This window comes from Budorcas taxicolor, chromosome 13 (genome assembly GCF_023091745.1).
Source record: "Budorcas taxicolor isolate Tak-1 chromosome 13, Takin1.1, whole genome shotgun sequence".
In the NCBI taxonomy this organism is placed as follows: Eukaryota; Metazoa; Chordata; class Mammalia; order Artiodactyla; family Bovidae; genus Budorcas; species Budorcas taxicolor.
Genome location: NC_068922.1, coordinates 65991306 through 66135484, shown reverse-complemented (window position 1 = coordinate 66135484; position 144179 = coordinate 65991306). Strand labels below are relative to the sequence as shown.

At 43.9% G+C, this 144179-nt stretch overlaps 4 protein-coding genes, 1 non-coding gene and 1 pseudogene across 6 annotated transcripts in view; 2 read left to right on the top strand and 4 right to left on the bottom strand.

The window, feature by feature from the left end:
* Positions 1-6665, bottom strand: part of MANBAL (mannosidase beta like) — a 24505-nt gene extending 17840 nt beyond the window's left edge. Inside the window, exon 1 of the mRNA XM_052651042.1 lies at positions 6645-6665. The gene's annotated coding sequence lies outside the window, so the exon portion shown is untranslated. The remainder of the gene's footprint in view (positions 1-6644) is intronic.
* A 29999-nt stretch (positions 6666-36664) lies between these two features.
* Positions 36665-41343, top strand: GHRH (growth hormone releasing hormone). Its single transcript, XM_052651324.1, has 4 exons — positions 36665-36744; positions 37012-37116; positions 38998-39117; positions 41219-41343. The coding sequence occupies exons 1-4, from the start codon at positions 36665-36667 to the stop codon at positions 41232-41234; spliced, it is 321 nt and encodes a 106-aa protein (XP_052507284.1). The 3' UTR covers positions 41235-41343.
* A 9377-nt stretch (positions 41344-50720) lies between these two features.
* Positions 50721-100601, bottom strand: RPN2 (ribophorin II). Of its 2 annotated transcripts, XM_052650504.1 has the most exons (18): positions 100446-100601; positions 96586-96779; positions 87736-87831; positions 87013-87188; positions 81972-82047; positions 80827-80961; positions 78554-78730; positions 76985-77103; positions 76151-76256; positions 66159-66250; positions 64326-64440; positions 61762-61956; positions 60403-60489; positions 58791-58886; positions 57385-57460; positions 55359-55488; positions 53817-53864; positions 50721-51040 (listed from the first exon to the last, which is right to left on the bottom strand). In XM_052650504.1, exons 1-18 carry the CDS (start codon positions 100456-100458, stop codon positions 51028-51030), a joined length of 1944 nt encoding a protein of 647 aa, XP_052506464.1. In that variant the 5' UTR covers positions 100459-100601; the 3' UTR covers positions 50721-51027. The 2 variants fall into 2 exon arrangements, with proteins under 2 accessions (XP_052506464.1, XP_052506465.1); XM_052650505.1 differs by lacking the exon at positions 53817-53864.
* LOC128058926 (small nucleolar RNA SNORA38) lies at positions 89286-89416 on the bottom strand. The gene has a single exon (XR_008200527.1). It is a non-coding gene; the product is annotated as a small nucleolar RNA SNORA38 (small nucleolar RNA).
* MROH8 (maestro heat like repeat family member 8) lies at positions 100321-141888 on the top strand. Its single transcript, XM_052650506.1, has 13 exons — positions 100321-100592; positions 105556-105677; positions 107976-108121; positions 112099-112221; positions 119614-119693; positions 120461-120605; positions 121711-121806; positions 125691-125795; positions 130997-131132; positions 133110-133228; positions 135902-136054; positions 137717-137877; positions 141741-141888. The coding sequence occupies exons 1-13, from the start codon at positions 100321-100323 to the stop codon at positions 141886-141888; spliced, it is 1806 nt and encodes a 601-aa protein (XP_052506466.1).
* Positions 140548-141116, bottom strand: LOC128058147 (60S ribosomal protein L17-like; annotated as a pseudogene).
* Positions 141889-144179: the final 2291 nt, after the last annotated feature.

Here is a 144179-nt window from a genome sequence, read left to right as displayed (position 1 = left end):
AATAGAGTAATGGTTACTGTTTAATGGGTGCAGAGTTGCAGTCTGGCATCATAAAATAGTTCTGGAAATAGTGGTGATGGTTAACACTGTACACTTAGAAGTGGTTAAAATGATAAATTTTATGCTATGGATACTTTACCACACACAAAAAACTGTACCTATTTCTTACTTTTTAAACATGGCTACTAGAAAACTAAATTAAACACGTGGCCTGCATTATACCCCTGTGTATGGCTCTGCATTTGCCCGAAAAGCTTCCTCCACTTTGGCTCTGACACTTCATTGCTCTGCAACATTTTTCCAACATGAACGCGGAGTGACTAAAGGATGACAAAAATGGTCTTTGAAGTGAATAGACTGGGGGGCTTATGCAAATACACATGGTCTACCTTTTAACCCAGTCTTTTAGGAAGGTCATGCGCCTGTGCCGACAAGGTGGCCATTGTTCCACACCACTCCTGTCTCCCTTGGGAATGGTTTTCAAAGTCTGAGGTTCACTCCCCCGCCCCCAAACCCTCAGAGCTGGCAGATCTTATCCTCCCAGAAAAGATCTGACTTCTGGAAAGAACCCAACATCATCCGGATCCCAGGGTGGTGAATCAGGTGGAGCCTCAAGCCCAGGAATACCATTTTTGGTCAAATACAAGGTATGACGCTCAGACCCTCGGCAGATTGTTTGTAGTGGCTCAGACACTGGCTCTGAAGTGAATTCCAAGGCTGCTGCAAGAACAGCTTCGCTAGAGGAAACGTACAGCCAGGCAGAGCACTGCATCCTCATGCCGTGTGTATAGCAAGGCATGAAGAAGTTCTCTCATTTCTTCAGTTACACCTCATAAATACACACTCTTTTAAAATGTCCTTGGCCCTAAACTTTACCTTTAAGGCTGTAACACAGCCTATGGGGCTTATCAATATTTAGATTTATTAGTGTTACTAACAGCAACCTTGTTAAGAATATTTCCAATACAATAAAAACATGGGGCCAAGAGTCAGGCTAGGGGCACAGACTCTGCTTCTATTGCCAATTAGCTACACTTTGGACCAATCTAGAGACTTGATGTTCTCAGGAGCCAGACAACAATAATGCATTCAAAGCTATAATGCATTTAGGGTTTTTTTTTAAAAGAGCAATTAGGCAATACCTAGCAAGAGTCATAAAAGTGATTATTATATCCTTGGACTGAGTAACTCACTTCCTAGAATTTACAGTAAGGAAACAATTCAAAAGAAAAAGGCTTCAGGTACAAAAAAGAGTTCATGGCAGTGCTATTCATAATACTGAAAACCAGGAAGCAACTCAAGTGTCCAACAATAAAGAAGCCGTTAACCCAATTACGGTACATCATGGCATATTGCCCCTTGGCTTAAATAGCAAATACAGATGTTGCGTATCAGGCCAGTGGAAAGTCTTTGCAAATTTATATTACATGAAAAAAGAAAACAATTACATAAACACTATCACTGCAACCATGTATAAATTGTGGTTTCACTGGCTAAAGATCAAAAGAGGCCATAAGAAAATGTAAACAGTTGCTATTAAAAGTGAAGGGGCCATACGTTTTAATTCAGGGGAGAATCTTATTGAAAAAATTAATATAATCTAAAAGAAAAATCCATGCCCTATCTGCTCTCTTCATAAAACTTTTATAGAGTCTAATGAAATGTTGCCCAGGAGAACTTTCTGCAATGACTGAAATGTTCTATATTTCTGCTCTCCAACATGGTAGCCACATGTGGCTAGTAAGCACTTAAAGGAGGATTGAGGAACTGAATTTTTCATTTTAACTTCAATTAATTTATAAATCATCACATGCGGTTAGAGGACTCCCAGACTGGACAGCACAAGTATAACCAGAGGATGGCTGTAGCCTACCAGGCTCCTCCGTCCATGGGATTTGCCAGGCAAGAGTACTGGAGTGGGCTGCCATTGCCTTCTCCGAGTAAAGTTCTAGAAAATACAAAATGCTCTATACATCGTGTCTGCTTTAGAACTCCCGTCTAGTTTTCTCTGCACCCGTACTTTACTTCCTCGCCTGCTTGCTTGGATTTCTGGGTTTTCCTTTCCTGACCACAGAAGTCACAAGGGTGCTACTCATCCTTCGGCTCCCAATGAAGAGGCTCTTAGCTCTCAGACTCCGCGACGAGCTCTGCTCCCCCACCCCCTCCACTGTCACAGCAGACCGTTTGCCAGATGAGCAGTCCTTTACAGTCTAACTCATTCAATTCATAACCATTATGGACAGGGGGTATTACTAATGAGGATGAGGAAACCAAGGCTCAAAGAGGTTATGCGGCCTACCCAGGGATTACTTGGTTGACAAGTAGCAAAGTCAGGATTCAAACTGGCTGGTGGGTAAGACTGAAACTTACCTGGGGGTCAATGGTTCTCAAACTGCAGGTTTTGGCCCATTAGTGAGCCATGGAAACCATTAAGGGGGCTGCCGCTGGCACTTTTAAATTTTATTAACCAGTACAATGGACAATATCACATTAGTCAGGGTGAGCATTATATCTTGAAGCTTTTTTTTTTTTCAGTTATATCAATCTACATTCCAGCATGCATGTTCTGGGTCAAAATTCATTTCTTATTGTTTGAGAAATACCACACTGTCTAATGTTCTTATTGTTCCACTATAAGCTCCTGAGGTAGCTGGGACCCAGGGTCCATTTTGAGTTTGTTCCAGGGACTGACACAAATACCTGGTAACTGATCAAACCTATGCTTGTTTCCCATCTTTAAAGAGCAGCCTCATTTAACAAGGAGGGGGAGCTGAGAAGCATGGGGCTTATATAGGCTCACCCACTGAATCAGGGCAAAGCTGAACATCCTGCTATGTCTCTAACCCTGTGGTGCTCCCGACTTGCTTAAGAGCAAAGTTGTTTGTTTGTTTGTTTGTTTTTAACACATGGGGAAACTTGTACCCCCACTGGAATTTAATAAAAAGTACAGACCCATTTTGGAGAAGGAAATGGCAACCCACTCCAGTATTCTTGCCTGGAGAATCCCATGGACAAAGGAGCCTGGTGGGCTACAGTCCATGGGGTCACAAAGAGTCGGACACGACTGAGCCACTAACACACACACACAGACCCATTTATTATCGAACATGGAAAATAATGTCAAAAGGTCATCAGACCCCTTGAGGCTCATCCGTGAATGTCAGACACCAGCGGTCTGAGACATTCACTCACTGAACACAGAGTTACTGAGTCCCTGCCATGGAGTTTCCATACAATCAGAGGCACCCAAACACATAAAGATATAATGTAATGTTGATGGTGAGTAGTATGAGAAAATATACAGAGGGAGGTATGGGGTGCTATTTTATATGAGGTGGTCAGGGAAAGGCCACCCTGAGAAGGCAACATTTCAGCAGAGGCAAAGAAGAAAGCAAAAGAACAAGTTATTTCAACATCTGTTAGGTACCCCAAGATGGAGAAGAGCAAGGGATAAGGTCTGAGGCAGAAATGAACTTTATGATCAGAGGAGCATAAAGTGAGCAGCTGTGTAAGGCCAGTAGGACTCTGGGTCAAAGGGGAGCCACTGGAAGGTTCTTAGCAAAGAAACAACATTATCTGACTCATTTTTAAAGGGTCCCTGTGGCTGCTGTATTGAGAACAGATCGCAGGGGGACAAGAATCTGAAATAGGGAGACCAGTTAAGAGGCTACTATACTAGTCAAAGGGCTTCCCAGATGGCTCGATGGTAAAGAACTGAGTCCTTTACCTGCAATGCAGGAGTCCTGGGTTCAGTCCTTGAGTAGGGAAGATCTGCTGGAGAAGGAAATGGCAATCCACTCCAGTATGCTAGCCTAGGAAATCCCACAGACAGAGAAGCCTGGTAGGCTACAGTCCACAGAGTCGGACACGACTTAGCGACTAAACAACAACTTTTAGTCAAGAAGACACATTTGCACCAGGCAGCAGTGGAGGCGGTAAATTCTTAGGTTATAGATACATTTTAAAGAGAGAGCCAACAGGATTTCTGGGATGAAATCTACAAGAGAGAAATTAACAATGAGACCTGAAGGTGAAATTATTGTATGATACTGTAATGGTGAATATGAGATAGAAAGTATTTGTCAAAACCCACAGAGCTTTACAGCACAGAGAGTAAACTTTAATGTACACAATTTTTTTTTTTAATCATTTAGGTATCCAGGATGGAATGTAGAATGTGACATTCTGAGTCAAAATATATTACAAATGGATGACATAATTTCACGGAAGGGGTAGGGGGAATGAGGTGCTGACCTCAGTAACTGTGGAAATAGACGGAATTGAGAAGACTAAAAGCAAGAGAAACTGTACATGCACCGATGTTTTCCACATGGGATACAGGTTAACAATTTTGAGACTATACACATACACTGGAATTGCACAAGTAAGTAAATGGATGGCAGATGGTGGAAGCCAGGTTTGTTACAGTTGGGAGTAGAAGGTTATAGATAAGCCAGAGGAGGCTAGATGGTCCACGTGGATGGCTAAGTGTTGTGGATATCAGTAAAAGTCATACTTAGATTATTACAGATACAGACAGCTACATATATATATAGAAAGAGGGGCGGGGGAGAGGCTAGTCTACACACATACATCTCTTGCTACGCATTTACTGAAAGGGCCTAGAAACATGGGCATCCCAAACAGTAGCAATAAGCACACCTAGCACCCAGACCTTGGTGTCTAATATGATTCTCCAATAAAATGAACCAGGGGCTCCTTAGAGAAATGGTTAACTCTAGGACTGAAGCAGGAAATATATAAGACGAGCCTGTAACAGAAAGTAAGAAACTGTTTCAAAAAACAAAACACATTGATCAGGGTATGTTAAAGGGATATATGACCCACTTCAATGGCCAAAGCCAGAACAATCTGCACAGCAAAACAAACAATTCAAAGTATGAAAAGAATTATTCACAGCCATACTGATATTATTTAATAAGCAAACAAACTTCCCAAGGAGAATTTAAAATAATTTATGTAAATAATCTGTCTTAAAGTGTAAAGTGTAATTCCACACTCCTTAAGGATGGGCTGTGCATAACTTCCTTCCAGGAGTACAAGATGGAAAAGTGGTGGAAGGAGAGTTAACTTCACAGTGGAAGAACTTGACTACTTCAAGCTAGCGATCTGGGTTAACACCAACAGTGATGACGTATACTGAAAATATGTACCCTACTGTGACGGTGTGAGGTACACACAGGATAGTATATACCCTGTGAGATGATGAGAATGGCACTTTACCTCCGGGATCTTCCTCCCCCAAACCTGTAACTCCAATGTCATCACAAGAAAAACATCAGACAAATCCCAAACGAGAGTCATTTTATAAGATATCTGACCAGTAATACTCAAAGCTGTCAAGTGTATCTACAAGAAAAGTCTGAGAAACTACCACAGTCCTAGAAACCTAAGAAGACACAACTAAACGTACTGTGGGATCCTGGAACAGAAAAAAGGACTGAGCAAAGAGAAAACTGAGCAAATCTGAAGAACGCATGGACTTTAGTTAGTTACCAGTACTGGTTCATTAATTGTGACATAAATATTATACTAATGTAAAATGTTAATAGGGAAAATTGTAGGGGGGACATATGGGAACTCACTGTAGTATCTTCACAGTAATTCTGAAAATCTAAAATTATTCTAAAATTAAGTTTATTGGAAAAAAGTCATTTCAAAATAAATAACCCTTCAGACATGTATAGATGTCCACACTTAGCAAACAGAAACTAAGTCTTGTTTAACAGAAAAACCCAGATTCCAAGTATCTTGGTAGGGTATCCTTGGCTTCTAATGAAATGATTTTAAAATTCTGCTCTGAGACTTCAACTGGAACAGAATGGGTAATAGAAAATCAGTGTCAGGAATTACTACCCTGGGCTGTTTACCCAGACCCCTCCCATTACAACAAATTCCCAAGAACTGCTCAAAACTGAATTCGAATTTTGTCCTATGCAAAGATAAGCCATCTCCCAGAGCAGTAAAAGCTGGCTGAAAAAGACGGGCAGATGTCCTGTAAAACGTCATTCTGATGTGGAAAGTGTGGTTGCCACAAGAAAAAGTGTGGTTTCACAGATTCATTTCTCACTTCTCTCAAAAAGAAAAAAAAAAAATCAGCAAACACGCATTGTACATTTACTAACCCTTTTGCATTCACCTTCTCATTTAATCCTCCAATCAACTCTATGCACCCATTTTACAGAGGAGAAAACTGAGAACCAGAGAAGCAACCAGAGCTCGCCCACAGTTACCGAGTAATACGGTACACTAAGGATTTGAACCCCAGCCAGACTGACTCAGGAGCTCTGGCTCCTCCGAATGCTCCGCCCTTGGGAAGAAAGGCCAGGTCACAACTGTGAGGAGCACCAGGTCTCGTCCCAGCTCAGAGCTAAGGCGCTGGACACAAGCAAAGTAAGGCCCTCCGCCTCCCTGGGAGTCAAACTCCCCTCTGCAAGTAACTTCCGAACAAGCGACCCAGGAAGTTATTTGCGCCAAACACGGAGCGGTCCCCAGGCCAACAGAACAGCGCCGCCGGGACAGGGGCAGCGGCGCCGGAGCCTAATCCTTGCTCCTGTACCACAGCCTCGGCGACTACGCCCCGCCCCGAAGCCCGAACCGACCGCAGGAGCTTCGGTACTCACCTCCCGCGCCGCCGCGCCGCGCCCCCCGGAAGTGGTTTCTTGCGACCTTGGGGCCCGGAAGTGACGCTCCTAAGCAACCAGCTGGCTCGGTTCCTCCCCTCAGCGTTGCTAGGGTTGGCGGATCCAGGCTGCTGGGTTTTGTTAGTCTTTTGTCCCAACGCTGTGGTTTGGAGCTGGAGAGAGAGGCCTGCAGAAATGAAAGCCAGGCTCCCTCGATTCTCTAAGGCGCTGTATCACAGCCCATTTCAGCAAACATTTATACACGTTTATAGACGTCTTAATTTTTTCTTTTTTGAAGTTTGATTTACAAACTAGTTTGTAAGTTTTAGGTGTGTTCGTAGTGGTGTGTAAGTTTTCGGTGTACAGCAAAGTGATTCAGCTATATATAATACATTTTTTTTTCAGATTCTTTTCCATTATAGGTTGTTATATTGAATATAATTCCCTGGGCTATACAGTAGGCCCTTATTGTTTATCTATTTTATATGTTTGTTGTTGTTGTTGTTGAGTCACTTAGCCATGTCTGATTCTTCTGCGACCCCATGGACTGTAGCCTGCCAGGCTCCTCTGTTCATGGGATTTCCCAGGCAAGAATACTGGGGTGGGTTGCTCTTTTCTTCTCCAGGGGATCCTCCCAACCCAGGGATCAAGCCTGCATTTTCTGCATCTCCTGCTTTGACAGGTGGACTCTTTAGCACTGAACCTCTGCTGCTGCTGCTGCTGCTGCTAAGTCGCTTCAGTCGTGTCCGACTCCGTGCGACCCCATAGACAACAGCCCACCAGGCTCCGCCGTCCCTGGGATTCTCCAGGCAAGAACACTGGAGTGGGTAGAGAAGCCCATTTTACACACAGTGTATCTGTTAATCCCAGACTCCTCATTTATCCCTTCCCCTCATCCTGTTTGGTAACCATAATTTGATTTCTATGTCTGTGAGTCTACTTCTGTTTTATAAATAAGTTCATTTGTATCATTTTTTTAAAAGATTCCACATGGAGGTGATATGGTATTTGGGCTCCCCTGGTGGCTCAGATGGTGAAGTATCTGCCTGCAGTGCTGGAGACCTGGGTTCAATCCCTGGGTTGGGAAGATTCCCCTGGAGGAGGGCATGGCAACCCACTCTAGTATACTTGCCTGGAGAATCCCCATGGACAGAGGAGCCTGGTGGGCCACAGTTCATGGGGGTCAGAGAGTCAGACACAACTGAGCAACTAAGCACAGCCACACATGGTATTTGGCTTTCTCTGACTTACGTCACTTAGTATAACAATCTCTAGGTCCATCCGTATTGCTGCAAATGGCATGTTTTTCTTTTTATAACTGAGTAATATTCCATTGTATATACATACCTCATCTTCTTTATCCATTCATCAATTGATGGACATTCAGGTGGTTTCCGTGTCTCGGCTATGTAGTGCTGCTGTGAACACTGGGGTGCATGTATCCTTTTGAATTAGAGTTTTCTTGAATATATGCCCAGGAGTGGGATTGCTAGATCATTTGGTAACTCTAGTTATTTTAAGGAATTTCCATACTTTTCTCCATAGTGACTGCAGCAAATTTACATTCCCACCAACAGTATAGGAAAGTTCCCTTTTCTCCACATCCTCTCTAGCGTTTGTTATTTGTAGACTTTTTAATGACGGTCCTTCTGACCATTGTGAGGTGATACTTCACTGTAGTTGATTTACATTGTATAGATGCCTTAATTCTATGTGAGGCCCTGAGCTAGGAGCCTGCAATGCAGAAAGGAGACAAACAAACACAGTTTCATAATTGAGACAGAAGCAAATTATTAAAATTCAAAGCATTCACCAAATACCTACTCTATGGCTTGTGCTGGTTGTTGAACTAGACAGATGGAATCTCTGCCCTCACAAAGCTTACCATTTGAACACACTGTCATATAATGTGACAAGTGTTCGGACGGCAGTACAGTTCCTGACTGAGTACGGGTTGGGCAAATAATGAGGCGGGAAGGGAACTCTAGTTGGACATGGTGATCAGCCTCCACTTTGGACCTGAATGATTCTTGAATCATGGGATCCATGCCCTTGTATAGCCCCTTCTCACACGGAATAGGGCTAACAGATATAGTTAATAGGATACAATGGAAATCATGGAGTATGAGTTCCAAGATTAAGACATAAAAGATATTGTTCTTCCTCTTTGCACTCTCTTCATCATTCATGAGGGATCCATATTATGAGGATACTCAAGCAGCCCAGGGGAGAGGCTTGCATGAATGATAACTGAGTCTCTTACCAACAACCACCTCCAGCTTGCCAGCCATACGTGAGAGACATCTTGGGAGTGGATCCTCCAGCCCCAGCCGAGCCTTCAGATGACTGCATCCCTGGCTAAAATCTTGAATATGATTGAGAGACCTTGAGCTAAAAACAGCAAAATCACTCTTCAATTCCTGACCCATAGAAATGATTTTAAGAGTCTAAATTCCAGGGTAATTTGCTTTCAGCTTATAGAACTAGTACAGAGAAGATCAAGGGGAGGAGGGGGATGCCAGAGATTCAAAAACAAGAATGAGACCTGATCTTTCCCTCAAGGAGTTCAGTTTCTCCTAGAGGACACAGACAGAAAAGATTATAATTCATTCAGTATCCATTATCACCCTCACTGTGTGAGATGATATGGAGGATCCAACAATGTGTTTTTTCTTCATTCATTTAACAGATATCTATAGTTTCTACTCTGAATCATACACTATGGATTCAGGAAGGCAATAGTGAGTAGGTTGGTCCCTACCCTCACTGTGTTTAGAGGTTAAGGGTTATCTGACACCTTAATTAATCAATTGCAAAGAAATGTATATTATTAACCATGAGATGTGTAAGGAAGAAAGAGGAAACTATGAGAGAATAAATAACATGGGAAATGCAATCAAGAAAGGATGATCAGGAAAAGTCTCTCTGTGGAGGTAACATTTAAACTAAGAAACAAAGGATGGATAGGAATTTGCCAGGCAAAAGAGGCATAAGGATGGTAGGAGGAGGAAAGGCTGTTGAAAAGGCTTGGCGCATAAAAGAGTGGGGAGAAGTTGAGGCCTGAAAGGCACAAATATTTAGGGGAATTCCCTGGTGATCCAGTGGTTAGGACCTGGCACTTTCAGAGCCCAGGTTCGATCCCTGGTAGAGGAACTAAGATCCCACAAGCTACACAGCATGACCAAAAAAAAAAGAGAGAGAGAGAGAAAGTAATGTACAGATATTTAAGATAAGACTTGGTGTTTGTCCCGGAAGGGCTCACGGTGGGGTGTGGATGAGGAGGGCCATAGGAGACGGAGATGTCTTACATGTTGAATTGTGTCCCCCAAAAATGATTTGGTGGAGAATGAACCCCAGTACTTCAGAATGTGATCGTATGCAGAGACATGGTCTTCGCAGAGGTAATCAAATTAAACTGAGGTTGTTAGGATGAACCCTAACCCAATATGACTGGTATCTTTATTAAAGGGAGACATTTGGACACCATGCACACTTAGGGAGAATGCCATGTGAAGATGGAAGCAGAGACCAGGGTGATGCTTTTACAAGCCTAGGAGTGACAAAGATTGCCAGAAAACTACTAGAAACCATGGGAGAGACATGGAGGGGATTCCTCCCCACAGCCCTCATCCTTGATTTCTGATTCCTAGCTGGCACAACTGGAGAAGGCAGTGGCAACCCACTCCAGTACTCTTGCTTGGAAAATCCCATGGACGGAGGAGCCTGGTAGGCTGCAGTCCATGGGGTCGCTGAGGGTCGGACACGACTGAACGACTTCACTTTCACTTTTCACTTTCATGCACTGGAGAAGGAAATGGCATCCCACTCCAGTATTCTTGCCTGGAGAATCCCAGGGACAGAGGAGCCTGTTGGGCTGCCATCTATGGGGATGCACAGAGTCGGACACGACTGATGCAACTTAGCAGCAGCAGCAGCAGCAGCAGCAGCCGGCACAACTGTGAGAAAATAATTATCTCTTGTTGAAACCACCCAGTTTGTGGTACCGCATTATGGCAGCCCTAGCAAACTAATACAGATGTGCAGGTGCTTTGAAACCTGTTAGTATCAGTATCCGAATGTGAAATATTCCTAGCACGGCTGCTGCAAGCACAGCTACTTCCTTACTCTCTGGAAGCTTCTGGAGGGATCCAGCTGAGTCTTACTCATCTCTGAGCCCTGCCTGGCTTCATTAGCACCACAGCACGGTGGAGAACTCTGCGGCATGCTCATTCTTACCCATAACATCTCTGCGAGGCACACTGCTTGCACAATGAAAGAGAAAAAGTTGCAAAAAGCATGGTGTCTGCTCTGAGAAACATTTCCAAACTAGATGAACACGACGGGGTGAACCAGTTTGAAATGATTAATTATAGCTGCTATATTGAGTATTCACCAGGTGCCCAGCACTTTACATATATCAATATTCTCCCAGCAGCTTCCCTATAAGGCAGGTATTATTATTCTCATCTACAGGTGAAGAAAAGTAGGACCAGAGAAGTTAAGCAACTTCCCCAAGGCCCCACAGAGATGGTGTGCATAACCACCGAGCTACCTAACCAAGCTGTTCAAGCCAGATGGGCATTTCAGGCTTGAGTGCTCTAGGATGAAGGGTAGGATCAACACGGAACGAGGTATCCAGGAGGGCTTCACGAGGAAGGTGGCTCAATGTGTGTCCCAGATGTGTGATAAAGCAAAGATGGTAGAATGTTAAGTGTAGAATCTAAGTGGTAGGCATAGCATGTGCTGTACAATTCTTTCAACTTCTTTTTTTTTTTGGTATATTTGAAATTTTTCACTACAAAAAAGAAACCATCTTGGAACGGGACACCTCAGCCCCAAACACCTCAACTGATCCCACTTGGAGCAGAGGTGAACCTCTCGGCCCAACCTTTCCCAAATTCCTGACCCACAAAATCATGGATGGATATTTTAAGCCACTACATTTTGGGGAATAGATGACAAAACTTCTCTAAGCAGATCTCTTTTACTTTCTATCACAGCTTCCTGCCTATTTCCTTTATAGCATTTATCACAAGTTGTCTTCTGTGCTTGTTTCTCATCAGTCTCTCCCCCCCTCTAGGATAGAAACTCTATTTCCTTTGTTCACTCCTACCTCCCAGCACCTAGCACTCTGCCTGGGGTACGTGTAGGTTTAAATGAATGTTTGTTGAGTGAGCAGGACACAGAGCTCTTCTGAAGAGTACTAGAAGAGAATGTGGAGTTCACAGAGTCAGGGGAAAACTGGTATTTGTCTCTTGGGCTGCCCCAAATCTGAACCCCCATTTGTGGGAATCCCAAGAGGTAGGAGGAGACAGGACCCCCTCACTACGGCAGATGGATGGGATGGACACACCCTCTCCTCAGTCCCTGCTGGAGCAAAGATGCTGAACTTAACCACGACCGGTCGGAAGCCCCCACTCCAGATTCTGAACCTGAACCCAGGAGTGCCGGCTCGAAGGGCCCCAGTCTAGGGCCTTGTTTGGAGCAGGTGGATCCTGGCCACACCTGGCCTTGGGTGGTTCCTGCCTGAGCACCTTCAGTCCTGCCGTGTTCCATTAACTCCTTCTCTGCCCTTAGGTTTGGCTCCAGCAAGAAACGAGGAATACTGAGTGTGGTGCATCCTGGTGAATCCAGAATGTATCCATTGGTGAGGAGGCATATTTTCTGTATTTTCCTCCAAATGGGGAGGACATACTTTATGTGCCAGAAAGGCAAGGGACACATTCATCTTGGAGCCAGCAGAGCCTAAACAGTAGTGGAGGCTCATCATATTCTGGACTCTTTCTCTGGGCCTCTAGGAGCCTTCTAGCAGATAACCAACTTTGATAGTGCATGGCCTGTGCTCTTGCTTTCTACAAGGTGTTAACTTGAACTAAAGGCTAGATTTCACACTTGAGTGTCTATAAACCCATGGTGGACTTCCCTGGTGGTCTAGTGGTTAAGACTCACTTGTCAGTGCAGGGGACATGGATTTGATCTTTAGTCCAGGAAGATTCCATACGCTGCAGTGCCGGGGTCCAGCCCCGGTGGATCCAGGGAATTCGAAGGGTGGACGGCGTTGGTGTGGAAAGACTTGTTTATTGATTGATATAAGATTAGATTAAGAAACTATAGCGTAGTAGGAAGATTAAGTGGAGGAAGAGGGCTGAATAGCTTGGTTCACGCGGAGGACCAATAAAATTCCAGACAAGGAATTTGCACCATCTACGTTGGGCCACCGGCGCCCGCTTGAATATCTAAGGGTACCTCGCCTTAAGCTCCCTTTCACGCGGGTCTTTACAGCCAGGGCAAATAAATAGACCTGGCGAGCCTCTGCGCCCCAGATGGAAATTCAGCCTGAAATTAAAGTAAAGAGCAGAGAGAGGGAAAGGGAGAGAAAATGAGAGAGAGAGACACAGGGGGAGCCAGATTCCTCAGAAACCAGGCCGAGAGACTAGTTCGAGAAACTTGTCCGAGAAGCTGGTCCGGTCCTTTATTGTTCAGAAGGCCTTTTATACTTTTGATAAAACATGGAGATCAATGGGTAACACAAAATTATGCAGCCCAGACTCTTTCTATACATCATTTTGTATACAAAAGTTCTCAGGTGATTTACATTATCTTCTGGCCAAGAGGCTTGTTAACACTTTTTGGCTCTCTTCCTTAATGAATGTTAATTTTGTTTCCCCTGAAGTGTTTTTCTTTAATCTACATCTCCTTAAAGCGCTAAAGTTACATCTTTATAGAACAAAGGCACAGTGGGTTATAACAAAGAAGGTACTTAACTCAAAGATCTAATGTTGCTAATACAAGGTCTACTACTTGTTTTTCTATATACCAACTATATCTAAAAATAAAGGATATGAAAATTCGGCAGCAAGCATTGACTCAACAAATGAAACTTTTAATCAGTCCTATTCTAAAGATTTTTACTCCCCGGAAGCCCCTACATTCCCAGGATGTTTTAAGCTTCCTGTGCCTCCTGTGGTCAGGAGGCCTCAAACAATCACATGCGCAGCTGTACGAGTCCTGCAGGCAGGCTAGAAAGCCATCAGAGGGGTTTTTGGATTGAAACACTCTTTCAAATGCAGAAGACTAAAGCCCTGAATTGACTTTTTCCAGAAAATGTCAGAAGAGTGGAAAAGCAGAGCACAAAAGCCGGCAGATTTTTGTTGGGGTACATGCTTAGGAATTTCCAGAGGGGTCCCTGAAGTCTGAGCACGCCTTGCGTATGTCAGCTTCCTTCCTCATGACCTTGTCACGGGCGGGATTCCTCACACTGGCTCCCGGCACTGCAGGCCAACTGGGCCCATGCTCCACAGCTGCTAAGCCTGTGCTCCACAAAAGGGAAGCCACTGTAATGAGAAGCTCATGTATCACAACTAGAGAGTAGACCCCAATCATGGCAACTAAAGAAGACCCACACACATCAATCAAGACCAAGCACAGCCAAAAATAAATTAATTCATTAAAAAATTATAAACCCATGGTTTGCTGTTGTTGTCCAGGCACTAAATAGTGTCCAACTCTCTGCAGCCCCATGGACTGCAGCACACCAGGCTTCCCTGTCCTTCACTATCTCCCAGAGCTTGCTCAGAATCATGTGCATTGAGTCAGTGATGTTATCTAACCATCTCACCCTCTGCTGGCTTCTTTTGTTTTCAATCTTTCCCAGCATCAAGGTCTGTTCCAATGATGGTCATTGGTCATCAAGGCCAGCTCCTCACACCAGGTGGCCAAAGTATTGGAGCTCCAGCTTCAGCATCAGTAAACTCAGACCCTAATACTGTGCTCTAGGATATTCCAGGAGCATGTCTGCTTCAGAGGAGGAGAGGTTCACCCGTGGGCTCATTTAAGTATTCACACAGAACTTCCATCAGAAGGTAGAGTACACATCAACACCACAGAGGGTTTGCCCTTCCCGGGAAAATCCAAAGGCTACAACTTGTTCTTGAGACCCCAGGTTCCCCACAGTTTTGAAACCTGAAAAGCTTTATCCAGCAGACATTCACTGAGAGCCAACTATATGTCAGGGAAACACTGGGAATAAGATCTTAGGCTCTGGTGAGAGACAGACATAGACACAAACTAACACAATAGGATATTTTGAGTTTCTACAAAAGAGGTGTGTGCAGAACAACATAAGAACCCAGAAGAAGCATCAGACTTTGCTTTCATTGATCATGGACGGCATCCTAGAGTAGGTGACATTCAATCTCCAGGGGGAGGTTACAGCTGAAGCAAAGGCCAGGTCAGGGCTCATACTTCCAGAGTATTGAAGTTCTGGAAAGAATCCAGAGCTTCATCTCCTTAAAAATCCTTCAGCCATGGAAGCAGCAAAAACTTCACAGGAATCCAGCATCTGGATGGTGCTAATTACCTCCACCTTTATGAAGTGCTGCATTAAATTAGGCACATGAAAAGATGTTCTGCATCACTAATTATCAGAGAAATGCAAATCAAAACTACAATAAGATATCACCTCACACCAGCCAGGATGGCTATCATCAAAAAGCCCACAAACAATAAATGCTGGGGAGCATATGGGCACCCTCCACACTGTTGGGTAGGAATGTAGATTGGTGCAGCCACTATGGAGAACAGAATGGAGGTTCCTTAAAAAACTAAAACTGGAGCTACCATATGACCTTGCAATCCCACTCCTGGGCATATATCTGGAGAAAAACATGATCCCCAAAGATACATGCACCCCAGTGTTCATTGCAGCACTGTTTACAATAGTCAAGACGTGGAAGCAACCCAGATGTCCATCAGCAGAGAAATGGATAAACAATACGTTGGTACATATATGCAATGGAATATTACTCAGGCATTAAAAAGAATGAAATAATGCCATTTGCGGGAACATGAAAGGACCTAGAGAGAGTCATACTGAATGAAGTAAGTCAGACAGAGAAGAAGAAATATCATATGACGTCCCTTATGTGTGGAATAGAAAAAGAAATGATACAAATGAACTTAATTACAAAACAGAAACAGACTCACAGACTTCATGAAGGAGATTATGGCTGCCATGGGGAAGAATGAGGGGAAGGGATAGTTAGGGAGTTTGGGATGGACATGTACACACTGTTACATTTTAAATGGATAACTAACAAAGACCTACTGTATAGCACATGGAACTCTGCTCAGTGTTATGCAGCAGCCTGGATGGGACCAGAATTTGGGGGAGAATGTATGTTTAGTTGCTCCATCATATCTATTTGCAGCCCCATGGACTGTATGTAGGCCCCCAGGCTCCTCTGTTCCTGGAGTTTTTCCTGGCAAGAATGCTGGAACAGGTTGTCATTTCCTCCTCCAAGGGATCTTCTTGACCCAGGGATCAAACCCATGTCTCTTGTGTCTCCTGCATTGGCAGGCAGATTCTTTACCACTAACACCACCTGGGAAGCCCTTGGGGGAGAATGGATACATGTATATGAATGTCCTTTCAATGCTCACCTGAAACTGTCACAACACTGTTTGTTAATCAGCTATACCTCAATACAAATTTTTTTTTAATTTTTTTAAAAAGAAAAACTTGACTCTAACCAAACAGCATAGGTGGCTCCCTAGGTTAAATCTACACTAAATATTCAATCATGCACAACACAAGCAGAGTCATATTTGGTGGAGATCAGTTCACTTGCTCTGTGAAGGCACTTTTCCAGCTGAATAATGATGGTGCCTTTTAATTGTGCGCTATCTTCCTTCTCGAGGGCTTTAAGTGGGACCGTCTCCCCAGAGGAAGCCAGAAGCTAGGTGTATCATCTCCATTTTGTAGTCGGAAGAACTCAGTAAAGAGATCTGGCCCAAGCCACACAAACCGGAATCTTAACTCCTCCCCAGGGCCCAGCTCAAATTACTTTGTCTTAGAAGATTTTTTTGTTTCCCCCACCAGAATTCCCCTGCCGTACATGACCCTGGAAGAAGCTGAGAGAAATGGCTGAGCTTCGCTTTCTGCAGACCTTGAGTTGGATGCTTGATCTGCAGTCACTCACTTGATCCCCCCAACAACCAGGAGAGTGTGTTCCCATTTCACAGCTAAGGAAACTGAGGCACAGAGATGCTGAGTGATGGGTCTGCAATTATATAGCTAATAAGTGTTAGAGTCAGGATTCAAGCCCAGGCCTCCAAGCACTTTGTCTTAACCACACAGAATCCTGGCCCATTCATTCATTCATTCAACAACTATTTGTTGAGCATACACCCAGTGATTGCTAGGAGTATAATACTTGCTAGAGATGCAGTAGGGAAGAAAACACAGTCCTGCCTTAACAAAGATTATCACCTAGCAGGGAAGACAGATATGAAACCCTTTCACAAACAATTATTTAATTACAGATCAGGCATCAGGCAATGTTAGCAGAATTTAATTGAACTAGGTAAGACACTCGCAGGGCAAGAAAAGAAATCAGGTCTCTGGGTAGCTCTTTCTTGTCTGCAATTCAGGAGTCAGTCAACTCTTCCTTTTTTCTTAGATTCAGTAGCTAAGCAATGCCTGCAGATGCACACAACTGCTTTGGGAGTTTCCACAGACCACACTTCCTTCTCTGAATCATGGAGTTTCCCAGGCTTTAAAATGGGGATGAAAATACCAAAAGACTGGAAGGAACCCAAATAGCTATCAACAGGGGACCACTTAAATAAGTGATGGGACATCTACAGCCATGGAATATGCAGTTTATTATTATTAAAAAGCACGAGGGAACTCCAAACGCTAGAGAAGGATCACTAAGATCTAGATCCTGGTGAGTCATGGGGTGACATACTCTTTTTAAAAAATTATTTGATGTGTTTGGCTGCACTGGGTCTTTGTTGACGCTCACAGGCCTTCTCTAGTTGCGGCGAGCGGGCTTCTCATCGTGGTGGCTTCTCTTGTTGCAGAGCAAGGGCTCTAGGACATGTAGGCTCGCTAATCACAGGGCACAGGCTTAGTTGCTTCCACCTCATGTGGAATCTTCCTGGATCAGGGATCAAACCCATGTCCCCTGCATTAGCGGGCAGATTTTTAGCCGCTGGGCCACCGGGGAAGTCCACGACTTACTCTTAGTGTGTGCCATTTTGTACCTTTCGAATTTTGCACTCTATGCAGATACCTTATCAAAATATAAATTAATCACTTCAAGAACATTTTAATACAGCATTTTGATGGGTATAAAAAAGCAGTAAAATAGCCCTGCTCATGTCGGCCCATTTCATGGTGGCATTATTAGTTTCAAAGGAGAGGTTAGATTTGGCAGCCCTTGGAAAATCTAAAACAATTAGAACACATGTTGCTTCTAATGAGATGAGAGAGGAATAAGGGCCAAACAGAGAAGAAAGGAGGAGGAAAAGAGGAGAAAAACAAAGAGGCCAGGCAGAGACTGGCAGAGAAAAAATCCACAATTACTTTAGTGCCACTGAGACCCCAAGGCAGCTGTGCTATCTGCTTCTTTCTAACCAGCTGCCAGGTTGCCATGGTAATGTAATAGCCTGTGATAAGCTTATTTATGATTCTGAAAACATTATAAAAAAAAAAACCCACCAGCAAGCTGCAGATATGCTGCAATGAGCAGAGAAGATGCCCGCATGAGAGGAGACGTCAAGGTGACCTTCCTGAAGACTGAGGTCCTGCCTTGAAAACTGGTGGGGTCAGCCTAGAGCAGAGGGTCACAAACCTGAGCATGTAGCCAAATCACCTGGTGTGCTGTGCTGTGCTTAGTCACTTGGTCGTGTTCGACTCTTTGAGACCGCATGGACTGTAGCCCAGCAGACTCCTCTGTCCGTGGGGATTCTCCTGGCAAGAATACTGGAATGGGTTGCCATGCCCTCCTCCAGGGATCTTTCCAACCCAGGGATCGAAAACAGATTGTGGGGCTTCCCTGATGGTCCAGTGGTTGGGAATCTGTCTTCCAATACAGAGGACACAGGTTCGATCCCTGGTCGGGAAACTGGGATCCCGGATGCCACAGGGCAACTGAGCCTGCGCACCACAGCTAAAGAACCCGGGAGCCGCAACTATGGAACCTGCACACTCTAGAGCGCGTGTGCCGCTACGAAGACCTAGTGCAGCTGAAAAAAAATTGTTTTTAATTAAAAGATAATAATGATTTAAGGAGATCAGTCCCGGGTGTTCTTTGGAAGGAATGATGCTGAAGCTGAAACTCCAGATCTTTGCCACCTCATGCGAAGAGTTGACTCATTGGAAAAGACTGATGTTGGGAGGGATTGGGGGCAGGAGGAGAAGGGGACGACAGAGGATGAGATGGCTGGATGGCATCACCGACTTGATGGACTTGAGTTTGAATGATCTCCGGGAGCTGGTGATGGACAGGGAGGCCTGGTGTGCTGCAGTTCACGGGGTTGCAAAGAGTCGGACATGACTGAGCGACTGAACTGAACTGAAACTGAATGATTTAAAACACACACACACAGATTGCTGTACCCATCCCAAGAGATTCAGATTCAATAGGTATGGGGTGAAGCGTTTCTAACAAGTTCCCAGGAGGTACAGAAACTGAGGCTTGACGACCACCATCCTAACCATCTCAAAAGGCCTCTTGTACTCAGGATTCCATGAGCTCTGGGCTCCACCTCCCGCTCGCCCTGAAACAGGAAATAATGCTTCAGTTTTTCAGGGTAGAGCATGTCCATCCCCTCCATCAGCTTCTCTGTTAACTAAGGAACTACAACACCCAGTGTGGGTTGTTAGGTAGCCCAAAACACCTGGTGGGCCAAGGCCTTCAAGGGCAGTTTCCAAAGCCAAGGCCAATGCCTCATACAAACAATTGCCTGGGAAGATTGGCCGGCATACCAGCTGCCTTGCCAGAACTCTCTCGTGGGGCCAATTAACCGGGTGTGAGGCCAACAGGTGTCATGGGGCCAGAGGAAAGGGGGCTGCCAGTCAAGACTGTGACAGAGCTAGGGCCAGGGCTGGTGGGAGAGGATTTGAAACTGACAGAAGCCAAATCTTCAGGCTTGTAATTTCCCACAGTGGGATTCTGATGCCCCACAGAAATGGAAGCAGGCAGACAAGTCCAAACACCCAGCCCCATTTAGTGCACACAGCCTCCCAAGTAAGAAAGCTCCCGGCTGGGGCAGAATGCAGTTTTAGTGACAGGTCCCTCCAAATTCAGGATTTCTTGTACTTTCAACAAATATCTGTAGAGCACCAGAGGTGTGCCAGATGCTATGATGGGTGATGCAAACGTGGGCAGCGGGCAAGAGTGGCCCCAGCCATTATGGAGCCTACATTTAAGTAAAAGAAGACAGACATTATTCAAAGAATCAGACAGTTTAATTGTGCTGTGGTTTTGTAAGTGAATGATCTTATTCTCAGGAAATAATGCTTAAGTATTTCAGGGTAGGGGCAAGATATCTGCAACTTATCTCAAGAAGTTCAGAAAAATAATCATATATCATATATTATCTATACATTTATGATTGTATATATTACCTATGTAATCTATTATATATATATATATATATATATATATATATATACACACACATACTCGGAGAGAAACAGAGAGAGAAAATGATAAAGCAAATGAGAGAAAATACTGACAATTGTTGAATGGAGGCATAGTATATGGGAAGGAGTTCTTTGTATTGACATTATTCCTAGAATTTTTCTGAAAGCTTGAAGATACTTCAAAATTTGGATTTTAAAAAAGGCTCACATTATGAAATTGCACCTTGTCCTTTCTCTTAGCATTACAGGTTTTGCCAAAAGAACATTTTTGCATCAAATATTGATGTGTGGAAGTGAGAGAGCTGGTCTGCTAAACCAGTAATTTGAGATACTAAACTATCATTTTTGCACCTTTGAATACTTGAAAGGCTGACTTTGTATAAATGTATCCTCTGATTTCCTATATATTGGAGATATTTAGACCATAATTTCATTATGAGTAAATGAATAAATATTCAAAAATAAAAAAGGATCACATAAATACATGACATTATAAACAGCGAAGAGTGCTTTTTTTTTTAAAGTATGTAACAGTGGTGAGGACCTAAAGACAAAGTGGTTTGTCTTAGCTAGGGAGATCAAGGAGGGCTTCCTGGAGGTGGCAGGTTTGAGCTGAGGTCTACGTGGAAGTTGACACCTTCCAGGCAGAGGACACAGCTCTGGCAAGAGCTCTTTGTAGGAAAGAGCAGAGCTCATTAGAGGAATTGAAGAAAAGAAACAGGGCAGCTGGAGCTGAGCTCTGCGCATCTTCTCTTCGACAGGGCGATAGCAGGGAGCTGGGGGGGGTCAGGGTTCTGGACAGGGCTGCTCTTCTGGCCCCAGACAGGGTCTGTTTTGTTTCTCCCCTACCTTTCTGCCCTTTCCAGCTCATGTTCTCACGTATCTTCCTCTGGCTCCCCACCGAACCCAGGTCCTAAGATTCTGCTCAAACGCAGCTCCCCAGGCCGAGGCCCAGAATCCCAGCAGCATATGGCAACGTGATCTGACAGCTTCCCACTGGCCCCTTCCCTGTAGCTCCCTCTCAGCCTCCAATCCCTGGTTGCCATCCATCAACCCTTTTACCTGCCATACCAAAACCATCGGGCTGTCATTTAAACTTATTTCTACAATTTGCTTCCTGGGCCTCAGGCAACCAGTTCCATCTGCAGATGGCTCCGTGCAGTTTCCATCTGGTCTCCATCCACTGCTGGTTTTCCCGAAAGCTCACATGGAGCCACCTTTCAGATCTCTTCCGGGGGCTCAATCGAGAGGAACCGCAGGTGATTTTGGAGCACGAACCTGCCTGATAAAAGCATGGCATCCTTCATCTAGGTTAGCCACACGTTTTGCAGACACAGTAACCTCATACCATACCCCGGCAATGCTTTGTAAACTCCAGGGCATGAGTGCCATTTCATTAGGTATCCACTGAATCACAGAATTAAAAGCTTAAAAGGGAACTTCTTGGGGTCTAACACCCTCATGCTGCAGATCAGCTCAGAGAGAGGAAGTAACTTGGCCAAGATCACAGAGCAAGTTTGTAGAGAAGCTGGACCTAGAAACCAGGTTTCCTGAAGCCCAGTGGAAGGGTCATGTCCAGCTGATGCTCAAAGTAATAAATAATACGCAGGACCTCCCAGAAAGCGAATGTCCTCAGGGCAGCTGCAAGACAGTCCTTATCTACGAAGTGAGTGGTCTGGAGAGCCTTAGTGGGAAATCAGCCCCATGAATCTGTCTTGTTACGTTTAGCAGCTACTCATTGTGTTATTTTTATCTGTTTTGTTTCACTTTAGACCTGGTTCCCATTTCACATTTATGACTAAAGGTCCTTGTGTGAGGAAAAGGGAAGTTGGGAAGAAGATTCTTTTCTTTTGTACTCTGCAAACCTTTCCAGACCTTTTTTTCTTTTTTTTCTTTTATAGCATTTCCATTCCAGGGCCCCTAGAGCGTCTCAAATCTTCTGCATTTCCAATCCCCTGTTCGGCCTTCACTGTAATTATCTTGGGAAAATTTAAATTCCTTATCATGGTTCTGTGACAATACCGGCTAAAGATAAGCATATTCTGAGGTCTTGTCAAATTGCCCTCAATAGGTTCAGTTAATAGGAATTACAGTTAGATTTTTCTTTAAGTGTGATAACGGTATTGTGACGATGTTAAAAAACAGTCCTTATCATAGTGAGATATAGACTGAAATATTTATGGATGATGTGATATGAAGTCTGGGATTTGCTTCAGAATATTCTTATGGGGGAGAGGTAAAGAAAAACCCGCTCCCTTCATACAAAGCTCTCCACTGACTTTCTCTAGTTTCTTTTGCAGCCTCTTCCCCTCCCCCAATCTATGAATCTCTGTATTCTCTATCTGGGGGTGGGATTTGCCTCCTGGGGTTGCAGCCCAGAAGAGAGCCTATAGATGCTGGAGCCAAAGAGGCTTAGATTCAAAATCCTAGCTCCACCCTCATGAGCAGAGGCACCGAGGACAAGCCATTTAAGTGTCTTAGTTCCCACTTCCCCATCTGCAGAGTGGAGATAATACATCGACAATCAACCAACAGCCTATTTATCTAATTTGTTCTTGTCCTCCACTTTTTCTAAATCTGCCTCCACCAGCCCTGAAAGTGTGTCTTTTTCTCCAGGATCCCACCCGAGCCCCTTGGCTCTTCAGTGAAAGTCGCTCAGTCGTGTCCAACTCTTTTCGACTCCGTAGACTATACAGTCCATGGAATTCTCCAGGCCAGAATACTGGAGCGGATAGCCTTTCCCTTCTCCAGGGGGTCTTCCCAGCCCAGGAATGGAACCGGGGTTTCCTGCACTGCAGGCGGATTCTTTACCAGCTGAGCCACCAGGGAAGCCCTGCCTCTTCAGAGGCTCATCCTACTGCCTTCTCTGTGCTGGCTCTCCATCCCATCCCCCACCCCCTGCCGTTTCCCTTCCCCACCCTCACACCCAACCTTCCCACCATCCTCACCCTGCCCAGATCGAGGTCCAGGATGGATCTGAGTGCCTGTTCCCCACTTCCTCGTGGAGGTGCCATGAGTCTGAAAATTGGAACTCATTGCTCCTCCTCTTAGTCTGCCCCCGCAAAGCATCTGAACACCCTCTAGGCTCCCCACCCCTCCCCGCTTCCCCTTCCCACTTCTCCCCTCCCTGCTCCATCCTGTCTGCCTCAGCCCCACACTCCCATCTTCCAGAGCGCCCTCAGATCCACCTCAGGGGCTCCCACCCCCTCCTCTGCTCAGACCCACAGGCCTGGCCAGCTGTAAAGGCCTCCCGCCTGGGCTCCTTCCCTGGGACCCCTCTGTTTTCTAGTCCCTGCTCCAGGCTGCTGGCACAACTTTCCATCCAAAACCAGCACTCTTGGACTGGAAGGCCTCCCAGGGGCTCTCTCTGCTGAGAAGAGAAAAGTTCCAAATTCCTGAGCTCGGTATTTGACACCCTGCACAGCCTGGCCTGTGCACATATTGTTCCAGAGTCATCCTCTGCATATGCTGCCAAGGAAGCCCTCGGCCTGGGCACCTCGGACTGCCATCTCTCACACCAGCATCAGAATCACCTGGGGCCTTGGAGGGAAATGCAGAACCCTGGGTCCTACCCCAGACAGCTGAATCTGGAGGGGTCCAGGCCTGATGCACACAAACGCTGAGGACCCTCACTCTAGTCACACCAAACTGCTTGCCTGGATCATGCCTCCAGGCCTCTGTTCATGCTATATTAACATTTCCCCTTTCTTCAAGGCCTAGCCTAAATGTCAACTTCTCAGTAGTCATGTACGGATGTGAGAGATGGACAATAAAAAAAAAGGCTGAGCGCCGAAGAAGTGATGCCTTCAAACTGTGGTGTTGGAGAAGACTCTTAAGAGTCCCTTGGACAGCAAGGAGATCAAACCAGTCAATCGTAAAGGAAATCAACTCTGAATATTTATTGGAAGACTGATGCTGAAGCTGAAACTCCAGTTGGATCCAATTCTCTCCTATAGCACTAGGCAAACACCTCTGTTGCAGACTGCGTGTATCACAGGGTATGTAATGATCTGTTTGCCTGCCTTCCCAGATAGAAGGAAGTCTCTGCCAAAGTCACTTCACAGAACGCCCAGAGCCCCCAACACAGTGAACAGCACCCGGCAGGCACTTGATAAATATTAATTAATTTGAATTGCATCTTACTACTTCTTGGCTCCTGGATCGTAAACATAATGCATAGCTCCCGGCAGGTTCTATTACATTGATGTCTGATGGATGAATTATCAAAGGATAGATGAGAGCCTGAAATGAATGATGAAATATGCAAATAAACTAATGATGAATTTTCATCGTTGATTAGTATTCTGAAGCGCCTGGGTGTGCCTGAGACCGTCTCTAACCTGACGGGATGTGTAAATCGGGTCCAGTGTGAACCCAGGACTTTTGGTTCCAGGTTCCCTGGTTGAAATCGGCAGACCAAAGTTCTGATGTTAATCAGAAATGTCACTGTCACGATGGTGAGTGCATGGCCATCTTCCATCACAACTTTCCTGGCATCAGCCTTGGGAAATCCTCACTTAATCGCGTTTATCATTCCACCTCACAGGGTCCACAGAGAGCCTACTGATACTGCTCAAAGGGAAACCTGATATCTGTGGTGAGGAGCAGGCAGAAATCAGCCTTCAGGTGCTGAGGCTGGGGGAATTCCCTGGCGATCCAGTGATTAGAACTCCACACTGTCACTGCCGAGGGCCTGAATTTGATCCCTGGTCAGGGAACTAAGATCCCACAAGCACTGTGGCACAACCAAAAAAAAAAAAATGATGCTGAGATTGGGGTAGAGGGCAGTGAGGCATGTCTGATGGCAGACAGGTGCCACTCCTAGCCCTGGCTTCTCCATTTACGGTCTGTGTGAGACCGGACAGTTACCCAGTGGCTCCAATACTCAAGTTTCTTCCACCATGAAATGAGGTCACTTTGTGCTCCTGCCCTTTAAGGTTATTGAACGAGATCATGTTCATTACACGAGTAGCACACAGTAGGCATCATGCTTGCAGTGCAGGGGCCCGGGTTCAATCCCTGGTTGGGGAACTAGATCCCACGTGCAGCAACTAACACCCAGTGTAGCCAAATAAAAAATAATTAAAAAAAAGAGAGAGATGTTATTGCTACACTGCTGTAACCAGGGCAGCTAGATTCCAGTAAATGATTAGGTGGTGGTGGATGGGGCTGACTCAGGGGCTAGAGTGACCGGAGTCAGGAAGCCAGGTTTCAGCCATCTATTAGGAATAGATTCCCCAGTTAGAGGAGAATTCTAGCTTTAAGAATGGGGCCAATGGTGGGAATGCAAACTAGTACATCCTCTATGGAGAACAGTGGAGATTCCTTTAAAAACTGGAAATAGGACTGCCATATGACCCAGCAATCCCACTGCTAGGCATACACACCGAGGAAACCAGAATTGAAAGAGACATGTGTACCCCAATGTTCATCGCAGCACTGTTTACAATAGCCAGGACATGGAAGCAACCTAGATGTCCATCGGCAGACAAACGGATAAGAAAACTGTGATATGTAAACACAATGGAATATTAAGTTCAGTTCAGTTCAGTTCAGTTGCTCAGTCGTGTCTGACTCTTTGCGACCCCATGAGTCGCAGCACGCCAGGCCTCCTTGTCCATCACCAACTCCTGGAGTTCACTCAGATTCACGTCCATCGAGTCAGTGATGCCATCCAGCCATCTCATCCTCTGTCGTCCCCTTTTCCTCCTGCCCCCAATCCCTCCCAGCATCAAAGTCTTTTCCAATGAGTCAACTCACTCAGCTATTTAAAAAAATGCATTTGAATCAGTTCTAATGAGGTGGATGAAACTGGACCCTATTATACAGAGCGAAGTAAAGTCAGAAAGAAAAACACCAATACAGTATATCAATGGTTATATATGGAATTTAGAAAGATGGTAATGATAACCCTATATGCAAGACAACAAAAGAGACACAGATGTAAAGAACAGACTTTTGGACTCTGTGGGAGAAGGCAAGGGTGGTATGATTTGAGAGAATAGCATTGAAACATGTATATTATCATATGTGAAATAGATCCCCAGTCCAGGTTCGATGCATGAGGCAGGGTGCTCAGGGCTGGTGCACTGGGATGACCCAGGGGGATGGGATGGGGAGAGAAGTGGGAGGGGGCTTCAAAGTGGGGAACACGTGTACACCTATGGCTGATTCATGTCAATGTATGGCAAAAACCACCACAATATTGTGACGTAATTAGCCTCCAATTAAAATAAAATAAAATGGGGCCGAGCGTGGAAGCTGATCGTTCTGCTCTGTGGCCTATGTGTTCAGGGACCAAATATGCAGAGCCAGGAAAGGCCAGGAGGATGTGGCCAGACTGGGAACTTTGGCCCTACAGGGAAACCCCAGCAGCTCGGCTTCCAGCCTGGAGTCAGGGCTCTTTGGCCAGGTTTACCCATCCATGGCTAAAGCAGCTCCCTGAACTGCACTCTGACCATAGACGGAAGTGAAGCCGCAATCTGGTCCCTGGTACAGGTCTCCCACACTGGAGTCCCAGGCGGGCCTTGCGTTTTTTTCTGTAGACACTGAATTACTGGGAACTTCCTCTCTCTGGGTCTGCAGGTCCTGTTGTCACTAAGATGCAACAACTCTGACTCCCAGGGAGAAGGGGCCTCCCAAGAGATGCCCTCATCCTCACCGGCCAAGTTCTTGCTGGTGAGCCAGGCCGGAGGGAGGCTACAAGTGCTGTTTTCTCCTTTGTGCTTCTTCCTGGGGACCCTGGGGCAGGGGCTGAGTTGGGGATCACACAGCCTCTCCTAACTGGAAACAGCTGAGAACCCAGGGCAGGACCTGGGTAGAAAGATGAGGGGGTGGGCGGCGCAAGGGGCTGAGGAGGGCATGGCCTGATGGAAGTAATTGACCTGGACCCTCGGCGCTCCCGGGATTTCAGAAGGAACAAAGCCCTGGCTGTGGGACCTCTGGCTTTCTTCCCGGAGCTCGACATGGTCAATGACTGGGGAACAGCGCCATCTCCTGGCTGCCTGCCGTCACAGCCCTCCTCCTGGTGGGAAAACCACAGGACGTTCAGAGACCATCTTAGGTGTGGGACGCCTTTAGAATCCTGGAACAAACAGGATTTGGTTTTTGATTCAGTCGTCTGGGGTGGAGCCCAAGATTCTGCATTTCTAACAGGCCGCCCATGCCACTGGTTTAGGGACCTGGTCAGAAAGCTCTGCTGCTGCTGCTGCTAAGTCACTTCAGTCGTGTCCGACTCTGTGTGACCCCATAAATGGCAGCCGACGAGGCTCCGCCATCCCTGAGATTCTTCAGGCAAGAATACTGGAGTGGGGTGCCATCGCCTTCTCCGTCAGAAAGCTCTATATCTCAATTATATCTCAATAAAACTAGAGGAAATTAAATGCTTTGAGGGGCTCAGATATGAATCACATCTGGTCCCAGACACTCCAAGGGTCTCGGTAAAGATACTTTTCCACATATAAAATTTGTGAGTCACAAGGCAAGACAAGTAGGGAAAGCTTCGTGGAGAGAAGGGATCCAAAGTGTGTTTTGAAGGGTGGTCGGATAGATCTTCACCACGGGAAGCTTGCCTAAAGGGTCCGCTGGGAATAGCCTTCCTGCTGCCTTGGGTCTACCAGCCCAGACGCAATGATTCACAGCCATAATAACTGACCTGGGCCTGGCCCAAAGATTGCAAGCAAGGTGACTGGTTAAAGTAAGCATGGAGGGCTTCCTTGGTGGCTCAGTGGTAAAGAATCCGCCTGCCAGATGCAGGAGACTCTGGTTCGATCCCTGATCCAGAAAGATCCTACATGCCATCGAGCAACCAAGCCCGTGCACCACAACTACCGAGGCTGTGCTCTAGAGCCCGGGAGCATCAACTACTGAAGCCTGCTCACCCTAGAGCAAGTGCCCCCTCACAAGAGAAGCCACCGTAGCGAGAAACCCGCACACCGCAACTAGAGAGCAAATAGTCTGTGGACTGCAACTAGAGAAAAGCCCGCACGGCAGCCAAGTCCCAGCACAGCCAAAAAACAAAGTTATTCTTTTAAAATAAAATACTAACGGCAGTAACATTTCTGAGCAACAGTCACTTAACTGATTTGCTAAATATAATCAACGTCACCTCTTATAAAGAGCTCTTCTAATGACCTTCCCAAATGCAGAGTTTTCCAGAAAGAGATGAACGTCTAATGGTGATTGGATCACCCTTCAGTCACAGGCCCTTCTGCTTAGGTAGGACATGAAGTAGGAGAAAGGACCCCATTGGCCCCATTTCACAGAAGAGGAATCTGAGGCTCAGGGAGGTCACGTGACTTTGCCTGAGCCCACCTGACAAGGCTAACCCTGAACCCCTTGACATGGCACTCAGGAGCACTCCTGTGACATCTGCCAAGGTTGACTCCATAAAAACAGGCACAGAGAGGAGGATGGGGGTGGGGGCAGGGGTGTCATGGGAATCTGGGAGTCTGGGGTCCAGGCCTTCCATGCCTGCACAGTCACCTCGGGCTGGGAACCCTGCCATCATCCAGGGAGGGTGAAAGCAGTTTTTACAAAGCAGGGTCTGAGGCCCTCGGACAGGCCCCCCTTTGTCGACTTCCTCTGTCCTCCACCCCGACGCCCCAGCCTCCAGCATCACCCTCTTTGAATGGCTGGCTCCAACACACTGGAAATTTGCAACACAAATGCACGGCTTGTATCTCGGTGGAGCCTCACTGCCCTAGCCTTTTGGAGCCTTTTAAAGCCAGCCTTTCTCTGGGGCGCTTTCTTTCCACAGCTCAAGCCCCCAGCCCTTACACACAGGCATGATCGCTAATTAACGCTGGGTGAAAACCCGTCCTGGGAAGAGAGCAGGGTGGCCAGCGGGCTGTTCCCACCCCTCTCCGAAGTGGCTGGCAGCCAGAACTGGTGGAGGGGGCTGAACTCTCACTCTCAAAGCTCATGCTGGCTTCCTCCCTCCATCCTCTTCCTTGATGGGTTTGAAAATTTACAGCAAATTAAGCTCATCACCCAGGATGGCACCCAGCTTTTCAGAGCTCAGCTCTATTCATAAGAACTGCAGTAACGGCTAACACTGACCAAGAGTACCAGACACTTTATAAACATATTTCTGATGCTCATAACAACCTGGAAAGGCAGAGGTCATCACACCCTTTGTATGGCCTCGATAACTAAGGCTCAGAGTGATTAAACACCTAGACCTGGATCACACAGCCTACAAGTGGCAGAACTGATTTTCAAATCCAAATCCATTTGTGCGCCAAACACCTGCTCCCGTTTTAGGCTTCTCTCTGCTCCTGTCCGGTGCTCTCCCAGCTTTACTGTGACTTCTCCCTTTTCTCAATTCTTGGAACATCTAGTGGTGTGTCCATCTCTAGGTCTACTTGCCTGAGGTGATGGTGGCACAACTGAATAAACTTATGAAAACATTGAACTGGAGACTGCAAACAAGTGACTTGTGTGGTACTTCGATAGAGCAGTTAAAGCTCTTTAAAAAAAAAAAGGTAGGAGAACAAGAATTGGTGGACTATGGGGACTTCCCTGATGGTCCAGAGGCTAAGACTCCACATTCCCAATGCGGGGTCCTGGATTCGATCCCTGGTCAGGGAACTAGGTCCCACATGCCACAACGAAGACCCAGAGCAGCCGAATAAAGAAATCAGTTTAGTCACTCAGTCATGTCCGACTCTTTGTTACCCCACTGACTGCAGCATACCAGGCTTCCCTGTCCATCACCAACTCCTAGAGCTTGCTCAGACTCATGTCTATCAAGTCAGTGATACCATCCAATCATCCTATCCTCTACCATCCCCTTCTCCTCCTAGTTTCAATCTTTCCCAGCATCAGGGTGGGAGAAGGTAATGGCACCCCACTCCAGTACTCTTGCCTGGAAAATCCCATGACAGAGGAGCCAGGTGGGCTGCAGTCCATGGGGTCGCTAAGAGTCGGGCACGACTGAGCAACTTCCCTTTCACTTTCATGCATTGGAGAAGGAAATGGCAACCCACTCCAGTGTTCTTGCCTGGAGAATCCCAGGGACAGGGGAGCCTGGTGGGCTGCCATTTATGGGGTCGCACAGAGTCGGACATGACTGAAGCAACTTAGCAGCAGCAGCATCAGGGTTTTTTCCAATGAGTCAGTTCTTCACATCAGGTGGCCAAAGTATTGGAGTTTCAGCATCAGTCCTTCCAATAAATATTCAGGACTGATTTCCTTTAAGATTGACTGGTTTGATCTCCTTGCAGTCCACGGGTCTCTCAATATATACATAAGTCAAAGATCTCTTAAATGAAGAATTTGTGGACTATGGAATATTAGCTTGTCATGGATCAATGAATTTGCAAGTCAGAAATATTTGAGTCCTGGCTCTGCCACTGCCCTGCTGTGTGACTGCTGGAAAGTGGGCATCCTCTCTGTGCCTGTTTCCTTGTTTATAACAGCAACAAAAATAGTAGTGGTAAGAGCTCATTTATGAGACTTATTCTATTCCAGGCCTGTATCTTATCCACTATCACATGTAATCCTCACCCCATAACCTCACGAGTTGAGCCTCATCATTCCCATTTTACAGTTGAGGAAACTGAGATCAGGCACGAAGTCCTTAGCACAACCCCTGTCACAGAGCTTCAGCCGAGGTTGAATTCGATCCCCATGGTTTCTTCAGCCGACTCTGTGCATCCTGTATCTGCACACTGGTCTGGTGACCATTCAGGGTGCCCAGCTCTCCATGGTACCCACCTCATGTTTGCTGAGATAACCTCCTGACTGTATGAGCTCCCATTGCTCCAGGAGCTCCCAACTCCTCCATCTGCCACCTGCTGCTGTGACCCATCAGTCCATCCTTAATCCCTGGGGATCTGGCCTGACCTGACCGCTTTGTGTCCAGGCCTGCAAGGAGAACTGTCCCTCAGTCCCTGCTTCTCTGGAGAACATCCCATGTTTGCGCTGTGCCAAGAACTTGGTTCAGTGCAAGCTAAGAAGCAGGATCATAAAGTATCACTGCTAAGAGGTTCCTTCAGAAACCACTGGCTCTGGCACTTCCCTGGTGGTCCAGTGGTTGAGAATCGCCTAGCAATGCAGGGGACGTGGGTTCGATCCCTGGTCGGAGAACTAGGATCCCATATGCCACTGAGCATCTAACCCTGCATGCCACAACTAGAGAGTCTGTGTGCTGCAACGAAAGATCCCACATGACGCAATTAAGACCAGACATAGCCAACTAACTAATTAAGAAAGAAATGACAGATTCTAACTGTGAACTGCAGAAGGGTATCCTAAAAGGCAGTCTCCACTCCCTGCTCTTCAACCAGACCAGCCCTGCTTGAAAAAGTCTGATTTAGATACTGCACTTCCCTAGATTTCCAAAGAAAGATCTAGGTTTCAAATTCTTTTAAAAGCTTGAAAACTACTGTCCTTGGCTGTTTCGCTGTGGATGGGAGTAGGAAATTGATGGTATAGAAAGTGAGGCCTGGAGGGCACCAGTAACCTGCAGAGGGTCACCGAGGCAGTGATGGACGGACACAGGAGGGCAGCAGGCGTCTGGATGCTTAGCTCACAGCTATTTCCACTGCTCGACAACAGCCGTATGGGAGAGCACCGCTTCTGCCTCCCATGCGTTCATGCCATTCTTGAGGATTTTTTAGCTTTAGGCTAGAGAAATCCGGAAGTACAATTCTCCCAAGACTTCTCATTTCTTGCCTCTCACTCCGTACCCCTCTGAGGCAGCTATAGACTTTGGCCGCCTCGACACAAGACAACGATGCTCCCCAGGCCAGCTGCCTACACCGGCCTATGACCGCAAGAGGTTAGGACAAATAGAGGAACATTTTGATAATTGGGCAACAAGGGAAATGGCAAAAACTCTCCTCACTAAGGGGAGAAAAAAACACTTGCGTCCGTAAAGTTGACTGTCCTCAAGTGAAATAAAGTTGCACACAGACAAAACAAGATTATGTGAACTTTTTAAAAGGCTCATTTAATCTTAGAGAGTAAATTAACCCTCGGCTGTTTCACTGTTAGGAGCACTCCAATCATTAGAAGAGCAGTATTAGATGCTTCCTCTGGAAATAATGTAACTTCTTGCTCTGTCCTTTCTCTCCAAGATTAAGTTCCATACGAATCTTCGCTTGCAAGGGGCAAAACCTCTCTCCCCTATTAGGGTTTGTCAGTGTGATGCTAAAAATGATCCTTTGGCGGACTTGTGAGTAATTGACCCTCTGACGCTAACAACGCCCAGGCAAATGAAGGTATAATTGGTGGGAGCACCACGCAGCCGCTGGAGCAGACGCCGAGGCCCGTGGAGCTGGAGCGACCTCTCAGCGCAGAGGGAGACCTGCCACCTCGGAGGTGAGCGGGCAGGGAGCGGGGGGCGGCCCTGGGGGCTGGGCTGGATGAGGGTGAGAACATTGAGCTTCTCACCAACTCAGAGACCCCACGTCCAAGAGGCCCACTGCCATCCTCTCTGCCCCTGGACTGGTGAGTACATCTGAGGCCCCTTGTTAGGGGCTTGGGAATATGCTTTGTACAGGGTACCACTTTGAGGTTGTCTTAAATGCGTGACCCTCAGTGCATGGGGTAATGGCAGCAGACAGGTGCCAGGTGGGCTGTCAGGGGCAGATGAGGTCTCCGTGCTCTTTCAAGGGTATGCCAAGTGGGCTTCCAGGACAAATGCATCACCTGGCAAGATTCTCCTGTCAAGCATGAGATTCTGCCATGGACCACAGCTTCCCTGGTGGCTCAGATGGTGAAGAATCTGCCTGCAATGTGGGAGACCCAGGTTTGATCCCTGGATCAGGAAGATCTCCTGGAGAAGGGAATGGCTACCCACTACAGTATTCTTACCTGAAAAACCCCATGGACAGAGGAGCCTGGAGGGCTACAGTCCATGGGGTTGTACAGAGTTGGGCATGACTGAGCGACTGACACTTTCTTTCTTCAGAAAGGAACCAAGTGGCTGTGCAAATCAGTACCTCGCACTGATCACTCAGAACTGATTCAACGTAATTGCCTGGAAATTGATAACATTTTGCTTTCTTGCGCAATTGTAGCTGCGCTCCTTACTTTAGGTTTTAGACACGATTATGTGCCCTTGGAGTACTCCATTACCCCCGCATTTGTCTCGCAACCCACACTTCAATGATCCTAAATTATTTGTATCTTTTATCACAATCCGCCTCAAACCCTTTCTGGAAGAAGGCGAGGTGTCGTTCTTTTGAATGACCATTCAAGATGCTTCTTCATGAATAACTTAGATCTCCTTTGACTTGGAACACTAGCGGTGAAACAGTTTATAAAGTGAATCAGGACGTCAGTGCTTTAGGGTTCTTAAATTACATAGCAGAAGATTTAAAAGAGGTAAAAGATTATGTTTTTTTCCAGAAGTTCAAAAGTGGCCTTGCTGGTTTGGTACTTGAGACCTTACCTCTGTTTGTCTGCAGAATTCTTGTAGCATTCCTACTATGAAGTCTGGCAAAATGTGCCAACTAATGTAGATTAAGTGCCCATTTATCCTGAGCCCAGATGACCTCAAATATATCTAATCACGGAATTAGTTTGTAAGCATGGTGGAGAGCTAACTGGATAACATAATGACAGCTGATAAATCCTAAAATGCCTTCAGAGTCATCCAGGAGGTGTTGATGGTGTTCTTGGACTCATGCTTGATTTAATTCAGTGAATTCTAGTCTCTTAGACTGGCCCTGTGGAAGCTGTCTGCCACAACCACTGTTTTATTCCTAGCGGCATAATCTCTACCCTCATCATACCAGAAACTGGATGATTCTTGTTATTTTCCCTCTTTGTCCAGTGGGATTTTGTAACCCTTTGGATTAGCTTCTCACCAGTCAGAGGTTACAATGGTGTTTTGACCCATCCGTGGGGTATGTGGTTTTGGGCAAATGTTGTGCCTCTTCGTTGACCAGATTATGAGGTTGCCCAGCCTCACTCTGAACGACCTGGGGTAACTGGCTTTACTGCGACTTGACTCCCAAATCTGCCAATCTCAGGTTATTTTCAGCTCCCCAAACCCCTGCTGTGCACAGGGACAGGCCAGCCAAGCAGGTGTTTCTGCTTGTCCCCCTTGTTTCCTCCCCAGAGACTCGGTAACAAAGAGCAAACACTTTCGGTCTTATCAGAACTGATTTCCATGTGCAGGGGATGAATTCTGGAGTGTCCCATGAATAGGGAGCCCTGTGAATAGGGGATTGTATCAGAGAGGCCGCCGCGCAGAGTGGGAGGCCCATTCTGAAGTGCCCACTCTGCAACTAATTTGATGGAGGTCCATGGAAAAAAGGCCCTTCTCTGGGTTCATTTCGTTGGCTGTCTAAAACTAGAGCTCGTGATACCTGCTCCTGAGGGAGAATGTGAGGGGCTCCTGTGAGGGCCAGGGGGCCCCAGGGGCTGGGAATACCTTGTACCAGCCCTGGGAGAAGGGGCAAGGGTTGGGGAGGCTGAGATGGCGCTTATGCCAAAAACAGGGGTTTGGGCTTTGCCCTGGAGGGAGTGGAATGCCAAGGGCTTCTGAGAGGTGAGAGGTGATCGCGAGCCTGGATGTGCTCAGGTCATTGAAAGAGCAGCCAGAAAGAAGGCAAGAAAGCCCAGACTGCAGCTGGGAGACAGAAAAAGTAGTGGTCATGTCAAGGAGACCCCTTTGCCCCGAAATATCTCCCTGTTTAGGAGACTCCAGCAGAGGACCAGGTCTGGAAAAGAGAGATGGGTGTGGTAATGTGCGATGAGGACAGAAGGCTAAAGATCCTTGGTCTGGGGAGCCAAGGTCTAAATCAGGTGCAAAAGCATCTAAAGGGCTCATCGTGTGGTTAAAGGTACAGAAGGTCTGGTAGGCACAGCTGGTGGATGTCAAAGGCAAGGCCACGTTCCCATCTTTTCTCTAGCCCTGATCCTTGCCAGAGTGGCAAAAGCTTAACAAGTATTTGCAGGATAAGGGGACTTGGACTTGACACAATGGGAAAAGCTTCCGAACAGGAAAAGCTGCCTGGAAGTAGGACACACTGGCTTGCAGGCAGTCAGCTCCCTGTCACTCACAGTGTTTGAGCTGAAACTGGACCATAGGCTGTTGGGGGGAGGGGGATGGAGGGGAGCACATGAAAGAGGGGGCTCACGACAGGTCTGGACGGCTGCTCCCTCCAGCTCTGGGGGTGCAAGGGTCTCAGACAGCAGTGAACAGTCCCCTGGGGTGCTTCCTGGGACCTCAAGGCCTCCCAGGTTTAGTCCAGACCCCAGTGTCTAAGAGAAGGAGGGTGATATCCTGAGAGGAGAAGTGAGCCCAGGGATGGAAGTGGATTCCTCCTGGGCTGGCCCTGCCTGCTGGAAATCCCTTCTGAGCAAGACCTGCTGGAAATGGAGCCACTCAGGGAGATGGTGGGCCGTGAGGTGTCTCTTGCCCTTTCCGGGGCTGGCCAAGCATCTGGAGGGGTCTGTATGCCCCTAGAGGGGACATCCTGCTGAGAGGGATGCCCCTGGGAGATGGGAAGTCCTGACCCTGAGGTGACTGAGTCTTCCTGAGCCCAGCAGTTTCCACCCCGCGGTCTGGGTTGATAGCAGAGCATGGCCCTAGCAGAGGCGGCTCTGTCCCCTGTAGACTCTTCTTCCTAATTGCCGAGCATGGTGTCAGCAGGCCCCCATTAAGGATAATTACGTGATCTATGAGATGGTTCTGCCGCTGGGCTCCCCAGGTCCCTGGTCTCTTCCAGGGCTAAAACTCTTGGGCAAAATCTAAATTTCTGGAGCAAGAGGCACAGCCATTCTCCCTTCCCTCCAAGTCCACACAAAACAAGACAGCCTGCCCTCTGAGCAGGTCCTCAGAGCAGAGGTGTGTGAAGAACCCCCCCGTGCCAACCACTCACGTCAGGCGCCTCATCTCAGTTCATGTTCACATGACCCTAGGCAGTAGGTCCAGTTATCAAGTCCATTTTATGGACAGAGAAACTGAGGTCTGGAAAGGAGAAGCCCCTAGTCCTGGGATGCACAGCTAGTGATGACCAAGCCTGGATGTGAACTCGGATTTTTCTGACTCAGAGCCTGAGCTGTCAGCCCCACTTAATGCTGTCAGTGCCACACTGGGGCAGGGGGAGACGTAGGCAAATATGAGAAGCTGTTTGCTCCTCCCCAACTGCAGTCTTCTTGCCTGAAGAATCCCCACAGACAGAGGAGCCTGGTGGGCTGCAGTCCATAGGGTCACAAAGTGTCGGACACAACTGAAGCGATTTAGCACACATTATTATATTATTCCTTGCTGAGGCCTGAGTCCCACGTAGAATGCCCTATAGGAAGTGGCAGTTTCACCATTGTCTTTCATTGTGTGTTCAACCCTGTGAGGTCAGCAGCATAGCCTTATCATGCCCATTTTACAGATGGAGAAAATGAGGCCAGAGTTTGTGACTGGCAGAGGCAGAACTTGAACCCAGGTGTGTCAGACTTCGAGTCTGCTCCATCTTCCCTACCCCACAGCTTCCAAAAGACAAGGACCATAGCTCTCACAGAGCCAGGCCAAGGGCCAGAGCTAGCAGAGGGCATCCCAGTGTCTGTGGATATGCCTGACCTTTTTTTCCTGTCTGTCATTTCCCAGGTACCAGCACAAGAGTGAAGGATGCTGCTCTGGGTGTTCTTCCTCGTGACCCTCACCCTCAGCAGCGGCTCCCACGGTTCCCTGCCCTCCCAGCCTCTCAGGTAGGCAGTTCTGACAAGAGAAGCAAGAGAGGCACTTTGAGGATGCAGAATCGAGCTGGTCCCCAGCTGGCTCCTCAGGCAGCCTCCCTTTCTCATTTCTGGGAGGGAGGGAGACTGAGCCCCAGAGAGGTCACCACCCAGCCCTGGTTCCAGCCCTCTCTGGGGATGAGCAGGGCAAGAGGCGACAGAAGAACCTCACAGAGACCAAGTGAGCACAGTCCCCTGGGCCTCCCACCCCACCCTTTGACCTCTGACTCCTTCTCCTAGGATCCCACGGTACGCAGATGCCATCTTCACTAACAGCTACCGGAAGGTTCTGGGCCAGCTGTCTGCCCGCAAGCTACTCCAGGATATCATGAACAGGCAGCAGGGGTGAGCCAGCGTTCTCGTGACTTCTCCCTGCACCCTCGGTTCATCACGATTTGGAGGAACCAAGTGCGGTCTCTTCGCTTGCACAGCAGCTGTCACTTCTGGACTTGCCAGGGCAGAAGGGCTCCAGTGTTGAACCTCGTCTTAACCCTTAACTAATAAATGATCATTGAGCATAGATGCTTGTCCCTGAGTTGGGCTCCAGTAATAACACTGACAGTGGTCACCACTTGACTGACTCTACCAGAAAAAAAGACTTTGCAGTGGTTCATTAATATACTCCTGGCACAGTGCAGAGCAAGCCCTTGGCAGTGTCAGCCATTATGCTCAGGTTCTTATGTGCTCTTTCCAACAACTTGACAAAGGATGTCCTCTTACCCTCATCACACAGAAGCTACATTAATAGCTTCTAAAGGACACACACCACTGAGTGGCAGAATTAGCATCCAATCAGCCTGACTCCACTGCCTGAACATGTTTTAATTTTCATTTTGAAAAAATTCCAAACTTACAGAGAAGTTGCAGAAATAGCACAAAGGGCTTTAACATGCCCTGCCCTAAGAGTCAACAATTCCTAATATTTTTTACTATATTTGCTTACTCCATATCTGGGGCTTCCCTGACGACTCAGTGGTAAAGAATCTGCTTGCAGTGCAGGAGACGCGGGTCAGGAAGAGTCCCTGGAGGAGGAAATGGCAACCCACTCCATTATTCTTGCCTGGAAAATCCCATGATCCAGAGGAGCCTGGCAGGCTACAGTCCATGCGGTTGCAGAGTCAGACGTGACTGAGCATGTACACACAAACACACACACACACACACACACTCTCTCTCTCTCTCTATATATATACATGCCTAGATACAGGTCTAGACATACGTACACAAGCTCAGGTATGATTATGAGTATTATTGTTTTGCTGAACCATTTGAGAGTGAATTATAATCATCATGACCCTTTATCCTTAAGTACTTTTGTGTGTCTCCTAATAGCTAATCAAAGGATACTCTCTGATATAATCACAGTATAATTATCACTTAGAGTCCATATTTAAATTTCACTAGTTGTCCCAAAATGTCCTTTATAAAAATTTTAACATATTTTTGGCTGCGTGAGGTCTTAGGTGTAGCACGCAGGCTCGTTCATTGTGCCACGTGGACCCTCTGGTTGTGGCACCCGGGCTTAGGAACTGTGGTGCTCGGGCTCAGCTGCTCTGCGGCGTGTAGGATCTTAGTTCCCCCATCAGGGATTGAGCTCATGTCGCCCACGGTGCAAGGCGGATTCTTAACCACTGGGCCACCAGGGAAGTCCCTGTAACAATTACTGATCTTCCTCATCCAGGACTCAATCCAGCCAGAGGTGGCGTTTAGTTTCTTTTGGTCTGGATCAGTTCCTCAGTCTTTATGACACAGACATTTTTTATTAGTAAAGGGCAGTTCTTCATAGAATGTCCCTCATATTGGGCTTCCTCATGAATAGATTCACTTTATGCAACAGAGGTAATGCTGTGTCCTTCTTGGTGCCTGTTGGGAGGCGCATGTTGTCCATTTGTCCCATTAGGGATGGTAACTTTGATCGCTTGTGTAACACGACGGCTGCCAGGTTTCTCCTCTGTGAACATTTCCTCCTTTGTACTTAATAATCATCTGTGGTAAGATATTTTGCAAATGTGTACTTCACAGCCTATAGTCTTCACTTCTAGACACACTGCCTGCTTAAACGTTGCTGAGTCTGACTCAGCTGGGTCCAAGTGTCTATGCCAGATATTGCGACAGGGCCGAGGGAGGCACCCCCGCTCTGCTTCCTTTGCCCTGACCTTTCCCAGGCCTCCTCCGCTTCCGACTCAAACAGCAACTTCCGGTCTTCCTCTTTTTCTAATCAAACAGAGAGAGAAACCAGGAGCACGGAGCAAAGGTACGGCCTGGCCGTCAGGTGGACGGCGTGTGGACAGACCAACAGCAGATGGCATTGGAGAGCATCTTGGTGAGCCTGCTGCAGGAGCGCAGGTAGGAATATGTGTGTGTGCACAAGTGTGAAGGTGTGCACATGTGTGTATTGAGGGACTGCAGAGGCTTCTGTCCCCAAGGGTAGCCAGGAAAAGGACTCTCCCCCTCTCCAAGCAAACTGGGAATGAGGTCCCTTCTTCCATACATCAAGAACCAGAAGAAGGGGGGACGTGTGTGATGGAGACTGGCTCTTATCCACTCCAGTGTGTAGCCAGAGGCCAGCCTCAGTGTCTGTGTCCAGAAATGTCCCTCACTCATGAGTCCTGGGGATAGGACCCAGGAATCTGAATTTGAACTAGAGTCCCAGGGGACTCTGATGCACCTGGTCTGAGATGCAAGCCCTGGATCCCTTGCCAAGTTCATCAAACTGTAAAATCAAAGGGAGACCAGCCCCTCCCAAAACCCTTGGGTAGAGGACTATGAGCAGCGCTTGTGAGAAGGAGAGATGGGAATGACAGTCACTCCCCAGCTCCCTGACCCTCACAATCCTAGTAGGAGTCAGGGAAGATCAGGAGTGAGTTTTCCCATTTTACAGAGGAGGAAAACTGAGGCAAAGAAGAAGTAGCTAGCCCCAAGTCAGGGACTAGGCAGGCCCAAGACCTGCCTTTCTTCCCCAGAGCCCTTCACACGAACTCCGTTTCTTCAAAACGACACAACTGTTTGCAGACACTGTGCTGTATTTTAGAGCCTGAGTTTTGATCTGTGAGCACAAACATGCCCCAGCGTGACTCTGCCAGACATCTCCAGCCCAAACTATTAAGCAAATCCAGCTCCCAGCAGAGCTCTCCACGTGCCCCCTCGCCTTCTTCCCAGCCTGATTAGACAACGAGAGCTCAGAGATCTGGCCAAGTATTGTCCTGGGGAGATGCAAACAGCAGCAGGCTGACAGGCAGAGCGCAGCAGAGGTGAGAACCAGCCCCGGAGGCCGGATGGACTTCTGAGCCCCAGGTCTGCTCATGCAGCCAAGTCTGCACACAGCAAGTCATCTTCCCCATTCTCTCCTCTGTGAAGGGAGCAGATTTGCTCCAGTGACCGCCAAGGTCCTGGAGGATAGAATTTTTTAAAAAAATAAATGTCCCTAAAGAATAATGTCTCCCCCCACCATACCACCCTAGCCCCATGCCTCTCATGCTGGGATTAGGTCACTATTCACCTGCTTCAGGGCTCCCACCAGGCCCCAGTGGGGCAGAGTGGCCCCAAGGAGGGCCACATCCTAAGAATGCAGGCTTTGTTCCTGCAGGTTAAAAGCTTCACAGAGCTGAAAGTCCTAGAGCAGCAGGAAGGCCCCAGAGGTTGCTCCAGCCATTGTTCCCCCTCCAGCTCAACTGTTGCAAATACCAGGACAATTCTTACATTAATACCTTAAAAGTAGAAGGATTTGTCAGTTAGCACCCTTTCACACCCACCACGCCTCATGTCCATTTAACAGTCTTCTAAGTTAACAAGTTCAGATTTCTCCATCTTCCTAGCTCTTAAAAGTCATCCAGGAACTTCCCTGGTGGTCCAGTGGTTAAGACTTCACCTTCCAATGCAGAGGGCATGGGTTCAATTCCTGGTCTGGGAAATAAGATTCCGTATAACTTGCGGCCAGAAAATGAAAACATAAAACAGAAGCAATATTGTAATAAATTCAGTAAAGACTTCTAAAACGGTCCATATAAAAAAAAAAATCTTAAAAAACAAAAAATCATCCAAAGATGGCCAGGCTCTGGGCTGAGGGGACAGCCGTGGATGGGCCAGTCTTGGTCTCTGCTCTCATGGAATTCATAACACACTGAAGTAGACAGAAATTAAACAAGTACTTGTAGAGTGGATTATTTAATTTGTGATAAATGGTAAGTGATGTGGTGAATGTGTGTGCTGGAAAGAATGACCTCATCTAACCCTGTTTGGGACTTAGAAGTGGCTTCTTCAAGGGCCAGTGACTGCCCAGGCTCTCAATAGGAGTGCGCTGGGAGAGCTGGGGCTAAGACTGAGGTCGTCTGGAGAGTCGGTCAGTCTCAACACTGGAGTCTCTGTCACCCTAATTCCAAGTGCCCTGTCCTACCTTGCCTTGATTTCAGTGCCCCCAGACTAAGCTTTATCTTTCTTTCTGCAATAGGAATTCCCAAGGATGAAGATTCTGCCTCTATTTTCTGCTCCCTGCAGCTGAGACACAACTGCATCCATTAATCCTTTTTAATTTCTGACCTAGTTTTTCCTTTATAAATACAATAAAATTCCCCCATGCTGGTCTGCATTTCAATTTTCTTTTATCTTCAGCCTAATTTTTTCACGTTTTACAGAGTTCCATTTCCCAAAGTGGTATTACAAGAGATATATATATATTTTTTTAAAAAGCTAACATTTACCAAACACTCAGAGTGCCAGATGGGCAGCTTCACGTGTAGAACCTCATAGACTCCCTACACAGCCTAACAGGAGGTACTGGCGTCATTCTCATTTCACAGACGAGGAACCGAGGCACAGAAGGGTGAAGTGAATTGCCGTGGTCACTGCCAACAAGGAGAGAGCTGGGATTCAACTATAGGGGGCCCAGCCCAGAACTGGGCTCTTAGCCATATTCGACTACTCTGGGCCAAGTCATCCTTCATCCACTGGTGACTCATTCACCTATGAGCAATGCCATTTATTCACTCAACAAACGTTTCTAGAGATCCCACTATGTGTCAAGTGCTGTGCTAGGCAACCAAAGCCGCTGACACAGAGCTTATATTCTTTCTTTCTTTCCTCTTGGCCATGCTGGGTCTTCGCTGCTGCACGGTCTTTCTCTAGCTGCTGAGAGCGGGGGCTACTTTGGTTGCAGCGTGTGGGCTCTCGTCACAGCGGCTTCTCCTGTCACAGAGTGCAGGCTCTCGGGGTGTGCACAGGCTTGTGTGGTTGTGGCCACATGAGCTTAGTTGCTCCGAGGCACGTGGTGTCTTCCCAAACTGGGGATCAAACCTGTGTACCCTGCATTGCCGGGTGGATTCTTAACCACTGGACCACCGGGCAAGTCTAGCATAGAGCTTATATTCTAATGGGGGAAAGAATAATAAAAACAAGTAAATATAGAATTTGTAAGATGGTGGTGATTGCAAAGAGCAAAAAAATTAAGGCAGCGGGAGTACTGGAGGGGATAATTTATCCACAATGAATGAGTATGTGGTGGGGTGGTTAGGGAAGGCCTCTCTGATGAGGGACATTTGAGTAAAGTCCCTCAAGAGTCGGCTAGAGGAGAATGACTCAGAGGAGGATGACTGGGTGAGGAACATTCTCAAAACAGTGAAAACCCAACACAAAGGCCCCTAGGCATGAGTGTGGAGGGAGGAGGCACAGAAGGCCAGTGTGGCTAGCCAGAGCACAGCGAGGCTGAGAGTGGAGGAAGGGAGGCCAAGAGGGAGCGGGAGGCCAGCTCATGGGGAGGTCCTTGGAGGCCATGGGAAGGACTGAAAGGACCTCACTCTCAGCGAGATGGGAGCCACCGCAGAGTTTAAGCAGAAGAATGACATGATCCGACTTGCATTTACTGCCACTCTGAGAAAGGGTCAAATGCTGGCTACATTCTTAGGGTAGAACTCATTTGCTGATGGATAAGGTATGGGAACTGGAGAGGAGTTAAGAATAATTCCAAAGTTTGAGGCCTGAGCAGCTGGAAGTATGGAATTGCCATTTAGGAGCTTTGGAGGTTGGTGGGAGAATTAGGAGTTGGGGTTTAGACATGTTGAGTCTGAGCTGCCCTTTAAAGGCCCCAGTAGGGGGGCTGAGTAGGCACTGGGTGTGCAGGTCTGGAGCCAGGAGAGAGGTCTGGATAGCTGTCACCTTTTAGGTGGACTGTAAAGTCAGGAGATTAAAAAAAAATGTTTTTTTAAATTTTTTAACAAGAACCTACTATACAGCACATGGAACTCTGTTCAAAATTATGTGACAGCCTGGATGGATGGGGAGGTTAGGGCAGAATGGATACATGTACATGTATGGCTGAGCCCCTTTGCTGTTCACCTGAAACTATCACAACACTATTAATAGACTACAATTCAATACATAATAAAAAGTTTAAAAAAAATGGAAACTAATACAAACAATAGTATATATGTATAATTGAATCACTTTGCTGTACAGCAGAAATTAACACAACATTGTAAATCAACTACCCTTTAATAAAATTGTTTTAAAATTTAATTTAAATTTTAAAAATTAATTTTTTTAATTTAAAAAAATAAAAATAACTTAAAAAAGAAAGAGAATTCCCTGGAAGTCCAATGGTTAGGGCTCAGTGCTTTCACTGCTGGGGCCCCAGGTTCAATCCCTAGTTGGGGAACTACGCTCTCATAAGCTGTGTGGTGCAGCCTAAAAAAAAATAAAGTCAGGAGAGTGAGTTAGATCACCAAGAAAGAAGAACAGAATAGCAGAGTGCAAGGAGTACCCCAGGGTACTCCGTATTTAAAGACTGGAGGAAAGATGAGGAACCAGCAAAGGAGACTGAGAAAGAAAAAGCAGAAAAACTACAAGAGAGAAATTCCAGAAAGCAGTTCAAGAAGAGAGTGATGGACTGTACCAAATGCTGCTGATGGGTCATCAGCTGAGAACTGAACATAAAAACGATCGTGGAAGCCAACGATGACCTTGGCAAGAACAAACTGGGTGCATGGTGGAGGCAAAAGTCTGACTCTAGTGGGTTCAAGAGAAAATAGTTGGGGAGGGATCAGATCCGGAGAGTAGAGATCTGGCTGTACAGTATGGTGACCACTGAACGTGGCTGCTGAACACAAAATGTGGCTACTACCAACTGAGCTGTGCTTTACATGGATTTCAAAGACAATATGAAAAAAGAATATCAAATGTCTCATTCATGTTTATTGATTACCTATTAAAATAATATATCTGATAAGTTTGGTTAAAATAAAATACATTAAACTTGATTTCACCTATTTCCTTCTTACCTTTTTATTGTGGTTACTAGACAATTTCAAATCACCTCTGGAACTTGGAAGCCTGGTACGCTGCATGCAGTCCATGGGGTCACAGAGAGTGGGACACGACTCAGCAACTTAATAAGAGCAAATGGCACTCGCACTATATTTCTGTTGGATGGCACTGGCAGAGTCAATTCTTTTAAGAAATTTTGCTATTAATATAAAGAGAAGCAGAGAGTTGAAGTCACTGTCCAGAGTTACTTTTGTCAGTGATTACCCAACTTTTTCTTCTCATGAACCATTTTACTTGGGCATATCCCCACACATCGCCTCTTCGAAGAATTGGTGAACTTGGGACTTCCTGGTGGTCCAGTGGCTAAGACTCCATGCTTCCAGTGCGGGGGGCCCGGGTCTGATCCCTGATCAGAGAACTAGATCCTGGCATGCTGCAAACAAGAGTGCATATGCCGCACATCCCGCAACTGAGACCCCACATCCTGCAACGAAGACTCAGCGCTACTAAATAACTACTGTTTTTTTTTTTTTTTTTTAAGAATCTGTGCTTTCTTTGCAGGGGCCACAGATTCCATCTCTGGTCGAGGAACTAGGATCCTGGATGCCCCAAGGCAAACACGGCCAACCAAAATAAATAAATAAAAATAAAATTTAAAAATAGTAATAAATAAAAATTTTTTAAAGTAAGAAGTCTAGATGATGGGATGTGCGTTTTTGATTAAAAGCATGAAAATATTCACAGCATCTTAGAGTTGATGGGGACTCGGAGGTGAGCAATTTCCTCTCTGTCCTTTTCTGGCCTGATACACGCAGTGTGGGACCCCTGGGCCCGTCTCCCACACCGGGACCGTAAAGCCAGCTTGCGGTTTCAGTGTTCAGACCACCTGCTCTCCCCAGTTTACCCTCCAAGAAAGACTGTGAAGCGTGGGAACGGCTCCGCAGGGAGCCCGGGTGGCTCCATGGAGCAGACAATACCCACAATGGGGAACAAAAGACCCCTCCGGAGGAGAAGGCTGGCCTCTGAAGGCCGCAGTCCACTTCAACCAAGCTGAGCTAGCCACCGAGAACCCGCCAGGGGAGCAGAACCAAGGAGGCGGCTGCTGAATGCCCGACCCCCCTCCATCCCCCAGACCCACCTGCTCATCTCTTTCCTCTGCCTGTCCCCACAAAAGCAAAGACTGAGGGCTCTCTCAACTTCCAATTAGTTTTTCAAATGAAATAATGACCGCTGGGGCCCGCTGCTACTTGTGGGTTTCGAGGTGAATGCCGTTATAAAGGAAAAGACTGTGATGGCCACAATTCCGGTGCTTTATCTCCATTAACTACCACACTAATGGCGGCTTAAAGGACTTAACCCCTGCCCACAGCGGGCTGGGAGCTTCCCGTTCCCTTAGGGTCCCACTTAAGATGAAGGGCTATTTTTATTATTATTTTCTGTCCTACTGCATGCTCTGATCAAAGGAGGATTTGTTTCTTATGATAATCCCTTATGTTTACATTAAAACTCACCAAGAGGTTCTCATCCATTGCTTCATGGGCTCCCTACCACAGCCCTAGGGGGAGGGCAGAGCAGAGGTACGAGGTCAGGTCCTATAGCTCTGAGGGGTCAAAGCTGGGAACTGACTCCTGATTCCAGGACAGTGCCCTTGTGTTGTTCCAAGATGCCAGGCCCCTCAGGAAATGCTGGGGAAGCAAGTGAATTCAACCAACCAATAAAGAAACAAAAGAAATGTAGGACCTAGTACAAACTGCTTACTCAGTTCAGTTCAGTTCAGTCCACACAGGAAATAACAACGGTAATGTCTATACTAATCTGAGCAACCTCTGAGTCAGTGTCAGACGCTCTGGTGTGTGTTTTGGATGTGACCTCATTTAATCCTTATAAAGCCCTCAGAGGTGTTATCCCATTTTTACTGATGGGAAACTAAGGCCCAGCGGGGTGAAGAAAGGTCAGTTGGATATTGACCTGCTGTGCCGACTACTCTTGGAAGGCCAGGTCCAGGCACTACTGTAATGTCAAATGAAAGACAGAGCTGCATAGCAGTTGAAGTGGTAAAAACAGATTTTATTCAAGACTATTTCAATAGCAGGAAAGAAACCTCATATAGAAGTGGGCTCAATTCTGAATACAGTGTGGTCTACTGGGAACTGGTAGCCAAGGAGCAGGGTGGGGATCAGTGGGTGGAAACTTACTAAGAGGATACCTCAGGGGTAAGGGGATTCTGGCTGAAGACAAACCAGGGAGATGAGACATCACCTGGGAGATGGTAGAGGGTGAGGATTCTGATCATATATCAGCATGATCAGACATGGAGGTGGGAGGGTCTGGTTAAACTGCTTAGTAAGATTCTTGCTAAAACAAGAACTTAAAAAAAAAAAATGGCACAGATAGGTGAAGGAGAAATTCAGGAGCCTGGCTAAAGTTTGATCAAGCAAACAATCTTTGCCAGTGGTGAATAATTTAAGCAACAAATCTGGTGTATGTCAGAAGTCGTAGTAAAGAGTTAGGCCAGTTTTCAACTGCAGTCTGCCCAGAGCCATCCCTAGGCTATAAGCAAGTGGACTCTCCTCTGCAGCCTTCAAGAGGCTTCTCCCAGTGGGTAGGAAAAGGAGGACAGCATAAGAGGCATTTCTGCCTCTGCTGCTGCTGCTAAGTCGCTTCAGTCGTGTCCGACTCTGCCACCCCATAGATGGCAGCCCACGAAGCTCCACCATCCCTGGGATTCTCCAGGCAAGAACACTGGAGAGGGTTGCCATTTCCTTCTCCAATGCATGAAAGTGAAAAGTGAAAGGGAAGTCGCTCAGTTGTGCCTGACTCTTAGCGACCCCATGGACTGCAGCCTACCAGGCTCCTCTATCCATGGGATTTTCCAGGCAAGAGTACTGGAGTGGGGGGCCACTGCCTTCTCCTTCTGCCTCTGCTACATCCCAGCATAAAATTCAACTTCCCTAAACTTGCAGTTGGTCCTAAAATAAAATCTATCCTCTTTACCACAGCCCTTAAAAGCTGTATTCGGAACTTCCCTGGTGGTCCAGTGGTTAAGACACAGGTTTGATCCCTAGTCCGGGAAGATTCCACAAGCTGTGGAGTAACTAAGTCTATACACCGCAACTACTGAGCCCAAGCTCTAGAGCCCATGTACCAAAACTACTGAAGCCCATTGCCCCTAGAGGCCGTGCTCCACAAGAGAAGCCTGTGCACCGCAAGGAAGAGTAGCCCCCACTCCCTGCAACTAGAGGAAGACTGCGAGCAGCAACAAAGACCAAGCGCAACCAAAAGTGAATTTAAAAAAATTCCATATGTATGTATTTGTGTTTCCCTAACTTACTTCACTCTGTATAATAGGCTCCAATTTCATCCACCTCACCAATATACAAGGCAGCAAAATGTGGCTCAGCTGGTAAAAAATCTGCCTGCAATGTGAGTGACTTGGATTCGATCCCTGGGTTGGGAAGATCCCCTGGAGAAGGGAAAGGCTACCCACTCCAGTATTCTGGCCTGGAGAATTTCATGGACTGTATAGTCCATGGGGTGGTAAAGAGTCAGATACAACTGAGTGACTTTCACTTTCACTTCACTTTCAAAAGAGACACAGATGTAAAGAACAGACTTCTGGACTCTGTGGGAGAAGGTGAGGGTAGGATGATTTGAGAGAATAGCATCGGAACATGTATATTACCACACGTAAAACAGATGACCAGTTGAAGTTCAATGCATGAAGCAGGGCACTGAAGGCCGGTGCCCTGGGACAACCCAGAGGGACAGGGTGGGGTGGGAAGGGGGAGGGGGGTTCCAGATGGGGGAACACATGTATACCTGTGGCTGACTCATGTCGATGTATGGCAAAAGCCATCAAAGTATTGTAATTATCCTCCAATTAAAATAAATCGTTAAAAAACCCTGTATTTGTTCTAACTCCCAAGGATACTCTCCTCCTTGCTAACTCTGTCGTTTACACTGCCCTGCTTTCAGAACCTTCGCATAGGTTGCTTCTCTGCCTAGAATGTTCTTCCCCAGCTCTGCAGACTGCTCCTTTCCCTTCATTGTCAGCTTAGTCTTCCCAACCCCTCTAGATAAAAACTCCTTTTCAGATTTGGGCTCGTTCTGCTCCCTTTCCCCTGTCCCCTCTGGGATATAAGTGAACTGAGGGCAGAGAAGGCATCCATCTTGCTCACTGCCACAGCTCAACCAAGCCCAGAACCCAGCATGTAGCAGATGTCTGCTATGCTTTATTTATTTATTTATTTATTTATTGATGGCTATGCCGGGTGTTTGTGACTGCACACGGGCTTTCTCTCGTTGCAGGGAGCAGGGGCTACTCTCTAGCTGCAGTGAGCAAATTTCTCATTGCAGGGGCTTCTCTTGTTGCAGAGCAGACTCTAGGGGTGGTGACCTTCAGTAGCTGTGGTACACCAGCTTACCTGCTCCACCTGCAATGGAGGATGGAGCATGTTGGATCTTCCTAGACCAGGGATTGAACCATTGGCCCCTGCACTGGCTAGCAGGCTCCCAATCATTGAATCACCAGGGAAGTTCCTCTGCTGTGCTTTACTCTCCAGCCCCTCTGGCTCTGCAGACCAGCCCTGAACCAGTCACGGCAGCCCTGAACCCTGCCAGCCCCTTTTCCAGACAGTTGTTTCCTTACCTCCTCCCCTCCACCCACTATATTTCTGTTCTCAGGCCCTACTGCCCTGGCTCTACACCTCTGTCCAGCAGGCTTCAATCAGCATCTTCCAGAACGGTACACATCTGGTTTCAGTGTGAAACTCCCATTTGGGTGGGCTCTCCTGCTTTCCCCTCTTCCCCACCACTCTGAGCTGTTGAGGTCCCAGCATCCCTAAGTAGGGACACTAGGAGACACCCCTTGGACAGCAAGGAGATCCAACCAGTCCATCCTAAAGGAAATCAGTCCTGAATATTCACTGGAAGGACTGATGCTGAAGCTGAAGCTCCAATACTTTGGCCACCTGATGCGAAGAACTGACTCATTTGAAAAGACCCCGATGCTGGGAAAGATAAGAGGGCAAGAGAAGGGGACAACAGATGGTTGGATGGCATCACTGATTCAAGGGACATGAGTCTGAGCAAACTCCAGGAGATAGTGAAGGACATGGAAGCCTTGCGTGCTGCACTCCATGGGGTCGCAGAGTTGGACACAATTGAATGACGGAACAACAGCGTGGGAAACCAACATCACCTTTTCCCATCAGAGTGGGTCTCCAAGTCATATGTCTACAGCAGCCAGGCAGGTGCCAATCCCATGAAGTTGGTGGGAGGAACAAGACCAGGGTAGGTGGAACTGACACCATTTGGGGCCAGGTTGGGGTGGGGTGGGACTATGGCTGGCTGGAGAGTGTGGGCCCCACTCAAAGGCAAGAGCTATTCAGCTTCAGCTGATTGTTGCCATTCAGAAATCAGGCCCAATGTTGCCAGCTCTGATTTTCTTTTTCCAGAGAATCCTAAATGCTAGACCTGGATTTTTATATGAATTTTCTCAATTTGTGAATGTTAGCAACTGACTCAATTAAAAAAAAATTATGGATCAAATGAAACATGGGTCACCGGTTTGCAACCTCTGGGAAAGGTGCAGTCACTTTTCCATCTTAGAGGCAGTCCTGTAATTGCCCATATGGGCGTCTCCCCTGCAGAATCCCATTCAGAACAAGCCCAGAGTTTCCGAATCGCCTTTCCTCTCTCCCCAATCAAAATTCCCATTCCTTCACTGTAGTGAAGTCCAGCTAAGCTGGAAAGCAATCTGATTAAAATCATTTCTCCCCCGACGCCAAAGTCAGTAAATACTCTGAGGATTACCTGTATTTCAAAAGTCACCGTTTATTATGCTATTTATTCAGGCTGTGCCGAGTCTTCGCTGCAGCTCGCAGACTTCTCCAGCTGCAATGCACGGGCTCAGAAATTGCAGTGCTCGGGCTTAGCTGTGGTAACGCGGGCTCTTAGTTCCCCAACCAGGGATCGAACCCGGGCCCCCTGTACTGCGAGTGCAGAGTCCCAACCACTGGACCACTAGGGAAGTCTATTATTTTCAGTTAATGGAAGTAAAGGCAATGAGTCCAGTTTGGATAGATGCCAAGTACTAGGCCAAGATTTCAGATGCATGAAACTCCTTCAGTCATCCCAGAAGGTACTGTCATTATCTTTTACAGAAGGAAACAAAAGGAAACTTAGTGACATTAAGCCACTTGCCCAAAGTCCTTCACCCTGTGGTGAAGTAGGCTTGCCCAACACTGAAGTTTGCACACTTGGAATACACAATTCAGTATTACTTTCCTAGGTGACACCATATGACCTCTGTGCAATGGTGGTCCTGGGCACAACTCCAAAGGGGTATTTCCAAGATGCATGTGTCTGTCTCAGCACCTAAGATGGCTCATGGGCTCATCCTTAAGATATTCCCTTCCCTTCCCCACTGCATGCCAAGACCAAACTTTCCAGAAGGCAAAAGCAGAGGGGCCTTCAGATATCAGCAGGGCATAGCTGGTACCCAGTGCTGGACATGAAGAAAGGATGCTGGCTTTTCCAGGCAATTCTCAGTTCTGTTAGGAAAACAGGACCAATGTCAAAGGTCCTGGAGAATCACCCTGCCATCATGTCAAGCATACTTTCCAACTAAGGCCTCAAGTCATGTGTCCTGGAAACCCCACCAGACCCAAAGTACCAAAAAACCCTCTCAGGTCTTTGTTCCTGTTACTCTCTTTATTCCGTTAACAGGTTAATTACAGATTTCAACTTGTCAATGCAACAAGTGGGTAAGTTGGAATATTCACAGCATCTTGCTAGGGCACCATGCCAAAGAAACAGAGTATCTGGGTACCTGCTCTGTGCTGGGGATACAGAAAAACAAGCAAAAGTATAACCACAATTTTGACTTTCTTCTTTTTAAATAAAGGGGTTTTTCATTCCTCTTTTCAAACTGTGAATTGTCCTTAACTCCTTTTATCAATATTCACTTCAGCTTTCAGAACTTCCTTCCTTTTTCTGGAACTAATGTGCTGTTCTGAAAGAAAATGGAGACAAACACAAAATTATCGACGGTTCCAACTCACTGTTGCAGCTCCTAACTTGGTGACAACAGAGAAACCAAGGTCCTCTCCCACTATGAGGTCCCATTTGTAAGGGGATAATCATTCCTCTCTTAGTCCTATTTATTTACTTCCCATCTCATTTCATGAAAAATGAAAAGACAGCTCAAACTAAAGCTGATGACAACTTAAACAATGAAACACACCTGATGATACCTAAGTAAGCGTGATAAGTGAAAACACAAGATGAGGTAATTAATTCCAGGCACACCTCTCACAGTGTAAGGCCAAATGGACAGTGTACACTTCAACTAGATGAAGGGTTAAAAGAATGCTCATCTTCAACTTCCCAGACTCAGGGTCCACCAAACACATGGCCCTCATGTAGCTTGGAGACGATATCCCGACCTTTTGGTATAGAAATCTGCACCATATTCCTGCCATGTGGTCACGTTCTTGTCAATGATCAGACTGGCTGTCTAAGCTTCACAAGAAAAATTAAATCTAAATCTCATTAAATCTCTTTAGCCTCCCCCAGACTTCAAGAAGTGACAGGGCAACACAAGAAGGAAAATGATAATCTGGACAGATACTGTGCGATCAGAGGGTGACAGCACCCAGGAGGTGATCGGGACGGTTCTGGTGAGCAGAGGAGAGGGGCTCACACACACGCTCTCCTCACAAGCAGCTGTCCCCAGTGGTGAGGGCTGATGCGAGGACAAGGAGGTCTTGCAGAATGGCATGCTCCAAACCCAATAACCAACAGCCCCAAGGGGCACACACGCACAGGCGTGGAACTCATCCTGAGTGCCCCTAATTCTGTGCCAACGCTCCAAGGTTCCCAGGTACATCAACATGTGTGTGTCCCAGGAATCCCTGGCGGTACAGTGGATAGGACTCCTCACTTTCACCACAGGGGGCCTGGGTTCAATCCCTGGTCAGGGAACTAAGATCCTACAAGCCACATGGTTCAGCCAAAGGTAAGTGTGTGCTCTGAAATATTTATGCAGAGAGGACAGTATAATTATGAAATAAGAACAGGTGAAAGGGTGGTGACCCACAAGCCTCCACTGTGGCTAAGAAGATAGTCCTCTGTTATGCCTGATCAAATCGATACCTGTCCTCAGATCAAAAACGCTTGGCTACCAGGGACTCTCCAATAAAAGACAAGGGCCCGACATCAGGAAGTCCCAGATGTCCAAATGATCAAGCGACCTTCCTCTTTCTCAGGCAGTACAGTTTGGGGGTAGTAGGGTGGGGGGTTGACTATCTAAAAATCAAGAAAAACAAACCTAATCCAGTTAGTCTGAAAGAATTAAAGAGCTCAATATGCAGGACTAGTTCCAAAAGCAAATCTCAAACAGAGCAACTGTAATTCAGGACAAAACCAAATGGGTAACGCTGAGGAATGGGGCAGGAGGGGCAGGGAGGGACAGACCACAAAGGGACATGGATGAAAGCTCGCTAGAGGGTGGAAATAAGTTTGTACCTTGTTTGAGATAGTGTTTACTACAAGATTGTCTTCGTTTTTCAAGATTCACAGAATTATACACTAAAAATGGGGTGAATTTTACTGTATATGAATACTGAAAAAAAATCAAAACGTGGTTGCTTTCTATGTTGAGAATGAGATGGTTCAGCTTCTGTTCACACATCAGTGCAAAGGCTCTACATTGTATGCTCTTGTGAATTTCTCCTGTTTCCACAGGAGTGAAAATCAGATGGCTCCATTGCTTTGGCAGGGAAAGCCATCTCCATGGCAAAGGACAAAGGGGAACATGACCTGAGAACTCAAATACCTCCCCTCTCTTTGTTCTAGTTCAGGGGTCAACACATTGTGCCCCAGGGGCCAAATAAAGCCCACCCCCGTTTCTGTAAATAATGTCTCATTGGAACATGGCCACGCTGGTTTGCTTACGTGGACCGGGCTGTCCTCACGCTATGGTGGCAGAGTTCAGCAGTTGTAACAGAGACCGCATGGCCTACAAAGCCTAAACTACTACTGGGCTCTTTCTAGAAAACTCCTGCCAATCCCTGGACTACAGGAGCTGATCAGTGAAGCATCAGACATTCTTCTTCCCTCCTTTCACCTTGCCTCCACTCCATCCTCATCTGGGGACTTGACAAGATGGAGTACAGGTGGTACTTCACTGGGCATTTTGGTCACGCAAGGAGCACCCCGAACCATATCCTGAGCTCTAGGAATGTGAGTTTGGATGCTGGCTTTGATCTGTGGCCATCAGTCTTCATAATTTAGTGTCTTACCAAACCCCACTGTTTGGCCCAACCAGAGGATACTACTACAAAAAGGCCTAGAGCGTGACCAGGTGTGCCAGGATTTTCCATGGGACTATCATGTAACGAATTTAGATGTCCTGAGTAGGGGGTGGGAGGGGTCCCCTTTAAGAAGCCCTAAAGTTAAATCAGTCTTTTCCTCAACTCTGCTCTCCTATGAACACAGAGGGGCTGTGTCTATGAAGCACCTGTGGGACACAAGTGAGGAGGAAGCCTTACAGTCAAAGCCAGGTCCAGGCTGCTCTGCTGCCAAGTTACCACCAGCTAGGCTAACTCAGGGGGCTTTGGCTTTGCCCTGGTCCAGGAGGTGGGGAAACGGCCTCAGAATTCAGCCCTGGGGTAGGGAGGGATGGGGAGGAAGAAGTGCGCTGAAAACAGGGAAGTAACTGACATGCATGGCCATGGGCAAGATGGACAAGGGGCCCTGCTCCTGGGTTGAGTGCCCCTCATCTTTACCGTAGTGTCCTATATTTTGCCAATCTACTGCTCTGCTCTGCAGCGATCCTGCCAAAGGAAAGAGGGTTTGAGAGTCAAGAAAGGACAGTAAGAAGAGAAATAAGCTGAGGAAAGAAATGGCAAACAACCAACCAAGAGAGTTTCTGTTAATGTCACCGCTTTCCCCAGGGGCAGAGCCTGATTCTAGAACTCGTGAAGACAGCAGCAGACAGCTGCAACTTTCTATATAGGATGGAGGGGGCGTGAGAACCATGGTCTTCCTCCCCAGATAATGTACTTGATTTTATCTGTATTAGGAACTCCTGCTGAGTGGGATCTAAATCAAATGGTTTCCACTCCCATCTCCCCTCAATCTTGTTCATCTTGTGTGAGCAACTCCCAGAAAAGAGAGAGCTCAGCAGAGGACAGCCTTTTGGCTCCCCGGGGCCTAGACGGGCTACTCTGAGAGAACAGGGCTCTGCTGAGAGAAAACAGCTGAGTCCCTGGTTCTCTCTCAGATGCAGCACAGAACTGCCAAGTTAAGGCTGCTGGAGGGGCTGAGAAATGAGCCAGCTGCCACTGCTGGTGCTCTGGGAAGCCCCAGCGGAATGTGGGCAACCCCGGGAGAGGCAGGGAGCACCCTGGGCCGGTATTCCTGGGGAGGCCCTCAGAACACTCACAATGGATACCCGGGCAGGAAGGAGACATGTGGCTCTCCCACCCATATGGCTCTGAGAAAGCTGCTCTGTTGATCTGCCCAACTTAACCAGCAGCTGCACTGAGGGTACATCGAGGGTACTAAGTTACACTCTTCTAGCAAGAGTCCTGGAGAGAACGCAGGGCACGTCTGAAAATGTTAACTTCCAAAGGTGAAAGCAATTCTGACCTTTTCTTATTGACCTTTACGTGGTTTAAATCACCCAAGTTCTAATAAAGTCAAATCAATGAGAAACACCAATGTGACATTTAAATTTACTTCTAATCCAGGTTCGAAAGTCAAGCTGCCAGGCAGCTGCCATCACGTCAGGCCCTGACTCTTTGTGTGAACCGAAGCTGTCTGGTTCTCGGGGACATGATGTGGGCCCCTGAGCGGTGCTCCCTGCCAGGGGCCTCTGCCCGATGCTGTTTCTTGTGGGGGAAGAGAATGGACCTCATGCTTAGGGGGAAAAGCTCTGGGAGGCTGTTGGGGTTACAGAGAAGTCCCTCTCTGGGGCATGGGAGAGGCGTGGAGAAGGATTCTCTGTGGCGGCAGAGGAGAAAACAATTACACTGCTAGCACTTTAACCACAATCTTCTGCCACCTGTCCTGATCCACTTTAATATTCACGAAGCAATTATTTTCTTCTCTCATTCTAATGTGTCAGGGCATAAACTGTTGTGGTTTTAATATATCGAAAACTTATCATCACAACTGATTTAAAAGGCTTCTGTTTCAGGCTGGACTGAGGTGTCACAATGGCCTCTCAGGATATGAATCTTTTCACCACTCTAAGAGCTGGGTGGACAGAGCTGACAAAAATATTTCTAAACCACTCTGGGCCCCTGACTTGCCCCCAGCCTTACCTCTTGATTGCCTGCTGCGCCAGCATCCGATTGCCAGCCAGAAACGTCACACTGCCCAAGATGGCCAGGTACTTCAGGGTCTGGAACATGTTGAGTTGCGTCCAGTAGACATACATGAGCCCCAGCATAGCTACAAGGACAGGCGTCATGAGAACCAGTTGAATCAAATAGTGACATTGCCCAGGGCAGAAGACAACTAGAAGCCAGTAATTGTGGAGCCCAAAAAGGTTTGTATTTATAGACCAGCTGGTTTTATTCCTTTCCTCTGATGCCAGAAAACCTGTAACTCAATATACTTGTTTCTCAGTCTTGGTTACCAAGAAATTCGGAGGTAAGAACCAGATCTGGTAAGAACCAGATCTCAGTGATCTGGTTCCACGTTTTTGCATCTCTGTTCTTAAATGACAGTTTTGTATTTGTTTTTTAAATTGCTGTCAGGTTATATTGGGTTGGCCAAAAAGTTCATTCGGATTTTTTTGGTACCATCGTCTAGAAAACCGCCAATGAACTTTTTGGCCAACCTAATAATTGGCCAAATAACTCAGCTATTGGCCTAACAATTCAGCAGATTTTTCAAATTCTGAATGAAAGCCTGCAGAATTAAAGAAATAAATCCTTTTCCTTTTTAATAAAAGTGAGAAATAGAAAAAAAAATTAAGGCTAATTTGCCACTGAGACTAGGAAGGAAGCAAGGAGGGCAGCAGGAGGGTTTAGTCCAAAGGGCTCAGGCCCAGGGACTTGGTCCAGTGGTTAGGACATCACCTCCCAATGCAGGTGGAGCAGGTTTGATTCCTGATGAGGCAGCTAGGATCCCACATGGCTCATGGCCGAAAGACCAATACATAAACAATGCAAGCAGTGTTGCAACACATTCAATAAAGACTTTAAAAATGGTCTGTATTAAAAAAAAGGAAAATACTACCCAAAAAAATCAGCTCAGGTCTGGGCACTGAGAAACCTGGGTTCTGACCCAGCCTCTGCCCTTCACAGCCACTTAATTTGTCTGAGCCGAAACTCTCTCACCCGTCAAACCAGGATCATAACTCCTGCCCTGGTCACCCCCATCAGGGTTGTGATGAGTCAAATGAGGGAATGTGCACAAAAAACACTCTGGCACAAAAAGTCATGGCTCTAAACAAATTTATATTCAGGTTTTGTTCTCCCTGACCCGGGAGGGCTATCACTCAAATTCAGTTACTGGGCTGGAGAGAAAGGTCATCCTGTCAATTTTGCCCAGAAGGATGATGGATGAACTACAGCAGAGGTTCTTAGCCACTTCTGAGGTCACGGGCCACTGTCAGAATTTTGATCGAAGAGACAGACTCTCTCTTTCCCCAGGAAAACAGAGATACACATTTGCCTAGTTTCAAGGGGTTCATCTGTGGATCCCTAAGGAATCTGAACACTACAGAAACATAGACGGCTCCTACAGAAGTCAAAGGAATCAGAAGAGAATATTGAGGTCCTGGTGAAATGCAGGGGCCACCAATCCAATAGTGTCGGAAAGTTTCTGAAACACTTAACTAATTTGTGAATTTACTGTCTTGTAACGTTTAGGTCCTAAGTTCTCTAGAGGACAAAGCAGGACAGCGTGTTTGATTGTGGAAGGGACCGTTTTCTATTACTGTCCGGACACAGCCACCAGCAAATGTGAAGATCAATATGGTGGGGGAAGATAATCTTTGGAAACTGCATTAATGCTCTCCATCCAGGAAGATGGCTCAACGTAAAGATGCGATAAGTGAGTAATCTCTGGAAATGAACAGAGCTATTAACTGAGGGTAAAATGGTCTGCCAATGGCAGCCTCATACAATGAAACCCGATATAATGACAGCTGTTCTAAGCTGATGGACCAAACAGGTTTATCATCATATTAACTGTTGTAAAAGGCCAGGAGGAAGAGGGAAATGTTATGCTATTAAGTCATTATAGTTAACAGGTTGTGGGTCTACTTAACAGGGTTTTTGCGTGGGCAGGCGAAATGTCAAAGGAGGTTAAATGGAATTAGCAGCCTGGGGCGCTTACCAGCATGTCCCAGGTGAAAGACAATCGTGCTGGGAGCAAAAGTGAAGTTGGAGACATTGGCACCAATCCGGATCCACTGAAAGATGGGGAGAAACAAATTAAGAAGACATTAGAATTTGAAACGGAGGCAACCCACACTGTGCCATGCTAATCCGAAAAACAGCCCTAAGGGCTTCAAAATTCATACATACTTGAAGGACAGGGAATTTCTCCAAGTGACAACCACCTATTGTGAGTCCTAAGGAAAAACCGTTCCCTTTTTTTCTTTAGAAAGGCATTCCAACACCTGTTCGCAAAAGTGCTTGAAAATCATTTTTAATGACAGCAAATTTTTCTATTTTAAAACAGGTGAAGCCATGAAACTGAAAGGTCCAAAACTGTATTGATGATGAAATAACTAGCACCCCTGCTAGTGTCTCTAAGTTTTGGTAAGATAAACCCACTGGCAGCTGGGAGGAGGTGCGCTCACTATGGGTTCTTTGCCTTTTGAAATTCTGATTACTCAAAATCACAGGTGCCTAGGATTGGTTTCTGAAAGCTTGTGGCATGCCTTTCAGATTTTGACCGAGCAATAATTCTTTTATTAAAATCAGAGGATTAGGAACATCGACAATTTTCCAAAAGTAAGATCTAATGAGTTTTCTATATGGTTCTCAAAATTCTCTGAACTGCATCTATGTTTATAGATTTTAAAGAGACAAGGGGAAAAAGAGACGGTTAAAAAAAAATTCAAATAGCATGTTAAAATGGTAAAAATGTCCTTTCTCTATACTCCCTAAAAGGCCTTCTCCTTAGAGGTGACCAATACCAATAGTTAATGTCTTTTTAAGGTTTTTAAACATAGAAGATGATACTAAACACCCTGTCCTACCACTTGCCTTCTTCACTCAATAGGACATTTTTAACAACCTTGTCATATCAGTTGACAAGTACATAAATTTATCCATTGTTTTAACGAGCTGCATATTATTCCATTGTGTGGATGTACCATAATTTTTTAACACTTGCTTTTATGAGGACTTTAGGTCATTTATAGTTTCGAGCTCCAAAGGCTGTTGAAATGCACGGCCACTGTACTCAGTTTTTCTACAGTTATCAGAACCAGGTCTTGCTTTTTTCACACTTGGCTTCATCTGAACATTTGTACGGAGCATCCGTGTCCATATTTTGACCATTTATAATGGCTACACATCATGCCCCTTGTTAAGGGATCAGTTTTTTTTGGCAGGTCCCTATAGTAGGTAATTTTATTTATTCTAAACATTTTGGACCGTCGGTTCGGGTCACAGCTGCTGGACCCCTTCGGAGCTGTGCTGAGGCCAGAGCACACAGTCTCCTCTGGAACGGCTACATCTGTGGAGTCTGGCGTCAGACACACGCTGCCCATGCTAATTGCTGCAACTCACCAGAGCAAAGAGCAGGAGCAGGGGCGAGAGGATCAGGGCGGTGAACGTATTGGACACCACTGTGGGGGGCCTCTTCTCAGGCTCGCGGAACAGGTGCTGCCAAAAGAAGACACACCAGGAATATTCTACCATGTGTTCTTCCCAGCGAGGACTGCCATGTATACTAGGAGCCAAAACCCCAATGGCAGTTGAGAGGAGGAAATGCCTCCCAGAGGCTGAGACTTCCTGGCCATGAGCACCCAGTTAGCCTTTTCCCTCTTCCCAACACTGGCTTCTGCTCCCACTGGTCTCCTTCCAGGGACATTACACCAGTACCAGCTCACAACTGCCCAAGTCTCTTTTCCCCTCCAAAACTCATTGCATTTAGAGGCTAGAGGATGCAACCTGTCAAGTGGCATCCACCTGGTAACAAAAATGGTACCCAAGCATCTGGATGACTGGGGTGACACATCCCAGGCAGGACACTGGATTTCACAATGTTTCTGGGTTCCCAGGGTGGTGTCATCATATTTTTCTGACTTAAGTTAGCTAACTGCTGTATTAACAATTCTAAATTTTGAAATTTTCTTGCTTGCCAATGTCCAGTCAACCCAGCTCCATGACAAGGCAGCTCCATGTGAGATTCCTATTCCCAAATTTTTAACCTCAGCTCCTCTTTGCTGTCACTGCCACGAAGGGACTTCTAACATAGCCTGTGGCAGCTGCTACTGCCTACCCTCCCCTACAAAATCAGTCGGCGCCCTTTGTCATCATGGTTATACCTTCCAGTGTTTCACTGCATTCTACATTCTTAAATGATGCTATAGCAACATCAGGAAGAATTTTAGGAAGAATCTTACTTCTCTACCTTTTGGGCCCTTGGCCTTTTTCTAACAGTGGAGTAAGAGTCAGTAGTCTGCTTGGAACACTTCAACATTATTTCAGATGTGAGTTTCCCTGTTACTGCAGTATAATCATTTCTGAGGACTCCTAAACAGTCCACTGAGTGGATCCACTCAGTTTCCTTAACCAGGGCTCCAACTGTTTAACAATTATTGTGTTCCTTTTGTACACTGCTTTAGAAACTTTTCAAAGCTATTCTTTCCTTACCTGGGAACTATTTTGAGCCTCCCAACAGTCCCATGGACTGGGCTGGGCAGGGATTTCTAATATTTGTGTGCAAGGAAGGTGAATCCCGGGAGAGAGGAAGGGCTGGCCTAGGGGGTGAAAGCCCTATGCTCCAGTTGAGTTGCCCACCTGTGGGCTCCACTGGCCCTGGTCTATGCAGGAACACAGAGGAGCAAAGCCAGACCCATCTGTGCTGTGGCATCAAGCAGTGATCTGAGGACTGAACCTCGTGCATGTTTAGGAAAAACAGACTCAGGTTCTGATTTTGTTTCTAGTTATCTGCTTTCTGGGAACTGGCTGGCAGGCAATCTGAGCCTGTTTTTTTAAGCTCCAGGATGGGGCTGATAGTTGCCCTGCCTGATCCACAGGGTGGCAAAGACCAAGCTACAACGTATCATATAAACAGGTTAAAAAGGGCACCACAGCCAGCGCCTGGGGCTCTGCAGCCCTCTCTCATGTGTCCATTTCTCCTCTGTGTTTAGCGAAGAAGCCCTTTGGGATGTACCTGAATTTCCTGTTTGGGGGTGAAAATGTTCTTGGACAGGACAGTTGACGGAACATCATCTTCAGGGAACCTGATGACCACATCAGCCTAAAACAATAAAAGCAGCAATGAAAGGCCCAGGGGCAGAGAAAGGGGTGAAACTCATCAGCAGGACAGTATCCCCCAACTCCCGTCCAGGACTGTGACTGAAAGGAGCTCCAAGCAGTCCAATCACTTCTGAGTCATTAGCCAACAAATTGAGGCAGTAAAAATTTCAAGAACAAAACAAGTATTTGTTGAAAATTCTTTTTAGAGCAAGAGTTCCAATTTTCTACTGGTCTGGTGAGCCCCACAGAGCTGCTTAATACAAAAATCCCAGTTGGTACTCAGGCTGTTACAGTAGCAATCAGAAACTGCTCCTGGGGAAGTATAATTTAGTCTCAGACAAAGAAAAAAAAGAAAGAGAAATGAAAAACTGCTCTCATACAAAAAGCAGCCCAAAATCCGAGAAGAAAAGGAGCTTTGAGTACAGCATAAGAAAATGCAGCTGCCCCTTTGTCTTGCACAGGGAGCCACATTCAAGGCCTGGAATCTGGCCTCTGCTACCTTCCCCACCTCACCGCCTCCTGCCCGCGACCAGATTCAGGTGCTCCGGCAAAGCGGACCCACTCATATCTCACTGAAAGCACCTCAAACTTTCCTGGAGGCTGTCCCCCAGTGATCATCCGACAGCCCCTCGGATACAATCCTGGAAAACCCCTGCAACTCTCCAACCCTTGGCTCAAATGTCATGTCTTTTAAGAAGCCTCCTCTCATCCCACCAGCCCAAAGTGAGTTATCTAAGTGAAATGCACTATGCAAACTATGAACACACCATGCAGATGAAGGGTATTAGTTTATCCTGGTTATCCTAGATGGTTATTAGAGTACCCTGCAATTCATTAGTCCACACCATAATGAATTGGAACTGGATTCCAAATCTCAGGCCCCTCTCCAGCCTACCCTGCAAGGGCACACTGTACCTCAAAAGCTAGAGCCTTTATCTCTTATATCTGTGTATCTCCTGCAGTGTTTTGCCTGTAATATGAAAACCTTTTTCAAGTACCACTTTTAAAGAAATCTGCTAGAACCCATCAGGGCAAATCTATATACTTCACTCATTCACTCAATCACTATTTATGAAACCCCTATGATATGCCAGCCAGGCCATGTGCATGCCCCTAAGACTACCAATGGGACCAGCGTGATGTGTACTTATTTACGGCCCTCTGGGTGGCATGGGAGAGGCCTGGGTACAAAGCCCACACCCTGGAGAGGGGCCATCTTTGTGACTGTGGCATAGCTACTCTTGTCTGGGTGAGGATACAAGCAGGCACATACCACATTCCACAGGATTGGGTTCTTCAAAGTTGCATCTCCAATGATCAAGTAGAGAGTGTAGGTGCCAGATGCGGAGTCAAATTCGAGCTTTCTCTCGGAGGTGTCCAGTTCAAACTTGTACACATTCTTGCTGTCCGGCTCTGCAACAAACACCACTTCCTGGCCAGTCTTCTGGTTGTGGAGTCGGACAAATGTCTGGATGGAATAACAATGCAATTTTTCATCTGATGATTTCAAAACTCCCTCCGGGCCCAGATCCCTGAGGCAGCAAGGCTGCCAGCTCTTCTGCCCCAGTGGGAGTTCTGGGGTCAGCCAGGCCTGTCTGAGAAAGCAGGAGGAATGGCCATCCCACCCTGCTTACAGCTCCGAGGTCAGAGAGTACTTTTTGCGAGTACAAGAAATTTAACTTAGGGGTCCAGCCAAATCTCAACGACTCGTAGGCTGAATGCCCAGTTTGTGAATGATTTAAGCCCTTTGCTGAGGCTGTAATTTCCTCTTCCTGCCAGCCTTTTGCTGCCCAATTAACTTCTTCACTAGAGGGTGAAAAGAAGGGAAATGAGATGAAACTGTAAGAAGCCCATTTTCAATTTCCTAATGCCTCCAGCTAAAGATTTAGGAGAGGAGGCATGGGGATGGATAGCAAGGCAGAGTTCTCATTGTGCAGGGCAGCCCAGTGTCAGAGAGAACCCAGGCCTGAAGAGAGTCAGATCTGATTTCACTACTTAAAAGCTGAGCAAGTTATTTAACCTCCTTGAGCCTTGATTTCCTCATCTTTAAGACAGATTTAACTTCTGCACGTGTTGTATCTGTATGAAGACTCACAATAAAATACGCAATGCATTTAGCATAGGACCTGCTATAAACTAAGTAGTCAACAAACATTTATCAATATGATGATACAAGTCTAACCACGTTATCCCCCCAATGGCATAAGAAACTAAGGTTTCAGCACATAAGATGCAGCAAAACTTAATACATTCAGCTTTGCTTTCAGAAGTTTCCAAATAAAGAATTCAACAAAGCTGGTAGATTGGTTCCATTTTACAGATCATAAGGCACAGAGGATTAAATGAGTTGCCGTGGTCACAGAGGCAGTGCTGGATCCACAGGAAAAAAATCTAAATCTCATTCATTACTCTACACCTGGGCAACAGATAACAACCATCAGAGTATTTAGGGAGAGACCCAGAGTTGTGAAGCCTCCTGGCTCCTGCAACTGTGGCCAAGAATGGGATTTAGGAGCCTGGATGCATGATCTTCCTCCTGTCACAGCCAAGTACAGGCAAGCAGCCAGGTTCACCCGCAAAATGCCATCTCTACCTAGGAGGTCTGTAAGCCAGGCTTTCTAGGATCTTGGATGAGACAAGTCTTCAGTTAAAGTTTTACTTCCCTCACTAGCTCTTCCTGCACTAATCCTAATCCCACCAGTTTTGTCTTGTATAATAATGACTTCTCTTCATATTCCTTCTTCTCTTGGGCTTTCATTGGCAAGTGTCATTTTGAGAAGGACCTGGGAGATGCTATGGAGCTGAATCAATAGTCATGGCTAAGTGGGGCTGACTCAGCTCTCTGGAGACTGGGGGTGGAGGGGAGAGAAGCCGAGAAGGGCAGGGATGGTGGTGCCAGGGGCAACCACTCTGGGCCTGGGCACAAGTGCAGCAGCTGCAGCAACGAGAAACAGAAAGCAAAAAGGTTTCCAAGTAATCCACTCACCTCCACGGTCTGTTTTGACGCTGCCTCTCTGCATGGATTTAAGTCTGCTAGCTCCAACTCAAGGACTACTGCAAAGTACCTAAGCCAAGGCCACTAGGGTCCCGGTTCTTTCCGATTTTTCCACACTCAAAGTATTTCTGGGATTTCCCTTTACAATACAACCGTGGATGAGGCAGTACACAGAACAATTATTCTCAATCAAGTGGGAAGACAGAGGCAGGAAAGGAGGGAGTCTGAGAGGACAAAAGCCATATCAGATTCTCCGGGAAAAAGATATGGTTTGAGAATCTTTTCAGTAATAATCATTATTTTACATATGGAAGACAAAAATGAAGCCTATTGCTTTCATCATATTTAGTAGGCACAAGTTAAAAAGTGCTGTTTTTGGACTTCCCTGTTGGTCTAGTGGTTAAGACTCTGAACTTCCAACTAGGGGCACTCCAAAAAAAAAAAAAAGTGCTAGTTTTCAGATTCTTACAAAATAGAAAATCTGCTTTAGCCAGAGCGAAACATACTTTGGGTACACTGCCTAAGTTTTCCTTTTTCAAAATTATTTCAATATATGTTTTTATTACAGTCAGAAAGAAAAAAGCTTCAATTAAATGCTAATCTGCCTTAAATATATCTTTCCTATCCCAGCTAATTTCTCTAAAAGAAGGTTCAGGGTTACACCCAGTATGAAAGGGGCAGAGTGTCACAGGGGAGAACCTGATAGACTGTGAGGGTTCAGAGTGAAGACCTGAAAGCAGGGATTCAGAATTTTCTTGACTCAGCGTTAAAGACCATGTCCACACAACTATCGTATACAGCAAGGTTTCAGGCTAAGAGAACTGCCTGGGCTTTTTCCTGACCTGGTGAGGGGTGAGTTCAGCGCCAGTGTTCACATCTACCAGCTGGAAGAATAAGGCAAAGTTCTGGTGGCTGTCCGCGATGAACGTGCCCTTGGCTTTGGTTGGGTAGGTCACCCTGAAAGAGACATTTACATGGTAAGTCTTCAGAGAGGGTCTGCAGATCTCTGAGAACAGAGGGAAGGAGACCAACGTCGCTTCACTGCCTAATCCTCTCTCTCCCGACTCTCTCCCTCAGTTGTAACACTTCTGTGGAGAACTGTCTACAGCCTGAGGGCAAACAGGACTGATAAAGCTAAGATGGAGAAAAGCACAGAATCAACTTCTATCAGGGTCTGGGGAAAATGCTATGTGTGAGTCTCCAGGCTTTCACTTCAAGGGTCTAAGGATTCAACCAAGCCAGGCACCAGCTCACACGCCCTGCTGGAGGCTCCCGGGTGAACTGGAAAGCTGGGCTAGCAGAACTACAAAGATTAAAAAAAAAAAAAAATTAACAGGATGGACATTAGCAGCGTATGTGAGCATGGTTGGGAGACTAGGAGGTGGGATATGCAGAAGAATGAGGGCTATTGACAGCTTTTTCTTTCTTTAATGCTGCATCTTTTTTTTTCCTTTCACACTGTTTCAATTTATTTTTCTGCCTGAAATTGAGCTTTAAAAAGTCATTTGCTCCAAAGGCAGGAATGATGAGAAAACTTTTTTCTCAGCTATCCCCTGGGATTTTAGGTTAGGATGGCCGGAGGATAAAAAAACAATCCAAATGGTTATAGAGCTCACAACTGGCCATATTTCCTGCTTATTTACTTCTGAGTAATCCCAACTCTTCATCTATATAGAGCATTAAACTCTGGAAAGCACTCTTACAGACATCATTTCAGTGGGTTCTCAACAGTGTTCTCATTTCTAATGTCACTATAAAAATATCCAAGCCAGAGACAGAAAGCCTAGCCCTTTCACATGACTTAAAAGGAGTGAATGCCTGGCTTCTAGTCTCTGGCTAACATCCCATTTTCAAAATGACCTTGAGGGTCCCCCTCCTTTTTGTGGTATCTACAGCTAGCCCAGTTGAGTAACCTTGGGGTATGAACTCTACCCAGAGGTCTAGATGGGCCTTCTACCAAGGATCTGGAAGAGAACTAAGAAGTGGGCTTCGTACAATGTTCCGGACCAACTCTGATCAATTACTAATGGTGACCTAGAAGTGTGTGCTAAAAAAGATGGTGAGTTACACAATCACCAATCCTGTGACTGATCAGTGATCTCCATGGACTGGAGGAAAGGAATCCCAGCCCTAGTACTGGGTACCTGCCATCTCATCTCTAAGGACCTATGAGACATACAACTGATTTCAGACCCACTGTGGGCCACAGAGTGTGGCCATGAGGACCCTAAAAGCAAGTTCAAGATTGTGCGGAAAAACAGATAACACCGGAAAATAAATTAATACACTGCTTCCTCCATCAATAAAGTTTTTTTTTTTTTAATTATCATCTGAACTAAACAGTGTGGTTGGGAATAAGTCTAATGCAGACTTACATTCTGAGGCGAGCTCCTTCCCAAATTGTGGACTGTTAATAGTTTGTATAATGTATACAATATACACACAATACAATAGTTTGTTCAGGGACTGATTGCCATGTAGACAAACCCCAAGTTTGTCTGGATGCCAAGCAGCACCCCTGGTGCAGTCCCAGAAGAATAACAGCCTCTTTAATTTGGAGTACAAGCTGGGTCACTGCTGACACGGAAAAGACGGCTGGAGGGCCTCAAGGCCTTGGCATGGTCCTCCCAGCTCAAGCCTGGGTTCTCCCTGGGCCCAGGAGGCATCCCACCTACCGCGTTGTTTTGGGGGCGATGCTCTGATCCTTATCCACAGTGGAGAGATCAACATTAGTGATGCCAACTTCAGTGGAAATCTTGACTCTGAGCTAAGGTGAAACATGGAAGAAAATCACCAAGTCAACTGGTGAATATGCCAGTAATCAACATACATATCCAACATTTTCTCTTACCGGTAGGTCAAGGCACGAAAAAAATCCTAGGACAAGAATCTCTAATAATTTTAGTAAAACTGACCCAGCTAGGTAGTATTTCCATCTCTTCAATCCAAAGGTCTAAAAGTAACTCCTTGATTCTTATCCCATCTTCTGTTCTTTGGCTTTGGATGAATGGTATATATTAAAAAAGAAATGAAAAGAAACAAAGTAGATCTCTTCACAGGTACTTTAAAAAAAATAAGGGGGTAAAAAGTCCTTAAGTAGTAACCTTCAAATAATTTAAATTAACAAATACTCAATTCTAAGCCACTGAGATTTGGAATTTATTACAAGCATAACCAATTCCTCTTGACTCTTTCAGTGTTTAAATTCTATACACTCCTTATAAACATTTTCACAAAGAAGAGCTAGCCAATGCTATTAAACAAGAAATTTTTTAAAAAATTAGATTCAAATAAATATAAATTTCCAAAAGAGAAAACACACTAAAAGTCTACTCAGGGGAACTTTTTTATTTAAAATCAAAGTTAGAATGTGCAAATTATGCAATCCCAAAGCACTTCTAATCTGTAAACATATCTATGAGACTTTCAAATATTTGAAAAACTTGAAAGTAATGCTCAAGGTAATCCTTGCCAAATCCACTGGTTTATAGCCTAAGTCAGGATGAAGGAACAGACAGAGAACTCTGGGCAAATAACTGAAGCAAAGCTTCAGCATTTTTCTCAAACACTCTATGAAGGTGTGACAGCCTCAAATCAAGGGGAAAGAAGAAAAATTAAAAAGGGATAAAGATAGCTATCAAGTAATTCTTTTTAACAGCCTCTCTCCTGCCTCCATAATAACTATTTTGTGACAATAACCTCAATTATCAGATTGAATGGGGGGTGTTCTGTTTTGCTCAGAAAGAAAAAAAGAAGGCCCTAATAAAAGATTTATTACCAAAGGCCATAAGGATATTATTATCTCCTACTTTTGAATGCAAAGCCACCTATTGGCAGAACTATATTTAGCATCGTAGTTTGTCACTGAATCTAGGCAACAGGGTGAATTATGGTAGGGGGAGGGGAACCGCTGGTCTTCAAGTTGAATAAACCACCAAGAAGAGAGCTAGAATCCTCTACTTTGGCCCTTGGGTGCTCTGCTGAGCAAACAGCTTCACAACTCATATAGGGCTCGGAACCAGAGCCAACTTTGCTATTACAAAGCTCAATCCAGAGAGGCACTGACAGGACTTCCATTGGGAGAAAACCTGGAGTGGAAGGCTCAGGCGAAGTAGTCAACGAGCTTTGGTTAGCAATACACCCCACTGAGATCACTTCCCCACAACCCCCAAGAGCATCTGGAGCACCCAGGTGCAGGGATGGACAGAGACAGCGAGATGCACTTCCTGTCCTAGAGGGAAGCATACAGGCAGAGCTAAATGGCAACAGAGCAGGCTGCTGCTTTGGCGGAGGGAGGGACAAAGCGCTACAGAAGCACAGCAGGATCAGTGACCCAAGTCGGCAGCCTTGGATGGGGAGGGAAACGGGTAGCAGGAGGGCTTAAGCAGGCCTCCAGTTTAGGGACAGGCAGGACCTGAGCAACCACTCCATGCTATAATCTGTTTTTCATAGGTAGTTACTTTGCAATCTTCATCAACTAGATAATTCCCTCTTCACTTCTCACTCTCTTACAGACTCATTTAATCTGTAAATGCGCTTTTAAAATCATCATCCCACCTAAATGTCCAGAAACAGGAGACTAGTTAAATAAAGAATGGGATATTCACATACACTTTGAATTACTCTGGAGCAATTAAAAAGAACACGGTAGGTATTTATGGACAGATAGGAGATATATCTCCTACTTTTGAATACACAGTCACCGATTGGCAGAATTATATTTAACATCACCTGTCACTGAGTTCTGGCCACTGGGTGAATTATGGCAGCGAAGCATGGGGGTGGGGAGTAGTGGGAGGCCATGAAGCTGAACAGACCCCAAGGGGTAAGCTGGGAACCTCTACTTTGTAACAAAAGCAAAGAATATAACTGTTTATAGAATGATTGCTTTTGTGTAAATAAGAAAGAATGTGCATACATTCAATGATATGGGCATTCTTCTTTTTCAGAGTAAATACAGTTATCTGTTACTAAAGAAGAGCGACTGGATCGAAGGGATGAGAAAAGGCTTTCATATTTCATTACATACTTTCTTACACTTTGAATTTTTAAACTACATGCATATTCCACTATTTTTTTTTTAAATAGGGCTTACCTGAGCAATGACACTGTGTGACAAATACTTTCTTCTTTGTAAACAGTTTTGTATTAAAAAGTACCACCCAATAAATATAATTTTAAAAAACAATCACTCTCCCTTTCAACAGATGGATAAATACAAACAGATGGTTAAAGATTTGTATAAGGTTCCTCAATGTATCCTAATTATAGTGATAAGGAAGCCATCAACTTGTGGGTTTTTACTCAGAATCCTGACTATAAGCTTTCAATAATAACATGGTCACTAAGGCCTGCTAATCAAGATTCAACTGTGTGCTCGTTCGGAAGACTTAAAAGCATTCACAACACAGACAGGGAATAATGAAAGGGCAAACTGCAGGGAACTCCAGTCCTTTTGGGTTTGCTCTCAGCCCTAATTTTAAAAGGCCCCCCAAGTTACAGCTTCCTGTGTTGCACAGAAACCATAGGGCTGCTCTTAAATAGGGAACAATTTAAAACAAGTCCTTCTGCCCCTAAAATCTTACTGCAAATGGGTCTCTGGAAACATTTAAAAGAAAAGCTTTTTTATGCTACTCTCTTAGAGCAAACTGAGAAATAAAAATCACCATAACTTGTTTCAAAGCCCTGTTGTAAAGGGTTCAGAGGAGGATCCCTGTCGATTAGCTGCTCCTTCTTCCTTCAAACTGACACTGCAGGATTCATTTTTTTTATAATAGGAAAGGGACTTGTTTAGCTACTTTAAATGCCACTAAGCCTGCTTTACAGTGAATTAACCAGTCCTTCCTTTGCCTGTGCTGCACACCACATACACCTCAAAAAGTTTTAAGGCCAGGAAATGCAGTCTTTCTGCTGAGAGTAATAGCCTCCCTGTTTAGCTCATTACTGTCAAAAATAATGGTGCATTAGGGGCAATTAATGCTAATGACAGCTTCTAAAACCCATGCTTCCCCTGACAGCAAGTCCAATGTCAATGAGTGCTATTACAGGCCTTCCACACCAAACCACTGTTAATGCACTCTGACCAATGTCAAGCATCTCTCAGGAGAGTAAACAGGACCTGCTGACCTGCTCTGAGGTTCTAAGTGTGACTACTACTGAAATTACAAAGTAAAGTTGCATGCGTGATAGAGGTCAGAGCATGCACGTGCACACGTGCACACACACACACACACACACACACACACGGATAAAGCTTAATAAAATGAAGAGGAAGAGAGGAGATTTGTAACACTAACTCCATCACCGAGAAGAAAAAGGACAGCAGTGGCCTTAATGGGAGCTTATTATCACTGCACGAGTAACAGAGCTATAAGGCATTTCTGCTATTCTGTACTTATTTAATTTTTCCACCAACCACAGAAATACTTGCACAAACACCAAATTAAGATGTTACAAAAAGTCAAGCTGTTCCAACCATCAAGACAGCATAGTACTGGTAAAAGGATAAAAGTATAGATTAATGGAATAGAACCACAAGTCTAGAAATTAACTTTATATTTACAGTCAATTGGTTTTTGACAAGGGTGCCAAGACAAATTAATAGAGAAAGAACAGTCTTTTCAACAAACGGTGCTAGAACAACTGCCCATCTCCATGTAAAAGGAGGATGCTGGATCCCTACCTCACAGCACATAGAAACATTAATTCAAAATGGATCAGAAACTTAAATGTAAAAGCTAAAATGATAAAATTCTTATAAGAAAACATAGGAATAAATCTTCATGATCTTGGATAAGGCAACAGTTGATTAGACATGGCACTTAAGTCAGTGTTTCTTTCAGTGAAAGAAACAATTAAAAATATCGGGACTATTGAAATGGAAACCTTTTGTGCATCAGAAGACAACATTAAGAAAGGGGAAAGACAACCTACAGATGGTGAGAAGATGCCTGTGAATCATATGTCTGACAAGGAACTTGTATTAAGAATAGACACAGAACTCATAACTCAGGAATATAAAGACAGTGGCGTAAGAAAAGGAAATAAGAGCTCTACAGATTAGGAAGGAAGAAATAAAAAGACAAATTTTTAATGGGGAAAAGATCTGAATAGACATTTCTCCAAAACAGATATACAAATAACCAATTAGCACATAAAAAGATGTTCAACATTATTAGATAACAGAAAAATGCAAATCAAATCACAAGATACCAATTCACACCCACCCAGGAGGGTCAAAATGACAAAGACAGAAAATAAATAACAAGAGTTGGTGAGGATGCAGAGAACTAGGAATGCTTATACATTGTTGGTGGGAATGTAAAGTGGTACAGCTTCTTTGAGAAACAGTGTCAGTTCCTCAAGAAGTTAAACGTACAGTTATCACATGACTCAGTACTTCCATTCCTAGGCATAAACCTAGCAGAATTGAAAACAGGTGTTCAAACAAAAACCTGTACACGAACATTAACAGCAGCATCATTTACAATATCCAAAATGTGGAAATAGCCCCACATGTCCATCAACTGATGAACGGCTTAAAAAATGCAGTATATCCACACAAGGGACTATTCGATTATTTAGCCATAAAAAGGAATAAAGTACTGATACATGCTACAACATGAATGAACCTTAAAAACATTATGCTAAGTTAAAAACACAAAAAGCAAGATATCCTATTATTCTAGTTATATGTAATGTCCCAGAGAGGCAAACCATAGAGATACAAAGTAGATGAGTAACTGCCAGGACAGAGAGGAGGATATATTCTTATACAACACAGAGTGTCTACAAATAGACACAGGGTTGCTTTTGGGGTGATAAAAATGCTGTGGAACTAGATGGTAGTGATGGCCACACAACTCTAGATATACTAACGATGCTGAATTATCTACTTCTAAAAGGTAATTTTCTGGTATAGCCTCAATAAAACTTGTTTGAAAGAAAAAAGAAAGCTGCTTTGTACAGAATAAAAGGCTCACCCCCCACTAAAAGATGAATTACCACAGTTCTAAGGGCCTTGGAATGCGGGAAAACATCTTTAATCTTCAGACCACTCCATCCTTTTCTTCTCTTAAGTGGGCTGAGATGGAAGCTAAGCACTGAAAATACAAGAGTTGGTCTCTGCCCATAGGGAGCACCCAGCTCAATGAAAAAGCAATACTTACAAGCAAACAATGGTAATACAATGCAGTAAAAACAATTATGGACACAGTATAAAATATTATAGCAACAAAAATAAGCCAAGTAGACTGCAGCCCTCAATATAAGGGGAAAATAACTTTAAAACTCTTGGAAGAAAATACTAGAGAATACTTTTTGGATCTTGGAGGAATGTAGAATTTTTTAAAGACACAAAAAAATACAAACAATCTAGGGGAAAAAAAAGACTTTTAAATTAGGCTTCATTGAAATTAATTTCTGGGCATCAAAAGATGCGATAAAGGAACACTAAGGAATCACATCTGACGCTTATGACTAAGGATTTACTAATACATACTGCTTCAGAATATATGCAGCGCCTAAAAAAAAAAATCAATAACTAAAAGACTAACAAACGAAAAGAAAAAGACAAGAGAGACATGGCAATTCAGAGAAGAAACCTAAATGGTCAATAAACACAAGACAATATGCTCGATCTCACTAGTAACCAAAGACAAACATTAAAGCAACAAGATACCATTTCATATTTAACAGATTATCAAAACTCATCATACCAGATACTGATGAGAATATGAAGAAAACAGCACCTTGGCAAAACATAAGAGAGCTGGAAGGTGGGCATACCCTATGATCCCACAACTTCACTCCAGATAAATAAAATGTGCATGAAAAAATGTACTAACATGTTCACAGCAGCACTGTCTGCACCAGTCAAAGTCTAAGTGTCCAGTAACAGAAAATGAATTAATAAATCTAATGCACTCATCAAAGGAAGACAATTTCATGACAATTATTTATATTTGTGCACATAGCTCTAAGTTTGACATGCATAAATATGGCTGTCATAAAATTAAAATTGAGGGAAAACAAGCAAATTGCAAAAGGATGCATATAATGAAGCATATAAATCTGGGGAAGGGAAGAGAAAAAGAACATACAGAGAGCTTAAGTTCAATCTATAGGGTTTTACTTCTTACCAAAATAAAACAAAATGAAGGAGAGGGGTTTCCCTGGTGGTCCAGTGGTAAAGAATCCACCTGCCAATGCAGGAAACACGGGATCGATCCCTGCTCCAGGAAGATCCCACATGCTGGGGAGCAACTCCGCTGTGCGCCACAGTTACCGAGCCTGTGCTCTAGAGCCCGGGAGCTACAACTACTGAGCCCGCATACTGCAACTACTGAAACCCATGTGCCCTAGAGCCCATGCTCCACAAGAGAAGCCACTGCAACGAGAAGCCTGCCTACCACAACTCGACAGTCCCCCCGCTCTCCGCAACTAGAGAAAGCCTACGCGCAGCAAAGAAGACCCGGCACAGCCAAACATGAAATAAATAAAACAAAGGAGAAAATACAGCAAAATGTTTGGGTTTGAGGGAGACAAATAGCTGGTAGGTATATAACAATGATACTATTCTCTATTCTTCTCTGTATTTTTATTAGTCTAAACTGAAAAAATAAAAATAAAATTCTAAGGGAGCACTGAAGGAGCAAGATTTGAATCAGATCTTACAGGATGAGTACTTCAGCAAGGGAGGGGAAGAACATTCCCCATGGAGGAAAGAACAGATGCCCAAATGCATGTGCACGTAGCGTATAGATGAGGACCAGTATGCAGTCGAGAGCAGCTAGAGCTGAGTGGATGAGGATGTAACCACAATGAAGGATGCCCATGTGCCTTGCGTGGAGGGCCTTCAAAAGGCACACCGAGAAGTCTAGACCTTACTCATATGCAATAGGGAACCAAAGAAATGTTTAACCACAGGAACACTGTGATTTTTATCATTCTAGTGGTATTTATGGCGCTTATGAAGTGGAAAGGGGCAGAGACAGAAGACAATGAAACTTGCTGGAAACTACCCACCGAAACTATTTATTTGGGATCTACCGAAGTGGGACTAAAGAACGAAGCAATCACGGAAAAGCCACTTAAAGGCAGACTCAGCAGGACTCGGTGACTGACTGAAGTCAGAGTGGAAAGGAACAGAGAGATTAAGAACGGCTGTGATGCATGGGTATGGCACTTAAATTGGGTATGTCGGTATCAAGATTGTACAGGTAGAAGGAAGAGGTTTCAAGCAAAAAAAAAAAAAAAAAAAGTCAGCCTTTCAATGAGTTCAGCTACAAATAACAAAAATAAGGCCCCCTTACAGAAGCAAATTAAAAGCGAAAGAATCTGAATTTTAAAGGTTCAAGGCACACACTACAATAATTTCTATCCAAATCCATGTTAGTGAATGGACTAGGATCAGATGTCTCCTGCCTAAGAAGGTCAGACATGAGGTAGAGAAACGGCAGAGAGATTAGAGTTCCAGAAAACATCCTCCTTTCTGCCAAACTTTTAATCTAAATGTTGAATCTATGTTAAGTAATGGCCCACTTTTGAAAAGGTCAAACTTTCTAGCTTTGTGTCCTTTCATTAAAGAAAAGTGACACCAGGCCAACCGGAGGAGCTCTCCGAAGGCCGAATTTGGGATAAAATGAGCTAAAAAATAAGTGATGACAGTAACGGATTATAAAATATAGAGCAAAATAAGAATCCATGAATAACTAGATACAGGGAGAGGTGGACAGCGTTTTCTTACAGTGAAATTCCAACTAATAAATGTAGACGGAATGAAAGAGAAAAATCACCTTTTGGCAACCACCACATTAATAACCCTGGCAGGCAAAATCGTCAGGGTATCTACAGTCTCAAAATATCACTTCAGCAGACACTTAATTACAAAGCAGAAAAACAGCAACTTTACAATAGAGAAACCTAGCAGACGCCACCTTAACCAGAAGATGAAGGTTAACATCACCAGCAATGAGACATAGCAACAGCATATACTTCCTAACAGTACACACTGAGAAGGAACATTGCTTTTAGAGTATTTTTGCATGACCTGAATTTAATTATGAGGAAACAGCAGACAAACTCAAAGTAAGGAACACTGTACAAACTAACTGGCCAGTACTTTTCAGAAATGTCAAGGTCACAAAAGACAAAATACCCTAATTGGAGGAGGGTAAAGGGTCATGGCAACTGAAGGAATATGTGATCCCAGGTTGAATGTGGGACCAGAAAAGGGACATTAGGAAGATACCTAGTGGAATCTGAATTAAGTCTATACAGATCAGTTAATAGTATTGAATCAGAGTTAATTTTCACATATTGAAATTATATTAGTTATATGAGGTATACATTTAGGGCAGCTGGATAAGGGGTATACAGGAATTCTGCATACCATTTTCACAATTTAAGACTGAAATGATTTCAAAATGAATAAGTTTAATTAACAAAGAAAAGTCAGTGGAAAATGACATTTGAATAGTGAAGAAAACAGCTGTCACAAATAGCATATATATTACCATTGAAAAGGCACCGTAACACCACAAGTTCCCCTGACCCAACAGAATGGGGGACAGTGTGGCCACGTAGATGCAACAAAGACAGTGGCAGAAACCTGAAGAAATGACAGCTCTCAGGACAAAGTAATATTATGAACAGGCCAGCAGCTATAGCTGCACACAGGTCTCAGCCTCTAAGCTAGCTCAACAGTCACCAGGGCACGTAACTAAACCAGCACTGTGCAGGGGATTCACCCAAGCACAGATAGGCTAGAGGTTCTGGACAAATTGCTTTACCTCTCTGAGCCTCATCAGTGAAAGGAAAAGGACTCCACACATCTGTTAGGACTGTTGTAAGAATAAAATAATACAAGCAAAAGCACAGAGAACTGTGCTGTGTTTGTCATGTGCTTTTGTGCTGATGACCCTAAGCCAGAATAAGAAAGGTTAAACCGTATCTCATAGTTCAAGAAAGTAGGAAAATGTGTAATTCATCTTCAATAAACTTTTATCCAAAAAGATAAAAATGAAAGCCACAGTGCCTGAGTGGCAAACTTCAATTAGCTGAGAAAACCACTAATGTGAAACAACTCATTCTCACAAAGCATCAGTAAATGAGGCAGAGCTCTCCACCCTTAAAACCACTCGGATCTTCAACACAACTCGAGACAGCTAAACATCTGAAACACAGTTCATTAGGAAGGATTACCGATTTCCTTTTGTACTTCACCCGGACAGTCTCGCTATGCTGCTACAGGTCACTTGATGCTTTTGGTCCCCTTAATTAGCACCAAGTCCATTTCTAAATCTATCAAGGCCAACTACAGCAAACATCTTAAGAATATTTATATCTCAGGGGAATTAGGGATGATTAATTTTTTTAAATTTTTAAAATTTAAAAAAAAAATTTTTCTACTTCCTAAATTTTATGTTAAGAGAGTAATGCTAAGTTACAATGCAAAATGAATAATTGACAAATCCAGCTGCCTATGATTAAGTTCTTGGCTGAGCCTGTCAAACAGCATAGTTCAAACCTACCTCTCTTTTAACACATTCATTTCAACTGGGTCATAAGTGAGGTCAACACATGTAAATGGTTAATGCCATGTGCCTGTATGGTCATTTCCTTGGGTATATTAACAAGGCAATGGGGATGACAAGAAAGCACTTACCTCTACAGTATTTGCAATGTAACGGTTGTCACCCTCAACTTTGACAGAAAAGTCATAATAACCACTGGAAAATTTGATATTCATGAAGTTCAGCTCAAAAACATCCCTGTTAAAAATGACAGTGGGGTTAGCAACAACTCACAGAGGAAAATCACAAATGGACACAACAAACAGGCTGCAAAGTACAGCATTCCAGGAATGTTCCATTTTTTCACTTTTCCACTTCCCACCCATCTTGGGCCACCTCCTGTTCAATCACATTATTATTAGGGGCAAACATCAAAACCACCTAAAATGACCTTCTCTTTCAAGTCTCCGAACTCTTCTTTTTCTATTCCCTACCCACCCCTCCTCCCAGCTCCTAAAAATCCCACCTTCTTCGGGTAAGTCTTCCACAATTAAATGCAAAACAGGTAAGTCTATAGTAGAATACCAATTACATTTTTTTTTTTAAGTGGAAATGTTCAAAGAGTTTGGCGTAGGGTAGTATAATTGCAGGTAATTTTCTGTATTATTTCTACTTTCCTGTGCTTTTTGAATTTCCTAAAAAAGGGCATATCTTACTTTAACTTACTAATTCAAAACTTAAAAGTTTCCTATAAAAACTAACCCTTAATTTTTTTTAAATTACCTAATAATAACTCACAGCCACTGAAGATAAGACTATGGAAGTATATTAAGCCTACGGGGGAAATGTTCCTGACACACTGTTATTAATAAAGCATAATCCTAAATGTAGTTAACTTTGGTTTCGTGATCTGGGTTATACTGGCTGCAGGCTAACTTTCCAAAACAAGTCTGTTGGCACTCTGCAGAGATGTGCTCAGGACTTACCCGATGGGGGTGAACGATGTCTTCTGGAGGACTGTAGCTCTGGAAGCAACAGATTTCGCATGTTCTAGTTTAACAGTGGCCTGAGTCAAAGGCTGGGACAGAACGTTGGTGACCTGCAACTGGAAATACATTTCAAAATTATCTGTAGCCACAGAAGCTGAGGGAGTACAGATTTTTGCTTCTAGGAGTGAAGCTTTATCCACAGGGAGCGAGCTCTGCTGGGGGAGAACCATTTCATTTCAAGAACCGTCTCTGACCTGTGGCCTACTATCTCTGGGGGAATCAGACAGAAGAAAACATAATTAGTTCGGAATGACATAGATTATAGAATGTTAGGGGTGGGGGAAATCTTAAAGATGATTTTACCCAATGATCTCATTTTTCAGGTAAGGAAACCAAAGTCTAGGGAGAGACAGTGCCTGGCTTCAGATCACACAGCTAACATCTCCTTCTCTCTGATCCCCTGATCTTCCCACACTACTGCTCTACTATAGTACTTTAAAAAAAAAATTATTAGCAAGAAAAACACTTTATGACGGTATGGGCAATGAGAAAACTGAAGAAATATGGATAATGTTAATAACAGTCATTTGTTGAAAGTCGACTATTTGCCAGATACCAGGGTAAGCACTTGTATCTATCCTACCACCAATCGTCTTGAGACAGCTGGTATAATCTTCACTTTACAGATGAAGAAACTGAGGCCACAAGAGGATATGGGGCAGCTGAAGGCCACACAGCTAAGGACAAACCGCAGGCTATCTAGCTTCAAAAGCCAGTACTGTTTCTACTTTGCTTTCTTAGCTCCCCTGATTCATGGTGAACTATATTACCCAGGTGAGTTCTCACCCCAGTCTTTGCTGAGGGGACGTGACATTTAAGTAGAGGAACAAGAGGCAACTCTGGAGTCTGGGGCACTTCTCCTGGAGAGTATCTGAAGGGCCCTGCAAAGCACAAGAACTGATGGGACAGGTGGACAGTCCTATGTGAACTCGTGTATTTAGATACAAACAAGATGCTAATTTCTTATGCAGATTTTAGTTTCTCACTGGTTTCCAAACAATAGCAACAAATGCCTCACTGGAATGGAAAACTCTTAAGTGTGTGCATTTTGCTCTGTTCAGACAGTTAACACACACAACCGTCCTTGCTTACTGCTGAGGGGACGGAGTGCTATGTTATGAAGAAGTGGAAAGATACACTGTCGGCTCCAAGGAATAAGAGACCTGACATTGATCTTAACAATGTTAAAGAAAGCTATCTTAAAATAATGGATTTAGAAAGTCTGGGTATAGGAAAATACATTTTAGAAGTAAGACTTCTCTATACATCTGGACTTATGAATCCATAAATGCAGTTTTCCAGCACTTCACTGAAAGCTGTACTACTTCAAATACTCCAAAAAAAAAAAAGATCCTATGACTAGTTTACAGAGTGGTCATCCCCATTTGCTCTTCATTTAAGAGATCTGTCCTCGTGGGGGTTATCATCACTGGCTGTGTAGATTTCTGGAAGCCTATCACTGGAAACGGCAATCAGAGCAGCACTCTGGGGACATGGAAGTCATACCCGCAGGACAGCCTGTTCCTGAGTGTAGGAAGGAGAGCCCTCGGGCACAACCACAACGGGCACATGGTAGCGATTCTCAGAGAGTGCAGCAGCAGCAGAGGCCACACTGAAGGCTTCAGAGAGTGACTCGAAGTTCTTCTTGCTGAAGATGGCGTTCATGAGCTGGATGACCTGATCCTGCAAGAAAAGGAGAACACAGCTTGAGATCTTCCTCAGTCAGGCAGGGGGGACAGCCACCCCTCCCTCTCCACCTGGGCTGAGTCATTCCTCTTCTGTTTCCAAGTGTTCACATGAGAGGTCTTTCAGCCACTAACCAGTTTGGCAGGGGTGGGGGAAGCAAATACTCTGCATTTAAACATAAAACTTGAATTTGGTTGGTTTTTTGCATCTTCTAGTACAAACTGAAAGGGATACATTTCTTTGTCAACCATTTATGAATGCTTGCTGTACAAATGTAAGGACCTTCTAGACAACTACTGAGATGTAAGAGTTACTATATTATACCTATCGCAGTACCCATTTGTTCCATGTCTATGTGTGCCAGGCACTGTTACTGGTGTATTAACTCAGATCATGACAAAGAGCCTGAAAAGACTGCTCTCAATCCTTTCCAAATAAGGAAACTGAGGCTAAAGGAAGTTAATTAACTCTTACAAGTTAAGACAGAAAGAAAAAGAGAAGGACCAAAATTCACATGTAGGTCTGTTTGTCTCTGAAGTCCTTTCATAATAAAGTATGTCCTTTCCTGTTTCCCCTCACTCTCCCAGCTTAGCTCCCCTCCTACCCAGCCCACCTCCACACAGGATGCTGGGACTAAGTTGGTGTTTACAAGACCAAACTGCACAGCCAAAATGTACATTAGAAAGAAACTAAAATAACTCTCCATTAAGAACTAATGGGCTGCTTAGAGAAGAGGACTGAAAGCAATTTTTTAAAAAAGTAGAACCTAAAAGGCATTATTAAAATTCTAGAGGTTGTTTGCTTAAGAGGAAACATTTTCCATTTCAATCAGTTTTGTTTTTTAAAATCTACCATCTAACAAAAGAGCTCCCCTTGTTTCCGACAGTGTTATTCACAGTCGACATGAAATAATTTTCTTTAATTGTACCAATTACATTTTCCATCACTAAGCTGTTGACATGTTAAAATGGGGGACTGTTCACCAGAATGGTTATATCAAAAGCAGTGACAGCAAAATTATCCCAGCCAAATATCTGGTTGGTAGAAGCCTGGGAATAAAGCAAAACAAAGTTTAAGTTGTTTTATGCAGAATATCACCAATTCATCAACTGCACTGTGTACAGGAAAATCTCTAAATGATTTGTACCATAAGACCCACGTTCTTGTACTTTCACCCATAATGGAAATTTAATAGGAGTTGGTATCTCTAGACCTCTAAAAACTGAGGATGAAGGAGAAGACCACATAAAAATGCTAACACGTGAATAAATTATTAGATCACAGCCTCCAGAGAAAATACAAAATTAACCCAAATTACTCGAGAAAGGTAATTATTTACCGCTTAGTTGAAACTCAGCACACAACTCACAATGCATTCCTATCACACAAAAGAAGTGGAAGTTCTAACTGGGGACCCAAATCTTTCCTCCTCAAATTAAAACAGCAGCAGCTTGTATTTGAAGTCTTTGAGATCAAGGGTTGGTCACCTTCTTACAAACAAGGGGTATCAAGAGGGTCCCACTCTCAAGACTTCCCACACACATTTCAACTAAAGGTTCCTTCAGGTTAACAAGCTCCTCTTGAAAAAAGAAAGAAAAGAATTAACTCTTGGTGGATGTCTGGTAGACACATGCCTCTCAGTGAACTATGTCAATCAGCACAGATTAGCTCTGATTGAGCCATTGCCGAGGATCGGAGGGAGAAAGAACAGGCAGTTTTGACATACAGGGCGCTTCTCAAGAGAAACAGATGTGCACAGGCCACCAGCGTGGAAAGAATTCACGAGACAAGCAGTTAGGAGCACTAGGAAGGAAAGGGAGGTGGACAGAGAATAATGCACTTGGCCTTTGTGCCACTATCTCATGACAAAACCATATTCCATTTAAAACAAGTGTAGCAATTTGCTTTCATGTCTGTCCCACTGACAACCAGTTTCTCAAGAACAGGCTTCACATTTTTCTTTCTCATTTCCGTGACGAACCCAAGATAGCCCAAAGCTAACCAAATAGCCCTCTCTGAAAAGCTATCTTTAGGAGATAATGTCAAGGACGCCTTTGAGTTTCACATCAGAGAACTGTGATGTAGGCAGGCACCTCCTTAATGGATGGCTCCGTCCCCACATGGTCCATAAGCTTGTAGGTGGCAGCTACAAACAATGCCGTTGTTTCCAGTCCTTCTTCAAACTGGAGATACACACCTCCCAGTTCATCCAGGCGAGCAACAAGGTCCTGTCATGACAAAAACGGAAGCTGGTTGGAAGTCACGGGATAAAACAGGTGAGATGGACAAACCACCGTCACCCCAGTGCAGACAAGGTTTTGGGAAATGTCAGTCTGCAGACCACTTCAGTCACTCAGTGCTTTCTCAACAAAGGTGCTTAGGCAGAAAGTAAAGTACAGCATACAGGCATCTGAAGAGAACGGTATCTTCTGTGGCTCTGGGAGCGCTCCTTCCCTGACCCCTTCAACTTATGCCCAAGCCCAGGAGTCAGGGCACTCAAGGCACCAACTGCTCTGGGCAGAAGGCCAGTGGGCCAGGCTGTGGTGTAGCCAGGAAGCATTGTGACATGGATGGATTCAAAGGCCATCCATTTGGATACAACCTCTAGAGCTAAGCCTTTCTCCTCCTTAATCTATGCTCTAAAGGATGGAGAGAGACATACTGCTCTCCTGTGGAACATGAGCCAGCTAACGTGCCTGTGGGGCAACCCAGTGACAACACTGTCAGACTGCCTGTCATCACTGGCTATGCGGTCCATGAGAGCAGGCTCTGAGCAGCAGGAGGGCCTGGACAAAGGATGGAAGAAGAGCAAAAACCACAGCGACCACTTGCTGAGTGTCAATTCTGTACTAGGCACTTTAGAACTCCACTTGTTCCTAACTACCACCATGTAGGGAAATTAAGGCTCAGGCATTAATAATTGGTCCGAGATAACAAAGTAGTGTTAAAAAAAAAAAATCGAATTTCAGGTTTGTTATGTTCTAAAATCTGTGGACTATGAGATCATATCTACAAAAGTAGGATGAAGTAGTTTGTTGTCTCATTGATGGTGTAACTATACTTGCCTAACCAATATTCCCTATGAAATATTGCTCTGATACAAAGAACAGAAGTGTGCCATGGATATGAAAAGAAAGGTAACTGGCTGTAACAAATGATTCATGTTTATCTGCAAGACCCTTCTAATGGGTTTCAAAGACAGGAACTGGGAGATTCCCTTGACAAAATTAACTTGTACCTCAATCTCCTCCACGATGCTTCTCAGGTCAGCCTGCTGGGACAGGTAGGAGGCCGTCTGCAGAGCCTGGACTGTTCTGGAATGTAAAGAGTAGAACCCCAATGAATGGCAAGTCTCTATGCACCCCCTCCCGTATCAGGATATCTGCAAAAATATCCTGCTCTTGTTCTTTAGAAACGTAAGACAGTCTTGGGCCTGGAGGAGCTGGTTTACAATCTATATGGGAAAGAGGCAACAAAGACCATTACATTACAAGGAGTTCCCTGATGGTCTAGTGATTAGGACTCAACGCTCTCATTGCTGGGATCCCAGGTTCAATCACTGGTTGGGGAACTAAATCCCATAAGCCATGTAGTACAGCCAAAAAAATAGACCATCACTATCACAAAGTTCACTACAGCTAGAGAGAAGGCAATCTGGGCAACAGGATCCACAAAAGGACTGAAGGCAGAGAGAAGAGATGGAGCACCTATGAACCCCCTTCTGAACCTCCGCTTGGTTCCTAATGGCATTGCACTGAGAACGCTAGACTAAGACTCCATTAGCTCTGGAAGAGATACACCCTGAGAGAGAATGGGAGTCAATTCAACCAAGGTATATTGGGCATCCCCATGTCATATGAGGTACTGTGCCAGGCAGAGGCTAGCTACCTGTAACTTTCTACTTTTCTTGCTCCAAGACCAAAGAAACTCTGTGGAATGTATATACGTAGGTTGCTGGTAGAATCTGGAGCAACTTTTCTGAAACCAGATGAATGCAACCGAAACAGGAAGCATTTGGTAAACACATAGCTGACACTCGTGCTGTCGCCGTCCTGCTAGGAGGCGAAAAGCTGCTCGTCCTTGAGGCATTAAGTAAGGTGAAAGGAATAAAAGATCTGGTTCTCAAACCAGAGTCTATTCTTTTTTTTTTCCTTTTCTATTTCTATTACCATTTATTTCTGACTATAAAAGTACATATTTGTCAAAAATTCACATAGATTACTAAAGAAAGTTATATTTCTTTAGGTTATTTAAGAAAGTTAAAATTCTTGTAATGCCTACCCCTAAAAGATAACTGCTCTCCAATTTAATTTAATAGAATGTACAAACTTTTCCATGAGTACATATAAATGTATTTCATCCTTATTCACAATGACAAAGTATTATATTGCTTAGATGAACCATAATTTACTCACTTAATCTTCAACCGATGCACATTTATGTTTTACTAGGTCATACAGTGCTGTAACTGTTAACCCTTATCCACGGTTGTATATGCATATACACATTTTAATTCACTGAAGTGAAATTCATGTGAAATTAGCCATTTGAAAGTGAACAATTCACAGGCATTTAGTATGTTTCACAATGTTGTGTAATCAGCACCTCTATATAATCTTAAAGCATTCCCATCAGTCCAAAATATTAATAAAACCCCATATCCATTAAACAGTCTCATTCCATTTCCCATCCCCACTCTCCCCCTCCCCCCTGGCCCTGGCAGTCTGTGTCCTGTCTCTATGGATTTACCTATTCTGGATATTTCATATGAATGGAGTCATACAAATGTGACCTTTTGTGTTTAGCTTCTTTCATTAGCATAATGTTTTCAAGGCTTGTCTACTCTGTAACACAATCAGCACTTCATTCTTAAGGTGCAATGTAGTATGTGTGTCCGACAAAGGTTTGCATAGTCAAACCTTCGGTTTTTCCAATAACTATTGGAAAACTATTGTATGGATGTGACAGCTGAGTGCCAAAGAATTAATGCTTTCAAACTGTGGTGCTGGAGAAGACTCTTCAGAGTCCACGGGAATGCAAGGAAATCAAACTAGTCAATCCTAAAGGAAATCAACCCTGAATATTCATTGGAAGGACTGATGCTGAAGCTAAAGCTCCAACACTTTAACTACCTGATGTGAAGAGTCAATTCACTGGAAAAGACTCTAATGCTGGGAAAGATTCAGGGCAGGAGAAGAAGGGGGTGACAGAGGAAGAGATGTTTGGATTGCATCACTGACTTGATGGACATGAGTTCGATCAAACTCCAGGAGTTGGTGATGGACAGGGAAGCCTGGCATGCTGGGGTCACAAAGAGATGGGCACAACTCAGTGACCGAACAACAAACAACAAGTAAGTATGTCCATGTAAGATATTTTATTAGGTTCTATTCTCTTAATGTGGATAACTTGGAATGGAAATGGTGCTTTTAGAAGTAGAATGGAGAGAGCTGAGGACCCCTGGTGGTTAAGCTGATGCTGCTCAACCCCAGAAATGTTCTCTAATTCTCAAGAGATGACCAGGCCTTTATGTAAAAACACCATTTATCAAGTCAGTATTTTGGAGGATGTAAGGAGATTGGTCCTGGGTGTTTTTCGGAAGGAATGATGCTGAAGCTGAAACTCCAGTACTTTGGCCACTTCATGCGAAGAGCTGACTCATTGGAAAAGACTCTGATGCTGGGAGGGATTGGGGGCAGGAGGAGAAGGGGACGACAGAGGATGAGATGGCTGGATGGCATCACCGACTTGATGGACGTGAGTTTGGGTGAACTCCAGGAGTTGGTGATGGACAGGGAGGCCTGGCAAGCTGCAGAGTTCATGGGGTCACAAAGAGTCAGACACGACAGAGCGACTGAACTGAACTGAACTGAGAGAGAATTTGTCTGATTTTGTTGTGGTCATAACAATTTAGATTCCCTCCATGGAAAAAAAATTCCATTAAGGTGGCAAGCTGGAAAACAGAGGAGTCAGAATTCACAGAGACGCTTGTTAGAATGCACTTGAGAAAAGGAAACCTGAATTTCCAAACAAGACAGAAATCCCACATCTGCCCACAATAAAAGCTGAGCCCAGAAGAGACTGCTAGGAGAGCCTAGAAAGAACTTTTCAATTAAGGTATCATTTTTCTCTTCTTCGGAACAAGAGAGCGTCACGCTGGTAACAACCTCAGAAGTTTTCAGGATGAAATTAATCCACTTAGCTTTTATCATTGGCTTCATTTATTCCCCAGTCAGCAACTTCTCTCCCTCTGGAGCACTGTATACAAACACTAAGAAAGCAGATCCTGTCTCACTAATATACTGTTGATGATTCAAAGACACTGGCTTATGAGAGACCACAATGGCATCTTTTTAGATTGTTCACTCAAGCTTACAAATGTTCTTTTCCTGTTCTAGACAAGTTTATGAACATTCATTTCCTAGAATAAGTTCAATTAAATGTAGAAGGCCCATTTAGAAAAGTCTTAATTTATATAAGATTTCCTAAAACAGGCCAATTGAGTAGTAATATTATACAAGGCATTCTGCCAGTTTGATCTTCACAATAACCTTATGAGACAGATATCATTCTTCCTTGTTTAACATATGAAAACACTGAGGTTTAGGGAGGTTAAACAGCCTGCTCGTGGTCACAAAGACATTAAGTATAAGAGGCTGGACTTGAACATTTCTCTCGCATTCTAAGCGTGTGGTCTTCCTACCTGAAGTTTTTTACAAGAGGAGAGAACAGAAATATAAAAATATAGTTTTGAACTTAATTATTTCTTGGGCATCTACCATGTACCAGGCTCTCTGAGTACTACAAATAAAGCTTACAATCTAATCCAGAAAAAATTACGATACAATCAAGGAAGTAACCAGCTCCCTAGGAAAGGGCCCTGAGAAGGAAATGCTCTAGCGAGCACAAACTCCTTGTGGCCCTTGCCCACTAAGACCAGGCACTGCACTAAGCTCTTCACAAGAACCATCTTACTGAACCTTGATATTTGTTCTATGACGTAAGGATTACCGATCTCATTTACAGATGAGGCTCAGAGAGGTTAGTAACTTGCCCAAAGTCACAGAGCAAGAAACAGAGCTAGTATTCAAACTCAAGTCTAACAGACCCCAAGATGGATGTACTTTGTACTTCTTTCTGTTTGGAGTTTAGAGGAGGGAGATTTCCCCTGTTCCTCAGAGGGCAATGGAAAGACTTTTCTGTAGAAGGTGGCATCTGAGTGAGGCACCGACAAACGGATTCACGACAGGAGACACAGTGGTGGTTAAGTCCTGTGACCTGAAACCAGAGGACCGCAAGGGCCAAGCCCTGGGCACAGTGTGCACAAAATGCCACTCCTAGGAAAAGTCCCAGCCCCCAAGTCACTGACTACTGACCACATGAAGATGAGTGGGATGAGAGTGACAAAGAGAAAGGCAACTGACAGTGAACCTGCTCTTAGCAAAGCTCCAAGGTTAGAAACATTCCAGTTCTGAGCAAAACCAAAAAATCCAAACCAAACACTGGGAGACAACTCAACTATTCTGCAGCAGGGCACTGTGTCACTAAAGTCTTGCTGACGATAAACAGGAGTCCAGGTACTCCGATTCTTCTCAGGGTTGCAATTAAATGGGGGACACGTAAAAAATGAAATATACGTATACTGTGTTTAATGAGGAGTTTAAGGATCAAAGGGGAAAAAAACCATGTGCAACTTTTAAGCTTAGTAAACAACCTGAAGTCAGTTACAATACATGTATAATAAATGTATAACAAACAGGAAAGTTGTTCAGTGTTCCTTCCTAGTGGGTGCTTCTCCTTCACCTGAGCCTTTTGTAGACAAGCAAGGTTGGATCCCTAGGATACTCTCCCCTCTGAGCCCCTACTCCCCCGCTGGGTGCTGTCACCCACAGCTCTAAGGGACCCCATGAGCCCTCCTCCAAGGCAGTTTCCATCATCACACCGTGGCCTGGCCAAGCCTCAGCACGAGACGCACATGGCTCCATGGCCTCCCTCTCCCTTGGTCACGCATACCCTTGCTTCAGCCCCTAACCTCAAATGCATTCGTGTCTCTCTGTAGCAGCACGCTTATGTTCTGACGCAGTATTTGCCCTGGCCAGAGCAGCTATGGGAGACCATGTCTTGGGGAGCTGCACGAGGACATGCACCTTTGTATGATACGATGTCTGCAGTGCCAACAGAGCGCCTGGAGCACAGCAGCTGCCCAGACGACACCTGTGGAAGCAGTGGACGAAGCCTCTCGGGGAAGCACCTGAGAAGCGCTCAAGATGCAGACTTACGCTAGCACAGTCTCCTCCTTGCTGAGGCGGGCGGTAAGGGCACCAAGCGCTTCCTGGGAAGCCAAAGGGAGGCCAAAGCCACTCAGGGCTGCCACTGCGTGGTAGATCTGGGCCACTGAGGAGTCTTCGCTCACAGCTGCCAGCAGCAGGTCTTTGGTCTCATTTGAAACAGAGATCTAAGAAAGGACAGGCAGACGCAGAGTTTAGAACAGGTGAGGGCAGCCTGCGGTGGGCAGAGCAATCGCCACAGCCACATCACCCACTTGGTCCTCGACCACTCTCCTCAACGTTTCAGAAGCCAGAATTAAATATCTGGGAAACCTCAGCACAACACTTTTGAAAATATTCTGGCAAGTCACTAGCCTACTGATGGGGTTCTCCTATGAGCAAAAAAAAAATGGATTTCTAGAAATCTGGTGTGGGGGTATTCATCTTTCACTTTAAACATTTTGAAATGTTAAAGGGAGACTGTAAGAAAAAAAACCAAGACTTCCCAGAAGAGAGGCAACTCGAGGAAGAAGTTCCTTAAAAATTCATGAAAAGTGAAAACTTGAGAAACATAAACCAAGTCCATTTCTTTAAGAAAAAAAAAAAACCCCCACAAGAATGGAATTCCAATAGTCTCCTTGCTAAAAAAAAAAAAAAAGTCTCACGTGACCACCTCTCTTTAAAAAAGGACCTGACAGTTTAAAGTAAACACAAACATGAAGAAGCTGAACTCACCTCACACCCTGAGAGGGCCTGGCTGGACTGGGCAGCGTAGAACAGGGAATCCACATTGCTGGGATCAAGGTTTGATTTAATGAAGGTGCACGCTTTCTAAACAGAGGGAAAATCAACGGTAAGTAGTGATACACATGATGACTGGGTCAAGTGTACGTTTTTTTTGAATGACGAATAAAATTCTGAGCAATCTATTATGGCTTAAAGAACCAGTTACACAATATTTCATTTTTTAAACGTATTTTTCTCAGGAAGCTGTCTTACTCCCAAATGCTAACTTCATAAAAAGAGCAACTCTAGGGCTTCCCTGGTGGCTCAGATGGTAAAAAATCTGCTTGCAAAGCAGAAGACCTAGGTTTGATTCCTGGGTTGTGAAGACCCTCACCTGGAGAAGGGAATGGCTACCCACTCCAGTATTCTTGCTTAGAGAATCCCATGAACAGAGGAGCCTGGTGGGCTACAGTGCATCGGGTCACAAAGAGTTGGACACAACTAAGCAACTAAGCATACACACACACACAGTCCTTCTGAACCTGGAAGTAAGGAAAGACAAGGTGGTTACTCCACTGACCACCTGCTCTGGCTGTAACCTGTGCAGGGTGCTTATGATGCTCTTCCTCTTAATGAACATGAGTACCCTGTGGCAGATATTATCATCCCCACTGAACAGAGTAAGAAACTGAGGTTCAGCATTGGTAAGTAACCTCATGAAGGTTACAAAGCTAATAAATGGCAATGTCTTCACTCAGATGTCTCCAAAGCTAAGTCAGTTTCAACACATCTAAAAAGGATTTGAAGAAGAAAACAATCTATTCAAGAAATCCTTTCAGCAGAATGTGGGTAATTGATGTGTGCTTTGTCGCCATCTGGTGCTTTAACAACAGAACAACATCCAAAAGCCCAAATGATGACGGTCACTGTTACCACTTTTTGAGCACTTAAAATGTGGCAAGCAGTGTTGACAAGCGCTGTATAAGCGTTTCTCCTTTAATAAGAGCATCTATGCATTGCTGCTAAGTCACTTCAGTCATGTCCAACTCTGTGAGACCCCATAGATGGCAGTCCACCAGGCTCCCCCGTCCCTGGGATTCTCCAGGCAAGAACACTGGAGTGGGTTGACATTTCCTTCTCCAATGCATGAAAGTGAAAAGTAAAGTGAAGTCGCTCAGTCGTGTCCGACCCTCAGCGACCCCATGGACTGCAGCCTTCCAGGCTCCTCCGTCCGTGGGATTTTCCCCACTCCCAAGAATACTGGAGTGGGGTGCCATTGCCTTCTCCGATCTATGCATTAGGACCTCCTATTACCTGAATTTTACAGATAAGAAAACTGGGGCATAAGGTCACTCAGCTCTTAACGGAGTAACTGGAATTCAGACCCAGGCAGCCTGGCTTCAACCTGAGCTATACAGTCTTTCTAGGGACTACAAAAAGGACCTGTTCCTGTGTAAAACCAGCATCATGCCTACTATACTTGCTTTGCAGAGACAGATCTACCAGCAGTCTGTGACTTCAAAGCTCAAAATGTCAGCAGCTTGTTTTTGCTTTCTTTCCTATGTGGGATGGTTGATCTTGAGCCTGCAGGAAGGAAGCTGGCCCCAGACTTCTCCAAGTCCACATTTGTTTGCCTCCAATTCTTACGTGTCTAAAGACAGGAAACCACAGACACGCCTTTGTAGGAGGGTCATGCATGCTCAGTCATGTTCCATTCTTTTCGACCCCGTGAACCATAGCCTGCCAGGCCCCTCTTGGGGAAAATTCCGTGAATATGGAGGCAAGAATACTGGAGTGGGTTGCCATTTCCTCCTCCAGCAGATCTTCCCAACTCAGAGATCGAACCTGCACCTCCTGCACTGGCAGGCAGACTCTTTACCGTGGAGTCACCTGGCAAGCCCTACAGACCCAGTGCTTGACACAGAAATGAAAGACGCTCATTCCTCACTAACACCGAAAATCAACTCTCACTCCACACTCCACTGTTCCCAGAGCTGCGCTCTCCTCTCATACTGACTTAACCCCATTCCTCTCGGTTTTCCGGCTGAATCTGTTATGACAAAATAACCGAAATCTCCCCTAATGATCTATCTATGAGAGCAACCAACTCAGTGGATCTAACAGAACTGAGGGAGTTCTTCCTACTCACTGAAAGCAACAACAGCTGAGCAGGACACACCCCACTACAGTAACAGAGACCCTTTCTCAATTGGTTTATTTAATGTGTATCTCTAATAAGGAAATCCACCAGCTCCTAAACATCCATACAACTCCCTTCCTTCCATGGCTTACAATGTACACATCACACCCTCACCACAGCATGTTTCATAAGTGATTAGAAGAATGAAGTATATGATTAAGCCATTTATTTTCTGATTAAGAGGCACATTTAGAGAGCTTTCATTTCACGCTAAAGTTTACAATTCATTCATTCAACAAATATTTGTGGAACAACTTCCATTCAGTAGGCATTAAGCAATGCAGATGGCAGTTTGATAAAAAAAAAAAGTCAATGTACATGAACTACCACTATTACATAATAGTACTTTTAAGACCTAATACTGATTACACACGTATTACCTGCCATCACCATACTAACCACCCTACATCCATCACCTGTGAGCTGCGTACTCTAACTATTTCCATGTTACAGATGAGAAAACAAAGATTCTGAAAGGTTCGGTAAGCAGCACAGGTCCCTCAGTAATGTGGTTGTGAAGCCAAGATCTTGAAGCCAACCACTGAATTAGGAAGAAAAAGCCACAGCTAAACGTACAATTTGGAGAAGGAAATGGCAACCCACTCCAGTATTCTTGCCTGGAGAAGCCCATGGACAGAGAAGCCTGGCAGGCTACAGTCCATGGGATCCCAAGAGTCAGACACAACTTAGCAACTAAACCACCACGACCACCAATCACACAATTAGCTGTGGTGCTGGAGAAGACTCTCGAGAGTCCCTTGAACTGCAAGGAGATCAAACCACTCAATCCTAAAGGAAGTCAGTCCTGAATTACTCACTGGAAGGACTAATGCTAAAGCTGAAATTCCAATACTTTGGCCACCTGATGCGAAGAGCTGACTCATTTGAAAAGACCCTGATGCTGGGAAAGATTGAGGGCAGAAGGAGAAGGGGACGACAGAGGATGAGATGGTTGGATGGCATCACCGACTCAATGGACATGAGTTTGGGTAGACTCCGGCAGTTGGTGATGGACAGGGAGGCCTGGTGTGCTGTAGTCCATGGGATCGCAAAGAGATGGACACAACTAAGAGACTGGCCTGAATCACACAGTTACCCGCGAGTCACAGTGCACTGCAGCTGTCTGGATGGCTTTAGCCTATACCTTCAGCCTGGGCCAACATCCACGCGAACTTGTGACATCAGCAGAGAACACCCACAGGGGCAAGAGTTCAATCTAAATCCACATGCAGCTCCAAATCATAGGAATCTGCCTGTCAATGCAGGGGACTTGCTGGGCTCAATCCCTGGTCTGGGAGGAAGGAGCCTACAGGCCACAGGGCAACTGGGCCCGTGCACCACAATTACTGAGCCTGCGCTCCAGAGTCCGTGAACTACAACTACTGAAGCCCACTTGCCTACAGCCTGTGCTCCACAGCAAGAGAAGCCACCGCAATGAGAAGCCTGCACACCACAGCTAGAGAAAGCCCGCATGCAGCAACAAAGACCCAGCACAGCCAAAAAAATACTGAAGTCTTTTTTTAAAAAAGGTATCATTCAAGTTAGAGTAAGACCACCCCACTCCCTGGACTGAATCCTATGGTCCCACAAATGTTTGCAATCCATCAGTAGAAACCACTCATCTGCATTCAAATCTGCCAAAATGTAAAATTAACCTAATAATCCCATTTTCTCTCCTATACCTGATGATACAAAACCTCTGCTGGTCAAGACTGCTCCACCCTATGCCTCCCAACTGTTCTCTCTTCCCAGGGCCTTTACAGACACCATGGGCTGTCCATACAATACCTATACCAGCCCCGTCTGAACTCTCATGAATAAATTATAAAAAACAATTATAAAAGCAAACATTTAAAAATATTAATTATAACAATAGTTAACAATCAAAGGGCCTTTCATGGGCCTGTTACCTATTAGCCATAACATGATTTCACATTATCTTTTCAGTGATCCCAGGAGAAAGGCATCATAACTTCCAATTTACCGAGATGGAGCCAAGATCAAAAGCTTCGGCTAACAACTCTGCTACTTGTGCACTTTCTTTTGAGCAAAACTAATTTTATCAGGCGCTACCTTGACCTTGAAGGTTTATAACAACATGAGGAAAGTTGGTTTCAACAGTCACACACACAAATACCGGGCAGGAACAAATAATAGCTATCAGGAAGATATCTGAATTTCTGAATAAGTGCAGCTCTCATACAGCAGGGATTAGCAAATTTTCTACAAAGGGTCAGAGAATAAATAGGCTTTGGGGGCCAGATAATTCCCTTTAATAATTACTCAACTTTACTGTTAAAGTACAAAAGTAGCCATAAGCAATATATAAATGAAGGGTCTAGTTGTGTTTCAGTAAACTTTTATTTACAAAAACAGACTTCAAGCTAGATTTGACCCTAGGGGCTACTATTCAGATGATGGTTGGCAGACACAGGGCAATTTTCTTAACCTTTCTGAACTTGTGTTTTCTCCTCTATTACAGGAAAATATTTCTGACCATGTGGAATTAAGAACTGTGGAAAATTCTTAAAGAGATGGGAATACCAAACCACCTGACCTGACTCTTGAGAACTCTGTATGCAGGTCAGGAAGCAACAGTTAGAACTGGACACAGGACAACAGACTGGTTCCAAATAGGAAAAGGAGTACGTCAAGGCTGTATATTGTCACCCTGCTTATTTAACTTCTATGCAGAGTGCATCATGAGAAACGCTGGGCTGGAGGAAGCACAAGCTGGAATCAAGATTGCCGGGAGAAATATCAATAACCTCAGATATGCAGATGACACCACCCTTAGGCAGAAAGTGAAGAAGAACTAAAGAGCCTCTTGATGAAAGTGAAAGGAGAGTGAAAAAGTTGGCTTAAAGCTCAACATTCAGAAAACTAAGATCACGCCATCCGGTCCCATCACTTCATGGGAAATAGCTGGGGAAACAGTGTAAAGTGACAGACTTTACTTTTTTGGGCTCCAAAATCACGGCAGATGGTGACTGCAGCCAAGAAATTAAAAGACACTTGCTCCATGGAAGAAAAGTTATGACCAACTAGATAGCATATTAAAAAGCAGAGACATTACTTTGCCAACAAAGGTCCGTCTAGTCAAAGCTATGGTTTTTCCAGTAGTCATGTATGGATGTGAGAGTTGGACTATAAAGAAAGCTGAGCGCCGAAGAATTGATGCTTTTGAATTGTGTGTGATGTTGGAGAAGACTCTTGAGAGTCCCTTGGACTGCAAGGAGATCCAACCAGTTCATCCTAAAGGAAATCAGTCCTGAATATTCATTGGAAGGACTGATGCTAAAGGTGAAACTCCAATACTCTGGCCACCTGATGGGAAGAACTGACTCATCTGAAAAGACCCTGACGCTAGGAAAGGTTGAAGGTAGGAGGAGAAAGGGATGACAGAGGATGAGATGGTAGGATGGCATCACCGACTTGATGGACATGAGTTTGAGAAAACTCCGGGAGTTGGTGATGGACAGGGAGGCCTGGCGTGCTGCAGTCCATGGGGTCACAAAGAGTTGGACACCACTGAGCGACTGAACTGAACTGAGAATTAAGAGCACTCAAGATAACATGTCCAGTGTATCGGTGTATATCAGATATTCAATAGATAGTAGCAATTACTGATTCTAGTCCCAGCCAGGAAGGATAAACCAAGGACATCAGAAATTCTCAACTACTAGTTCACAAAAACACACACATACAGAAACATTCTGGCCCACTGGCAAAAATGGAACATTTTGAGCATCAAAAAAAATAACAATTGCAAGGGACTGCAAGACATCAACTGGGATTACCTATTCTGATCAGGACAGAATTAAAATATTAAACTGCCACATATAACTATAAAACTGAACAAAATGAGATGCTGAGACACCAGACAGCACAAGGCTGTGATCCTTGAAAAAAAGTAAAAAGTATGACGGTAGTACAAATGATGGGAGTTTGAAGAGAAATATTTTGTTATAAGGTCCTTTCCTTATTCATGATGTGGCAAAATAATTCAAAATACACTGTGATAAGTTAAGATGCATATTAACAGGGACTTCCCTGGTGGTCCAGTGGTTGAGAATCCACCTGCCAATGCAGGGGACATGGGTTCAATCCCTGGTCCAGAAGATTCCATATGCCACAGGACAACTAAGCCCAGGCCACAAATACTAAGCTTAGAACCCATGAGCTGCAGCTACTGAGACCCATGCTCCCTAGAGCCTGTGCTCCCCAGCAAGAGAAGCCTCCGCAATGAGAAGCCTGCCCACCACGGCTAGAGTAGCCCCTACACACCACAACTACAGAAAGCCCACAAGCAATAACCAAGACCCAGTACAGCCAATTAAATAATACGTTTTTTAAAAAAAGATGTGTATTACAATCTCTACATCAACTGCTAAAAAACTAAGTAAGCAAAAAGCCAATAAAAGAGATAAACTATTTTTTAAAAAAGATTCAAACTAAGAAAGGAAAGGAAGAGGAAAGGATGGATAGACAAATAGAAAATAACAAAATGGTAGACTTAAATCCATAGTTACAAAAAATATAAATGAACTCAATCCCCAACTAAGAGACTGAGATTGTCAGAACAGATTAAAAACAAATCCCTGCTATATACTGTGTACAAGAGATAAACTAGTGTGACAACACCTGAATCTAACTTTATCATAACTAAAAATGAAACAATCAGGAATTATGCATCCACTAATAGGAGGTACACAGCGCTGCCCACAAACTGACCCTGAATATAAATAAGCCTCAAGAATTACCATTTATAAGAATCCAAGAGGTAAGAAAATATGTTCAAAAACAACATGAGGATATAATCAATCAAAGGCAGAATGGGGAAAATTCTCCAGGACAAGTGACCTGGCTTGTTCCATAATTAAAAGATGGGGGCGGAGGGAGACTGGTAAAGATGCAAAGCATGTGAGAGTCCGGGAGGATACCAAGACAGGCCTTAGCAAAGGGGGTGAGCAGCTACCTGGACAAGTTACCACTCCCTAAAATGCACTGTCCTCTGAAGATTACATTGCCTTAATCTGTTGAACCCAGGCATGGCTACTGAACTTGCTTTAGGCAAAGAAATGAGAAAGAAAAAAGAAGTGGCAAGTATCTCTTCTGAAGAGAAATTGTAAAAGTCACACTTTCATCTCTACATCAGTCCAGAAAGAGACTACTCCATCAGGCTAAATCTTAGCCTGAAGAATATAAAGCAAAGCCCCAGCTGACCGTTGATGGCCATATTATAGTACAAGTGAAAAATAAACTTTAGTCATAAACCATTTAAATGTGGGGCCATTTCCATGCTAGTATAAGAAAGGCAGCATTCTAAAGATGTCATCATCAGATTTCTATCCATTGATTATATATTTAAACACTAACCTAAGAATTGCTATGAAGGGATTTTTTAGGTGTAATTAAAGCCCCAAAACAACAGACCTTAAAATTTAGAGATTTTCCAGGTAGGCCTGACCTAAAAGGTAAGCCTTTTAATTGCAGAGAGTTTTTTCCAACTGGTAGCAGAAGAAGAGGTCAGAGAGATTTGAAGAGCAAGAAGGACTCAACATGCCATGACTGACCTAAGTGGGCACAGGGCAAGATGAGAAGAAAGGAGGTGGCCATGAGGAGTGGACAGCAGCCCTTGGCTTGACAGGGAGAAAATGGGGACCTCAGACCTACGACTACAAGAAACTGGATTCTGCCAACAACCTGAAGAGCCTATGGTTAAGAGCCAAGCCTTGCCAACACCTTAAACGGACCTATGAGACACTAAGCAGAGAACCCCGCCAAGCCTGTCTGGATTTCTGACCTACAGAACTATCCATTCATAAATGGGTGTTGTTTTAAATCCCTAAGTTCACGGTAATTTGTTACACAACTATAGGAAACTGACACACAAGGCTTATGTGAGAAACCGGGCCCTAATTCCCTACCCTAGGCTGTCCATGTTGCTGTAATGAATAAAATGTAAATTCACAATTTAAGACTTTTACTAAATCCAGGAAAGGTTTCAGTCATGATGCATTTTTCCTAATCAAAGACCCAAAAAATATATCACAATTGCCTGGTGCTGTAACTGTCAGTGTTCAATAAAAGTGGATGCTCCCCATCTTGAATTCCTTTAATATTTATTAGCCACACACACGGGGCACTTAACAAGTATAGCCTCACTGTAAGTGAAGTGAAATGAAACAGAAGTCACTCAGTCATGTCCGACTCTTTGCCACCCCATAGACTGTTGCCCGTGAGACTCCTCTGCCCATGGGATTCTCCAGGTAAGAACACTGGAGTGGGTTGCCATTCCTTTCTCCAGGGGATCTTCCCCACCCAGAGACCAAACTGCGATCTCTAGCATGCTGGCAAATTCTTTACCATCTGAGCTACCAGGAAAGCCCAGCCTCACTGTAAAAGTTTCAATAAAAGCTACAGAAAGTTTCTAAAGGATTTATGACTTGGTCTTCTTTATACTTTACTAAAACAACCAGCATGGTACTAACATACATTAGTCATTCAGGGAAAAAAAAAAGGATCTGTCAGATTGATATAAATATTTATGATATTGGCTTAGCCTTGGGTATTCTCAAATAAGCAAGAGTTAGGTTTGAAGTACACAAAAGGAAGACAGTGAAGGAATGAGGCCACCGAGGCAAAAGGGATCTCACCTTTACATCTGGCACCTGGGCACCAAGGCTGCTGAGTCCCACGATGGAGTAGAAAGCAGACTCCAAACTTGTGAAAGGGCGGTCCAGCGAGGCTTTCAGTCTCTCCACATCATGCTTGGTGAGGTAGTGAGTGGGCGTCAAAGCCTGGGCACTGGCTATGATTGTCAGGGCCAACAGGAAGACAGTGCTTGAACCTTGGGGGGAAATGATTGTTAAATAAATACACTCCACACTATTCAAAGTTTTATACACAGTTCCGATGATGAGGCGCACCAAGGTCTGGGAACCAAGTCATGTGAGGAAGGGTGAGGAAATGGGAGGTTCCACCTGGGGAACCGGTGGGCACAGTCTTCAACTATCTGAATGACAGTCCTCCCAGCAGCTTCTGGGCATCTAAAGCAAGGGGCTCATCACACCATTCCCGTCTCACGTATGTTTGTAGCTCCAATGCCTCCTACGACAAATCCAAACCCGAGTCCTCACGTGGCCTTGCCTGTTTCCCAATGGATCTCTTCCCCAACTCTTTCATCTGTGGCTCTCTGCCCTCCTCTCTGTTCCATTAACAAGTCGTGTTGTCTATGGGGTCGCACAGAGTCAGACACGACTGAAGCGACTTAGTAGTAGTAGTAGTTCTTTCCTATTCAGCTCTTTGGCATGTCTTCTCCTGCTTAATTTCAACTTTCAGATTTCAGGTCAAGTATCTCTTCCTTCGGAGAAGGCAATGGTAACCTACTCCAGTACTCTTGCCTGGAAAATCCCATGGACAGAGGAGTCTGGCAGGCTGCAGTCCATGGGGTCGCTAAGAAGTCCAACACGACTGAGCGACTTCACTTTCACGCACTGGAGAAGGAAATGGCAACCCACTCCAGTGTTCTTGCCTGGAGAATCCCAGGGACGGGGGAGCCTGGTGGGCTGCCATCTATGGGGTCGCACAGTCACACACGACTGCAGTGACTTAGCAGCAGCAGCAGCATCTCTTCCTTAAGAAGCCCCCCAGCAGCCCTCCTTTGGATGGGGTCCCAGTTCTATGGTGAAACACAAGGTGTCTGGGGCCAGGTTTAAATCTCAGCTCTGTCACTTTTTAGCCAGGTGGCTGTGGCAGTTACAATGTGACCAGTCTGTGCCTCAGTCTCCTCAAGTGGGATAATACCAGTATCTACCTCAGGGTTGTTAGGATTACATGCATTAAGTTAGAATATGTATGTTAGTGGCATGTATATAAATAAGGGTTACATAAATGTTAGCTGCTCCTGCTTTTACACTGTTGTTGTTTCTATATCTGTTCAAAGCAACTTGCAATTCTATGTAGTATTTTTTACAACTAAATTTAGTAATGTCTGATTTCTCTGCTAAACTATAAGCTCCACAAGGATAGACTGTTGCTGTTATTCATCCCAATATTTCCAAGCCTTGCACATGGTAGTACTGAATTAATATTTGCTGAATAAATGGGAAAAAAAAACCAGTCCTTATCTATCACGCCCCAGGGGACAGAGGGAAATGCCAGGAGTCGAACATTTCTAGTTTTCATTGGAATAAAAGCCTTTTAAATGGGCAGCTTCATGAACAGTGTGCCTTCCAAGTAACAGTAATCACAGGGTTAACATTTATAATTAATGCCCCTTTGCCTATATCGTCTACTTCAGTTTGAACTAGAACCCCTTGAGAAAGTTATTTTACAAATAAGAAAGACAACCAGAACAGCCTAGACACAGCCAATCTTGGACTCATACCCAGGTCCATCTAAAGAGTTCTCACTCCACTATTTTTGGTAGAATGTTGATGAAGGGATGCCTACATTAGGGATATGAGTGTTCGTGCTACTTAAGCCCTTGTGTGTATTAAATAACCTAAAGAATGTGAAAGCTCTTTAAAAAAACTAGAAAGAGATCTGCAATGTGGATCATCCTTCATCCAATGTTTCTGAACTATGTACCAAGAACTATTTTTGGTGTTAATACAACATGAAATGGAACAAAAACCCCTAACCTCATGGAACTTACACTCTAGTGGGAAAAGACATGACAAAAAATAACTAGGAAACATTATTCATCATCTTAGAAGGTAAAAAGTGCTGTGGAGAAAAATAAAGAACATAAGGGATATCTGGGAAGAGCTGCAACTTTAAACATGGCAGCCTCTGAAGGCCTAACTAAGAAATATTGATATTATGTATAAATCTGAGGGAAAAGAAGGAGTAAGTCATGAAGACATCCAGAGGGAAACTATCCCAAGAAGAAAAGCAAGTACAAAGACCCTCAATCTGGAGTGCGGACGGGACTTTCTGCACGAGCCAGGGCAGCATGGCTGGAGAGGATTAAGCAAGGGGTGAGAAGTAGGACAAGGTGACAGACACAGCAAAGGTCAAACCCAGATGACCCTATGGGCACCCTGGCTTTTATTAAGTGAGAAAATTTTGAGCAGAGGAGTGACCTGACTTCCATTTTAACAGGAACTTTGTGTTGAGAACAAACAATACTGTGCTGAGATTATAGAGGAGCAAGGGTAGAAAAAGAGACACCAGTCAGGAGACCACAGCCATACCTCAAGAAAAAAAGATGGTGGTGATGGTCTAAACCAGGGGACCAGCTGGTTGGAGTCTGGCTAGAACTCAATCAGAATTGCTGACACATGTAAAGATGTAAAAGAGGGATCCAGGATACTAATGCTGACCCAATGCCTTGAATACATGCATGTACTCAGTGCATTAAGATCTAGTAACTGTGACTAGCATTTTCCCAGCTAGACTGCAAGTTCCTCTAACATAGCACTTGGGCCAGTATCCTGATCTTCCCACCTCGTATCAACGATATTAACCATACATCTTTGGGGACTGTAATCCGAGCACTTAACACGTGCCTGGTATGCCCCACAATACTAAAGAACTCTGTGTGCATTTAGTCATTAAATCCTCACAATACCCAAGTCTGTGCACTTTACAGACCAAGAAAAGAAACTGAGTCTCAGAAATAGTTACCTGCCCTAAGACAGGTTAACTAGTTGAGAATCAAACTGCAGGAACTCTATTATCTTCAACCTGTCAAATAATGGAGCAACGAGCCCACAGATTTATTCATTGTTACCTTGGGCAAGTTACCTGTCTTCTCTGAGATTCCGTCTGTCAAGTGGAAATAATAAAATAGTACCCATTTCCCATGTTGCTGTGAGACTACACGAGGTTGCATCCTGCAGTGTCCTCTCAATACCTGGCAATATAGTTCAGTTTACTGAGTGCTTACTGATTGCCGCGCACTGTTCTACACTATGCAGGGAGATGGTCTCATTTAACTCCCGTCGTAATTTACGAGACTAACCTATTTAACAGATGAGAAACTGAGGTGCAGAATAGTTAAGTAACTTGCACAGGGTCACTTTACGAAAACGTGGCACACTGCAAGTTTGTACCCGGAGACATCTTAACTTCAGAACTCACGCTCGTAAGCTCTCAAAGAGGTGTGACTTTCTCACCCCTTTCACTGAACAGGGAACTATGGTTCAAAGAAGGACGATTTAGCCAAAAGCTCACTCTTAGGCCACCTGGCCAGGAAGCCCGCGCGAGTCAAATGAATGGGTGAAGCCAGACCGCGGATTCTCCGCGGCTGCGGTCCCCGCCTGGGTCTCGGGGGGACCCGTAGCCCGCGCCGCACCCACCGCCACCCTCTCCTCCACTCGCCCGCAGTCCCAACCGCTGGCCAGCCCCCCGTCAGACGCCGGACCCCCAAAGAGCCCGAGCTCATGCCCCTGCCGCGCAGGGGAAGAGGACCCCTCCTGGCCGGCCCCCGAATGGCGAGCACTAGCCTCCCGCGGGCGAGGCGTGTGGGCCGCGGGACCCCGTTGTCGAGCCCTGCGCAACGCCTCACCCCGCAGCGCCATTCCTCCGAGCAGGTCCCGCCACGGCCCGAGCCGCAGGCGGACTTCCGCTCGGGAAGGTGGCTCCAAAAGGGCTCCGGAGGGGACGCCAGGGACTCGCGGCAGACCCCGTGTGCTGGGATGGGCTCCAGGCACAGGTCAGTCCCCGCCGTTCCTCTGGGCCGGGCAGCTCTCACCAGCTGCACGGCGCTGAGCGCGCAGTGCGCCACGGCCCTGGCGTACAGGTCCGCGTTCCCCCCCCCCGCGCCCCGGCCCACTTGGAACCGACCTCCTCGCAACCGTCCCATTCCGGAAGCCACCGGCGGGCGGTTGGACGAGACCTCGGGGTGGGCCCGAGACGGGGCCTCCTGTGATTGGTCGATCGCCCTGTCTCTCAGTCGTCTCTCTGCAACCCGGCCGATTTTAAAGGAATGGAAAGGGTCCGGTGGAAAAGGGCCGGCAACATTTGAGCGGTTTGCGGGTTTGTTCTTTTTTTTTTTTTTTAATAAGAAAATTATGACAGCTTTCCCTGAAGATTTCGGTTGTTAGTAACTTACTTATAAGTGACTTTTAAACTGATCTGCATACCTTTGTGTGAGGAGAATATAAATCCCAATGGAAGTGACTCATCTAAGAATTTATTAATTAGGTAATTCAGATTATGGAGCGTTTACGGGATAGCCAGACAGGGTACTAAACGCTCCATGTACTTTGTTTCATTCACTGCTCATCCCCAGTCTGTGAGATATGTACTATTAATATTTCCATTTTATAGAGAAGAATATTTAAAAATGTGAACCGGGACAGTCTGACTATAATCTGCTTTTAACTGTTACGAACACAAAGTATTCACAATGCGATATAACTTTTACAATCATTAGTGTCCTGGATATTACCGTCTATTACTGTCCCAAACAAGGAAGAGTCAGTTCTTTGTCTGTTTGGTAGTGTGCTGTTGTATGGTATACTAGCCATTAAATATGTGGATATTTTAATTTGAATTTAATTAAAATTAAAAATTCAGTTTATCATTTGTATTAACCATATTTCAAACATTCAGTGGCCCCACGTGGCTGGTGGAGATGATACTGAACTGCGCACAATTATAGAGCATATAAAATATTGCCGTGGTCACAGAATATTCTATTGGACAGCACTGATCTAGAATATATAAAAAACTCCTCCAACTCAATACTAAGACAACCAGTGGTGTGCTGAAGCCTCATACCGGCTTGTGAGAGTCAACTGTTAAATTTCTCCGGAATTTTGATAAACCGCAAAGTCCTACTGGGATGTTGGCAATTGGATGTCTGGTGCCTTTTTTTAAATTGCCAAATTTGAAATAGTCAAATTGTCTAGTCAAAGCTATGGTTTTTCCAGTAGTCATGTATGGATGTGAGAGTTGGACTATAAAGAAAGATGAGCGCTGAAGAATTGATGTTTTTGAACTATGGTGTTGGAGAAGACTCTTGAGAGTCCGTTGGACTGACTGCAAGAAGATCAAACCAGTCAATCCTAAAGGAAATCATTCCTGAATATTCACTGAAAGGACTGATGCTGCAACTGAAACTCCAGTACTTTCGCCACCTGCTGCCAAGAATTGATTCATTGGAAAAGACCCTGATGCTGGGAAGGATTGAAGACAGGAGGAGAAGGGGACAGCAGAGGATGAGATGGTTAGATGGCCTCACTGACTCAATGGACATGAGTCTGAGCAAGCTCCAGGAGTTGGCGATGGACAGGGAAGCCTGATGTGCTGCAGTCCATGGGGTTGCAAAGAGTAGGACTCAACTGAGCGACTGAACTGAACTGAAAAGTCCTACTGTATAGCACAGGGAACTGTATTCAGTATTCTATAGTAAACCAACGAAAAAGAATAAGAAAAAGAATATATATGTATTTTCTGTATATATCTATATATTCTCTCACGTTGGTATACACCAGAAACTGACACAGCATTGTAAATCAACTATGTGTGCATACATGCTCAGTCGCTTCAGTCATGTCCAACTCTTTGTGACCCCATTGACTGTAGTTCTCCAGGCTCTTCTGTCCATGGGACTCTCAGGGTAGAATACTGGAGTGGGTTGCCATGCCCTCCTCCAGGGGATCTTCCTGACCCAGGGATGGAACCTGAGGTTCTTATGCCTCCTGCATTGTCAAGATGGGTTCTTTACTACAAGTGCCACCGGGGAAGCCCATGAATCAACTACGCTGCTGCTGCTGCTAAGTCGCTTCAGTCGTGTCTGACTCTGTGCAGCCCCATAGACAGCAGCCCACCAGGCTCCCCTATCCCTGGGATTCTCCAGGCAAGAACACTGGAGTGGGTTGCCATTTCCTTCTCCAGTGCATGAAACTGAAAAGTGAAAGTGAAGTCGTTCAGTTGAGTCCAACTCTTCATGACCCCATGGACAGCAGCCTCCCAGCCTCCTCTGCCCATGGGATTTTCCAAGCAAGAGTACTGGAGTGGGTTGCCATTGCCTTCTCCCTAAATCAACTATACCTAAGTAAAAAGTATATAAGTGAAAGGAATTTTGCAAATTGGTTGTTAAATACAGCTATTAGAATTAAATTTTGTATACTTGAAATAAAGTATATTAAAAACAAAACTCATCATTTCCTAATTATTTTCCTTTATTTTACCATTGTCTGTGCTTTTGTGGTAGCTTGTATCTACTGTATATGAATGGTGGAAATATTATATCATGCTGTGCTACTACACATCTCTTCCCAGTAACATTGGTAGCTTGATTTGGCTGCAAATGGAATATTTATACCATAGAGTCAGCAAATGCTACAAACCAGGGCTTGACTTATTGCTTTGTTATTGTGTAAATTTCATGTTGGAAATAATGTTAATCGAGATTAAACTTAAAAATATATTGCATCTGTAAATTTTACATTATAAATAGCACAGAAACTTAAAAATATTTGTGTTGTGTTTGAAAATTATCTAATTCAGAAAAGAAGTTACTTTTAAAGTTTCAGTTACATGTTTATTGTTGTTTTTCAGTCCCTGAGTCATGTCCCGCTCTTTTCGACCCCATGGACTGCACCACGCTAGGCTCCCCTGTCCTCTATTATCTCCTTTGTTTAAAATCAATTCCATTGAGTCAGTGATGCTATCTAACCATCTCACCCTCTTCCGCCTCCTGCTCCTTTTACCTTCAATCTTTCCCAGCATCAGGGTCTTTTCCAGTGAGTTAGTTCTTCGCATCAGGTGGCCAAAGTATTGGAGCTTCAGCTTCAGCATGGGTCCTTCCAATGAATATTCAAGACATTTTAGTAGAAGGATAATAATGATAAACAATATCATTAATAAGTGAATGATAGATGGTACTGTGTGATAAGAAGAAAGAAAAAGTAGGAAAGGGTAAAGGGGGCTGAGACAGGGGCAGTGTTCTGCCTCAGTCTCTTTTATCAGTGGAGTAGTATCTTTTACCTATCCGTTCACTTCTCATGAGACTGACAATATGTTAGGTACTGAGGATGAAACCACAGAAATATGTTTCAGAGGCTCCAAAGAGCCCCAGTTCTTTATGTCTCAACACAGAAAGAATTGACTGAGAGGCAATGTTATAAATAAGAAGTGATTTATTAGAATAGGATGCTTGTGAGGTTTACAAGCAGATGGGCAGGAGGGTGCAGGGCTCAGAACGTACTGCCCTACAGTTTTATACTCAAAGGAAATGTGGGAAGGGGGAGAAGACCATCTTCTCCCGCATTCTTTAGTGGACATCAGGCTTCCATCATCAGCTCCTCCTCCTCTGTATCAGGTGGGGGAGTTTTCTCATCTCTACGTGTTCAAACTGAGACTGTCATGGTACAGTGAAAATGAGCAAAAAGATGGTAATGAACCCCATAAATGGTAAATCAGCTCAGGTTTCAGTATAATGTCACCTTATCCCTTTTTTAGTGTGTGCAGAGGAGCATGAAATAGGAATCATTAACTTACTGACCTCATTGGACAGGATGTGGGTCTCATTCCACGACTGTGCATGGGTATACCTCATGCTTCTATTGCACAGGTTTCTGGTGGTGTTTTTTTTTATGTTCATGTTTGCTTTTATTTAAAATTGATTTTAAAAGGTGTAGCATGTGCAGCACTGTGTTTGTTCGACTCTGGCTGATATATGTTATTACCGGTTGACTTTGAGTAAATTGCCATCTTGTTTGCTTAGAAAAAGAAAGATAGAGCTAATTGAATGGAAACACCATACGAAGGATTACAACAGTCCATTTTCTCTATTTGAAATATGTCAACATTGAAATATGAATTAAAAAGTACTATATGGAAAATATAGCAAAGATTAAAATGCTTCCTGAAGATATCTTTTGTTTAAAATATGGTAACTTACATGCAAGATATCATATTAATTTTAGGTACACATTTTATATTTCAGCAGAAAGTGAACCTAATATTCATAAAGTTGTGTTTTTGGTTTTTTTGGCTGTGCTGCATCTTCGCTGCAGGGTGTGAACTTTCTTTAGTTGCTATGCATGGGGGCTCCTCATGCTGTGTTGCAAGGGCTTCTCTAGTTGCAACACGTGCTTAGTTGCCCCACAGCATGCAGGAACTTAGTTCCCAGACCAGGGATGGAACCTGCATCCCCTGCATTGGAAGGTGGATTCTTAACCACTGGACCACCAGGAAAGTTTCCTGCTGCACAGTTTTGTTGCTCAGCTTTGTTCTTGGTTTTGTCGTAAGTAAACCTGCTTTCCTGAGTGACTGTTAACTTAGGGGTCTCCCATAGTTTTTCCATTACTTATGATTCCTTAGTGGGATTACCTATTTAATCACTTACTTTGTCCCTTTACTCTGTCCATATCAAATATACAACTGTGACCATGTCAACAAGATTTCTTCCCTCGTGGAGTTTATAGTCTGATGGGAGGTGGTTAGTAAACAAACACACATGAGCTTGATAATTGTAAGTAATAATTAAATACTATGCAAGAAATGAACAAATAAATATGAGACTGGGTAGGGAGAAGCTACCTAATCTAGATTGGTGATCAGTAAATGCCTCTCTGAGAAGAGGACATTTAAACTTTCACTTGAGTGATGAGACAGAAGCCGTCCTGAAAAACTAATTTTTCCAATCCCCTCTTCATTCCTAGGATCTGTAGTCGAGAAGAAATAGTGATGCATTGTGCTTCTGACAGTGATTCGGGAAGTGTGGATTTGCAGCTGGGCAACTTAGAGGATATTAAAAAGCAACCAAGTAGCCTTGAACTTACAGGTGAAATGGGGGAAAGATAAAGGAGTGGGGCTGGGAACAGGGAATCTCTTGTCAAGTGACGTTTCAGGATGACCAGCTGTCAACTAGATTTTGACAGCGAGTTTGGTCCCTGACTTTAAGACCTTGGAATGTGATTGGTAAAATGAGATGATACATTATTCTAGGTATATAGAAATCTAAACTTGGTCCTGAAACAGATCATCCTAAAGGCTTGTACAGAGTCTAAGTGCTAGAAGGATTCTGAGAAGGGAGAGGCTGATGTGGATGGTTGCTGGATTGGCTTACAGCATAACTATCTTTCATTTATTCTACAAACATTTATTGAGGACCAGTTGCTGGGCATACAACAATGAACAGGGCCAATGTGACCCCTGCCCTCATAGGATTTACACTATAGTGCTTTTTGAAAATGACCCCCAGAAAGTAAACAGACAACAAACAAAGTAATTACAAGTTGTAGTAAGCACTATGAAAGAGTCGAACAGCTACAGTGTGTTTGAGGAACTACATTCATTCACTTGTACATACATTCAACAAATATTTATTGAAGCCCTATTGTTCTCTCAACACTGATCTAGCTATAGAACAGTGTACTTATAAACAAGTGATTGGAGCTCAGTATAATGTGTGTGATTAAGGGTTGGGGAGGAAGTAATGAGCAGACAGAGAAAGGTTTACTAGCAGCTTAGAGGATACTTAGCCAAAATGGGCAAAGAGGGGATTCAGGAAAGGGATCCTGGAGTCGAGCTCTGATGGATGAATAGGGGTTAGCTAGGCAAAGAGAGGAAGGGAAGGTGGGGAGAGGAAGAAGAAACAGGCAGGCAGAAGGAAAGCCTGTGCAAAGATCATAAGTGAACAGGAACGTAGGCTTCCAATGGACGACAGACACGTGGCAGGAAGTGGGAGAAATGTACAGAAGACAGTAGCCAGGAAATCACTAAGCGAACAAAAGTAGACAAACCTTCAGCTGATAGGTGTGTTAGGGAGGAGCTAGGAAGGTTGTTTGCCCAATAGGAATAAGGAATTTGGAATCAGAAATGGAGGAAGCAAGGATATAAAATGACCTGAATCTAGGAAAGCCCAAAGGAAAATGCTATGTTCCTCACTGGCAATAAAATTATTGTATTTCCTCAATTATAAGATACACATCGTCACGTTGCACCATTTCTAATCATGATATATTTATTTTATAATCACTGTAATTGGTATCATAGTGTTCCTTTTTTCCTGAAAAGTTTGTGTATTAAACAGAATTCATAATCTTAGAAACTACATGAAGAGGAAAATGATGCCAACAGAATCCTTGTCACTCAATAAAGAAGGTTGTTATCATCCCCATTTTGGAAATGTAGGAACAGGCCCAGAGAAACGAAGGTTGCATAAAGTCAGAAAGCTAGAAAGAGGCAGAACCAGGATGTGAGCCTAGGCAGACTCTGGAGCCTGTGCTCTTAAAGTGTTAGGTTGGCCCAAAAGTTCGTTCAGATGTTTCCATAAAATGGTATGGAAAAACCCAAACTAACTTTTTGGCCAACCCACTGTATCTCAGGTCAAGAAGGAGACACCTCAAGCACTTACTTACTCAGCTACCTGCTCCATTTGGAAAGAGATCATCAGCACAAGAGGCCACTGTATTTTAATCTCTAGTCACCGCAGGGTCAAAGACTTCTGGATTTACAGAAGAATATCTACCATTGAAGTGCTTACTGTGGGCCACATACTGGGAAAGTCTTCTGTATGTACTACCTCACTCAGTCCCCAACAATAACTGTGTTTTATTGGTGAGGAATTTAAGCTTCTAAGAGACAGACTAATTTAATGAATGTCATATAGCTAGTAAGTGGTAGAGCCAGGATTCAAACTAGTCTCAGACTGAGAAAAATCCATGCTCTTATATCCCTCCTTCCTCATCCCAACCTTAAAGGTGTTTGTAGTTTAGGAGGCCCTTGGAGAACATTGGAGGCTGTTGGCCCTTGGAGGCCTTGGAGAAGGAAATGGCAACCCACTCTCGTACTCTTGCCTGGAGAATCGCATGGACGAAGGAGCCTGTTAGGTTACTGTCCATGGGGTCACAAAGAGTCGGACACGACTGAGCGACTTCACTCACTCACTGGAGAACATTGGATTTGTAATTGAGAAAACTGAGACTCAGGAGGGGAAGAGACTTGTCCTGGGTTGCAGAGGAAATAGGAAGGGTAAGAACAGGACCTATCTATCTTGATGTCCAGGGGTTCTCCCCACTAAACTGTATGACTTCACACAGTACAGAGGCAACATCCAATGTCTTTCTTTTCATGTTAGACTCGGACATCTCAGAAATCCCCGGACTCCCCAGGGAATCCCTCACAGACACCTCCAGACACCTGACCCACCAAGGCCCCCTCGGTGAAGTCGTTGTTGAGCAGCTGATCCAATCCATCCAGAAGTGTTTTAATGGTGAACTAAAGGTACGCACAAGCAATCTTCCAAGTCATTCCAATTATTCATCTACCAAATATCTTAAATTTTTTTATATAGAACATTTATACTATAGGCTATAAAATTGATTTATATGTATACTGTTAACTGGAAAAAAAAAAAAACATAACCTGCAAATGAAGAGTTCGGCTTTTTCAGAAGTGTTACTAAGGACTAAAGTGCTTCACTGGTGGCTCAGAGTCTGCCTACAATGTGAGAGACCCAGGTTAGATCCCTGGGTTGGGAAGATGCCCTAGAGAAGAGAATGGCAACCCACTCTAGTATTCTTACCTGGAGAATTCCATGGACAAAGGAGCCTGGAGGGCTACAGTCCCTGGGCTCACAAAGAGTCGGATAGGACTGAGCAGCTAAGGACTGGAATGACAGTCTTTCAGATAGCTCTGAGGGACTGTTGGTAAGGGAAGAGTCAGGATAAAAAGGAGTTTTGATGGGGAAAAAAAACTGTGTAGTGAAAGCACCAAAAGATGGACTGCTAATCACAAAAGCAGACATTTCAGATTAATCATTTTAGTGCGTGTGAGAAGGTACGGAGCAGCTCCAGTGGCTGATGGCTTGACGGACGTAGCACCGTTTGTTCACTGAAATGGCAGGTGCCATTCTTTATCCACAATACTTTTATATTTGTGTTTTGTATTTATAATAAATATATTTACATATTCTTCTAAATTATTTTTATGTTTATAATCATGTTTATAAAAATTTTAAATTTCCTATAAAAACAAAGAAAACTGTAATAAAAGGTACAGGTTAATCTTCCCTAATCCCCTCAAGATTTAAGTTATCTTAGTTTTCCTCCTAAGATAACTTGTTAACATTTTGGTGTATGTATTTTCAGACTTTTTCTTGTGCATACAAATGCATGTAATTATAGAAAAGCACACATCAGAGATAGTGGGAGAAAAAAGAAATTTCTTGGTCAATAACTATAAATCTGTATTATCCTACTTAATAATGGAGTATTCATTATTTAAGTGAAACATTCATTCATTCTGTGGGAGCATATAACAAAAGAATTTGTCTTGACCTGGGGGTAAAGGGAGGCATTCCTGAGGAAGTATCCTATCAGCTCAAGTCTAAGGAATGAATAGGAGAAAGTAGGAGAAGTTAAAATTGGAGGGTTGATCTCTGAGTTGGGAGGATCCACTGGAGGAGGACATGGCAACCCGCTCCAGAATCCTTGCCTGGAGAATCCCATGGGCAGAGGAGCGTGGCGAGCTACAGTCCATAGGGTTGCAGAGAGTCGGACACAACTGAAGTGACACCACACACACACGCACGTTCCAGAAATAGGAAATGAAACATTTAACAGCTTTGTGGCAGAAAGGGTCAGAGAATGTCTGATGAGCTCGGAGAAGCCTGGCACGTCTAAACCAGTGTCCAAGGACTCTGCCGTTTGTCAGCAGACACTTGGGTCATTTCCATGTTCACGTGTGCTCAGCAGTGTCTGACTCCTTTCGACCCCATGGACTGCAGCCCACCAGGTTCCTCTGTCCATGGAGTTCTCCAGACAGGAGTCCTGGGTGGGTTGCCATTTCCTATTCCAAGGGAGCTTTTCGGCCCATGGATTGAACTCATGTCTCTTGCATCTCCTGCATTGGCAGGCAGATTCTTTACCACTGTGCCATCTATCTAACTGGGAATAATGCTGCAGTGAATATGGGAGTACAGATACCTCTCTGAGATCCAGTTTTCATTTCCCTTGAATATATGTGCACAGATGTTGGGATTTGTGAAAATTCAACAAGTTTTATATTTTCTCTATGGATAATGCCAGTAAAAAAAATTTTTTTAAGACTTAAAGCCAGAGTGTTGGTCTTCACTTTTGACTTGGACTTTTCTTTGTACTTCATGTCAGTAGGACTTTCTAAAGGATTTCTTTTTAATTAATAAAGAGCTTGGATTACTGCAGTGAATTGGGAAAAAAAAAAAAAAAAGCCCATTCCCTGCCCTGACCTAAATCCACAGCCAGTCAGGGTAATAGATGAGTAAGAAGGCAACTTTATCACAGTATCACAAATACCACGTTAGCAATATATACATGTAATTTATGGATACACTTAGAAGGGTACTTGACCCAACTTCAGGAGAGAATGCATGATCTAAGTCTTAAAGCATATATAGGTTTCAGTCTGTAAACAAAAAGTATAGACAAGTGAGAAGGCAGAAAGGCCCAAAGGCAAGAAAGGGCAGCATGAAACTTAACTGGGCTAAAACTCAGTATGCTACCAGACAAGGTGGAAGATGAAATGGCAGAGATTAGCTGCGGTCACTTTGAGAAGGGCCTTGACTTTAATGGGTGCTGTTGAAAAGAGTATCAGTAGAGAGAGAGTTACCTGATCAAATTTGCATTTTATGACATGAAACTGGTAATAGCTGGGTGCATAGATTCAGTTCAGTTCAGCTCAGTCGCTCAGTGGTGTCCAGCTCTCTGCAACCCCATGAATTGCAGCACGCCAGGCCTCCCTGTCCATCACCAACTCCTGGAGTTCACCCAAACTCATGTGCATCAAGTTGGTGATGCCATCTAGCCATCTCATCCTCTGTCATCCCCTTCTCCTCCTGCCCCCAATCCCTCCCAGCATCAGAGTCTTTTCCAATGAGTCAATTATTCACATGAGGTGGCCAGAGTATTGGAGTTTCAGCTTTAGCATCATTCCTTCCAAAGAACACCCAGGACTGATCTCCTTTAGGATGGACTGGTTGGATCTCCTTGCAGTCCAAGGGATTCTCAAGAGTCTTCTCCAACACCACAGTTCAAAAGCATCAATTCTTTGGGACTCAGCTTTCTTCACAGTCCAACTCTCACATCCATACATGACCACTGGAAAAACCATAGCCTTGACTAGATGGACCTTTGTTGGCAAAGTAATGTCTCTGCTTTTCAATATGCTATCTAGTTTGGTGATAACTTTCCTTCCAAGAAGTAAGTGTCTTTTAATTTCATGGCTGCAGTCACCATCTGCAGTGATTTTGGAGCCCAAAAAAATAAAGTCTGACACTGTGTCCACTGTTTCCCCATCTATTTTAGAAGGGGACAAAACTGGAGCACAGCAACCCAATGTAGGCTTGTTCTACTGATACAGGTGATAGAAAATCAGGGCATTGCTATATGTTGCTACTATTGCCACTTGCTATCTAGAGGGCTTATACCAATTTATACCATCTACATGTAGGTGAGAAAAGACTGGAAGAAATTTTCTCATGACATGTAGAATTATTGGTGTCTTTTGCTTTCTTCTTAACACCTTATTTTTTCAAAGTTTGTATGATAGATATTGCTTTTATAATCAGAAAAGGAAACAATACAAAAGATTTTATTCTTCAAGTCAGAACTTGTATTTTAATAGAAAACAGAGACTCAAAATAATGAATTTTCAATGACATCAGGAGAGCTGGACGTAACGGTATCAGAGGTCACCTTTAAGAAACAGTAAACAGGGAGGGCTTCCCTGGTGGCTCAGACAGTAAAGAATCTGCCTGCAATGTGGGAGACCTGGGTTCGATTCCTGGGTTGGGAAGATCCCCTGGAGGAGGGCATGGCAACCCACTCCCGTATTCTTGCCTAGAGAATCCCCATGGACAGAGGAGCCTGGCAGGTCTGTCCATGGGGTTGCAAAGAGTCGGACACGACTGAGCGACTAAGCACACAGCACACAGACAGGGAAGGTGGGTGGAGATGCAGACTAAGGGTGGATAGAGCCATCATGGAGTACTTAGTAAAATCTAGCTGAGAGGGAAAATGAAGACCCAAACTCAGGCAGGGCCACTGGCCAAGGAATTTTATTCCTCTGCAACTTCTTTATTCCTTGTAATAAAATGCTAATCTTGGGTTGGATGGGATGTCAGTCGTTTAAAACATTCCAAGAAGCTTTTCAAAAGCCTTTGACAATTATCAAATGAGATTATAATGTAGAATTGTGTTTTTATCATTTTCCCACAAACTCAGAGTCAACTTGAGAAGCTGACAGCCCTGAGATCTTTGTCTTCTCTCAGCCGAACTTTACCTTCTGATGAAACCACGGAATCGTTCATTCACAGCCACATAGCAGACATTGTGCGTCTGCTAAGTGTAAGTATTATGGCCTGATCCCAGATTATTGGGACCAGGCAAATTCTGTGACAACAAAGTTTTTAGTGGTTTCATCTATGTTATCAGTTCCCTCAACTTCTTTTTCATGTCAGTATTTCTGCATAGAGGAGAAATACCCAGGGTACTCCACTAAGAGAATCAGCCTTGAAAACCAATTAAAAGAGCAGCAGTAAGGGAAGGAACAGCATTTAAATAGGCAAGCAGTACTGAGGCAGATTCTATAACCAAATGCCTAGGTTCAGTGCCACTTCTGCCTCTTTCTAGCTGTGTGACTTTGGGAAAGTACTGCACTTCTCCGTGCCTTAGTATTCTCATCTACAAAATGAGAATAGCTGTATCTATTGGAGTGGCCAAAAATTTTGTTTGGATTTTTCCATACGATGTTATGAAGTTTTGGGCCAACCCAGTACTTTACATAGATACTGAGAGCGTTAAATAAATAAATGCCAGCAGCAGAACACATTACCTAACACATATTTTGCATTTGAGACACATGATGGTATCCTTTTTATTGTTGTCCTGTTTGTATTTAACTCTAGCCACACTCTGCCACTAACTCATTCATTCACTGCCTTGTTATATACTTGACAGTTCCAGACAGTGCCCTAGGAACTGAGGCCACAAAGATATAATCTCTGTTCCTGCAGCCAATCAAGTGTCACCGAGACTATAACAAAAGTTTAAATAAGTCTAGTAAGGGCAAAGAGGAGTAAGTGAGTGGTCTGTTCCATGTCAAAGAATCCAGATGCACTTAGACAAGCACTTAACTTTTTTAAAAAGTTTTTTTAATTGAAGGAAAATTGCTTTACAGAATTTTGTGGTTTTCTGTCATACATCAACAAGAATCAGCCATAGGTACACCCATAGGTACACAGATTTGTAAGGCTGATTAGATTGATGATTAGTTTTCAGAACTGGAGGCTAACCTGCTAATGGGTTTGTTAAGTGGTAGGCAGGGTAAAGAATCCACCTTTCAGTGCAAGAGCCACAGGAGACATGGGTTCAATCCCTGGGTTGAGAAGGTCCCCTGGAGGAGGAGATGGCAACCTACTCCAGTATTCTTGCTTGAGAAATCCCATGGACAGAGGATCCTGGCAGGCTACAGTCCATGGGGAACCAAAGGGCCAGACACAACTGAGTGAGTGAGGCCATAGGCACGCCAGACTATATCAAAGATCTTCTGTATCCAGAACATTGTGGTGCTTTGAAAAGAATACAAATTTCCTGGAAGGGTTATTCCTTGCCCTTCAAGAGTTTACAGTTTAGTTTGGAAGTGACTACACCTCCTAAGTAGGTTGAGAAAAGTTCCAAGTAATAGATCAAGTAGAACAGAATGATATGATGCAGATTTAAGGGTGAGTGAACTTGGCTCTACTCCATGGAAAGAGAGTTATATGCATACATAGGACTCAGCCAAAATGGCATGATTCCACAGTCCCACCTCTACAAAAATTGGCAGCAGTGGGTTGACACATATTTCAACCAGTCAGCTCAGAAGATCCACAAGCAAAAGCACGCTGAATTTCCCCATGCTTTGCACCTGAATCTGTCCAGCCAGTAGCAAAATACCTACTGTCAGACATCAACCCAAGTTTAGGCTGGCAAGGGGTTCAGCCCTGAAGAGTTAAGGAGAGTCAGTGTCCACCAGAAAACTCCAGGGGTCAGTACATCTTTGTTCAAGACCATGTGCAGGAGCTAAAAGAGTTCTGAGGAGAAAATCAGGGTCATTCTAAAGAAAGAAGTATCATGGCTTTTCAGTCTCCAAATAAAAAGAACAAAGGAAGCTGAGAGCAGAATATGGAAAAGAAGGGGGATAAGACTCTTACAGTACTTCACCAGAGAAGATTTACAAATAAGCACATGAAAACATGCTCCATCACTATGATTAGGAAAAAGCAAATTAAAACCACAAGAGGGACTTCCCTGGTGGTCCAGTGGCTAAGATGCCACATTCCTAATGTAGGTGCTTGGGTTCAATCCCTGTTCAGGGAACTAGATCCCACATGCTGCAACTGAGAGTCTACATGCTACAACTAAGACCCAGCACAGCCAAATAAAGAAATAATACATATTTTTTAAAAAACACAATGAGATTCAGCTGTACACCAACTAGACTGGCTAAAATGAAAAGAAAGGTGATACCGAATGTTAGTGAGGAGTATGTGGCACGACTAAGACTCCCATGTACCCCTCAGCCATTTTGGAAACCTGGCAGTTTCTTAAAAAGTTAAATATATACTTACCACAGTGATAGTGATAGTGAAGTCGCTCAGTCGTGTCCGACTCTTTGTGACCCCGGGGACTGTAGCCCACCAGGCTCCTCAGTCCATGGGATTCTCCAGGCAAGGATACTGGAGTGGGTTGCCATTTCCTTTTCCAGGGGATCTTCCCAACCCAGGGATCAAACCCAGGTCTCCCACATTGCAAGCAGACGCTTTAACCTCTGAGTCAATATGACCCAGCAATTCCATTCCTAGGTAAAATGAAGCATATGTCCATACAATGACTTGTACACCAGTGTTTTATAGCAGCTCTATTTGTTTAGAAACTAAACACTGGAAACAACCCAAAGATCCATCAACAGGTGAGTGGATCAACCAGTTTTGGTATATCCATACAATGGAATACTACTCAGCAACAAAAATGGATGAACTGTTAATACATTGTACAACTTGGATGAATCTCAAAATAATTATACTAACTGAAAGAAGCCAGTTAGAAAGAGAATATACCCTGTGATTCCATGAAATTCTGGAAAATTAAGACTCATCTATAGTGATATCACATCAGTGCTTTCCTGGAGGTGGGAGTAGAGTGGGGACAGGCAGGAGGGAGAATTTACAAGGTAGCACAAGAGAACTTTTGGGAGTGATCCATATCCTGATTGTGGTGATGATTCCATGCATACATACCTATGTTCAAAATCATTAAACTATACACTTTAAATATTTACAGTTTATTTTATGTCGGTTCCTTAAAAAAAGATGTAAACAATATGTGGAGAACTTTAATAGAAAAGAGAAGAACTACAGTGACAATCAGGATATAAAGTAATGACAAGATTTGAATGAAATTAATCCAGATAGATCTCCTGATCTAATCTTAAAAGGAAGTGATAAATAGGATTGAAAGAAAGAACCAGTGAGTAGGGGCTTTGAGGGGTAAATTAGGATCTGGCTATGCAAAGTAGTAATCCTGAGTTATGGTAGAATTATTCATAACCCTGGGGGCTTCTCTTCTCGTGGGATGCAGGCTAACTTGCCTCAAAGGCATTTGGGATCTTAGTTCTCCAACCCATGTCCCCTGCATTGCAAGGTGGATTCCTAACCAGTGGATAACCAGAAACGTCCTCCTGTTGCAGAATTTTAATGTAGCTGGACTTGTCCATAATTCCTCTTAGTTTTCCTCTGGCAGCTTGAGACTCCACCCTAATTCTACCTCGAGGTCCTCCACAAAACCCTACTACTATGCCATCTGGTAGAGAGTATACTCAACATTGAAGAAGCACTGTGTTACTTGAGCAGCAAGGTAAGAAATGGATGAGAGTGATGTTTTAGGAAGACTCTTCTATAATATGCATAATGCATGCTCAAGGAATACGGAGGACAGGCAGTTCACGGTAGACTGAACTAATAAGAAAATAATCTGTCCTGTTGTCCACATGAGAGTTTGAGCTCCCTGAAGCAGAAGGATGAAGAGGAAAGGGACCTGTTTTAGGAATCAAAGGACTCAGTTTCTAGTTCTAGTTCTGTCAAGCACAACCTTGTGGTTTTAGACAAACCACTTTGCTTCTCTGAACCTCTAGCTCCACTTGGAAAATGGAGATAGTAATATCTGTATGGCTTTCATTAAGACCTTTGAAACAAATGTCTCATTTTGTTAAGATTGGTTAAGATTCTCCTTGAGGCAAGTAACGAAGATCAACTCTGGCTCACTTACGTTAAAAACAAAGGGACAGGGACTTCCCTGGTGGTCCAGTGGCCTCCCCAACCCAATGCAAGGGGCCCAGGTTCAACCTGGTCGGGGAACTGGATCCCACATGCCACAGCTAAGAGTTCTCATGCCACAACAAAGACCTGGCACAGCCAAATAATTACATATAAAATTAAAACCAACAAAGGACGCTGGAATATCTCGCTTAGAGTCTAAGCAAGATGTTTACCTATCAAGCCTCCAAAAGACCCCATTCCAGGACACCTCCAGGAGTCTCAAAGGCAGGGACTGCTCCGCCATCACTATGACGCTAACCTCTCGCAGCTCCCAATCTGTCCGTGTCCGTCAGTCCTTAATTCCACATTCTGGAGGAGAGAGTCTGCTTGGCCCAAGCTGGGTCTCTTCTCCACTTCTGCATCAATCGGGCGTGTCAGGGGGCAGCATGGTATCATGAGGCCATGACTTCTGGGCATCCCTCCCTCCCTGTGTATTAGAGGCAGCTCCCAGAAAAAGGGTGAGTGCTGTGATTTGGATAGTCACCCCGGGAGGTCCCTGCTACACAAATACTTTAGAATCAAAAAGCCTCTCAGCTTCTGACTCCACATAGTGGTTAGCATAATTATGAATATATAATAAGCCATTCATACCTTACTGATTTAAGAAAAGAAAAGACATAGTGGGTGAAGTAAGTTAGAGAAAGACAAAAGATACAAATATGTAGAATCTATAAAAGAATACAAAATAACTTATTTAAAAAACAGAAGTAGAATCACAGATACAGAAAACAAACTTATGGTATCAGAGGGTAAAAGGGAAGAGGGATAAATTGGAAATACACTATAAATACACTATATAAATACATAAATACACTATATAAAATAGATAACTATTAAGAACCTACTGAGGGAATTCTACTCAATACTCTGTAATGACGTGTATGGGAAAAGGAGTGGAGATATATGTGTGTGTGTGTGTGTGTGTGTGTGTGTGTGTGTGTGTGTGTGTGTGTATAACTGATTCACTTTGCTGTACACCTGAAACTAACACAACACTATAAATCAACTATTCTGCAATTAAAAAAAAAATTTTTTTTTTAAGATTATTCTGACAGAAGTGGTCAGGTAGATTGAAATCAGAACTGCAGGCCTGGTATTTTAGCTAAAAAGCACTGCCTTCATCCACGTGGGAGTGGCTACAGGAATATGTATACGAATATGGGTACAGGGATGGAGAGTCAGAATCTGTGCAAAGCAGGAAGGGGCTATCACTGTGATAGATTGGACATGGGAAGTACATAGAGGAGAGAAACCACACATCATCTCTCTTACAAGCCTGGGAAAGGATGCCGTCCTCAGTAATTGGAGGCAGAGGAGTCCTGTCCTTTGCATGGGAGAATGATGAGCTCACCTTTTAACACCCAAATGCCAGGTTGTCCCTGTGACCTTAGTGATGATGCTCTTGAGAGAAGTAGATCTGAGTGAGTAGAGGCCGACTGTCAGCCTGAAGGCCAAGTCTGATGCTTTGTCCCTTCCAGATTGTGAACCATACAAATAAGTAAGAAAGCTCCATGAGGAAATCAGAAAGAAGAAGTAGTCCATCTGCGAGATCTGACCAGAGTTGGAAAGTGAGACGAGAAAAGAGAAAGAGAAAACTCAGAGAAGGGCACAAAAGAGAGCCCAGGCGTGTTTGTTGAGCACTGCCTCCTGGGCACCGTCCTAAGTTCTAAATGAGATCTTTTGGGTGGCAGGCAAGAGAAACCTAAAAGGGGAGATCTATTCTTAGGATCACTGCATGTTCCCTAGAATCCTGTAATAGGAAGAGCATCTTGCTCCAGAAAGGAAATGAAACCACACACACACACAAAATAATTTCCTCATGCCCAGTGAGAACATTCCCCCTCTTTTCCCTCTTTGTGTGCATTTCCATCTCCCGCCCTCTCCCTTCTCCTCCTCTTTCCTCTCCCCGCCTCCCACCTCTGTCCTGCCAAAATTTGCTCTTTTGGTTACCCGATCCATAGGGTAGTGCTCCCAAATTTTAAGTTTTCTCCTTTTCATAGACCAGCCAGCCAGAGATTGAGGCTCCTTGTCTCAGTTCAGCATTCCTAAGAGAGAGAATCTAGTGAGTTCACCTTGTGGTGTGTACTCCTAGACAGATGAGTTGTGGTTAGTGGAAACAAACTGCCTTAGCAGAAACATTGCTGTGTGTGGACTTCCCTGGTAGTCCAGTGGCTAAGACTTTGCACTCCCAATGCAAGGGACACAGTTTGAATGCTGGTCAGGGAACTAGATCCCACGTGTCGCAACTAAGGATCCTGCATGCTGCTACTAAAGATTTTGCATGACACAATGAGGATTGAAAATCATGCTTGAGGCAGCGAAGACCTGGCACAGCCGAATACATAAATATTAAAGAAACGTGGCTGTGGAACACCCACTGCTGATGGCCGAAGGCAGTTGCCAGAGAGGCTGGGTAGACGGTCCCGTAAGGAGGCCCCTACAACCGTTTACATCTGCTCTTCAGCTCAACTCCCTGAGATAGAGCTCATCTTCTCCATCTGGATAAGGAAACTCAGGCACAGGAAAGTTCAATATGACACACAGGGTCACAGAGAGCGAGAGAGTCAGAACCAGTGCTCAAACTCAGGTGTATCCAGCTCCAGAGCCTCTTTTTTTCCTACCACTCTGCAGGTTTATTTAGTAGTGCAAAGCTGCTTTCCCTCTGCCAGTTTGGAATCCGTGAAGTTATTTGTTTTCCAGGACAAGCAACTTAGAATAAGATTAGGCACTAGAGTAGAGATGGCTGGTTTAGTAGCAAGAAGAGTTAGGAAGCCTAAACTGGAAATAATCACTAGTCATGAAAATAATGACTAACAGACACTATCTCACAGTTGCTGAGGGCTACTTAGTATTATGGGCTTCCCAGTTGGCTCAGTGGGTAAAGAATCCACCTGCAATGCAGGAGATGTGGGTTTGATCCCAGGGTTGGGAAGATCCCCTGGAGGAGGGCATGGCAACCCACTCCATTATTCTTGCTTGAAAAATCCCATGGACAGAGATCCCTGACAGGCTACAGTCCGTAGGATTGCAAAGAGCTGGACACGACTGAAGCAACTGAGCACACACACACTGAGTATTATGAATTAGCTCATTTAATTCTCACAACCAACTTATGAAGGTAAATAGTACTGTTATCTTGTTTTACAGATAAGGAAACTGAGGTACAGGCAGTTATCTGCTCAAACAGCTAGTAAGAGGCAGAGCCAGGCCTCAGAGACTAAACTCCTAGCCTGGCCACAGTCCTGCTGCCAGCCCGGTGGAACCCAGGAGCAGGCCTAGCAGAGGACCTGCTGTGGTTCTTCCAGGCCGTTCACGTCTCCTGCCATCTGGCCTAATGGCTCGGCCCATTCTCAACTCTAAAATTCTGTCCCTCTCACTGCAGACACTGGTGGAGGAGGAGCCCCTGCAGTCTCTCTTCAGCCCTGTGCTCCAGGAGGTCTTTATCACCATCACTGACTTCAGGTGAGGCCCGCATGCCCCCTCTGCGTGCATCTTGCTTCCTCATTCAGGGCCAGTGCCAGAGCCAACAGACATGCTTCCTATTTTTAACTCCTGAAAACTATTTAGAAAGAGAAGGGGAAGTCAGATCCATGTTTCTGTGTAAGAAGTTGGCTTTCGTGTGTGTTCCCATCTGTATCTCAAAGACCTACTAGAACCTCTGTGGAGCTCAGTTGTGTCCAGAGTATATTCAGTGTAAAGGTATTCCCATATATGCTTCATGACAGCAGAAGTCCATGGCCTGAGAAATTTGGAAGGGCTGTCTGCTATTTACCTCTCCTAGAGATTAGTACGGCACATTAACTGATTAAAAGTCCCAAGAAGTCCTGTAGTTAAAAGATTTTTAAACTTGGGTCTGCCCACCAGTCCTCAAACTCAAAACCAAAAACTAACAAGCATTCAGCACAACACACTTTGGAAAACTGTGGTTTGCTGTATCAGACTCTAGCAGGCTTCCTTCTGTGGTTGAAGTGGAGGAAAGCTTGAGGAGTCACTCTTGTGGGTTGGGAAGGGAAAGGAAGGGACCAGGTTGGAGGTCCTGAGCCTGAAACTCCTCCTCTTAACCTTTGCGAGGTTTGTCCAGACAGACTGACAAGTGTGCCATTGGTCTCCTCCATTAGAATGATACACCAAGCAGCCTCTCCTTCTATTTGAGGTTACTTTGATTCCTGCTTATCAACATCAAATCAGATTCTTCCCAGCTAGCTATTCCCAAACTGTCTTTTTTTTAGTTGCCAAGATGTCTACTTGCTGTTTGGTTCTGAAGATCGAGCTGACCTGTTCAGTCTTGTCACCAAAAGTGTAATCTCTCTGCCCTCTATCAAGACCCTTACCCATCTGCAAGAAATCATGCCCGGTGGATCCTGCAATTCAGAGGTAACTCACGCCTTACTAGAGTAACTCGCCAGCCACAGGGTGAGCTGATTTTGGCTTTTTGAAAGTACATTCGATTTTTTGGAACTCACCAAAAAGTATTTAAGCAAAGTCTGGTGAATAAAATAGGTGGTGCAGCCAGGTGGCGCAGTTGGCAAAGAATCTGCTTGCCAATGCAGGAGACGAATAAAATAGGTTGTTAAATAGTTTTTTTGTTTTTAATCCCATTTTATTTTGTTTTCTTCCCTTCATTCCTTCTTTTCCTGCTTTTGGCTTTACAATGAGACGGGAACGTTCATATGCCTAGTTTTGCAATAATATGGGAAAACCAAATGAACTTGTTGCCCAGCCCTATGCATCAGGTGGCCAGAGAGAGGCTTCCTGATGAGGTGACGGTTGCAGAGAGGACATGTAAACATCTCTGTAAGAAAAGGTTTCAAGCAGAGAAAAGAGGAAGGGAAGGGCCAAGGCTGGACTTCCTTCTGCAGCTGGTGAACTGGAAGGTGAAGCAGTTGTCAAAGGGGACTTTGGGTTTTAAGGTATTGGAAGGATTCACAAGTCAAGCTTTGAAAGTATGTTGATAACCCGTAAGTAATTCTCACGTGTAGTGAGAATCAGTTAACTGGGCTCCTGGTAAGGCTGAGATGTCCATTTGAAATGAAGATTTATTGTTTCACCTCGAGTCACATACTGCCTGCTAGTGCTTTACCCAAAGGTCCTTTACCTTTGAGTAAGGTCGAAGACGGAGAAGGCAATGGCACCCCACTCCAGTACTCTTGCCTGGAAAATCCCATGGACGGAGCAGCCTAGAAGGCTGCAGTCCATGGGGTTGCTGAGGGTCGGACACGACTGAGCGACTTCACTTTCACTTTTCACTTTCATGCATTGGAGATGGAAATGGCAACCCACTCCAGTGTTCTTGCCTGGAGAATCCCAGGGGTGGGGGAGCCTGGTGGGCTGCCATCTATGGGGTCACACAGAGTTGGACACGACTGAAGCGACTTAGCAGCAGCAGCAGCAGCAAGGTCTAAGATAACCAGGAGAGCCTTAAAGTGTGCAGTGTGGGAGAACTTCCCATGGGGTCCTCACTAACCCTGTGCCTTTGCAGTGTCTCTACAGGCAGACATTTCAGGCGTTCGTTGAGATGCTCCAGAGTTTGGTGATAAAAGACCGACATTTGGAAAATCTTGACATCGTTTTTAAGGTAAACAGGACATTAGGAGAGAATGGGTAACTATTCCTATTAACTGGTGAAAGTGGAAGAAAAAAATATAGAAGGGTTAAGTTTTAGGAGGCAACATAATAGGCGAGTAGGGGCTTCCCTGGTGGCTCAGACGGTAAAGAGCCTGCCTGCAATTCAAGAGACACAGGTTTGATCTCTCGGTCAGGAAGATCCCTTGGAGTAAAAAATGGCAACCCACTCCAATATTCTTACTGGAAAATTCCGTGGACAGAAGAGTCTGGCGGGCTACAAGTCCATGGGGTCGAAAATAGTCAGACGCAACTGAGGAACTAACACTTTCACTTTCACTTTATGTAATAGGTGAGTATCAGCTCTGTGTGTTGAGTCAGACTTGGGTTCAAATTCTGACTCTCTGCCATTCATTGGTTAAATACATTCAGCAAGGAATTTAATCTCGCAGTCTTCGTATTTTTAAAATACTTATCTATTTACTTATGGCCGCACTGGGTCTTTGTTCTTCGAAAGCACAGGCTTTTTCCAGTTGTGGTGAGTGGGTCTACTCTGCGGTTCAAGGGCTGCTCATTGAGGTGGCTTCTCTAGTTGCGAAGCACAGGCTCTAGGTACATGGACTTAGTAGTTGTGGCACACGGGCCTAGTTGCCTCAAGGCATGTCAGGTCTTCCGGGACCAGAGATCAAACCTGTGTTCCCTGTATTGGCATGCAGGTTCTTAACCACTGGACCACCAAGGAGGTCTGTCTTCTCACCTTTATACGGAGATAGTAATTACTACGAGTATTGAATAAATGGCCTTCAAAAATGGTTTAAATGCTTGCTATAATTATTCCTTAAATTATTTTTGCTCATTACTATAGAAGGGCTTCAATAAGTGATCAAGAAAACAGTCAGCCTCGTGAAGGAGTAAATAGGCAGCTGCCTACCAGGCAAGGTTATTCATAGCCACCTGCCATCACCTGTACCCGTTCCAGTAGCTGCCATTCCACCAATAGGGTGTTACTCATTGGAGTGCATTCACTGCAGTTCAAGCGTCTTACTCTCTCCTTTTTAAGATGTAGCTATTCTAGGAAGGATAATCCTTTAAACTATTATTAATCATTTGCACCTTTATACAGAAGGATACTAATCTTTGCCACAACAGACCTTAACGTTATTTTTCACGCCTGTGCTCAATCGCGTCCAACTCTTTGTGACTCTATGGACCGTAGCCTGTCAGGCTTCTCTGTCCATGGGATTTTTCCAGCAAGAATACTAGAGTGAGTTGCCATCTCCTCCTCCAGGGGATCTTCCCAACCCAGGGCTCGACCCAGTCTCCTATGTCTCCAGCATTGGCAGGCGGGTTCTTCAGCACTGAGCCGCCTGGGAAGCCAGGCATTATTTCTCAACCCTCTTCTATTTATACATCAACACTCCAGCCACGTTGGGTTTCTGGTTGTGCCTTGTACCTTCCTGCCTTCCTAGCTTAATTCAACCCATTTCTTCTACCTGAAATGCCACCCTTTCTGTGAAGTTTCTCCTCCATGAATCCTTCCCTGACTGTTTCAGGCAGATACAATTTCCCATTCTCAGTTCAGTTCAGTTCAGTTGCTCAGTCATGTCTGACTCTTTGCGACCCCATGGACTGAAGCACGCCAGGCCTTCCTGTCCATCGCCAATTCCTGGAGTTTACTCAAACTCATGTCCATTGAGTCCGTGATGCCATCCAACCATCTCGTCCTCTGTTGTCCCTTCTCCTGCCTTCAATCATTCCCAGCATCAGGGTCTTTTCAAATGAGTCAGTTCTTCAAGTCAGGTGGCCAGAGTATTGGAGTTTCAGCTTTAGCATCAGTCCTTCCAATGAACACCCAGGACTGATCTCCTTTAGGATGGACTGGTTGGATCTTCTTGCAGTCCAAGGGACTCTCAAGAGTCTTCTCCAACACCACAGTTCAAAAGCATCAATTCTTCAGTGTTCAGCCTTCTTTATAGTTCAACTCTCACATCCATACGTGAACACTGGAAAAACCATAGCTTTGACTAGACAGACCTTTGTTGGCAAAGTAATGTCTCTGCTTTTTAATATGCGGTCTAGGTTGGTCCTAACTTTTCTTCCAAGGAGCAAGCATCTTTTAATTTCACGGCTGCAATCACCATCTGCAGTGATTTTGGAGCTCAAAAAACAAGGTCTGTCACTGTTTCCCTATCTATTTGCCATGAAGTGATAGGACCAGATGCCATGATCTTCATTTTCTGAATGTTGAGTTTTAAGCCAGCTTTTTCACTCGCTTCTTTCACTTTCATCAAGAGGCTCTTTAGTTCCTCTTTGCTTTCTTCCATAAGGGTGGTGTCATCTGCATATCTGAGGTTATTGATATTTCTGCCGGCCATCTTGATTCCAGCTTGTGCTTCATCCAGCCCAGTGTTTCCCATGATATACTCTGCATATAAGTTAAATAAGCAGAGTGACAATATACAGCCTTGACATACTCCTTTCCCTATTTGGAATCAGTCTGTTGTTCCATATCCAGTTCTAACTGTTGCTTCCTGACCTCCACACAGATTTCTCAAGAGGTAGGTCAGGTGGTCTGGTATTCCCATCTCTTGAAGAATTTTCCAGTTTGTTGAGATCCACACAGTCAAAGGCTTTGGCATAGTTAGTAAAGCAGAAGGAGATGTTTTTCTGGAACTCTCTTGCTTTTTCAATGATCCAACAGATGTTGGCAATTTGATCTCTGGTTCCTCTGCCTTTTCTAAATCCAGCTTGAACATCTGGAAGTTCACAGTTCATGTACTGTTGAAGCCTGGCTTGGAGAATTTTGAGCATTACTTTAGTAGTGTGTGAAATAAGTACAATTGTGCAGTAAGTAGTTTGAGCATTCGTTGGTGTTGCCTTTCTTTGGAATTGGAAGAAAACTGACCTTTTCCAGTCCTGTGGCCACTGCTGAGTTTTCCAAATTTGCTGGCATATTGAGTGCAACATTTTCACAGCATCATCTTTTAGGATTTGAAATAGCTCAACTGGAATTCCTTCACCTCCGCTAGCTTAGTTCATAGTGATGCTTCCTAAGGCCCACTTGACCTCGCATTCCAGGATGTCTGGCTCTAGATGTAATTTCCCATCCTCAAAGCTCCTTAAGAGCACATACGTCATTGATTTTCTTTCTTTCCTAAATAGATTTAATAAGGCTAAAAACATACAGAAGTAGAGAATAAATAATTGAGGAAAGTTGAATGAAGAAAAAATAAAGTCTAGAATATAGGCACCAATAGAAGCTGGACCACCTGACTCCCTAGATCTTTGTGGTGGTTTGTCATCCCACTACTTTCATTTGCAACCAGAACTGGTTTGTCACTTAAGAAAATGTTTTCAGACATGGTAGTGACATGTGGCAGACTTCCCAGAAGGCACAGTGGTAATCCAGTGCAAGAGAGACAGGAGATGCAGGTTCAGTTTGTGGACTGGAACGATCTCATAGAGCAGGAAATGGCAATCCACTCCAGTATTCTTGCCAGAGGAGTCTGGCAGGCCACAGTCTATGGAGTCACACAGATTTGGACATGACTTAGCGACTGAGCGTGCATGCACAGAGTTACATGTGGGACTTTCCCCTCCACACATCTTCTAAAAGAATATGGTGTTATCACAGATCTTCCTGATAAACCTTTTTTTTAATGTAAAAAGTTAGTTTCAAGTTTTCCATTTATACTCTGTAAAAGCAAATTGAATGCCTCCTGTTATGCATAAATATCTTAAGTGATAAGATTTTCTAGGATTATAATAGAAAACCAGTTCTATCAGAAAGTCTTTGAGTACCTATTAGAGAAATTAAACAATGTTAGTAAAATATAAGCTTGTGACTTTTGGGTTATTTTCCTAGATCAAGCTGCTTAACCATTTATTTTTTCACAGCACATGGACCCCTGGTTACAGTCAGACAAAGACCATGAACGGGAACGGGCCACAGCCAGCATGGCTCAAGTTCTGAAGTGTTTATTCAAACATCTCAGCCTGCAAGTAAGTTGACCTCCAGTTGAAGATGCAGGATCCAGAGCTATCCTTTCAACTGCCCAGTTCCCCTCCTGTTTATGGCTCCCCAGACTGGTGCCTTCTTGGTGCTCATGTAAGAACATTTTGCATTATTCACTTATCTGCTCCTCTCCCCTAAGTGAGCAGCTTGAGGCCAGGTATTGTGTTTAGTAATCTTGCATACCCAAAGGGATGCACAAGAGTTTGAAGCAGTAAAGTGTAGCAGGCAAATATAAGTATGTAAGTCAATTTAAAGATCTCCCAGCATCTCAGAGAAAATGGTTCTACAATACCTCTTTTTATTTTTTTATTATTATTTTTTTTTAGTTTAAATATTTGCTTGCAGTTTATTTTGGTTTTTCTAAATAGACATTCACATCTGTAAACAATAGGATTTTGGTTTCAGCCCCAACCCCCAATTCCTTACAAGTTTTTGCTCTCATACATTGGCTAGAACTGCCATTTGTTGTTTAGCCACTAAGCTGTGTCCAACCCTGTTGTACTTCATGGACTCTTGCACACTAGACTCCCCATGGGATTTCCCAAGCAAGGATATGGGAGTGGGTTGCCATTTCCTTCTCCTACAATACCTCTTTTTAAATCCTCTCATTTCCCTTTTGCATTCTCACTTTCCAGTTCTGAATTCTCTCCCATAATTCCTAAAAAGAATTCCCCAAACTCAGATCCTCTTTCCTGATCTGATCCTTTTTGTCATCTACAAAATCTCTTTCTGTCCTCAGTAGATCTTCTCCACACTGGAGTCTCTTCTGTTCTCATCCATTATTTCTCCAATCTGCATAATAAGGCCCAGGAATTGGAAGAGAAGTCGGGGGAGAGTAGGAATAGTAGGTCTTTATGAGAATTCCTCAGACAATTTACCATTGATGTGAATATTCTAACAATCAAAAGGACAGCATGCCACTACCTTTCTTATTTCTCCCTTTGAAAACACATCCAAACTTGCCACCTCCTTACTGAAGCTCAGCCCCTCAAATGATGATACTTCCCTTGTTCTCTGTTTAGTCAAAGAGAGCACATGACTTCTGGCCATCACTGACTACCTTATTATTCTGTGCTCACTGGCTACCCTATTGTTTGACCACAATGCATGCTTCTTCCTCAAACTCTAATTTTGGCTGCAGACTAAAGACAAGAGTTTCAGATGACTTCTTCGTATACATAATCTCCCCTATGCTCGGCAGAACCTCCTCAGCATTTTCTTCCTGGCAAGAATTGCCAACATAAGGGTGCTTAACTTAGGTGGCCGAGGGGTCTGTGAACATCCGGAAAGTTCTGTGCAGAATGTTGTGTGGTGCAGTCTTCTGGATTTTTCTGAGGAAGGTTCACTGAGTCCCCAGTGACAGTCCAAGTGCCTTATCCATAAGTGCTATAGTCATAACCAATACCTGGCACATAATGGATACTCAGTGTTTGTTGATTGAAAGAATGAACATATTATCAGAGAATGAAAGATCTTATACAGTTTGCATGTTTCTCTGTTTAGTGTACATAGGTTGTAGAAGCTGTTGTTTCCACTATCTCCATGTATTTTTCTGAAAAGCCACAGTGGAAATTTCTTTCTGCCTCAATCATAGGAACAGGCGTGATGCCTCTGTATAGCTATTTGCTTCTTGCTTTACAGACAGTGTGAATCCTCTTAGATGTGTGAACCCTGAGAAAGTCTGAAGCCTAGCTCTGTGGCCTAGTTTGAGTAAAAGATGATCATGCATTCTGCATGCTAACAAAACCCTTAACTTCATTTATCTTTTCTGCCTTCATTTTTTTTTTTAATTGGTCCTACTTGCTTCACTATTTATTTTAAATTATATTTTTTTCTGGTAGGTTTTGACCAGCTACTTGACTTTTTTTCCATAATATGGTAAAATATCTATAAATAAAATTTTAAAATATTGTCAGTTGGTATATCTCAACTTTGTATCTAACTTTTTCACTTAGCAAACTAGCACATATTCCTGAAAAAAGGGAAAAGTGAAAGTTAGTCACTTAGTTGTGTCTGACTGTTATCCCATGGACTGCAGACTGCCACACTTCTCTGTCCATGGGATTCTCCAAGCAAGAGTGCTGGAGAGGGGTGCCATTTCCTTCTCCAGAGGATCTGCCTGACCCAGGGATTGAACTCAGGGATTGAATCTTCATTGCAGGAACATCTTTACCATTTAAACCACCAAGGCTAATTTATTCTCAACTTATTATAAATTCTTGGGATACTTGTTTCCTAATGGTTGTATTCATAGTTTTTGTTGTTGTTCAGTCACTCTGTTGTGTCTGACTCTTTGCGACCCCATGAACTACAGCATGCCAGGCTTCCCTGTCCTTCCGCCTCACCCAGAGCTTGATCAAACTCATGTCCAATGAGTAGGTGATGCCATCCAACCATCTCGTCCTCTGTTGTCCCCTTCTTCTTCTGCCTTCATTATTTCCTAGCATCAGAGTCTTTTGTAATAAGTCAGCTCTTCACATCAGGTAGCCAAAGTATTGGAGTTTCAGCTTCAGCATCAGTCCTTCCGATGAATATTCAGGACTGATTTCCTTTAGTATTGACTGGTTGGATCTCCTTGCTATCCAGGGGACTCTCAAGAGTCTTCTCCAGCACCACAGTTCAAAAGTATCAATCTTTCCGTGTGCAGCCTTCTTTATGGTCCAACTCTCACATCCATACATGGCCACTGGAAAAACCATAGCTTTGACTACATGGACCTTTGTTGGCAAAGTAATGTCTCCTGCTTTTTAATATGCTGTCTAGGTTGGTCATAACTTTTCTTCCAAGGAGCGAGCATCTTTTAATTTCACGGCTGCAATCACCATGCAGTGATTTGGGAACTGAAGAAAGTAAAACCTATCACTGTTTCCATTGTTTCCCCATCTATTTGCCATGAAGTGATGGCACCAGATGCCATGATTTTCATTTTTTGAATGTTAAGTTTCAAGCCAGCTTTTTTACTCTCTTCTTTCACTTTCATCAAGAGGCTCTTTAGTTCCTCTTTGCTTTCTTCCATAAGGGTGGTGTCATCTGCATATCTGAGGTTATTGATATTTCTGCTGGCAATCTTGATTCTAGCTTGTGCTTCATCCAGCCAAGCATTACACATGATGTATTTTGCATCATAACTTAAATAAGCAGGGTGACAATATACAGCCTTGACATACTCCTTTCCCTATTTGGAATCGGTCTGTTGTTCCATGTCCAGTTCTAACTGTTGCTTCCTGACCTCCATACAGATTTCTCAAGAGGCAGGTCAGGTGGTCTGGTATTCCCATCTCTTGAAGAATTTTCCAGTTTGTTGTGATCCACACAGTTCAAGGCTTTGGCATAGTCAATAAAGCGGAAGTAGATGTTTTTTCTGGAACTCTCTTGCTTTTTCCATGATCCAGTAGATGTTGGCAATTTGATCTCTGGTTCCTCTGCCTTTTCTAAATCCAGCTTGAACATCTGGAATTTCTAAATTCACATACTGTTGAAGCCTGGCTTGGAGAATTTTGAGCATTACTTTGCTAGCATGTGAGATGAGTGTAAATGTATGGTAGTTTGAGCATTCTTTGGCATTGCCTTTCTTTGGGATTGGAATGAAAACTGACCTTTTCCAGTCCTGTGGCCACTGCTGAGTTTTCCAAATTTGATGGCATATTGAGTGCAGCATTTTCACAGCAGCATCTTTTAGGATTTGAAATAACTCAAGTGGAATTCCATCACCTCCACTAGCTTTGTTCGTAGTGATGCTTCCTAAAGCCCACTTGACTTCACATTCCAGGATGTCTGGCACTAGGTGGGTGATCACACCATCATGATTATCTTGGTCATGAATATCTTTTTCGTACAGTTCTTCTTGTATTCTTGCCACCTCTTCTTAATATCTTCTGCTTCTGTTAGGTCCATACCATTTCTGTCCTTTATTATGCTCATCTTTGCATGGAATATTCCCTTGGTATTTCTAATTTTCTTGAAAAGAAAATTATTGTTTTCCTCTATTTCTTTGCATTGATCACTGAGGAAGGCTTTCTTATCTCTCCTTGCTGTTCTTTGGAACTCTGCATTCAGATGAGTATATCTTTTCTTTTTTCCTTTGCCTTTTCACAGTTATTTGTAAGCCCTCTTCAGACAATCATTTTGCCTTTTTGCTCTTCTTTTTCTTGGGGGTGGTTTTGATCACCGCCTCCTGTACAGTGTTATACATCTCCATCCATATTTCTTCATGCACTCTATCAGATCTAATCCCTTGAATCTATTTATCACTTCCACTGTATAATTGTAAGGGATTGATTTAGGTCATACCTGAATGGCCTAGTCATTTTCCCTACTTTCTTCAATTTAAGTCTGAATTTGGCAATAAGGAGTTCCTGATCTGGGCCACAGTCAGCTCCCCGTCTTGTTTTTACTGACCATATAGAGCTTCTCCATCTTTGGCTGCAAAGAATGTAATCAATCGGATTTCAGTGTTCACCATCTGGTGATGTCCATGTGTGGAGTCATCTCTTGTGTTGTTGGAAGAGGGTGTTTGCTATGACCAGTGCGTTCCCTCTGACAAAACGTGGTCCACTGGAGAAGGGAATGACAAACCACTTCAGCTTTCTTGTCTTGAGAGCCCCATGAACAGTATAGTTCTTATTGCTATTGGCAATTATTTTGAATATGTGGTCTTTAAAAACCATGCTAGAGAGACTTCTCTGGTGATCCAGTGATTGAGCCCACCTTCCAGTGCAGGGGACACTGATTCCATCCCCAGTTGGGGAACTGTGATACCACATGCCCCAGGGCAACTAAGCCTGTAAGCCGCAACTACTGACCTGGAGAGCCACAGCTAGAGAGAAGCCTGTACGCCACAACAAAAGATCCCACATGCTGCAACTAAGACCCAGTGCAGCCAAAAATAAATAAATATTTAAAAAGAAAAAATAATAAAAACAGTGCTAGAATATCTTTATACACAAAGCATTTTTCAGGTTGCTTACTTAAATTAGAATTTGTCCTATGTAATAGCATCTGCTGGATATATTGTATCTACACATGTTAAATGTTAACCCAGAAGATCCAAGGGCTGGATAGAACACTGGCTCTTCTCTTGAGCAGGAGGTTCCAGGAGAATTACTTCTACAGTTGAAATCTGAGGCACCAAATGCAGTGCAGTCTAATGGTTTTTTTTTTTTTTTTTTTTTTTTTGCTTCCTAATCAGCTTCCAGTGCGATTCCAAAGACTTGGACACCTGGTGGCTCTGATGGCTCTACTGTGTGGGGACCCACTGAAAGAGGTGGCCGAGGAGGCGGCGGAGGGCATGCACTACCTGCTGCACATCACCCTGAGGCTGAAGTGTAAGGCGCTCCTGGAGACAGTGAGGCCCTGAGTCAGTTCTCCAGCATAGCACAAAGAGCACCAGGCCTCCCTGGGCACTCACTGCCCACACTCTAGAAAGACTTTTACCTTGGTTCATAGAGAGAAGGGTACCCCGTCCCTAGGCAAAGATAGAGCCACACTGACTTAATAATTAGAAGGATAACACTGGATCAGACCCATCAGCATCAGCCATGTGCATGCCCATGGAGTTGGAGCAGAAAACATGTGGCCCTGTGGACAAGCTGGAGTAGTTAGTTTAGTTGCAAATAGAAGAAGTTCTTGCCATCCCCTTGGCTCTGCCTTTATGTGTTTATCCCAGAAACGTTTACTGAGTCAAATGGCAATCCACTCCAGTACTCATGCCTGGAAAATTCCATGGATGGAGAAGTCTGGTGGGCTACAGTCCATGGGGTCGCAAAGAGTCAGACACGACTGAGCGACTTCTTCCACTACTCAGATCTAACAGTAACCAGAATATGTGGTCCAATCCTTATGTGGGCTTTGCAGGGGGCACAGTGGTAAAGAATCTGCCTGCCAATGTAGGAGATGCAAGAGACATGGGTTTGATCTCTGGGTTGGGAAAATCCCTTGGAGAAGGAAATGGCAACCCACTCCAGTATTTTTGCCCAGAAAATGCCATGGACAAAGGAGCCTGGTGGGCTACAGTCCGTAGGGTTGCAAAGAGTCGGATACAACTAAGCGCGCACACACACACACACACACACAGTCCTTAGAGGTAACACACGATCTAGTGGGGGCATCAGAGAATCAGAGGGTCAACAAATAACTGTTCCTATAAACATTAGACTGCTATGAAGGGAAATTACAGAGGCCGTGAGTAAGGATCAAATCTAGTTGTGGGGTTCAGAAACGGCCTCTCTGAAGATAACCTAAAAAGTAACATTTAGTCAGGTGAAGTGATAAGAAGAGTGTATCAGGCAGAAGGAACAGTGTGAGCAAGGACACTCAGCAGGTATGAGCTTGGGGAGTTTGAATAACAAAGAGAGGGCCATGGTGGTCAAGGAGTGAATCACTGATCCCCACAGTTGGAAGAAACTTCAGAAGATATCTAACCCAGACTTCCCCCACTGTTGAGTCTGCAGTCTATTTTATCCCTACCCAGCAGTTGCCCAGCCTGGGCTTGCTTATACCAAGGACAGCATAGTGCTCTACTTCCCAAGCTCTGAGTATGAGCTTTGTCTGCCGAGACATATAGCCACAGGAACACAGCTGGTTGTTCATTCAGCAAATATTTATGAAGCACTTCTTGTTCGAGGGCTGTGTTGGTGAGTAAGACAGGCAAGGTCCCATCCCTCAAAGAGCTTATAGTTGGAGAAACAATATCCTCAGCCATGGGCTCAAATACTTCCTATAGATCAACCATAGGCTCAGATACTTCCTAGAGATCAACCATGAGCTCAGATACTTCCTAGAGATAAATTTCCAGTGAAGAGGAGTCACAATAAAACAGGAGGAAGACAAAGCACTGTTAGGGCATCTTGGCAGACTCAGTATCAGCCAAACTAGACACATAGACAGTTCTGATTGCAGAACTATCAAACTCAGTACAAAACTGTGTAAATTTTTGTTGGGACCTAAGCTTCATAGGAAGGAAGACACCTCAAAAGTCCTCCCCAATGGGGAAATAATTGGTTTAACTTGCCTCATTTGTATTCCCAAATCACTCAAAGCTCTTACAAAGAGCTCTTATTTTTTCTTTCAGCTCTTTTTATATATTGCTCTTCCACAGAAGATAAGCAAATCAGATTAACATCCATTCCTTCCCCCATTTTTTTGGGAGGGGGTGTAAAAAGTAAAAATGAGCATTTTTACTCAAGTGAAATAGACAAAAATAAGACTGGGGATCCACTTCAACCTGAAGATCAACCAGACTTGCAAAATCAAGAAAAAGGAAATAAGTCAGAAAGTATTAATATGTTATATTATTTTCTCAGGTATCACTTACGACAAGAAAAATCGCCAACACTTGAAAAGAGCAGTGAAAAGATGTCGAGAACTCCTAGAACTCTACAATATTAAACAGTTCTATAGTTGTCCCTTCAGAATTGCCCAGGTAATCAGAATGACTAAAATTTTAAAGACAGACAGCTTGAAAATGTTGGAGAGGATGGGAAACAACCAGAAGTCTCATACATTTATTCATGGGAATGTGAAATGATAAAACTGCTTTGGGAAAAAGTCTGTTAATTTCTTATAAAACTAAACATACAAGATTGCCCAGAGAATTTGCTTTCTGAACATTTCATAGTTTGGAGATGAGGTAATGGCCATAATTGTTACACACTTTGCCCTGTGAGTTTAAGGGATTTAGGTCAGACCGCCAGTGAGGCCAGTATCACTGTGTGGACATTTTTCAGACCAGCTCTGTGCCCGTTTGCCCTCCTAACCCACCCAACCCCTTGCAAATGTAAATCCTTGTCACAGAAAGAGACCTCAAGAGGGTGAATTTGAGGGACTTCCCTGGTGGTCTAAGGGTTAAGACCACCTTCCAATGCAAGGAGTGTGGATTTGATCCCTGGTTGGGGAGGTGAGATCCCACATGCCTTGTGGCCAAAAAACCGAAACATAAAACAGAAGCAATATTGTAACAAGTTCAAAAAAGACTTAAAAGAAAACTCTAATTCCAAAAAAAATGGGTGTAATTGATCCAAATACAACAATTAAAAAGCCATACACTTCTTTGTTAATGTAATTATTCAGTGCTCCACAAATGCCAAACATCTTCTAGGTATCAGGGTCTTCCCTGGTAGCTCGGTGGTAGAGAGCCCACCTGCCAATGCAGGAGACCTGGGTTGGGAAGATCCCCTGCAGAGGAAATGGCAGCCCGCTCCAGTATTTCTTGCCTGGGAAATCCCATGGACAGAGGAGCCTGGGGGCTACAGACCATGGGGTCACAAAAGAGTCAGACACAACTGAGAGACTAAGCAACAGTAGGTGATACGCAGAAAAAAAAGCCTACAGATCTTATTCACGTATGGTCTAAGGTGCCAGGCAAATAATCTTTACATCAGTTTCTTCATCTGTATATGAACATCTGTAAAAATTAGGGTAATTCAGTTGTTGTGAGAGTCAAATGAGATACAGTACAGAAAATCCTTTGCTTACTGCCAATCACTTGCTAAGTGCCTAGTAGATTATACCTATTATAATTATGTGGAGGACTTTATTCACTGTCACATACAAACTGTGGAAAATTCTTAAAGAGATGGGAATACCAGACCACCTGACCTGCCTCTTGAGAACTCTGTATGCAGGTCAAGAAGCAACAGTTAGAACTGGACATGGAACAACAGACTGGTTACAAATGGGGAAAGGAGTATGTCAAGGCTGCATATTCTCACCCGGCTTTATTTAACTTAGATGCAGAGTACATCATGTGAAATGCCTGGATAGATGAACCACAAACTAGAATCAATATTGCCTGGAGAAATATCAATAATTTTGAGATGATACCACCCTTATGGCAGAAAGTGAAGAAGAACTAAAGAACCTCTTGATGAAAGTGGAAGAGGAGAGTGAAAAAGTTGGCTTAAAACTCAACATTCAGAAAACTAAGATCATGGCATCTGGTGCCATCACTTCATGGCAAATAGATGGGGAAACAATGGAAACAGTGACAGATTTTATTTTGGGGGGCTCCAAAATCACTGCAGATGGTGACTGCAGCCATGAAACTAAAAGAAGCTTGCTCCTTGGAAGAAAAGTTATGACTAACCTAGACAGCATATTAAAAAGCAAGAGACATTACTTTGCCAACAAAGGTCCGTCTAGTCAAGGCTATGGTTTTTCAAGTAGTCACGTATGGATGTGAGAGTTGGACTATAAAGAAGGCTGAGCGCCAAAGAATTGATGCTTTTGAACTGTGGTGTTGGAGAAGACTCATAAGAGTCCCTTGGACTGCAAGGAGATCCAACCAGTCCATCCTAAAGGAAATCAGTCCTGAATATTCATTGGAAGGACTGATGCTAAAGCTGAAATTCCAATACTTTGGCCACCTCATGTGAAGAACTGACTCACTGGAAAAAAGCCCTGATGCTGGGAAAGATTGAAGGCAGGAGAAGGGGACAACAGAAGATGAGATGGTTGGATGGCATCCCTGACTCAATGGACATGAGTTTGAGTGAGGAAGATCCGGGAGTTGGTGATGGACAGGGAAGCCTGGCCTGCTAAATGGGATCGCAAAGAGTGGGACACAACTGAGCGACTGAACTGAGCTGAAAGTACAATGAGAAGCAGAATAACACATTATTTTAATAAATCATCTCCAAATTATTTTAGCTAAGCTTGGGTTCCTGTCATCCATAGAGCTTTAGGGCCTTTCCTTAATTCTTATTTCTATAAAAGTATCATGTGTCACTCTTTCTGAGGATCTCAGTAATCAAGCTTTTTTATCTTTGGCCATGAGCCACAGCTTGCAGGATCTTGGTTCCTCAACCAGGAATCAAACACATGCTCCCTGTAGTGGAAGCACAGAGTCCTAACCATCCGACCGTCAGAGAAGTCAGTCCAAGCGTCTTTCTAAAAGTCAGAGTTGTGAGAAACCATGCACAGTCCCTTGGGACACTGGTTTGCTTCCAATTTTTCACTTCTGTAAACAGTATAGAACTAAAGAGCCCTGAACGTCTTTGTATGCTTCTCTGATTGTTGACTTAGAATTGTTTCTTGTTCAGGACTCTTCCTGTTAAACGATCCATCTTGAAAGTTCATTTTCCCTAAATCATCTCAGGTCTTCGAAGTTTTTCTCAATTCCAATGAGCTCTACCAGTTTGTAATGGCTACCCTGGATGGCCTGAAAAACCTGAAGCCTCCCCACATGCAGCGGTCAGCGGGGAAATTGCTGATAGCATTGGTGAAGAAAGCACAGTCCCGGTTTGAGAAGGTAAAGCTCTCAGCGGACATTTCCCGAGTTTAAAATGCAGGCAGAGACCTGTCCCCACCTACAGATGCTAAGGTCTCTCCTGCTGTTCCTATTCAGCAGAATATAACTGAGAACAACCACTGAAAGACCATGGTCAAAGCCTTAGTCGATTTAGTTAATGCTGAAAAATCATGCATTCAACAAGCATATACAACCACTGTGTATGCAGCTAGGGATGGCAGGTTTTCGTTTTGTTTTTTTTTTAATCTGAGGTATGGCCCCTATTTTCCAAAAGATTGTAGTTTTTTTTGGAAAAAAATAATTAACATACATGAGAATGGTAACTCCAGTTTAGATCCTCATTTGGGTTAGTTAAAGGTACCAAAATTTTAAAAATCAAGCCATCAGTGATCCTAGAGGGAGGCTAACTTAGTAAATTTAAAATCAAGAGAATTTATTTTAATGAAATTGATACATGAAGAAATAACAATATGGTTATATCATCTATAAATGTGGAAGGACATACTGGGAGAGATAAAATGGATGAAAGTAGTTGTCTATGGAGCGTGGACCTGGGGAATAGGCCGGAGAGAGCCTTGAATACCACTGGACTTTTAAAATTGTGTGCAGGTTGCACTTTGATAAGAATTAAAATAATTTTAAAGTGATGAAAACCCATTTTTTAATCTATTAAAATAGCAAAGATACAAAAAGATCAGTACTATTTTGGAAGATGGTGAAATGGGCATTTGTATCTTTTGGGTGCTTTTAGCTGTAAAAAAAAAAAAAATTTGTGAGAAGCTTATACAAAGGGTTTATCAGCTCATATATTAAGAAGTCTGGAAGTAGGGTATATTTTCTAGGATGGGTCCAGCGACTCAACAGCTTTATAAGAGAGCCAGGGGTTTTTCCATCATTCCCACTTAATCTGTTCATATATTCATAAGTAAGACAGCCACCACAATTTCCAACTCTCTAAGCAGATAAGACTACCCAACAAAGAAGAGAGAGGTTGCCTGCCTTTAATCAGAGAGAAAAATCTTTCCCAGAAGCCCCCAGCTGATTTTCCTCCATGTTCATTGGCCAGAATGTCATCACATGCCCATCCTCAAACCGTTTCTGGCAGCTGGTGGTAAGAACAGCTATTTTATATAAGGCTACTAAGGACTGCCTTTTGAAAAGCTGACATTTTAACAGAGACCTTGAGCCACAAGTCTAGGAGCAGGAAGAGCAGTCCAAGCAGAGAAATGGATCAAGTCCAGTGGCTCTTGTTTAATTTACCTGAATATGATAAACTTCTGTAGGAGGAAGGCAGCTATGACTCCCCTGCCATTCTCAGAGCCAGAGTGGGGAAAAACCAACCTCCTTCCAGCTTTTATTAGTTTGTCTTATTATAAAAACAATGCATAAGGAAAAATTAGAAAAAATATATAAGCAAAAATGTAAATATCCCATCACTCAAAGACCCATTAATGTGTTTGGATATATGTTTTTCCAAATCCTTTTATGTGCATATACATTCATACAGGTATACTTTAAGTAGTCTTGATAATAATAAACTTTTTGAAAAATAATAAACATTCTGTATTAAAAGTCACCCCCAGGATCTCAACTACAGTATCCTCAGTAACTATCAATGTCCCACAGCAGTAAGGCCTTAAGTGATTTCTTTTCCTTCTTCAGGTGCCAGAAATTATGGGCGTTATCTGTGCCCTGCTCTCCACAAGCAGCCAGCCTAATGTTCGCCAACAAATCACAAATATTGTGAGTCTGCTTATGTCCAGGCCCAAGTACACAGATACAGTGATCAACCACCTTCTGTGTCACCCGGTACCATATGACAGGTAACGGAATCTGGTACAGCCTCTGGATTAAGTAGGGGTGTGTGCTACACCTCTGAGTACCGTGGAGCAGGGTTGCCCTCAAAAATCTAAGGATGTTCTTGTTGAGATATGATATAGACAGATGTCTGCAGGGTAAATCAGAACATAATGCCTAAAATAAGGAAACAATCCAGAATGAAGAACATTTTACAAGATAGTTGGACTGAACTCTTCAAAAAACTTATCATGAAAGAAAATAATTGTGCCAAAGGCACTGTTCTAGATAAAAAGACACTAAAGTGACATCAGTTCAGTTTAGTCGCTCAGTTGTGTCCGACTCTTTGCGACCCCATGAATCGCAGCACACCAGGCCTCCCTGTCCATCACCAACTCCCAGAGTTCACTCAGACTCACGTCCATCGAGTCAGTGATGCCATAACCAAATGCAATAAATGACTTTGATTGGATTCTGAAAGAAAAGCAAAAGCTATAAAAGAAAATTTTCAAGAGATTGAAATACATATACTAATTACTAAATTAATGTAATTTTAGTTGTGAAATAATAATATGTAGAAAATTTCCTTATTCTTAAGAGACAGATAATTTAAGGGAGATTTAGGGGTGAATGTCATGATATCTGCAATACATTTGAGAAAAATTTAGCCAAAAAATAGATATATATGTAAAAAAAGTATAAATATATATATATAATAAAGTATAAATATATACATAAATAAGAATAGAATCACAGAGAGGGAACAAAGAAGAAGCTTTTTTATGACTAGTGGTTTTGAGTTGGAGGCAAGGCACCCTGGAAGTTCCAGGAAATGCTTTATGGGGAAGGCAATGAGGCATCCAGGCCCCATCCCACTTTAACCAGAGCAACCCTTCTATTTATCTGCTTTATATACTGTCATTCTGGGTAATTACTATTTTGAAAGAAAGATTTCTTAGCTTTTTAAAAATTGAAGTATATTTGACTTACACTGTTATGTTAGTTTCAGGTATACAGCAAAGTGATTCAGTGTTTGTATTCACATTTTTTCTAGATTCTTTTCAGATTCTTTTCCATTAAAGGTTATTACAAGATATTGAATATATTAATAGTTCCTTGTGCTATACAGTCACTCCCTATTGTTTAACTATTTTCTATATGGTGGTATGTAACTGTTAATTCCAAACTCCTAATTTATCCCTCACCCCCCAGCTTTCCCTTTGGTAACCATAAGTTGTTTTCTATGTCTGTGAGTCTGTTTTTATTTTATTAAAAAGTTCATTTGTATCATTTTTTTAAAGTCTGTATGTAAATGATACTATATAATGTTTGTCTTTGGCTGACTACACATAATATGATAATTTCTAGGTCCATCCATGTTGCTGCAAATGGCAATATTTTATTCATTTTTATGGCTGACTAATATTCCATTGTGTATATATACCACATCTTTATCAGTTCATTTGTTGATAGACACTTAAGTTGTTTCCATGTCTTGGCTATTGTAAATAGTGCCACTATAAACATTGGTATGCATATGTTTCCGATTTAGAGTTTTTATCTTTTTCAGATATACACTCAGGAGTAAAATTGCTGGATCATATGGCAACTCTATTTGTAGTTTTTTAAGGAACTTCCATACTGTTTCCATAGTGACTGCACCAGTTTACATTCCCACCAGCAGTGAAGGAGGGTTCACTTTTCTCTACACCCTCTCCAGCATTTATTATTTGTAAACTTTTGATGGTGGCCATTCTGACTAGGAGGTGTGAGATAATATCTCATTGTAGTTTTTATTTGCATTTCTCTAATAATTAGCGATATTGAACATCTTTTCATGTGCCTGTTGGCCATCTGTATGTCTTCTTTGAAATGACTATTTAGGTCTTCTGCCCATCTTTGGATTGGATTGTTTGTTTCTATACTAAGCTGTATGACCTGTTCATAAGCCCTTATCAGTCGCATTGTTTGTAAATATATTCTCCTAGTCTGTAGGTTGTCTTTTTGTTTTGTTTATGGTTTCCTTTGCTGTGCAAAATTTTTAGGTTTGATTTGGTCTCATTCATGTATTTTTGCTTTTATTTCTTTTGCCTTGGGAGACTGATCTAAGAGAATATTGCTACGATTTATGTCAGAAAGTGTTTTGCCTATGTTCTTTTCTAGGAGTTTTATGGTCTAGGAGTTTAATGTCTTATATTTAAGTCTTTAAGCCATTTTGAGTTTATTTTTGTGTATGGTATGAGGGAGTGTTCTAATTTCATTGATTTACATGCAGGTTTCCCAGCACTACTTGCTGAAGATTTCTCAGCTTTAAACTGTTTGAAAATTGTTTCAAAACTGGTTTCAATGAATGGGTTTCATATAATGTCTTGGTGCAGTGCTAATGTTTTCTGTAAGCTGAAAGAAAGTTTAGTTACTCAGTCGTGTCCGACTCTTTGCGATCCCGTGGACTGTAGCCTACCAGGCTCCTCCGTCCATGGGATTTTCCAGGCAAAATTACTGGAGTACGTTGCCATTTCCTTCTCCAGAGAATCTTCCTGACCTAGGGATCAAACCCGGCTCTCCCACACTATAGGCAGACGCTTTACTGTCTGAGCCACCAGGGAAGCTGAACTTAGATGTTTTACCCCACTGCATCAAATTAAGGAGAACTTTTTTCTTTTTTTTACTTTTTTTGCACTTATTTTTTGCAGCGTTTATTCCCTGGCCATAAGTTTTTGTTTCTTCAGTTTCTTCTGGGATATATTTTTCTTCTGTGCAACTTCCTCTTCTGGTTTAGGAACAATCTGTTCTTTTTCAATAAGGATCATTTCAATGTGGCAGGGAGAGCTCATGTAAGGGTTGATCCAACCGTGAGCTCTGTAAGTCCTGCACCGCATTTTGGGGACTTTGTTCACCTGGATGTGCTCAATGACCAGAGAATCTACATCTAAGCCCGTAAGTTCAGCATTACTCTCTGCATTTTTGAGCATGTTCAGTAAAAATTCAGTAAAAAATACAGTAAAAATTTTTAGGGTCACCAACCCTGCGTCCAGCCCCACTGTTTGGCCTGTGCACACCTACCAACTCAGCCGTTGTAACAATGGAATGGCACACATTGCTTCTTTAAAGTGATATCCTTCAGATATTTGGTGGCTTTTTGGATATGCATATCCTTTATGGCCTGGGCAGTTTCACGAGTGTTCTTAAAGTGAACACGAAGATTTGAACCTCTTGATGTGCATGATTTTGTGGAGTTTTCTGGGTCGAGTGAATAGCGCACCATTTTTAGAGGTCACCTCAGGCCACTTACCGGAAAAGGAATAAAGGAGAACTTTTACTCATCCAGAAGAAAAATGAGTTAATACAGATTGTTCAGTGGTCTTAATTTTGTGTATTTCTCTGGAACATTGTTTTTAAATCTTAACTACTTGGTTCAGCTTACCTATTAATACACTAGATTCTTATGTAAAATATATGATTTGGTATAAAGTATTAACTGTATTCGATTGATTAAAATGTAATTTTAGCATTATTAGATATTTTTGTGTTTGTTCTAGTTCTTGGAAAACTATTGCTTTAGGTCAAGTGAGAACTGTAGACTCAGTTAGAAATGAAAATGACGTAGGAAACTTGGAATACAGAGTATGTGATAGGGAAGTTGTGAGATTGAAAAGATATGTTAGGACCAGTTTGTGAATAGTCTTAACGTCCATGCTGAGGTTGTGGGAACTTGAGTCTATGAAACCTTGGGAGTTACTGTTGTGAAATCAGATAGCAATTCTGAAGAACTGAGCCTCAGAGGAAAACCTCTTATAGATTGGATTCCAGACGGATTCTGGGAAGCTCGTGGTCATGGTTGGCCCAGGATAAGCCATTCTTCTGAACCCTCTTCCTCTGGGATTTCTAGGCATCTGGCTGAGTTGTGGAGAACTCTGGAGGTGGAGCTGCCCAAAACGACCTGGATTCTCTGGAGACTCCTGAGGAAGCTGCAGAAATGCCATGATTCTGGCACCCAGGAGAAGATGGCCTATGTGGCTGTTGCTGTAAGCCCTTGAGCTTTGCCCCTCCAACTTTAGCCCACCATGGCCCTCCTGGATAACTGGCCCAGCACCATCTGGAGAGTGTTCCTTTTGGTTCCTCTCAAAGTTTGTTTCCCTCATCCATTTATAAATCCACCAGTGTCGCCACCAAGGGATGGATGTGGAGGAGGCTGAGATGAGTGAAGGAGTCAGTATGATTTCATCTGTCTTAAACATTCTTTTTCTTGTCTTTTAAAAAATGGGTATCATCATAGTCAAGAGAGTACAAACATTTCAAAGAATATAGAAGAATATAAAATAGAAACCAAAGGTCTTCCTTTGAAAAATTGTTTTTATTTTCTATTTTTTATTTAATATTTTTTGGCCACACCTCGCAGCATGCAGGATCTTAGTTCTCTGACCAGAGATCGAACACACACCTCCTGCCTGAAAGGGCAGAGTCTTAACCACTGGACCACCAGGGATATCTCCCAAAGGCCCACATTGAGCAGAGGTTGGCAAACTTTTTCCGTAAAGGACCAGGTGGTATATATTTTAGGTTTTTCAGGTCACATATAGTCTCCAGTCTCCACCACATATTTTTGGATATATTTTTAAATAATCCTTTAAAAATCAATAAACTATTCTTAGCTCATGGCTATACCATGTCCCTAAAAAAGTGTTTATAATGTATAAACTTCTTAAATATGTACTTGGCATACCTTTTCCATCTATATTTTTCCTTTTAAATAAATTTTTTTTAGAGCAGTTTTAGGCTCACAGCAGAACTGAGCAGAAAAGTACAGAGAGTTCCTATATATTCCCTGCCCCTCTGCATGCACAGCCTCCCCCATATCCATGTCTATTTTATTTCATTTTATTAATAATGTATTAATTTCTGCTATATAGGAAGGTGATTCAGTTATTCATATATATATATGTATATTCTTTTTCATATTCTCTTCCGTTATGGTTCATCACATGATATCAAATACAGTTCTCTATGCCGTACAGTAGGACATTGTTGTTTATCCATCCTGTATATAATAGTTTATATTATTAAAGCAAACTCCAAACTAATGAGACTTCTAATCCACCCCTCTTGCACCCCACTTCACGACTACTTTTTTGCTTTCTTTTATTCCCTACCAGTTTATAGTTCTGCTTTCTCCGACCTAAGTGATCATACTTATTTTTTTGGCTTTCAGTCTAAGTCTCTGATCTGCTACTGTCTTCTCTCTTATGCTGTCTGCTCTTGTGGGTTTATGCCTTTTTAAAAATCCCTAAAATGTCCTTTCAGTGCAGTTTTAGGTGTTAGGGCAGATAAAGGTATATATTTAATCTGATTAGTCTATAAAATTCTATACGTGTATTAATAACGTCACAGTACATACCATGTGGTGACCTGCTGTTTTTCATTTAACCATACACAAACTACTTTCTGTACCAATATGTAGGGCTCTCTGTTGGCCCTTTTCATAGCTGCATAGTAATTGGTTTTAATTACCTTTAAAAAAATAGGTAATACACGACACAGAACCATTTATTTCATTATTGTTTCCTATTAGTGACCATTTGACACTTTTCAAACTTTTGTGATGAAAACAGTGCTATAGCAAACTTAATCATGCTTGCATCAATTTTGTTATACATACCCAATTATTTTCATAGGATAAAGTCCATTGAAGGGGAATTTCTGGGCCAAATGGTGGGCTCATTTAAAGTTTTGGTACTGTTCCCAAATGACCCTCTAGAACACTGCCCTTCTGTCATCACGTGTGAGCATGGCCTTGCCACACCGAACATTGTTGTCTAGCTGCTAGGTGAAAAAGGAGCATATTCTAATTACAGTTCCATCATTGGCAAGGTTCAACATTTATGTATGTTTTTCAGTTGGTCATTTATGTTTCTTCTTTCTTCATGTCCTACACACCAGTGCTTCTCAGTTTTAATACACATGCAAACCACCATCATCTAAGGATCTAATTGAAATACACTCTCCGATGCAGACATTCTGGGCTGGAGGAGGGGTGCTTGCGAGTCTCCATTTCTAATCAGCTCCAGGTGACACCAGTGCTCCTGATAGGTGGCCTACACTTCCCACACTTTGAGTAGCAGGCCTTTTCATTTGTTCCTCCTGACATATAAAGGCATTGTATATATCAAAACTATCGCATTTCTCAAATTATCTGTCATCCGACTTTGTTTATGGACAATTTTCTTTTTGCCCGGGCTTTAAATTTGTATGTGGTCAAATATGTGAATGGTTTCCTTATAGTTTCCTTCTGGATTTCAGGATGCCCCTCACTGTGGCAACTTTTAGTGAC

What these genes read in the sequence shown, in the direction of transcription:
- GHRH (XM_052651324.1), top strand. Translation starts at nt 36,665, where the DNA reads ATGCTGCTCTGGGTGTTCTTCCTCGTGACCCTCACCCTCAGCAGCGGC. An exon ending in CTGCCCTCCCAGCCTCTCAG is followed by an intron (nt 36,745 to 37,011) that starts GTAGGCAGTTCT and finishes TCCTTCTCCTAG; the next exon opens with GATCCCACGGTACGCAGATG. An exon ending in ATCATGAACAGGCAGCAGGG is followed by an intron (nt 37,117 to 38,997) that starts GTGAGCCAGCGT and finishes CTAATCAAACAG; the next exon opens with AGAGAGAAACCAGGAGCACG.
- MROH8 (XM_052650506.1), top strand. Translation starts at nt 100,321, where the DNA reads ATGCCCCTGCCGCGCAGGGGAAGAGGACCCCTCCTGGCCGGCCCCCGA. An exon ending in AAGTAGCCTTGAACTTACAG is followed by an intron (nt 105,678 to 107,975) that starts GTGAAATGGGGG and finishes TTTTCATGTTAG; the next exon opens with ACTCGGACATCTCAGAAATC. An exon ending in CACCCGGTACCATATGACAG is followed by an intron (nt 137,878 to 141,740) that starts GTAACGGAATCT and finishes TGGGATTTCTAG; the next exon opens with GCATCTGGCTGAGTTGTGGA.
- RPN2 (XM_052650504.1), bottom strand. An exon ending in ACATCGTTCACCCCCATCGG is followed by an intron (nt 76,257 to 76,984) that starts GTAAGTCCTGAG and finishes CATTTTTAACAG; the next exon opens with GGATGTTTTTGAGCTGAACT. An exon ending in TGCTCCTGCTCTTTGCTCTG is followed by an intron (nt 57,461 to 58,790) that starts GTGAGTTGCAGC and finishes CCCATCTTTCAG; the next exon opens with TGGATCCGGATTGGTGCCAA.